At 34.5% G+C, this 144,179-nt stretch overlaps 2 protein-coding genes and 1 long non-coding RNA gene across 3 annotated transcripts; 2 read left to right on the forward strand and 1 right to left on the reverse strand.

The window, feature by feature from the left end:
- Positions 1-3,550: 3,550 nt before the first annotated feature.
- Positions 3,551-31,998, forward strand: LOC143230586 (uncharacterized). Its single transcript, XM_076464397.1, has 2 exons — positions 3,551-4,239; positions 31,007-31,998. The coding sequence occupies exons 1-2, from the start codon at positions 3,877-3,879 to the stop codon at positions 31,475-31,477; spliced, it is 834 nt and encodes a 277-aa protein (XP_076320512.1). The 5' UTR covers positions 3,551-3,876; the 3' UTR covers positions 31,478-31,998.
- A 1,197-nt stretch (positions 31,999-33,195) lies between these two features.
- LOC143230596 (uncharacterized) lies at positions 33,196-40,818 on the forward strand. Its single transcript, XR_013016536.1, has 2 exons — positions 33,196-33,515; positions 40,486-40,818. It is a non-coding gene; the product is annotated as an uncharacterized LOC143230596 (long non-coding RNA).
- LOC143230592 (ATP-binding cassette sub-family G member 8-like) lies at positions 35,279-70,676 on the reverse strand. The gene is given in 11 exon segments (XM_076464405.1): positions 35,279-37,722; positions 39,514-39,590; positions 40,569-40,777; positions 42,478-42,661; positions 44,173-44,289; positions 44,491-44,643; positions 45,095-45,212; positions 47,375-47,619; positions 48,585-49,290; positions 49,292-49,579; positions 70,536-70,676. Coding segments are annotated over 10 exon segments (2,703 nt in total). The 5' UTR covers positions 49,568-49,579; positions 70,536-70,676; the 3' UTR covers positions 35,279-37,104.
- Positions 70,677-144,179: the final 73,503 nt, after the last annotated feature.

The raw sequence follows: 144,179 nt of genomic DNA on the forward strand, positions 1-144,179 counted from the left end.
TACTCTACACCGGATTATTTCACAGACATACAAACACATAATTTAATCAATACTCTACACCGGATTATTTCACAGACATACAAACACATAATTTAATCAATACCCTACACCGGATTGTTTCACAGACATACAAACACATAATTTAATCAATACCCTACACAGGATTGTTTCACAGACATACAAACACCTAATTTAATCAATACTCTACACCGGATTGTTTCACAGACATACAAACACCTAATTTAATCAATACTCTACACCGGATTGTTTCACAGATATACAAACACATAATTTAATCAATACCCTACATAGGATTGTTTCACAGACATACAAACACATAATTTAATCAATACTCTACACCGGATTGTTTCACAGACATACAAACACATAATTTAATCAATACCCTACACCGGATTGTTTGACAGACATAAAAACACATAATTTAATCAATACCCTACACCAGATTGTTTCACAGACATACAAACACATAATTTAATCAATACCCTACATCGTATTGTTTCACAGACATACAAACACATAATTTAATCAATACTCTACACCGGATTGTTTCACAGACCTACAAACACATAATTTAATCAATACCCTACACCGGATTGTTTCACAGACATACAAACACATAATTTAATCAATACCCTACACCGGATTGTTTCACAGACATACACATAATTTAATCAATACCTTACACCGGATTGTTTCACAGACATACAAACACATAATTTAATCAATACTCTACACCGGATTATTTCACAGACATACAAACACATAATTTAATCAATAATCTACACCGGAGTGTTTCACAGACATACAAACACATAATTTAATCAATACCCTACACCGGATTGTTTGACAGACATACAAACACATAATTTAATCAATACTCTACACCGGATTGTTTCACAGACATACAAACACATAATTTAATCAATACCCTACACCGGATTGTTTGACAGACATACAAACACATAATTTAATCAATACTCTACACCGGAGTCTTTCACAGACATACAAACACATAATTTAATCAATACCCTACACCGGATTGTTTCACAGACGTACAAACACATAATTTAATCAATACCCTACACCGGATTGTTTCACAGAGATACAAACACATAATTTAATCAATACTCTACACCGGATTGTTTCACAGACATACAAACACATAATTTAATCAATACTCTACACCGGATTATTTCACAGACATACAAACACATAATTTAATCAATACTCTACACCGGATTGTTTCACAGACATACAAACACATAATTTAATCAATACTCTACACCGGATTGTTTCACAGATATACAAACACATAATTTAATCAATACTCTACACCAGATTGTTTCACAGACGTACAAACAGATAATTTAATCAATACTCTACACCGTATTGTTTCACAAACATACAAACACATAATTTAATCAATACCCTACACCGGATTGTTTCACAGACATACAAACACATAATTTAATCAATACCCTACACCGGATTGTTTGACAGACATACACATAATTTAATCAATACTCTACACCGGATTGTTTCACAGACATACAAACACATAATTTAATCAATACCCTACACCGGATTGTTTCACAGACATACAAACACATAATTTAATCAATACCCTACGCCGGATTGTTTCACAGACATTCAAACACATAATTTAATCAATACTCTACACAGGATTGTTTGACAGACATACACATAATTTAATCAATACTCTACACCGGATTGTTTCACAGACATACAAACACATAATTTAATCAATACTCTACACCGGATTGTTTGACAGACATACAAACACATAATTTAATCAATACCCTACACCGAATTGTTTCACAGACATACAAACACATAATTTAATCAATACCCTACACCGGATTGTTTCACAGACATACAAACACATAATTTAATCAACACCCTACACAGGATTGTTTCACAGACATACAAACACATAATTTAATCAACACCCTACACCGGATTGTTTCACAGACATACACATAATTTAATCAATACTCTACACCGGATTGTTTAACAGACATACAAACGCATAATTTAATCAATACCCTACACCGGATTGTTTCACAGACATACACATAATTTAATCAATACTCTACACCGGATTGTTTAACAGACATACAAACACATAATTTAATCAATACCCTACAACGGATTGTTTCACAGACATACAAACACATAATTTAGTCAGTACCCTACAACGGAGTGTTAGTTTTGGAGCATTGTTATGCTTCTTTCATACAGAAACGCCAAGACAGGTTATTAAAACGGAGAATGCTTGAACGACTCTTTCCGGAGTTTAAAGAGTAAGCACAAAGCATATTTCCGGCTAATATCCGTGAAGTCAGTTTAGTTTGTCGTTTAATACTGTTACCAAGTTACGTTTTAGTAATTATTAATGTGTTGCTTAAATAAACTCTAGAGAGAAAGAATCACACCATAACAGTTTATTAGTGCTCCATTGTGTTGTTTATATAAACAGGAATAATCACGCCATAACAGTTTATTAGTGCTCTATTGTGTTGTTTATATAAACAGGAATAATCACGCCATAACAGTTTATTAGTGCTCCATTGTGTTGTTTATATAAACAGGAATAATCACACCATAACAGTTTATTAGTGCTCTATTGTGTTGTTTATATAAACAGGAATAATCACACCATAACAGTTTATTAGTGCTCCATTGTGTTGTTTATATAAACAGGAATAATCACACCATAACAGTTTATTAGTGCTCCATTGTGTTGTTTATATAAACAGGAATAATCACACCATAACAGTTTATTAGTGCTCTATTGTGTTGTTTATATAAACAGGAATAATCACACCATAACAGTTTATTAGTGCTCCATTGTGTTGTTTACATAAACAGGAATAATCACACCATAACAGTTCACTACTGTACCACTTTATTGTCTACATGGGTAGGAATAATCACACCATAACAGTTTATTATTGCTCCATTATGTTGTTTATATAAACAGGAATAATCACACCATAACTGTTTATTACTGCTTTACTGTATTGTTTATAGAAACAAGATTAACCACACCATAACAGTTTATTAGTATACCACTATATTGTTTATATAGATAGGAATAATCACACCACAACAGTGTATTAGTATACAACTACATCGTTTATATAGACAGGAATAATCACACCATAACTCTTTGTTGATGTTCCACTGTACTGTTTATATAAACAGCCAACTCTAATACAACAATATGAACAATAATATCCGTGTGTTCTCCCCCATATCGTAGGCCTATTCTTCAGAAAGCCTTACTTTCTCTTTCACCATTCACTTGAATGGTTTAAAAAGTAAAACATGAAAGATATCCTCGCTCTGCTCGCTAGATTACGTGACGAGAGACCCAAATTATTGTTCGTATTCACTCTTCCCAACACCCCGAGTAGAAAATCTTCTACGCATGCGCTTAAGTGAGGCTGACCTGTAGGACTCAAATAATCAGGAAGAGGAAAGGTTTACCACTAGTCAGCGAATGTCACGTGGCTCTTGTATTGTTAGCTGTCAGGAAGCCTTACAACACGCATAGTCACCTGAATACTTGCTAGGGCACGTGAGCGGGCTGTCCTGTTAGCTAAGGTGTACAAATACCTGAATAGCGAACAGTTTGCGTCTTATTAGAGTGTATAACTGTGGTCACGCTTGTACTCTGAAGCTACCCTTTCAACTTCGTTGTGCTTTGTATTTGGCCCCACAGAACTCTGTTTGTTATGTGAAAACAGAATATTATATTATCTTAATGTAAGGGATAATATCCACTGATCTTTTCTGAGTTTCGCTGCATCTGTCTATTCCAACATAGTTATGAATGAAACGGGTGACCCTAAACGTACTTTATCATTGAAATTGTTTCCTCAGCCCAACAAAAAACACGAAAGCGAAGAGAACGGTGGTCGTTTTTCCCGTAACACCCTTGCAAGAAGAACTGTTGTTCGGCGGTGTCGCGAATTTTATGCGGAGAAGTTGAAACGTTCCGAAACGTTTCGCAAACGGTGGAGTACCTGTGGCGTGGGAATTAATGTAGATTCACCTATCACTCTCTCTCCTACTCCTTCCTTGGTCTCTCCTGTGACTGCAAACGTTCAATACCTGAACAGAGACTTTGACTCGTCACATCAGTTTGGCTCTAGCCTTGATCTAACTATGGATCAGTTACGACGGGAAATTGTAAGTAGGCTAAACAAAAGTCTAGATGTAAGATTGTGCGCCTACTTTCGTATATAGATGTGTAAGATACGTATATCTTCGTATATAGAAATTTAAAGAGTGTGCTTACACTGTTCATATGGTATAGACAATTTACACTGTTCATGTGGTATAGACAATTTACACTGTTCATGTGGTATAGACAATTTACATTGTTCAAGTGGTATAGACAATTTACACTGTTAATATGACTTAGACATTTTATATTTGAATATAACGTGGATAGTTTACATTGTTATTTCACATTGTACACTTAAAATGCTCATGTGTACTAGACAGTTTTACAATTTTCACGTATAACACTAAAACAAACACTATTCTTATCGTGTGAAACAGCCACATTCACACAGGTTCTGTACAATAGATATTTCTACTTATAATATGTGTATACAGTTCTTACTTGGCCACACTCACACAGGTTCTGCACAATAGATATTTCTACTTATAATATGTGTATACAGTTCTTACTTGGCCACATTCACACAGGTTCTGTACAATAGATATTCTACTTATAATATGTGTGTACAGTTCTTACTTAGCCACATTCACACAGGTTCTGTACAATAGATATTTCTACTTATAATATGAGACAGATTGTTTTCATATTTTGTCACATATGTAGCTACACTACTCTCATTATAAACGTCAATATATGTATATATAAATTGTTTGTTTTTGAATTTCACACAAAGCTGCACAAAGGCTATCTGCGCTAGCCGTCCCTTATTTAGAAGTGTAAGATTAAAGGGAAGGCAGCTAGTCATCATCACCCACTGCCAATTCTTGTCTACTCTTTTACTTGTGAAGAGTGGGATTGATCGTCACAATATAACGCCCCCACGGCGAGCATGTTTGGTGTGACGGGGATTCGAACATGCGACCCTCGGATTACGAGTCGAGTGTTTTAACCACCTGGCCATGCTGGACCATATAATAATTTAAAAGTAACTTTTAACAAAAAGAAGTAAAAGCTTATTATATATTCCTGACTGAATATGAGAAACTAAAGAAGTAAAACCTTATTATATAAATAAAGAATAAAAAATATTATATAAGAATAAATGGATTTTGTGAAAACACCAACATTTCAGTCAAATAAATTAGACTTAATTTCATCGACGAAATATTATATTTTCTAATTATCGTATGTTTTATTACTGTTGTTATTATCTTTGTTCATGTGTTTCATGAAGCAGGTTAGAAACTTAGGAGCTAAAATGAAATTGATCTGTTGTTATATATTATTCAGAGACGGTGGACCAGACGGGGGGAACGTTTCCTCTTAGATGTTTATTTAATAGCGAAGCGCCCATTTGTATGAATAATAGTGTTTTGTCTGTTGTTTGTTTGTTTGTTTTAGAGCAAAGCCACACTGGGCTACCTATTGTATCCACAACGGGGAATCGAACCCCGTATTTAACGTTTTTAACTACCTTAACTTACTGCTGTCCCACATGGAGGACAAATGGAGAATAGAGAGTGCTGTAGAACTAACAAGGAGAGTCGTTGTTTTCTAACAAGTGTCCACAGTTTATATAACTAATCAGTTTTTATAATTGTTGCATCTCCTCTCCCCAAACATTTATTTATGACGTATAATTTACTTTGTTTGTTTAGATAGTGTAAGGAAAACTGTCAACATACAGTTACTGTATAATAATAAGCTAGCAAACAACTATTTATAAGCATAATGAAGTGATATAAATGTTGAGGAACATACTATATGTTTAGACAGAGCATTGATCTAACCATAACTTGAAAAAAAAAGACCAATGTTCTGTCGAAACATGTTATATGTTTGTTCCCTAACATTTAACTCACTTCATTATTTTCATACATTGTTAACTGACAAATTATTATCGTTTCGAAATATATCGGTCGGTTGCAGTACCTATCCAAAAACGCCTTGTTTTAGGCTTAACTTACGTGTCCTTTCAACGGACAAGGTGGTTTATTTTTACATTTTTCTGTAACTTTTGCACTAAACAGAGCATACACATTTCATAAAGTGACGTACAACACGAGCCCAATGTCATATTGAAAATTTAAATACCAAGGCCTTTCCGTTGCTCATTAGAAAATATCAACAAGTATTACGATTTGTAATATTTTCATCGCCTCCCCAACAGGTGGCTCAGCATTATCACGCTAAAAATCGGGTTTCGATACAAGTATGAGCAGACCGTAAATTCCCTACTATATAAGTTTGCCCTAAACAACAATCAAATAAAATCAAACAAACGTTTACTCCCATGTAAGGTCAGGGATAAGTTTGAGTAAAGGATGTAATACTATTATCTAGAGTTCGATCCCTGCAGTGGGATAGCTCAATATACATCTTTACACTTAAAACAACAGAACCAACCAGACAACCGACTGGATTTATGTTGGTAGCTTACCTCCCCCCCCTGTTTACCGAATTATTTATTACTGTGTCATATTAGATAATGTTAATTAAGTTAACTAAAACGTAACGTATGGCCAGGAGTAGCCCAAGAGTTGACGGTGGGTGGTGATGACTAGCTGCCTTCCCTCTAGTCTTAAACTGCTAAATTAGGGACGGCTAGCGCAGATAGCCCTGGTGTAGCTTTGCGCGAAATTCACAAACAAACAAAACACAAACCATATGTTTAATATAAGTTTGCATCAAAACCTCTTTAGACAGCTAAACGTGCTTTGATAGCGAGTGAAAATATTAATTGACCAGAGTACAGTAGTGACTGACTTGTTTTCTAAAAATGTTCCTTACTTATAGTTAGTTTTAAAATGATGGTTCATTGTCAACGACATAACTCCCAAGTTTACAAAAATATAAGGAAACAGAATACGTTTCTAAGCTTAAAAAATAGGCACACGAATCTGTTCCGTATGTGTGGTTCTAATAAGTTGTACCATCTCCACTGTTCAAACTAAACACAGTGTTAACACCAATTCATTTAACATGTGTCATCTGAAGAGCGAAACACCCAAAGAAATAAAAACAAAAACAAAACCAACATTTCAACTCTTGCGAAACGTAGGTCGTTCAGTAATCTACACGTTCTATCAAAACAGATCTAGTTGGATTTTTCTAATTAAAAGACCTTAATATGAAAATTTAAGAAAGCTCGTTCCATGATCGTTTATTTAAGATTAAGATTTAAAAAAAAACACAATAAACTGTCTTCTTTTAACTGTGTGTGTGTATTTCAGGAGATAATTATATATATGAAGTAGGATCTTTATTTACACTTAACGACCAAAACATGAGAGTTTCATATTATAACAACCTAGGAAGATTGGCGTTAATAAAAAAAAAGTAGTAACCAGTCTGTGAACGAATAACTTTAAGTGTGTGAGTTGTTTCTTCCATAGTAACCCGCTATCACACGATACGTGTCAACAAAACCAAGTACAGTAACATTTCCTAAGCCTTGTTGTTCGACAAATTGTACTGAAAACCCAGAGTAAGTATAACAGTTTATGAGAAACCTTGAAACTAAATAAACTGGTTTCAACACATTCTTATATTACTTTTCAATCTCACGTTGTCTTCTTCGGTGTTTTATGAAAATACACAAACATCGAAGCAACAGACATTTCTGACCGCCATGCTATGTCGTTGTTGTTGTTCGACGGTGTTGTTTTTATTTTGGAAATAATATAACAATGTTACCTTGTAAGTTTGTTTTATTTTTACCGTGTCAACTTCTGGTATAACATTACATTGTAAGTTTACTACACTGATTTTGTTACGTGTATGAAACTGTACGGCTGCAACATTACAAAGATCAAGTTGACAGTAGGTTGACAAATACGTCTCGAATCAAACATGTTTTTGGTTTCTGGGCGAAGCGTCCTGCTTCATCGTGAAAAAGTAGGTTTAACTTATACATGAGGTCTACAGGAATGTGGGACATGACAGTTATAATGAAGTACAAATCCGTGTCTTTATTTCTAATCTGTGGAAAAAAAACAGTGTCGTTTTTACATCGTCCCAACTACGTGAGACGGAAGATAAGTGATGAATCATTTCTTCAAGCTTGTGTAATTAACCAAAAGATTGTGGTCCTCAGTAAGGTTTTGTCTTTCTTTCCTCTGATATCCTTTACTTTTTTATGTTTACTTTATTTGTAGTAGAATAACTTCGGAACTTTCTTCCTTTTGCGTTTATTTAATCTTAATTTCCTTCCTGCGTGACCTGATTGTAATTTCTTATTCCAGTCAGGTCATTGTTTCCGGTCGAAAGTAAGACTGTCCTAATTCCTCCAAATAAAGTAATTGTTTGTGTGCCGCTAGAGGGTGTACGGCAATGCCAGAAACTGCTACGTAAGATATAACTTTTAATGATTTTTTACTTTTTTTTTTCGAAATCAGAATAAATAGATTTAAGCATCAGCTTATCACAACTCGCTACTCGGACAGTGGATCCGACGAGTGATGGTACTCGGCTCCTTTGCCGCGAGAACGCGCTCCGCACTCTGGTGCCATGGGTACGCTGTAAGAGTGACGGTCAAATCTCATTATTCAAAGACAGAAAAGTAGCCAATGGTTAGGTGGTCGGTGCTATTGACTAGGTGTCTTTCCTTTAGCCTGTAACTTAAAAACTAAGAACGGCTATGTCCAGATCGCCTTTCTTATATTTTTTATGATAATGTTGGAAGAAATTCAGTATAGAAACTTCGGTAAAGTACTTCATATTCCTTCAAAACAAAATTATTATTAAATAATCTAAGAAGGCTTACACATCGTTATTAAAGATAATTCTGCTTTATATATATCAAAGTGTTTCTAGTAGCCCCACCTAGGATTTTTAATATTTCCATGGGTAAAGTGAGGTAGGTACCTTAACATTCTTCTACTTGTACGAAGTAAAATAACGATCATTATAGTTTCCATGATAATTCTTTGTTTTCGTTAAGCCTAACATTCCTTAATTAGCATAGCAAATCATTGCCTCGTTGTGTAATGATGGGTTGTCAAAGTTGAGCCTAACTTTTGTCGTTAAGCCTAATGGATTATTGCCTCATCGTGTTGGATAAGATGTGAAAGTTAAGCCTAACTATTCTTGATCAGCCTAACGGATCACTACTTCGATATCTAACGATAGACAGGAAAAATCAAGTATCTTTTGCAATAAAATAACATCAACAAAACTACCAATCACCTTTAAGGTGATCTTTATTTTACGACATATTTGTTTCCAGAAGACCTGGTGGTTAGGGGACATTAGATTTGCGAATTCAACACCCCTGCACCCAAAATGCTCACTCTTTCAGCCTTGGTAAAGTTGTAATTGAACGGTCAACCCCGCGATTCGTTTTAAAATAATAATACAAGCGTTGGCAATAGATGATGTTGGCTAGCTGCCGTCTTTCTAGTTTATCACTGTTAAATTAGGGACAACTAGCGTAGACAGGCCTCGAGTAGTTTTGTGCGAAATTCAAACCAAACTAATCTTTTCAGATAATCAAAATATATTAGAATTTTGAAAAAATTTATATCTAAAATCTTCTTAATGACATAACAAAGAAGGCAAAACTATAAACTTCTTGAAAGAATGTTTATAAAAACAAGTGAGAATCCCAAACACACGCAGAACTTCTAAAAAAATCTCTGGATGTTAAAACTTATTTCTACGTCACCTAGGCTATAAAAACTAATATCTTATTAAACTATACTGTATTTCACTAAAATAACCTCAAATTCTATTAAGTAAATTAATCTGTTAGCCCTTGGGCGTGGGCAAATTCATCAATTGAAAGGGTTTGACCTCCTGAGTTCAAAACTGTAATTAAGTTTCTATGAACTAAAAGTTTGTATTTAGGATGGTGGAACAAAAAAACTCGAGCCATTCTATAAGCCGCTATGTTGTGATTAAAAACGAATTCACGGATTTGTTTGATTCTGTATTCATACTTTATGAACTTCAGTTTGTCTTGGTTGACAGCAGCGTGTGTCCACATCAGTAAACAAGCCTTCAACGATGTCACGTCAGGTCGTTCGCCAATGTTTTCCGAGAAACTTGGTCTTTATCTGAAAGAGTTATTGCTGTAAATAAGATAACCGTACGTCAGAGTGCAAGATAAAAACAGTCCTCGGTGGCTGTTGGTTTATATTAATTTTCATAACATTTGCAAAATAAACATTATTTTAGCACAGGTATTTCATAAGAAGTGCAAAAAAAACGAGGTATATTTATTCTATTTTGACAGCCAAATAGACAGGCAACATTAATTTCGAACCATAAAATAGACATTTCCTAAAAGACAACTGCCTTCACAGCTTAGTTGTTCACAAACTGATTTCTATAATCCAATTTTCAACTTATAGAACGATCCCTTAGTGCAACTACACCCACTGATTGTTTTCCTTTGTCTACACAGGACCTGTGATCGTGATAAGTTAACGTTAAATAGGTTCGGTTCTTGTTGCATTTTTCAAGTAAGAAATTGTTCAAATCATTGTGGGTACCTAGTTTTCCGGTATTAAAGTGACTCGAGTTTCGTGTTTTTGTTTCTAGTATACAAGAAGCAAAGAAAGTCACGAAAGAATGCTTTTGTCGTGTAAGTTTTACTTGTTTCGTCTCAGTCCTCACGCTGTGAGGCTTTAGAAAGCCACATCTGGCTATCTACGGAGTCCACCGAGGGGAATCGAACCCCTGATTTTAGCATTGTAACTCCGTAAACTTACCGCTGTACCAGCGGGTGACTCACGTTGTGACACAGTGGAGTTACTTGCTTGCATAACTGATTGCCAGTTTCTGGAAAATTATCCATGCAAGAGCCACCAGCCTTGGAATTATCTCTTTCTCATACCTCTTACCTTGGGGGCGGAGCTTGTAATGTGTTTGTTGCTCTTTCGTTTCTATTTGTTGTGGTTTTTAACTCCTAACAGTTCTGTTTGTCCTTCAGTTTGACCTTTTGTCAATCAGACGACATATCAGGAACAGCGATAAGTTTTACACAAGAGATAATCTGTTCGGTTCAGTTAGGTTCATATGAGATTAGATTAGCGTGGAGCAGTCCTGCCTGTTAAAGGTTTAAGTAGTACTCTTGTTAAACAATAAATGCAACACACAACGATTCCAGACCATAATCTCTATAGATAGCAAGTCTAGTACACAACGGAATAAAACTTGTTTTATTCAAACAAAAACTCTGGTACACAACGAAACGAAACTTGTTTTCTTTAGACAGCAACTCTAGTACACAACGAAACGAAACTTGTTTTCTTCAGACAGCAACTCTAGTACACAACGAAACGAAACTTATTTTCTTCAGACAGCAACTCTAGTACACAACGAAACGAAACTTGTTTTCTTCAGACAGCAACTCTAGTACACAACGAAACGAAACTTGTTTTCTTCAGACAGCAACTCTAGTACACAACGAAACGAAACTTATTTTCTTCAGACAGCAACTCTAGTACACAACGAAACGAAACTTGTTTTCTCTAGACACAGGAATAAAATCCATTCCAAACATCGGTATATTTATATACCTACTATAGCGTGGACTTAACTGAAGAAAAGCATAATTAATAACGAACAGGAAGTGGGTATTCATCCCCTAGAGGTGAACGTGAGCTTGAACTTGTTTTTCACGTGCTGTTATTCTTCGCGTATGAGCACGCGCTATCGAGTAATCTTTGAAAGGTGGAGTAGTAGGAAAAACTGGGGATACCTACCCACATCCCGTGACCCTGGATAGGCCAAGGATGAGGATTCAAGGTAAAAAGAAAAAACAATTGAAGGTTGTTTTTTTTTAATAATTTGGTTCGGAAGATGTATGTTTTAACGATTATTAGAGAAACTATGAACACATTAAAAAACAAGGCTTGGTTGGTTGCATTCCAGTCTGTTTCTCTTCACATAAACGAAGCCAGACGATGTATGTGTTTTCTCATAGCAAAGCTACACTGAGCTATCTGCTGAGTCCACCGACCAGACGATGTGAAGGAACACATAGAAACAATTACGTATATTTACATTTGTTAGCGATAGTTATTTTGTAGCACACTGACTTTGAGCTAAAGTATAAAATAATACATCAACCTGTTTTACAGAAGGAATAACGTTTCGTAAGTTATAAGTATGAATATTCAATTAACTACCGTTGCTTAGCATTAATTTCTGGCGAAGCTGAAAACTACAGAATGTCCAACATGTCATTCTTTCTTTAAATTGTCCATGCTGTAAAACGGTTTGATTTTCTATAGGAGTGTTACTATGCCAACTGCTAGCTAAACTGTGAGAGGTTGTCAAGGCTTTAGACGAAGATAGTTATAATAAGGTTTTTGCTTTGTTTGTTTAACTTGTTCTCTGAGAGAGCGAAATAAGATAGTTGTTTAATAGAGATTCCGAAATACAAAACAAATACTATCTACTCTCTGAGTATTATTTTAACAGAGAATTCAAAGACAGGTTTAAAAAACCGTGTCTTGCTGAAATTGATACACGTGGAGCAGTTAGAAATGGTGTTTTTGTCTGTAAAAGTTGAGTTTCGGTATGCGACCGATAGGGGAACAACTTTTCGAGGTAGTCCAGTGGAGATAAACCTTTCCTGGTACGCGGTTAAAGTGGGTGACCTTGGTGACAAAGTGCCGTACAGTTTCTACAATAAATAAGAAACTGACAGAAAAACTCCTAGCTCTTGCTATAATAGCTTTAAATTTGGCCTAAAGAATTGCAAACATTTACATGAATTCTTTACGGCCATATGAATTTCCTCGTTTAGTTACAAGTCTTGATTGGGTAGTAAGTGACTGGATTTATTTCGTAATTACGCTAATGCTGCTTTAATCAGTTATTTTACTTGTTGTCTAATGGTCAACAAATCATTATTATAAAAACCTCCAGTTATTTGTAACAATTATGATGTAGCAAATATAGGAGAGAATGTTAATACAATCCCCGTGTAGATTTGTAACATGAAGTATAAACGTCTGATGTCTCATTAAAAAACTTAGAGAAATCTACTGAGTCACGCTCACATGACCCTTTTGACCCCCTCGTGCATTTGGCGCCATTTCCTGTAGAAATGTCTTATCTCTTTCGATATTTCGTCAGTTATATTGATTTGTTTCTATTCTTATATAAGAGAGATAGGGGAGCTGGCTTAGCAATGATTGCAGCTTCAGGTTGTGTAATTTGAGCACAATCAGACACTGTCTTTATAGTGTTAGTTTGGAGTCAACGTTATATTTAAAAAATAGGAGTGTCACTCCTTGTATTAAAGTACCTAGTATGTAGCTGTTGTATTGGCGCGTCACTCCTTGTATTAAATTATCTAGTATGTAGCAGCTGTATTGGCGTGTCAGTTCTTATATTAAAGTATTTAGTATGTAGCAGCTGTATTGGCATGTGAGTTCTTGTATTAAATTATCTAGTATGTAGCAGCTGTATTGGCGTGTCACTCCTTGTATTAAAGTACCTAGTATGTAGAAGCTGTATTGGCGCGTCATTCCTTGTATTAAATTATCTAGTACGTAGCAGCTGTATTGGCGTGTCAGTTCTTATATTAAAGTATTTAGTATGTAGCAGCTGTATTGGCGTGCGAGTTCTTGTATTAAATTATCTAGTATGTAGCAGCTGTATTGGCGTGTCACTCCTTGTATTAAAGTATTTAGTATGTAGCAGCTGTATTGGCGTGTCACTCCTTGTATTAAAGTATTTAGTATGTAGCAGCTGTATTGGCGTGTCACTCTTGTATTAAATTATCTAGTATGTAGCAGCTGTAGGATATGTTTGATACGTAGCACCTGTTGTCTGGTATGTAGTAACTGTATGATATGTCCAATATGTAGCAGCTGTTGTCTGGTATGTAGTAACTGTATGATATGTCCAGTATGTAGTAGCTGTATGTATTTACTGCGTATTCCTTGTGTAAGTACGCCTGTGTCAGAAGTATAATTTTATTGTTAGTGGTACGCTTTTTTTTTTTTGTATGTGTAATGAATAATTTTAAAATGTTGACCTTACGTTTCGGTTATTAATGTGCAAGCATCGAATAGCAATTCAATTTGCTTTTACTCACTTGAAGATGTACTGTTGCTTAGCAACTCTATCTTTGGTTGATAGCATTGTCTTAACTGTTGAATGTTAATCATTGTTGTTGTATAAAACTTCCCTTCAAAAACGTAGGGGATACGTAGGATATGCTACCTCCTATAGTTTCTCAATATATATATATTGTTTTTACAATAAGTCTACATATGTTATATGTTAAAAGTAAAGTAGTAAAATCATAGTTGTCTAATATTTCAAAAACAGAGTACGCTAGTACAGCGTAAGTCTATGGATTTACAAGGCTAAAAGCAGGGGTTCGATTCCCCTCGGTGGGCTCAGCAGATAGCCCGATGTGGCTTTGCTATAAGAAAACACACACACACTCTTCCTTGGCCAGGCATGGTAGAGTGTGTTAAGGCGTTCGACTCGTAATCTGACCAGGTTCGAACCCCGATCGCACCAAACATGCTCGCCCTTTCAATCGCGGGGGCGTTATAATGTAACCGTCAATCCCAGTATTCGTTGGTGAAAGAGTAGCTCAAGAGTTGGCGGTGGGTGGTGATGACTAGCTGCCTTCCCTCTAGTCTTACACTGCTAAATTAGGAACGGCTAGCGCAGATAGCCCTCGAGTAGCTTTGCGCGAAATTCAAAATAACTAACGAACTAACTGAAACAAAATTTAACTTTCCGCGCGCAATCTCTAAAACTTACTTTATCTGTTTCTGGTATTAAAACAAAAAAATGTGTTACTTTCTTATTTAAAAAAAAAAACTTAAAATTTTGTGAAGACAGGAAAACAGAATTGTGTTTATAGTTTTTGTAATATTGTTTAGTAGCATATTTTGCTACCACGTTTTTGAAAGTTAATTATGTGCTGACTTATTTTAGTTTATCCAATAACGACTTGAACTAACAGACCAGTCAGGTTTTGGACATGTTCCATATCGTGTAGTTTGGAGACTACAAAACACCGTTCCTTGAACCTTATAATTATTTGATAACTCTATTGAAATATAAGGAGGTTAGATACAAGTTTTATCAGTAATAATCCATTTATACAGAATTACGTAGTTTTCTGTTTCGTTCTATCTCGTTTCTTGTTGTTGATTTTTTTTGTAGGTACGTTGTACTAACATTTCAAAAAATTACTTGCATCTTTGTAATGAAAAACATGAAATTTCTGAAACATAGTCAACAGTCAATGGATATATATATATTCTTTAAGGGGCTCATAACGTGGGTGAGGAACTTCCAATAGTGAAACAATTAATAATACGTTCGAATGTATTCACTGTAAACTGGTGGTTAGGTTATAACTTACAGGTCGTAAGTTTGTCATAAGTAACGGACAATCCCACTATTCGTTGGTAAATTGTAACTGTAAAGATAAACGGTAGGTGACCACTGGTCTTCTCTCTAGCCCATTAGGAAGGGCTAATACAGATAGCCCTCCGGTAATTTTGCCCGACGTTCAACAAATATTTTAAGGATGCAGGCTGTTGTAAAGTAGCCTAAATTTCAACATGCACATTGTGTGTTTGTTGAAAGTATATGGAAAAACATTTGGCAGAATAAGATACTGTAAAGGAAAAGCATAAACCTGATGCAGATTTTTAAAATTATTAAATAAATTATAAACTTGTGACTCCGTGAAGCATTGTTACAAACTGGAGAAAAAGGAAGTTACGATTATTAAATGTTTTTTCAACAAATGAAGGGCCCGGCGTGGCCAGCTTGTTAGAGTGCTTGACTCATAATCTGAGGGTCGCGGGTTCGAATCCTTCTCACAAACATGCTCGCCCTATTAGCCGTGGGGGCGTTAAAATGTGACGGTAAATCCCACTATTCGTTGGTAAAATAGTAACCCAAGACTTGGCGGGAGGTGGTGATGTCTAGCTACCTTCCATCTAGCCTTACACTGTTAAATTAGAGAGAGGTAGTGCAAACTTCTAACAATAAACAAATGAATGAGTTTTACATTATTTCAGATTACCAGTTGTTACATTTTATAAAATCAAATTTTTCCTCAAAGATTTTGTTGTTTAAAAAGGGGTTTGGCGTGGCCTTGTGGTTAGTGTATCCACAATGATAATCCAAGGATTCATGTTTTGCGATCCATTGGCGCAAAAATTGCACTCTGCACGATGAAGCAGCTGGCGCGGTATAGAAGTGAAAGTCAAATCCTACTCTTTAATCTGGCAAGATTAGTCCAAGAACTGGTGATGGGTGACATCGATCACGTACCTCCCCCCTACCCGACTGTAAATTCAAAATTAGGGATAGCTAGCGCAGATGGCTCTCGACTAGCATTGTGTGAAATTCTGAAGCAAAGTTTCGAAAAGAAATGTTTAATATTTTAAAGGGCGGAAAGGGACATCCAAATAGAGTTAATGTTTTATAGGTAGGCGTGTTTCAATGCCAAAAACAATAGTTATAGCTTGAACTACAACGACGAAACCAGAAAATCATGGGCGGTGATTGATTCGATTTTTTTTAACATTTGACAGACAACCCTGACCCACTTAGGTTTGTGCCCGAAGGGAATCTTAAATTGAATTGTATATGGTAATATGCATTACCCTAACTTTGTGGTACAATTAAATAATCGTTTAATCAATAACTGCTATTTAAATTTTGCAAGCCACCTATACTAGCGACATATACTCTAGAAACGTACGAAAGACTTAAACAGAAACAATAACACCAGCAAAATTTTTCGAATCATGTTTGTACCTTGGTTTTCATAATTACAGGGTTTTATGTGTCATAAATAAATAAATAGAATAGAATATTGGGCCGAACTTAAAGCAAATGTCAAAGGTTCTTCTTACTTCACGGCCTAAGATTAACATTATCCTAATTGGCTCAGCGATAAATATCCGGGATAATAAAAACCAGGTTTAGATACCCGTGGGGATCCACATGGCCAGCAGGTTAAGGTACTCGACTAGTAATCCGAGAGTCGCGGGTTCGAAGCCCCGTCACACTAAACATGATCGCTCTTTCAGCCTTGGGGGAGTTATAATGTTATAGTCATTTCTCCTATTCGTTGGTAAAAAGAGTAGCCCAAGAGTTGGCAGTGGATAGTGATGACAACCTGCTTTCCCTGTAGTCTTACACTACTAAATTAGAGAAAGCTATTGCAGATAACCCTCGTATAGTTTTGCCCGAAATTGAAAACAAGCAAACAAACTAGATATCCGTGGTAGGTATGGCTCAGAAAACTCACTAAGTAGCTTTGCGCCAAAAAAGACACACAAAACTTTTCTCATTAATGTCTTCAGAAACTGGCTCTTCTCTCTTCGATGCGTTAGAACCTTTGTTTATATAATTTTAAGAGTTTGTTATCTGTTTCTTTGCGCTTAAAATTAAACCACACAATAACATATCTGCTCTGTGCCCAGCACTGGCATCGTTTTCATAATTACAAAGTTTGTGAGTGTCTTGGTTTTTATAATTACAGGGGTTTCTTAGTACCTTGGTTTTTATAATTACAGGGGTTTGTTAGTACCTTGGTTTTTATAATTACAGGAGTTTGTTAGTATCTTGGTTTTTATAATTACAAAGTTTGTGAGTGTCTTGGTTTTTATAATTACAGGGGTTTGTTAGTACCTTGGTTTTTATAATTACAGGGTTTGTTAGTACCTTGGTTTTTATAATTACAGGGGTTTGTTAGTACCTTGGTTTTATAATTACAGGAGTTTGTTAGTACCTTGGTTTTATAGGTACCTTGGTTTTTTATAATTACAGGGCTTTGTTAGTACCTTGGTTTTTATAATTACAGGGGTTTGTTAGTACCTTGGTTTTTATAATTACAGGAGTTTGTTAGTACCTTGGTTTTTATAATTACAGGGGTTTGTTACTACCTTGGTTTTTATAATTACAGGGGTTTGTTAGTACCTTGGTTTTTATAATTACAGGGGTTTGTTGGCACCTTGGTTTTTATAATTACAGGGCTTTGTTAGTACCTTGGTTTTTATAATTACAGGGGTTTGTTAGTACCTTGGTTTTTATAATTACAGGGGTTTGTTACTACCTTGGTTTTTATAATTACAGGGGTTTGTTGGCACCTTGGTTTTTATAATTACAGGGGTTTGTTAGTACCTTGGTTTTTATAATTACAGGGGTTTGTTACTACCTTGGTTTTTATAATTACAGGGCTTTGTTAGTACCTTGGTTTTTATAATTACAGGGGTTTGTTAGTACCTTGGTTTTTATAATTACAGGGCTTTGTTAGTACCTTGGTTTTTATAATTACAGGGCTTTGTTAGTACCTTGGTTTTTATAATTACAGGGCTTTGTTAGTACCTTGGTTTTTATAATTACAGGGGTTTGTTAGTACCTTGGTTTTTGTAATTACAGGAGTTTGTTAGTACCTTGGTTTTTATAATTACAGGGTTTAACATGCCATAAATAAATAAACAAGAAAGAATATTGGGCCGAACTCTGTTTGGTAACTAGTACGTTAATAATCTGGATATTTCGCGGTTGGTACAAACGTTATGCGTATTTTGTGAAGTAACGGTTACATCTCATTATTCGGTTATATTAGAGTAGCCGAAACCAATCTGTGAAGACAGCACTTTGTGTAGCTTTACAAGAAAACCAATCTGTGAAGACAGCACTTTGTGTAGCTTTACAAGAAGACCAATCTGTGAAGATAGCACTTTGTGTAGCTTTACAAGAAGACCAATCTATGAAGACAGCACTTTGTGTAGCTTTACAAGAAGACCAATCTGTGAAGACAGCACTTTGTGTAGCTTTACAAGAAGACCAATCTATGAAGACAGCACTTTGTGTAGCTTTACAAGAAGACCAGTCTATGAAGACAGCACTTTGTGTAGCTTTACAAGAAGACCAATCTGTGAAGACAGCACTTTGTGTAGCTTTACAAGAAGACCAATCTATGAAGACAGCACTTTGTGTAGTTTTACAAGAAGACCAATCTATGAAGACGTCACTTTGTGTAGTTTTACAAGAAGACCAATCTATGAAGACAGCACTTTGTGTAGTTTTACAAGAAGACCAATTTATGAAGACAGCACTTTGTGTAGCTTTACAAGAAGACCAATCTATGAAGACAGCACTTTGTGCAGCTTTACAAGAAGACCAGTCTATGAAGACAGCACTTTGTGTAGCTTTACAAGAAGACCAATCTATGAAGACAGCACTTTGTGCAGCTTTACAAGAAGACCAGTCTATGAAGACAGCACTTTGTGTAGTTTTACAAGAAGACCAATTTATGAAGACAGCACTTTGTGTAGTTTTACACGAAGACCAGTCTATGAAGACAGTACTTTGTGTAGCTTTACAAGAAGACCAATCTATAAAGACAGCACTTTGTGTAGCTTTACAAGAAGACCAGTCTATAAAGACAGCACTTTATGTAGCTTTACAAGAAGACCAATCTGTGAAGACAGCACTTTGTGTAGCTTTACAAGAAGACCAATCTATGAAGACAGCACTTTGTGTAGCTTTGCACGAAGACCAATCTATGGAGACAGCACTTTGTGTAGCTTTGGACGAAATTTCTGAAACAAACAAATAAAAGAATATGAAAATAGAACTAAGGTCTACAGAATGGTGTCCCTAGTCAACGATAGTGATATAAACATATAACTATGGTCTACAGAGTGGTGTCCGTGGTCAATGACATTGATATAAGGATATAACTAAGGTCTACAGGGTGGTGTCCATGGTAGATGGTAAAGATATAAGGATATAACTAAGGTATACAAAGTGGTGTCCATGGTAGATGGTAGAGGCATAAGGATATAACTGAGGTCTACAGAGTGGTGTCTATGGTAGATGGTAGAGATATAAGGATGTAACTAAGGTCTACAGAGTTGTGTCCATGGTAGATGGTAGAGATATAAGGATATAACTAAGGTCTACAGAGTGGTGTCCATGGTAAATGGTAGAGATATAAAGATATAACTAAGGTCTACAGAGTGGTGTCCATGGTAGATGGTAGAGATATAAGGATATAACTAAGGTCTACAGAGTGGTGTCCATACCATATTTTGCATCCAACCTATAAACATATGGTATTTCATCATTGTATTCTGATGTAGGCACATCTGTATGTAGAGTACACCTTGCCCATAATATCAGTGGGCTGTAAGTCCCTTGGTGAATGTATCTTAAGATGGCTGGTATGGGTATTAAATCTTTATTTAAAATAAACTACAGAACAACGTTACGACCTTCTTAGGCCATCTTCAGGTTAACACCCATCTTGAAAATACATTTTCACTTCTCTTGGAGAATGTTCACGCCTTGCTCTGTATCATTTTTTGGAAACTTGTACTACTGGTATAATGGTAATAAATTACTCGTACTTTTTTAATGCTCCGTATCATTTTTTGGAAACTTGTACCACTGGTATAATGGTAATAAATTACTCGTACTTTTTTAATGCTCTGTATCATTTTTTGGAAACTTGTACCACTGGTATAATGGTAATAAATTACTCGTACTTTTTTAATGCTCCGTATCATTTTTTGGAAACTTGTACCACTGGTATAATGGTAATAAATTACTCGTACTTTTTTAATGCTCCGTATCATTTTTTGGAAACTTGTACCACTGGTATAATGGTAATAAATTACTCGTACTTTTTTAAACAGTTAATTATACATATGATTCATCAAATAATATGTCATTTAATGCATGTCATGTACTTTTCATATAGCTTTCAGCAGTTATGTTCTGTCCGTCTGTGTTCCTTGAAATAACATTGTAGACACAGCTATTTCTTTCTTTGTTTCTTTTGTTTTGATTAATTTAATCCTTTTTTTTTACAAGATATGAGTTTCTAATTGAAACGGAGGACTGTGGTGTCCTTGGGTTTCTTATGGTAACAAGTTATTTATCTTTCTTTATTGCCTTCGGTTTGTAATACGTATCCAATAATGGAGTGGCTTGTTTTGTTGTGATTTACTTTAACGATAGACTGAACGTTAAAAATATCCAATGTTTCGTGCACTTTTATTCTTCCAGAATAGGATAATTTCACTTTAGAAATTCCCATAATGCACCTTTTCCAGAAGCGATATTTTGGTGTGCTAATTATTCATTTTGTGTTGAATTGAATAACAACAGTTACTTAGTTACCTCATCAGCACTATGTCCAAAATGTCGGTTACCATACGCTGAATGTCCGTACACTTTTACTGTATATGCTACTAATCTGGCCCGGCATGGCCAAGCGTGTTAAGGCGTGCGACTCGTAATCTGAGGGTCGCGGGTTTGCATCCCCGTCGCGCCAAACATGCTCGCCTTTTCAGCCATGGGAGCGTTATAATGTGACGGTCAATCCCACTATTCGTTGATAAAAGAGTAGCCCAAGAGTTGGCGGTGGGTGGTGATGACTAGCTGCCTTCTCTCTAGTCTTACACTGCTAAATTAGGGACGGCTAGCACAGATAGCTCTCGAGTAGCTTTGTCGAAATTCAAAAACAAACAAACAAAGCTACTAATCTGAGAATCTTACCGAAGCCTCGATCCAGAATACCTCGTGGCACCAGCTACAAAATCTGCAACTAGACAAAAGAAGTTCCGTTAGTTTCTTCAGTTTTACGATGGTAACCGAGTTTTGGGATACCCTGTTGTAGTTGTAATAAGACTGCCTTTTCCTGTCTTCTCTGCTACCAGAAGGGCTCTAACACAGCTGTATTTTTCTTCAGTTTTACGATGGTAACCGAATTTTGGGATACCCTGTTGTAGTTGTAATAAGACTGCCTTTTCCTGTCTTCTCTGCTACCAGAAGGGCTCTAACACAGCTGTATTTTTCTTCAGTTTTACGATGGTAACCGAGTTTTGGGATACCCTGTTGTAGTTGTAATAAGACTGCCTTTTCCTGTCTTCTCTGCTACCAGAAGGGCTCTAACACAGCTGTATTTTTCTTCAGTTTTACGATGGTAACCGAATTTTGGGATACCCTGTTGTAGTTGTAATAAGACTGCCTTTTCCTGTCTTCTCTGCTACCAGAAGGGCTCTAACACAGCTGTATTTTCTTCAGTTTTACGATGGTAACCAAATTTTGGGATACCCTGTTGTAGTTGTAATAAGACTGCCTTTTCCTGTCTTCTCTGCTACCAGAAGGGCTCTAACACAGCTGTATTTTTCTTCAGTTTTACGATGGTAACCGAATTTTGGGATACCCTGTTGTAGTTGTAATAAGACTGCCTTTTCCTGTCTTCTCTGCTACCAGAAGGGCTCTAACACAGCTGTATTTTTCTTCAGTTTTACGATGGTAACCGAATTTTGGGATACCCTGTTGTAGTTGTAATAAGACTGCCTTTTCCTGTCTTCTCTGCTACCAGAAGGGCTCTAACACAGCTGTATTTTTCTTCAGTTTTACGATGGTAACCAAATTTTGGGATACCCTGTTGTAGTTGTAATAAGACTGCCTTTTCCTGTCTTCTCTGCTACCAGAAGGGCTCTAACACAGCTGTATTTTTCTTCAGTTTTACGATGGTAACCGAGTTTTGGGATACCCTGTTGTAGTTGTAATAAGACTGCCTTTTCCTGTCTTCTCTGCTACCAGAAGGGCTCTAACACAGCTGTATTTTACTTAACAACGACAGTGGTTTTGTTGTTGTTTGTCGACACCACAGCACCCGTTTTAAACAACACTGCCCACATGGACGGCTTTGGATCAAAATTAATTGTGCGTGGGTTGTTCTTTCCAACTTGTCAGGCGTGGAGTGGGAAAAGAAAACCACATTTTGTTCTAGCCAAGCGTAATAGTTCGTGTAGAAGTCTCGTGCACTGGTTCGTTTAATTAAAATTCAGATAAGGTAAGGCTTTTGACTCTAAAACCGACCGTCTTGTGACTAACTTCGTCAGTGTTACATTTACAAAATGTTATCAGTGCTTATGGAGACAATGAAATATTGAATTTTACACTTGTTTTCTTTTTGTTCATCCAGTGGTTTTATTAATGATATAAAACCGGGTGTGGCCTACTGTTTAATGTGTCTGGACTTTGAATCCGAGGGTTCCTGACCCCATTCCTAGAGAAAATAAACAAATAAAACGCCTCGAGGCTGTAATCTGACAGGAGAAGTCCAAGAGTTGGTGGAGGTTGCGCTGTTTACTAGCTCCCTTCGCTATAGTCTATCAATTCAAAAATTGAAAGTGATAGTCCTTTTGTGTAGTTTTTATCAAACATTCCGAACTGAGAAGTAATGAACCTAAAATGACTGCACACTTTTCAGTAAGAACGTTGCCATAGTCATGAATTGGTGCCGTTTGTTACTTGGACAGTGAATGGCCTGATAGATATACTAGTTTAACCAATGAGGTGTCAGTTTTGTTTTGAATTTCGCGCAAAGGTACACGAGGACTATCTGCGTTACTCATCCCTCATTTAGCAGTGTAAGACTAGAGGGAAGGCAACTAGTCATCACCACTGTCAATTCTTGGGCTATTCTTTTACTAGAGAATAGTAGGATTGGCCGTCATCAGATTATAATGCTCACACAACTGAAAGGACGAACATGTTTGGCGATACAGGGATTCAAACCTGCGACCCTCACATTGCATGTCAGGCACACTAGCCACCTGACCGTGCCAGGCTTAACCAGTGTGATAACGATGTAGATTTTTCTATTCAACAAAATAAGTTCGTAATACTTTTTGTTGTTGTATTTCGTGCAAAGCTAACTGAAAGATATATGCGTTAATCATCTCAACTTTAGTTGTGAAGGCAGCCAGTCAACACCACCAGCCGTCAAATCATGGGTCGCTGTTGATAGACCAATACGAGGAATGTAAACATCACTCATCTTTTTTCTTATATTTATTTTTAAACGGGAGTAACGGGATACGAACCACGTAACCTCAATTCCTTACCCGTGGAAGCTCACTGTACTTATGGTTCTCTTTCAACCATATAGACTCTTAACGTTTGAACTTTAATTTTTTTGTATGAACTCGTTGTTCGAAACTGAGATTGAAATTCGTATCACTGATATTAGAACCCATCACGATTCCAGAGACCAAACCACTATTAAGTAAGAGGGAACACAACAAACCACTGATATTAGAACCCATCACGATTCCAGAGACCAAACCACTATTAAGTAAGAGGGAACACAACAAACCACTGATATTAGAACCCATCACGATTCCAGAGACTAAACCACTATTAAGTAAGAGGGAACACAACAAACCACTGATATTAGAACCCATCACGATTCCAGATACCAAACCACTATTAAGTAAGAGGGAACACAACAAACCACTGATATTAGAACCCATCACGATTCCAGAGACCAAACCACTATTAAGTAAGAGGGAACACAACAAACCACTGATATTAGAACCCATCACGATTCCAGAGACCAAACCACTAGTAAGTAAGAGGGAACACAACAAACCACTGATATTAGAACCCATCACGATTCCAGAGACTAAATCATTGGGAAGCTACGTGTGTGTGTTTGAATATGATTTGTTTTAACTCATCGCACAACAAGTTAACTGAGCTCAGTCCGCCGCAGGGAAATCGAGTCCCGGATTTTAGCGTTATGTAAATTTACCACTGACCCACAAGAGGATAGCCTGAGGACTAAAAGTATTTAATTAATAGACCGACATAAGAAAGGGAAGTGGAACTTATTTTTAAATGTAGATAAACTTGTAAAAAATTAAAACCCTTACCTGTGTCTACTGTTGTAAAAATGTATTGTAATATATTTTTAATATAACACATATTTTACCTTCGTAGCATACATACATACAAATGTATTTTAATTTTGCGTACAAGAAGACGTAATTCCATTACGGAGTCACGGCTGCAACTGTGGTAAGTCTTGTCTAACTGTGGTACGTCTTGTCTGTGTTCTGCTTAAGTCAACTTGTTCATAAAAATTTGAGAAGTTCAGCTAGTATTTATCCTATTATAGGAAATCAATCTGTAGCTACAAGTGCTCGTCGTGATAAACGAGTTGTTGGTGTAGGCCGTCGTACTGTATGAGATTGTTAATAAGAGAATGCGAGGCTTTCTCTCTCTCCTCTTATGACTTAACCTGTCCCTAGTAGAAAACACACCGCCCCTTGTCTTTTGTTTTCTGCATGGGCGCTCATGCAAGGCCCACGTTCCAACTTCTTGGTTTCACGTGTGGTCAGAAACAAATCTGGTCATTGACAGGGCCACTGTTTGTCTGTTAACAAACACTCAACGAAAGGATGGGTAAGGAGAACAGAACCCATTTTAAACGTTTCAAAACTTAACCTTTGAAAATAAACCATAATTATATCCATTCACTAAGAAATGTAACCTTTGTTTATTTTGAGCTTCACATTTCTACCATGAGCGATATGATATACAGTGTATTTTATAAAACCACCATTTGAATAATTGAATTATAAAATGGTAATTTAATGTTAAAAATACAATACGTTCTAACAAGTAACTGAGTCATTACAGACAACGGTTTAATTTATTAATCAATCTGTAATACGTGTAAAGGTTTACAACGTAAAATACGTCTACTGTTGTAAAAATGTATTGTAATATATTTTTAATATAACATATTTGAAAAGACAGTAAGTCACCAATCATTCTAAGCTCTCATGATCCGGTAAAAGCTGTCCCTGTAACATCCGTGGTAAGTCATTAATTAACAATACAGTCCAATCTTTGCGGGTATTTAGGTTTATTATAAAAACCAGGGGTGTCCAGAGATTTCGTGATTAATGGTAATTAAGACAACGGGAAAAAAAAAAAACACACGTCAGTTCTTCATCATCGTATTGAGTGTTTTATTAATGTTTGTTTGTTTTTAAATTTCGCTCAAAGCTACAAGGATTATACTGCGCTAGCCGTCCCGGCAGTTAGTCATCACCACCCACCGCCGACTCTTGGGCTACTCTTTTACCAACGAATAGTAGGATTCACCGTCACATTATAACGCCCTCACAGCTGAAAGGGCGAGCATGATTGGTGCGACCAGGATTCGAACCTGCGACCCTCGGATTACGAGTTGAACACCTTAACCCACCTTGCTATGCCGGGCATGTTTTACTAATAGGAGGGCGTATCTAGCACGAAATGAAACGGCCTCAAGACGTTCGGGTAAACCATGGATGTTGTGAAACTTAAATGGAACTACTCGGTATATTACTTACCACACGATCTTCCTCTAAGCGTTCTCAAACCAAACAGTCCACGTGGAACGAGGGATATTTTCAGCCCAACTTTGGCATGCGAATAACATTGTAAAAACTGTAACGTAGCTGCCGAAAACTAGAACTAAAACTGCTATCTTTATGTGTAACCACAAAAAGATAATTTCATTGGCTATTACAGTACTTTGAATAATGGATGTAAATGTGTAATTTGGTCCGGAAAGTCGCATTTCATCGTTTGTTGAACCAAGACGAGTGTAAAAAGGAAGATAGAAACACAAGAAGAATTTCACTTTCTCTGTGTTACTCTCACAGTGTACATTGCTGAAAGTGTTGTAATTGCGCGATATTCAAAATAAACCAAACCAAACAAACCAAAAATACACAAGGGCTATGTGCTCTAGCCGTCCCTAATTTTGCAGTGTAGGACTAGAGAGAAGTCAGCTAGCTAGTCATTACCACCCACCGTGCAGTGTAGGACTAGAGGGAAGGCAGTTAGTCATCACCACCCACCGCCAAATCTTGGGCTTCTATTTTACCAATGAATAGTGGGATTGATCGTCACATTATAACACCCCCACCGCTGAAAGGGCCAGCATGTTTGGTATGACGGGGATTCGAACCCGCGATGCTCAAATTACGAGGTGAGTGTCTTAACCACCTGGTCATGCTGGGCCAAGTGGTGTAATAATGTGGAAACGTTCTTCTAGCGAGAACTGTGCACAAAAATCCCCTCCAGAAGTGAAAAATGTCCATGGTTGTCCCTGATAATAGGCCTGGCATGGCCAAGCGCGTAAGGCGTGCGACTCGTAATCCGAGGGTCGCGGGTTCGCACCCGCGTCGCGCTAAACATGCTCGCCCTCCCAGCCGTGGGGGTGTATAATGTGACGGTCAATCCCACTATTCGTTGGTAAAAGAGTAGCCCCAGAGTTGGCGGTGGGTGGTGATGACTAGCTGCCTTCCCTCTAGTCTTACACTACTAAATTAGGGACGGCTAGCACAGATAGCCCTCGAGTAGCTTTGTGCGAAATTCCAAAACAAACAAAACAAACCCTGATAATATCCACCCCAAAATGCAAGGGTTGTCCCGAAAAATAAGCTGTCCACCACACTTGTATTTTCCGAAATTTGTTTCAAGGACATGACCGGGACTCCAATCATCTCGTTTAGTCAGCACCACCAGCAGAACAAAATATGCTTGAGCATCTCAAGGGTAGGTTTTTAATCTGACATTCACCACCATGTTCCACTACCAACACATAAGTGGACCGAGTGCAGGCCATACATTTTAACCAATGAACTACAACTTAAATATACGCCGTCAGGTGTCTTGTGGAGTAGAATAAACGGTTTTATCATATCTAGCAAGAAACAGTTCAATCAAACTATATATTGAAATTTATAACCTAAGCCGCTGAAGAAATAATATAAGTATAAACAGACATCAATTTAGGTGTTAGATATTTAACCGTGGGTCTAGAACACTGGAGACTGTCAGTTTCAATTGATATTTTTACAACAAATATGGTACCTGCAGAATCCATTCTAAAAACTTTTAAATGAAAGTAGAATAATGTATAACAATATATCATCCACGCTATGCCTGCCATATCCAGTACCGACTAGGCCTTTCGGTTAGTGCCAGGACTCATCAGGCCGTTTGAGATACCATGCAGATACAGTAGTGAAATTGGTTCAGTTACAACTATTTCGATGTGAACTAGATTAATTATGTACATTTTAGTCAAGTTAACTAACAATTTAAATTGTTTACTTCTTTAAACACCAGGTTTTTATTACCATTTATTATTACTTCAATTAACTTTACTCATAATTCAAAATAATTAACGAATCAGCAACTTAGGATTCTGTAAGTTAGGGTTAATCCAAGTTTAACCTCTAATATTTGTATATTAGACGACATACCATCATAAACATTTGCAAGGGCTGAGAAATATAAATATATCTGGAATTTCTTTTTATTCGGTGCGATTATCTGACTCTCGACAAAATTACGTGGACACCACGTGATGTTATAATTTCTGTTAGTGCTACAATCCAATAGTGATTTAAGGGAACAATGCGGAGAGAGAGAATTACAACCATGACACGAGTATGTCTTTGTTGTCTGGATATATAAAGATACAGAAACTTTATTGATTTATCACTTATCCGGCTTCAAGGTTATGTCCTATGTCTAGATATGTCAAATTGTGATTAATTATTCTTTATTGTTAGGCCCAGGATGACCAGGTGGTTAAGGCGTTTAACTCGTAATCTGAAGGTTGTGGGTTCGAATTCTCGTCACACAACATTGCTCGCCCCTTTTAGCCATGGAGCGTTATAATGTTACAGTCAATACTACTATTCGTAGGTAAAAGAGTAGCCCAAGAGTTAGCGGTGGGTGGTGATGACTAGCTGCCTTCCCTCTAATCTTAAACTGATAAATTAAGGATGGCTGGCGCAGATAGCTCTTGTGTAGCTTTGCGCGATGTTCAAAAACAAACAAATAAATATTTATTGTCAGTTCGTGCCACCTGTATTCATATATGTTTCTAACAGGAGAAATAAGTTGCATTTCTCTTCGTGTTTAAGGCCTGGATTGTCAGGTGGTTAGAGTTTTTAACTCGCAAGGTGAGGGCCGGGAATTCGAATTCCAGTCCTAACAAATGTGATCGCCCTTTCAACCGTGAGGTTGTTGTATGTTACAGTCAATCCCATAATTCTTAGTTAAAAATAAAGTAGCCTAAGAGTTGACGCTGGATGGTGATGACTAGCTGCCTTCCCTCTGATCTTTCATCACTGTATAAATGATGGCCAAAGCGGATAGCTCTCATGTAGCTTTGCATGAAATTCAAAAGAAAAGTTTTTGTGTTTATATTGTTTAAGAATCTAGTACGATATTAACAATGACAGTACAAGTTCTAGAAAACTAATATTTAGTAATTAAACATTATAGAGATTTTAAAGTAGAATAAAAGAAGTCCTAATGTACTGTTACACAGATCTTTATTGCATGGTTTGCTCGTTGTAGAAGTCTTAAAAAATTCGCTTCAAAACCAAGACAAAGACAGACAATTTACTGGTTGCACGAACTTGTATCGTGCTTTAAGAACCAGAGAAGAAAGGTATTGACTTTTATCTAACACGAAGCATTTTCCTTCCGTACATTGAAACCTAGCACCAAACCTCAGCTGTTAAAAAAAAAAAAAAAACACGCGAGTCATCCAGTTTATTGTGGAAAACAACATCGATTGCCCCTCCCACTTCAATTACCAATGGAATGTCTTTGGAAGACTTATTCTATCTCCAAGTTGTTTTCATACTGTCAGTCATCCTCAGCAGATTGTTCTATCAGTGTCAATCACCTCCCAGAACACGCCAGTTTTTCAAAATGTTGCCATAAGCACCAATCAGATGTGCTACCTTTGTGTGTAACTATGGCGATAGTAAATGATATAGAGGATTTCTAAAAAAAAATAAAAATATGAAATCTTGTGAAATGTGATTTAATTTGAACTAAACTTATTATAATCAAGCGATTTGTTTGGTCTATCTGTACTAAAGCTAAAGAAGAATCGAACCTCGAATTTTAGTATTATAAGCCCTTAAGTTTCCAGCTGAATCACTTGAAGGAAATTTATCAGACGATTTAACTTTCACGAGTGGAATAAACACCCTTGTTTATGTATGCTTGTTATAACTTAGTCGTTTTCTATACTAACATGTTTTGGTCAGATTTTGTCACTTTTTGTTTTGAAAATTAATTAAAATGCCATTCCACAGGAAGTAGGATTCCAAACCCTAGATGTCACGTCGGGTAGTGGGCAACTATTAATAAGATGTAGCAGCTTAACCCCATACATTCCCTCATTTCACGTTTTGTTCTGCCCCTATGTCCTTTAGTTTGACCTGATATTCGTAGAAAGCAGTTTACTATTAAGGCGTGTGTTACGTTTCAACCAGATTGATATATTCTAGTGGGTCATGCCTGCCCTTCTTTCTTTACTATATGTTTGGTTCCTTTCAAGAAGAACAATGCTAATTTTACCACGTTATTGACTGCTTAATTTAAAATTAGATGAAACTGCTGTTTGTAATGTGACTTAGCAATGTTTAGATACATAAGAACAGTAACCCAGACATGGCCCAGAGTTTTGTTCCTTGTACCTATGTAGTCGTGGAGGTGTTACTCTGGCCATTTATTTTAAGAACAAAACTGCACGATGGGCTATCTGCGATATTCCAAACGCAAGAACCAGAACCAAACTTGTAGAATTATATATTCCATAAGTTTAACGTCGACTCACCGGCCAGCGAAATGTTTTTACTTTTGTAAATGTATGCTCGTTTATTATGTCTGATTTTTTATATATGATTTGTAATTAAAATTATTAACATTTTTTCGTGATATAATTCATTCTTTTTGTTTTTACAATCAGTACTACATTGAAAAATAAAATATCTGTGAAGTTGTGGAAGCTAACCTGTTTATTTGAAACGTCTAGCCCGATAAAAAAAACTCTCAAACTATTAACATATCTGACAAACGTTTGGTACAAGTTTGTAGATTAATTACAATATATATTTCGTTTTTTAGGGTTCTCTCATTGATGAAGACAATGAGCTTTTCCGAAAGCTTCTTTCCCTGTATGACACTATTGCTGAACTGAGAGATCGCCAGCAGATGGCGGAAAACGACACCAGTGACGAGGATGAGGATAGTCCAAGCTTGGAATCGTTGTCTGATGGATATAACCAAACAAACACCACTTCCCCTTCTTCAACTCTGTCTTCCTCTTCTAGTCATTGCGTCCCGAATAAACCTCGTTTTGCACAACGAAGATCTCATGGCACACAGATGAAAAACACTGCGCAGTGCCATCTATCAACCAATAATGAAGAATGTCTTCGTTGTTGCTCAAAGCGGAAGATGGCGCCACAATATGACAGAAGACGAGCGAGATCCTTTGGCACGCTGTATTATCGGGACGATGACGTCCCGTCGTATGACTCTGGGGTTTACTTACAGGGTTATCACTCGGACTCTGAACAAGAAATATTTGTGTGACTTAGAATGAATAACCAGTCATAAAGAACTTTAACAGAAAGACAAAAACTCTAACGACTAGTCTTTTGTCACTGAGTTTGTAATGTTGTTTTCCCACTAGGGACACAAAGGAAATCATAAAACTTTAACCTTTTTCACAATTAAGTGATAATTTAGTTTGGTACTCAGATAATTTGTTTTTTGTAAATACACATAAAATATTGCACATACCAACCAAACAAAAAAAAACCTGAAATATTTGCACATCATAAACCTAAAGCACAAATAATCTGTAGTGTGACTGAATTAAAATTAGGTTCTTATTTTATAAGCAGAATATCATGTGGCATTAGTTCAGGTTTTCAAAGCGAATTGTATTTATGTAGACGTTTAATAAAAATAATGTACCACAAGTACCAACAGTCAACAAACGAGGGCGCAGTGGAACGTTTATTTTAATAATTTATGTCTTGTGGTAATTAAGTTTCAATTTATATCAATAATTGTATTCAGTTTTTAAAATATACAGTTTATACAACTTACTTTGTGTCACAAAAACAGAATTAAATTAATGTAAAACTCGTCCTTCGAAATATTTATGTCCCCCTGGTGGGTCAGCGGTAAATTTCCGGATTTACAATACTGGAACCCAGAGTGGGATTCCCGTGGTGGACAAAGCACAAATCGCTCACCATGCGGCTTTACGCTAAACAAACAACATTGTAATATGTACTAGTGAAACTAGTTTTAAGTTAATATTTACTGATTAATTTACCATAAAACTTCGAAATTAAGACGCCCAATAATTTCAGACGCAATAATTTAACACCCCACTGTTAATAAGGGATTTTCAGGAAAACAAATTGGATGATAATTAAAAATGAGTAAATACGTTTTAAAAAGAGTTTATTAACAAATCAAAAAATGTTAATAATGTATGTAAAATGAAATATTATTAAAAAGTATATACAATATACAGGAAATTAAACATTTTCGTTACAACAATGTTTCCTTATTTAATCAGAATGTTACTCTGATGTTTCTTCTGACTGACTGTTAACATTCTAAAGTTGAAACATATTCATCGCTTGATTCACTATTGTCACAAAAAATCGTCATCTTGTGTTCCATCTTCAAAATCTGACGGCCATTTTTGACTAATTATTGTCCTTAAAATAAATACCACTATTTCCTGCACATTAGTTTTTAATATTAAGAGTTCTCTCGTTACAGAGAGTCCTCTATTTCGTAATTCTCTGAAATACGTAAAAACGGCGGCATCTTGGACCACAAAACGACTTTGTACTCTTCTTGCAAAAAAACAACTTTGGTTTTGATACCATGGCAACGACGTACATTTGTCTCACTGTATATACTACTTTTTATCTACTCCACGATTCCCAATCTGTTCGGTGCACAAAAGAACTTTTCTTTTAAATTCGGTATCGTACGTAAAACGTAATAAAAATAAGTTAAACACAGTAAAATACGATCTGAACAAGAGAAAAGTCAAACAGACTGAGGACGGTGATATCCAACTACACCGCTAGAGGCGCTGACATCGGCAAATTTGACGTTTTGTACGTAATTTTTTAGACTTCCTGAGTTCTTTTTAAATTATAGTCCAATCTGTTAATGCGGGATTTTTTTTTTTAAATCTTTGTTTTTCGAAGAAAATTATGTTTGCGAGACTTTCGAAGAGTGAAAAAATAATACCTAGAAATTAAGACGCGAAAAATGTGAAAAAAGGTGGGTCTTAAATTAGAAGTAATACGGTATTATTATTCCAAATAATACAGTTGTGGGATATTATACACGTTAGAATCTATTTCATCTTACAACAGTATGTTTTTAACAACTCTACTGAACCTAGCGGAAAGTTTGAAAGCTTGTAATGCTAAAAACCCTGCTTCGATATCAAAAGCCAAATTGGCAAATCATGTGATACGTTTTGTGTGTCTACCTCTTGCGTCATAGATCTTCCACTAGTATTATTAAAGTCTTCCTCTAATACAGCGATTCTTCAGACCCCTGAGAGTAATTCCTTCGCATTAAACAAGTACGTTTTTTGATATTTTTGTTTTATTTCGCATTCAATTATACATGTATTTTACTTGATACTGCAAATGGGAAAACGAGTTGATTATTTATACATATAACTCAAAATCTGTGTTTATTTGCTTGTTTGTCCGCCGAGTTCACTGAACAGGTCACACTTCCCTCAAATGAAGGTACACAAAATGACAGTTTTTAGTTGACATATGCGTCTATCGTCTGCTAGCCGAACAGGTAATTTTATTGTTAACATTAGATGAATAAATTCTACGCAGACTAGATATTTTTTGGTAAGTTTGAGTTAATTTAGAATATAGCATTTTAGGCCTAATTAGTTATAGATCATTAACTATATATCTACAAATACATGGTATATTTAACCTCACACACAAAATAAATGCATGCAGAATCAGTATATTTCATACGACAACGTGAATGAGATATCAAATTCATAAAAATATTTTAAATTTACGTTACAAGCAAATTAAACATCATATTACATACATACTTACAGTTTGGAATTTTAATATTTGAGGCGAGACGACGGGGGATCACAAGAACAAAGCTAGGCTTAACCTGTTCATCCTAACGGGTACTCATAAGATAGTTCAAATATTTTCCATAAGAACTATTCTTACTTGTCAATGAAGGAAAACAATTGGTTCAAAATAAAGCCCTAATTTAAAACAGGTTCGTAGTTTACTTTCAAAAATCAAATCTAAGATTATTTATTGTTTTTTACTAATTCACAAAATATTTTTTACCTATCAAAATACGGAACGGAAATATAGAGAGTATTTTTGTTTGTATTTCTAACACCAGGGTAATGTTGCTAGTTAGCTAATAAAAAGTTTGTTGGATAAACAATCTTTCAAAAAAATGAGTTCCGTGGGGAAAAAATTAAAAAAGTGGCCCTTCATAGTAAGAAGCCTGGAAATCACAATTTTAACAAAATACTACAGAAGGTAAATATCCACTGACATTTATCGGTGTAGTAAATGTTAAGGTAAATTTTCTAATTACTACGATTTCCGAAACGGTAAATAGAATAAATTTTTAATTTCGCGCAAAGCTACACGAGGACTATATGCGCTACCCGCCGCAATTTAACAGTGTACGACTAGATGGAAGGTAGCTAGTCATCACCACCCACTGCCTACTCTTTTACCAACGAAGAATAAGATTGACTGTCACATTATAATCTTCCAACGGCTGAAAGGACAAGTATGTTTGGTGTAACAGAGATTCGATTGTTTTGTTTGTTTTGGAATTTCGCACAAAGCTACTCGAGGGCTATCTGTGCTAGCCGTCCCTAATTTAGCAGTGTAAGACTAGAGGGAAGGCAGCTAGTCATCACCACCCACCGCCAACTCTTGGGCTACTCTTTTACCAACGAATAGTGGGATTGACCGTCACATTATACACCCCCACGGCTGGGAGGGCGAGCATGTTTAGCGCGACGCGGGCGCGAACCCGCGACCCTCGGATTACGAGTCGCACGCCTTACGCGCTAGGCCATGCCGGGCCACAGAGATTCGAACGAGTACCCTTAGATTACGAGTCGAGTGACTTAACCACCTGGCCATGCCGGGCAGTACAATAGATAAACGCCATTATGGATATATTGGGTTCAACTTCAATGTATAATTTATGTTTAATGTATAAGGTAATATAAAGTGATATGAGAAGTTACTTGAAAAATAAATCTAGTCACTAATCACCAAAAAAAATCATTTATTTACACATCAAAAAACGTCACATGCACTGTTCTCAAAAAAACATACATGTAAGGATAGCAAATGTGTAAATTGATGTTCAATGTGCCCTACACATTAATACTGACATATAAGGATAGCAAATACGTAAATTGATGTCCAATGTGCCCTACACATTAATACTGACATATAAGGATAGCAAATACAAAATGACTTCCTATGTACCCATGCGTTAACACTAACGTTATTATATACATAAATGCTCTGGTTGCAGTTGAAATAAGAACGATAAGTAATCAGATTTATTATACTGATGTTATAAAAATTCTTACTATTAAATAAATAAATATGGCGGGAACCTGAACTCCAGATTTTGGCACGTTCCCTAAAAATACCTGGAAAAATAACTGGAATTTGTATATGTTACCAAGAAAAACACAAAACAAAATTCTTATCATAATGAAGCTAGTGTCGCCATCTACTACATATGAGATTTGAACTTTTAAAAATAAAATATAAAAATCAGTTATAATTATTTAATTTCCAGAAAACAACAAACTACCAACTACGTTTAAAGAATTTCAAACCTGTACTAAATCACACAACTGAAACTATTTAATACAAAAATAATTGTTTAACAAAAAAATACAATAAAAAGCTGAAAGCTTGTAATTTTTTGTATCATAAGAAAGTCTACATATGAAGAAACCTCACTATAATGTTCTTTTATTTCGAATAAAAGTGTTTAATATAAGTTAGTTGCAAACAAACCAATAAATAAAGTAATTACAAAAATCATTCTTCATTAAATAAGAAAGAAAACAACATAATTTGAAATATAACATTTTTTATAATAAGAACCACCACTGCTACGATATGTTGACAATACCATCAACTGTCAATCATACAACTAGTTGACACTTCAATTACCCATTAAGTCACAATACACCAATACCATTAACTGTACATTAGATCAAACTTTCCACTTGTAGACAGTTCAGTTACCCATTAAGTCACAATACACCAATACCATTAACTGTACATTAGATCAAACCTTCCACTTGTAGACAGTTCAGTTACCCATTAAGTCACAATACACCAATACCATTAACTGTACATTAGATCAAACCATCCACTTGTAGACAGTTCAGTTACCCATTAAGTCACAATACACCAATACATTAGATCAAACTTTCCACTTGTAGACAGTTCAGTTACCCACTAAGTCACAATACACCAATACCATTAACTGTACATTAGATCAAACTTTCCACTTGTAGACACTTCAGTTACCCACTAAGTCAAAATACACCAATACCATTAACTGTACATTAGATCAAACTTTCCACTTGTAGACAGTTCAGTTACCCACTAAGTCACAATACACCAATACCATTAACTGTACATTAGATCAAACTTTCCACTTGTAGACAGTTCAGTTACCCATTAAGTCACAATGCATTAAGTTATATCACTAACAGATATGTCAGTTATATTATATCTTGTCACAATGCATTAAGTTATATCACTAACAGATATGTCAGTTATATTATATCTTGTTCTAAACAACTTTTACCTTTTAGTTTGTCTTTAATTTAAACAATATTTAAAGCAACAATTTCCATTGAATACGTTGTAAATATTACATTTCAACCCCAGAAAAGGTACTATATTCATACCATCTGTTGCAGATCTGTTAACAGTACCCTGACCTCAGCTTTGATTCTTTGTGCCTAATGGTGAAAACATTTCTTTGTTCTTGTTTTTTCTTGCTAATGATCTCACACAAAACAAAGGTCCGACTATATTTCGTTACACCAATCAAGAACCCTGACACCTAAAATTAATTTAAACGTGCTTTTTTTCGTTTGGTTTAGATTAGACGGCCGTTCGCTTCCGGGTTTGTTTTGGTTGTTGATTAAACATAAAAAATGCAAACAATCCAATCAGAAACCAAGCTAGATGAAAGGCAAGTGTTACGATGATTGGCAGGTAAAGCGGCCATGTTGTGCGGTATTGGTGTAACCTCAGCGCGTGAATATCACTCAGTATCCCACAATCCGCTTTCACCAAAATGCTATTTTCCTGTTGGATAACAGGATTACGAGTGCAGAAGTATTTCGTAACGTTCCCTATTGTATTGTGTTTTCCAGTGAACTCCCATCTGACGATCTGTTCCATCATCCAGCGCATGGGCGATACCCATTGGAACCAAGACAGCACAAGGGATAAGTCAGTAAAATGCACCGTGTATCCGGCAGTAGTTGCGCACAATGTTAGAATTATGCCACCAAGGCCAGCCGCTAGATGGCGCGACGAAAACATCCATCCCAAAGCCATAAAGAGCATGCGTATGGTCAGTAAATAAAGCAAATTATAGCCAATATATACACCAAAGGAGTTCACTCTTGCGTCCGTATCCAGTCCAGCTATAGAATAAACAGGTACGATGTAAGAAAGACACACTGCCGCTGCTGGGGGTAAGCTATAAGTTACCTAAAAAAATTTAAGAAAAAATCTATCAATAAAACACCAGAGAGAAAACAAAAAAGTTTTTACTACCTTCAAGTTATCACAGAGGTAAATATTCTCCAACCTCTTTGTCGAAACCGTACTAGAAAGAAATTTTGAGTTTTTGCAAATTCGGGAAGAATTTGAGTGTCGTAAAAAAGGGAGAAAACTGAGAAGGAAAAAAATATATTAAAGCAAAGAAAAGTGGAAAAATAGAGGAAGAAAACTTATATTGCGATATTATAGCGCTATGTTACGCTATCGAGCGTTGTAGGAAATATGAGAATAAGTTTTAGGTTGGTTTTACAAAAACAACTTTGGAATAATATTTACTCCTGACTTACCACAAAGATAACAAGGTTGTGACTCAAACTATCCACAATAGATTAATAGTTAGGCGATAATTCGCTTCTTTTGTTATACAGTCCGTAGTCTCTATATGAAGGAATGGCCAAGGTACTTACTAGGCATAATACAAACAAGCACGTTAAAAAGAAATAGTGACAGAGTTTTATTTTACTTCTCTAACCAAGATAACAATAAACCATTGCTAAGAAATCAAGCCAGAAAGTGACCAACTGTTCATCTTTATTGTTGTTTCAGTCATGATAACTATACAACTACTTTATCTCTAATGACAGTTTAGACTGTGTTTCTAGGCATTAAACAATGTGATCACTTGGTCGTAATATTCAGTAGTATGTTTTAAAAAGTCGTAATTCTAGTGCAAACGAGGTTGTCATTACCCTCTGAAATTTGTTTGTTTTTTACGGGAATTTTGTTTTCATCTAAATACTTAAATATATGGTGAAACAGGAGTTACCAGCCAACAAAAGATGATTGATTGTAACATGTGGAACACTCAATGCTTTGCATACTATACAACTGGTATTTTTAGGGAGCCAACCCCTATATTAAATATGAAGTAAAAGAGTAAAAAAAAGAGAAATCAATACACATAGTATTAAATTTTATTACAAACGTTCATAGAATACAGTAGCTTTCAGTTAGGGTAAAAACGCCACAAAACGCATATATATATATATAAGGGAAAATACACTTATATATGGATCATCCTACACGACTTTCAATATTGAAATTTAATGTTACATTGTAAAATTATCACTTGACTTTATTATCACTACACTTGGAAGTTGTATATTATTGACTATCGGTATGCAGTTCACTGTCATATTATACTCACGCCAGGGTATCAAAGTAGTATGACTAGGGACTTACGTACAAAGAAAACTGAGTCAAAACATTTCTTGATTATTACAGACTTTCGCTACGAGCTCGGTCAAATTAACCAACCTCGTAACCATTTTATACTCGTACATTTCACAGTGTAACTTTACACTTTAATACTGAAAGTCAGTACGGATGATCTATATACAGCTGTATCATCCCTACATTTAGAAAATGTTTTTTATTACTTGTATATATATATATATTTTCAACTTATCTTCAGTACATGAATGTAATGGTTGTTCTCTGTTTATTAAAGATCAGCCTTGATAAAATGTTTTACTAGTTTTAACTAAAGAGTAGACTTAAGAGATTATTTAACACCTTCATAGTTGTTATATGAAGAAACCAGTATCTGGTTAGTGAGAAAGAACAGTAGACTTTACTTAGTCTGTGTTGGAATAACTCATGTATATTATAACACTTAGATATTAAAACACTGTATAATAAATATTTATTGCTATTTAGTTTGAAGTAAAATACAATAGTTTACTTTAGCAGCTAACTTTATTTCTAAAGTTAACCCACCTTTGACATGATGTAGGCGAAGCGGGAATACAGCCCATCTCGAAAGTCACGTGACACTGACGCTTTGTCTCTCCACACTGGTGATATAAATAAAATATAAATTTATTTTAAATCTCCCAGATCTACTAAATATAACACACGTGCGTTATCGGTGATATTACATAATAAGATAAATAGAACGTAATAATTATTTAATTCTTCGAAATCCACTAATTACACAATTAAACAATGTGATATAAACTAGACGAATATAAAAACCTCATAGTGTGAAATAGCTAGCTACACACTCATAAAAACACCATTAATTTTCATTTTTTTCGTTTCGCTACAAACGTGCAATTAAAAATTTGAGAAAATTTAAATATTTGTTATGAACGTAAACTGAGCTCGATAGTAGCGTTATTTACGTCATCACCGCTTAGTTTCTAGACTTACAATTATAAAATCCAAGGTTAAACTCCCTCTAGTGAAAATGTTTAGTTTTTTGCACTACTATCTTGAGTAAAGCTTTCAGTTTAAACTAACTTTGTGTATAACAACCACTAAAAACATATAATACACAGATACCTTCATGTTATGCATCTAACTTACCGAGCCCTCGATACCTTCATGTTATGCATCTAACTTACCGAACCCTCGATACCTTCATGTTATGCATCTAACTTACCGAACCCTCGATACCTTCATGTTATGCATCTAACTTACCGAACCCTCGATGGTTCAGCGGCAAAATCTGAGAGCTTATAATGCCAAAACTCGGATTAGAATACCTGCGATGAGCATATTGTAAATAGCTTATTTGTATAAATTATGGCTTAGCAACTAAGATAAAAAAGGGCAGTGACATCTAGTGGTAGATTATTAAAATAATAAAATGTTATGTCCAGTTTTATATTTGAATAAAACGCTTTTATTTCTATATTCGTGGTCTAATGTAATTTAGTTGAACAATTATTTTACTTTAAAAAATAGGTTTTATAGAAAAGGCCTCAAGAACATTTCACTCTGTCGACTCTGAGCGTCTTAATTACTGTTCAGGTCAATATAGTGCTCACCATCTGTTACGTAGTTCAACATCATTGGCAGCAAAGCCACGCCCATTATGACGTAATACACACCAATCCTGTCCAGCACAAACTCTTGTTCGAGTCCACCTCTAACTTTCCAATAAATCACTCCAACTAGGATGGACATCAAGGACGAGAGGAAGACGTCCGAAACAAAGTGAAGGATGTTATACGGAAACATATAGATTAACACACGTCTGGAATAAACAAACCAATTCATTATTCTAATCTACTTAAATAGCGTTTTTACCAGGGTTTCTTATTCTCGTGATAAAAATCACACTTACAACAGTACTACGTCTATCTTAGATGATAAAATTACAAACACTTGTTCGATATGCACTAACTGTATTTTTGTTAAACCAAAATTTATAAACACTTTTCAAATACTTGTACGATAGGCTCTAACTGCATTTCTGTAAAATAAGAAAATTATAAACACTTTTCAAATACATTTTCCACACAAAAAATATAGTTTCAATATCCTACACTAGATCGGGCTAAAGAATCATCAACTCAGTAAGTAAATTCATTAAGAAATTTGGCTTGCTAGTTCACCATTTTGAAGGTTTTTTCAACGACTATAATAGTACTGTCCGTTGTCTGTCCATGTAACTACTTTATCCCCTATTAGCTGTACGACACTAAATTTGACAGGAAGGTTTTTTGAGTCCATGCGGAAATACGTGCAAATTTACAGTTTCACACTTTGTGTTCTTTACAATTACATATAACGAAAACAGCTTTTCATGTTCTAACATAACCTTTCATTAAGCATGAATTTACATAACTTCCGTCCAGCCAGTAGTTAATAATAAACTATGTTAAAATAAGTAATACATTGTGATAAAAGATATCTCTAGTTTCAGTGTGGCTGCATGTCAGTCACTACTTTTCTGTCGTGGGCTCTGGATATAGCAGATATGGTGTGGTTGACATATATTACCTTATTAGTAATATTGTACACGTTCGTTTTATGTTTTCACTCAAATGTTACTATTAATAAATAACTGAGACCCGAAAAATGTTTGCAATCACATTTATTAACCCAAATTGGAACAGTATTTCTTTAAATACAAAATTTCTCGGATAATACAAAACAATTTAAATTTCACACACTGAAATCTATAAGGCCTTATTGTCCTAATATTACCTAAGCCTTTATTAAGTACGGCGTATATTTGATAGAGTTGAATTTTTTGCTTTTAGTGTAATTAGGACTAAACTTCACCATACTTAAAGCTATCACTTAATAAACTTATATATTCTAAGACCTAACTCACGACCATTTTAGAAACTTTAATAAGCTTTTAATATATTGTACAAAATGTCTTCTAAAAGTACCATATTTTACGCCTTGTAAGACGCACTTTTTTCTATAAAAATACCTTGAAAAATCCCCATGAGTCTTCCAAGACAAAAGTTAAGGCAAGATGTTAGATTAGGGTTTATTCAAAACGGCCTCTCATACAGATCGTAATCTCATTACTTACCAATTACAAGTATTTTCAATAACATAAAACATTCAGTTTAACTAATATTATTAATATACTGTGAATAATATGGTGTATTTAACTGTATTTACTCAGTAGGTTGACAAAAAGTCAAGGTTACATCAAGGTGTTGGTTTCTGAGTCAAAATATTTTTTTCTTAGAATTGTCTTTCCAAAATAAGGATGCGTCTTCCACGATGTAGCGTCTTACAAAACGTAAAATACGGTAATAAACTAAATGTTTAGGCTAAGAAATAATACAATGTAAAATAGAAAATACACCCGGTACTCAAGTTCAAAGATAAGTCTCTGTTAGTAACTACTGTTTATATTATATCTCTTTTATTATTGTATCTTTATACATAGTTTTATGGTCTACGCAGAAAATTATAAACTCAGCTTACATCCAGAGAGCTAAAACCTGGGTGAAAAAGTTGGCTCGCTTAACAGTAGATGGTGGCATAGCAGGAGGACCAGGATCTGAAAGCGCCTCCTGGCGGCGACGAAATATCTCTATGAGATTTTCAATTCGTTGACTCGATTCCAACATAGCTTCCGGCGACAAATTATCCAACGTCACCAAATCCACTAACAAAAGATATCACAAAATAAAAAACATTTTGTACGTCTTCCAAGAAAGAAATATCGAAATTTTCGGTTAGAACATAATAATCAAACATAACTTTATTCCCCATATAAACATAGACACACACACAAACAAACACGGCTTCCTTTACTCAGCTAAAATTATTTGTCATAATCTAACAGTACAATTTGGGGTGAAACACCATCGCTAAAATTACGGGACCTTCGGTGCGTGCAAGGTTATATTTATTTTGTTAATGCAAAGCTATATAACGCACTACCTGTACTCTGTCCACTAAGGGGAAGGAATAAAGACCCGTATTTTAAGTTCACAAACTTAAAACTTACCCACCGGAGTACAGCTGGTAGTGTGGGTATTACAAGTAGACGTGTTTCCCCTGCAACGTTTTCCTTTTTTCTTTCTCGTATGGTACTAGCCGAAATATCTCAGAATTACAACATTAACGATTATTCTTCATTTTACAATCAACTTTCGAGATCACAGCTGGGATAAACATCCTATCCCTTTTATAAAATAACACACTGTAATTGTTCTATTTCTGTGTAGATGGCGTAGGTTGTACCTGTGATGGAGCTCTAGATTTTGGAGTTCAAATCCGTACGATATTACAAAATATTTCCTTCACTTTAACCCGTAAGTATATTATAAAAATGACAGTCACTTCCTTTGTGTGAATGTAGTATAGTTGGCTATTACTCATTGGCTGCCAGTAATTCAGAATTAAGGATGGTGACGGAAGATTTGCCGTAAATAAAAAAAAAATAAAAAATTATGTGTATACGCGAATAAATCAGCAACATGTTTACACTTTTTTAACTGAAATACAGATTGATATATGTAATTATTACGTCATGAGACCTGAAACACCAACCAGTAGTTAATGTGAACTTGTAAATCTATTAATAATCGATGATACAGCACCACAGAAGAAAAAAATACTAGTTCTGATTAGTCCTAGAAGACAACGTCAAACAGTGACATCATTTAAATTCAAACTGTATCATTAAACACCACAAGATGGCGGTATTAACTCATTACGCTGATATTAGGTCAGGTTCACAGAAACGTTATAAATTACTTCGAACTTATTTATTTATCTAGAAGACAACATCAGATGGTAACTTCAATTAAGTTCAAATTGTGTCACTAAGCTCCACAAGGTAGTGCTGTTAACTCATTACACCGGAATTAGATCAGGTTCACAGAAACGTTATAAATTACTTCTGTATTTTTCATTTATCCTGAAGACAACATCAAATTGTGACTTTATTTAAAATCAATATTAAGAGAATATTTGAAATAAACAATACGAATTTACATTACAATTGTTTTTGTGCTTGAGTAAAAAAAAAACTGTGTTCAAGTTTATTTATCCTTTAAGAATATTACGTAGAATAAAATAAATTCATTGAAAATTAATAATTTCTGTGTTTATAAAAGTCAAGGTTAACTTTCAATACAAACTTTAAACGTCAAATCAATGATAACTTACAATAATAATCAGAAGGATTCTTGTAAGCCGGGCAGGGAAGATCTATATAAGCAAAATATGTAAGCATATCTTTCCTCTTGCCGTGGTACAGCATTCTTCCCGTGGAAACTAGAGCAACTACATGAATAAATAAAGTAGAGAATTTCCTTAGAAAATCAAGGTTATTTATAGAAATCTAATCCTATCATTTTATGGTGAAAATATGAATAACAACTTGTTATATCAAACTGAGAACGCCGTGAATAAAAAAATATGTTTCAGCACAGAATAATGTAAGGTTGTTTGTTGTTTATTTTCTTAAGAGAACAAAATGGTTACCCCTTGAAATCATTGTAAATATCTCGTAAGTTGGCGGATGGATAGTAAGGATGACGATGCGCCCTCTACTGGCCCACTGACGAAGATATTCCACTAAGAAGAAAGAGTCAAAAATGTCCATGCCTTTTGTGGGTTGGTCCAACAACACGATATCTGTGATATAAAATGAGTTGTTTGGTATTCTAACATGATACGCCACATACAAAAATACTGAAAAAAAATCGATTTTATGGAGAATATTCAAAATTTATCGAAAATGTTTCCTTAATGTATTTTCCTGTAACTCAGTCTTATAGTCCTTAGACATTCCATAAAATGTCTTAAAACTGTAAATCATTTTTATTTTATAGTTAACTGTGAGGGCACCCAAACAGAGCACTCTAAACTTTAATTATAGCTAAGTTTGTGGTGTATCGATTTGGTAAGTCTTTCTAATCTGTTTTTATTAGTTTATATTACTATTTTAAAAAATTGTTGTTTTATATATATATATATTTATCACAATACTCAACAGCCAGTCCTTTACAAAGTTTAGACATTTTAGCATTATAAAATGAGTAAAAAGGAATATTAGCATATCCAAGTGGATTGTAGTGCCACTTACCGGTATCTAACATAAGTCGACAAGCTACGTTTAATCGTCTTTTCTCAGATTCTGTAAGATCATGGACCCGGGTATGTTTAACTTGTCCAAGTCCGAGGTCCTCCAACAGCGCATTAATCTAAATTATAAATTAAAAGTTTATTTGATAAAGTATCATAAGTTTACTTCATTGAAGCGTCATTTTAAACTATCTTTAATAGTAATGTTTCACTAATGTCAAGACCAATCAGTTCAATTAGTACATTTCTCAGTTTTAAAAAATGACCACAATTTCAAATCGCACTTAAAGTGTGGAGCACTTAAAAATCTTGAATAATCAGATTTTATTTAAATTTAAAACGTGAGAAATATCTGCCTCCCAGTGGAACAACAGTATGTATGGAGGCTTATAACACTGAAACATCGGGTTTTGATACCCGTGATGGCACAGCACAAATACTGAGCAGTTTTCTACTTATCAACAAAGTTAAATATTTTTGTAAATATTATAACAAAACACGTGCGTCAGCTGACAGTCAAAAATAAACTGAAATTATTAACATTACTTTAAAAGAAAGGTGGGGATTATTTGTCAATGTTTAGGCCTCAAGACATTCACATGGACAAACGACGATTGTTTCTATTAAAATGAGTTTATTTTAGTTAATAGTTTCTTTGTTCTGTCGTTTGTTTTAGCGCAAAGCTACACAATAGACTATCTACGCTCTGTCTAATACGGGTAATTAAACCCCCGATTTTAGCGTTATAAGTCCCTAACTTTACTGTTTATTAACTGAGAACTTTCATACAAAGATAATAAAATATTTGGGACAGTATCAAAGTTGTCATCTAGTGATCTTACAAACATTAACTTACACATTCCAATGTCACTTGATTTTTCATAATCGACAATCGCATACCATGGTCAAGTTGATCAGAAAGTAACAAGATGATTCATTTTAGTAATTTTATAACACAAAAACAACCTTCCTTTCAAAGGGGTAAATTTTTTTTTTACAAAACAAAAGGAAGTTACCAGTTGTTGTTGTTTTTTAATTAAAATTTTAGATTTCTCTACTACTTCTAAAATGTATCGGATCTAATGGTCTAATAAAGGTTTCGGTACTTTCACACTTTCAGCACTGTGCTTAAATTTCTAAAAAATGTAAAACATGTATTAGGCCTATTTTTAATAATGAAGATAGAACACGTAATAGCCTTAAAGGCTTATTTTCCAGCAATGTAGAAAACACATCAGATTTAATTCCTAATAATGTAGAACACAAATTAGGCTTAATTCCTAATAATGTAGAACACACATCAGATTTAATTCCTAATAATGTAGAACACAAATTAGGCTTAATTCCTAATAATGTAGAACACGCACACGCCACATTTTTTAATGAAACTGTTCTTATTATTTTTATACATTGTAATTAAAGATGAACATTTGATGTTTTTGAGGTAATTATACATGATATATTTGTTTGTACCTGAGCACAAAGATACACAAAGGGCTATCTGTGCTCTGTCTACCGCGAGTATCAAAACCGGCTTTTAGTGTTATAAGTCCGCAGAAATATCGTTGAACCACTGCGGTAATTATACATGAATTGAAGTTTGTAATACTAAATGACTTGATATATTCCATCTTCAATCTGAGGGTTTTAAGCTTAGGACACTTTACAATGCGTACGAAATTAGGTGGTATTTTGAAATATTATATCCGTGAAAAATGTGTTGTTTTTTTAATTTCGCGCAAACTACACGAGGGCTAGCCGTCCATAATTTAGCAGCGTAAAACAAGAGTTAACTATCACCAACTCTTGGGTTACTCTTTTACCACAAAATAAAGGGATTGACTGTTACATTATAACGCCCCCATGGTTGAAAAGGCGAGCATGGTTAGTGCAACGGGGATTCGAACCTGTAACTCTCAGAGTATGAGTCGAGCACCTTAACCACCTGACCATGCCGGGCCGTGAAAAATGTGACATAACTAATTAGACTGTGTGTCAGTTAAATATTTCGCTGTCAGATTTTATTTCATATTCTGTTGGTTCAAGTAAAATGTAATTTATCTTGGTAATTTTGTTTGTTTATTGCGCAGAACTACACAATGGAGTATTTTTTATCTGCCCATCGAGAGTATCGAAACCCGATTTTAGTGTCATAGTCTTTCAGCTTTACCACTGAGCTACTAGGGTGGTAATTTTATTGTAAAAAACAAAATTCTTCGACACGAAGCGTAATCTAGCTCTAAAGCAAATAGTAGTAAAATAATTAAAAGCAAAAACAAACCCGTCCTTTCGTATCTCTGTTTCTGTTGGAATCACTTGGTTCCTGTAGGAGAGAGGTAAAAAGGAGTGTCTGTCTGACGCTCATATCAGGACTAAACTCCGAATCTTTCTGGATATAAGCAACACAGTGTTCCAAATCTGGAGGCGTCATGTGCAGGCCGTTTACAATGATGTCTCCATAAAGATGGCATTGCCATTTACGATACTGATTAGCCAAGATGTTAAGTATGGTCGTGCCCTCTAGTGCTAAATATGAAAGTTTTAATAAAATTTTAATGTTTTCATGTTAAAAGTAAATATAAATATAGCAAAAATGGCACACGAAATGGTATATGTGTTTTATAATATAGCAAAGAAACAACACAAAAATTGTATGTAAATGTTTATAAAAACTAAAAACATTATTAAAATTCGGAAAACTATTTTACAAATATCTATCGAAATTTCAATGCAAAGTTCAAACAGGCGATTCCACATATGAATTTCCATGAACGACCAAGTTTTCTTTTAAAAACAATAAGTTCTTGGTTGCTGTGATGTTTGGGATAGCCTACATTTGTAATAATCATAATTTGTATTTGTTGTTTGTCGTGATGTCTGATATCTAACATCTTCGAACACCAAAATTTACATTTGTTGGTTGTTGTGGAGTGCTATCTGATGGTTTACATCATCAAACACCAAAGTTTACATTTGCTGTTTGTCGTGATGTCTAATAGCCCACATCTTTGAGCACGCAGTTTATATTTGTTGGTTGTTGTGGATTGATGTCTGACAGACTACATTTTCAAACACCAAAGTTTACTTTTGTTTGTTGTCGTAATGTTCGATAACCCACATCTTTGAATACCAAAGTTTACATTTGTTGGTTGTCGTTATGTCTGATAAACAACAAATTCGAGCACCAAAATGTACGGTTCGCTTGTTAGTTGAAACTTAATGTACACAGCTAAAAGATCACAAATGTACACGTTACACATCACGGTAACTACATGTGTTCATCCTACCCTGATGATAGTGCATTCCTTGAGTTCTAGTTAAACGTAATACAATAAACTTGAAAACCAGTCCACCTAGTGCCTACGTTTCTATTTATTGATATAGCGATGCAATTGTGGTCGTATCTACGAAAGTGTAACTTGTTAAAATAGATTATGATAAAGTATTCACATAGCACGCTCTTCTCAGGCTGATGATTGAAAATTACTTACTTGTTGTTGCCATGATGGCGAGAATCTCTCCTCCGCGGACCTCAAACGACAAACCATCTAAAAGTCTCATCTTTGTTCTGGCTCCCCCACACAGTCGTTGGAAAGATGAAGACCTATCAATCTCGTACGCCAGGTCACGAACCTGTAAGTGGGGATGTTTGAGAGGTGTATTTCCACTTTCTCCGCTTGGTAGCGTTGAATAAAAAGTATCTTTTGGAAAGAACTTGTCGTTCAAGATGGGCGTGTCGTGTCCATAAAATCCATCCGAGCGTGCATCTCCATGAACTTCTTGACGAGCACGAGATGAGCGAGAAATAAGCGAGATGTGAGATCCAGCGTGACTACGTCTTTCTAAATGACCAATAGCCCCTGGCATTGGATCTCGGTTATATCCGTCACGTGACTCGTGCTGGGCGCGCATGACCCGTTGTTTAGTGTTTCGACCGTCCTGGTGATTGTAAATTTCGTGACTCAAAAGGTCAGCTTCGCTGCTGGCTTTCAGACGGCGCTCTGGACGAACAAATGAAGTTTCGGCTTCGTGGTTGTCTTGCCGAATCACGTGGTTGCGAAAATCCGGATCACTCCGAGCTCGTCGTCCATCCATACAAGGAGATCCGTCGTCACTAGAGTCGTAGCCACTCGAGCCGTCGTGGTTTACTCGAGATGGCGGAAACACACGAGGCAAGCCGAACCGTAAGTAGGAAAAAAATATTGTTCCCTAGTTCAGACTGTCGTTCCCTTGGACCGTACTTGGGGTGGTTCAGAATAGTCTGGACAGTTGACTCTCGAAGCTGGAAATTCCCGAATGGAGGTTGAGACTTCTCTGAAGCTCCCAGGGCGCTGTCGGTAAAATCAGAGTTCAGATTTTGTCGGTAAATGCTCCAGGCGTGCAAATCCTCGGTGGTTCGGTATCGCGTTGCCGGTTCCGACAGGGTGCTGGGAGGGACGGCATATCGACGTTCCATAGTACCAATTTCCCCCATGGCTTGGTTGGCCTGCAAAAGACAAAAGATAGTGATAGAGACATGAATAGTTAGTTAACTTGAAACATTGTTTTCATTTCGCACAAAGCTACACGACATATATACGTGCTAGCCGTCCCTAATTTAACATTGATAGACTAGAAGGAAAACAGCTAGTCGAATCTACCAACTATCAGCTTTTGGACTACTCTTTTATCAACGAATTGTGGGATTGACAGTGACATTGAAACGTCCCCATGCTAAAAGGGTAAGCATGTTCTATGACGGGAATACAACAAACATAAATTTGAAACATAATAACTTATACAAAACCGTTTCTATTTAATTAGAAATAAATGTGATAAAATTCAAGAAACTTTGTTTGTTTGTTTGTTTTGGAATTTCGCACAAAGCTACTCGAGGGCTATCTGTGCTAGCCGTCCCTAATTTAGCAGTGTAAGACTAGAGGGAAGGAAGCTAGTCATCACCACCCACCGCCAACTCTTGGGCTACTCTTTTACCAACGAATAGTGGGATTGACCGTCACATTATAACGCCCCCACGGATGAAAGGGCGAGCATATTTGGCGCGACCGGGATGCAAACCCGCGACCCTCAGATTACGAGTCGCATGCCTTAACACGCTTGGCCATGCCGGGCCCTTCAAGAAACACCGCACTGTTTAAAAGTGAAAAATAATTAAGCCAATTGTAGAAATATTGTCCAACAGACTCTCCACAAAATCAGACACAATTTATCTAAAAGAAAAGTTTAAGACCCAGTCTGGGAGACATACTGGATGGGTTGATCCCATAGAAATCTTTCTATTACTACGTTAACAAAAAAAAAAAAAAACTAAATTAAGATTTGAGGTCCTATATGTATCTCATCTCAGTTCTGAATTGTGAGAATAAATTCGTACTAGTTTCAAGTCTATGGGATGTAAGAGGTTTACTGTATTTTAGTCCCTACGATTGTTTCTGTATAGTTTTCTTTCTTGCATTTGACGTATATTTTTGACTGTCTACTGCGCAAGTCCCGCCTGTTCTCGAAATTTGAAGGACGTTCGTGTGCGTAAGAATTAACAATGTACTAGATGTATATGTAATACTAGTAATTGACAGTTTGTTGTGAAGTTTGGTGAAGGTTCTAGAAACTCGCGTGATTCCTATAAAAAAACAGCTCGCCGAAAGACGGAAGTGATAAGAATATTATTGGACGGTGACAGTCAGTGTGCTACATTCCTAGGAAGCAATATTTGTGATTAACGTCTATTAATCGGAAAACTACAAAATTTGACCAGGAACGTTATACATTACAAACTGTTCAACTTCAGTGAATTACCTTGGATGTTATTATTTCTCCGAGGACTTTAGCCCCATCCCAAGGGCACAGCGGCATGTCTTTGGACTCCCACCGTTATAAACAGGTTTCGATACCCGTGGTGGGCAGAGAACAGGTAGCTAGCTCATTGTGTAGCTTTGTGCTTAATTACAAACAAACAAACGAAACGAGGGCATTAAATATCTTTGCTGGTAAGAGTCAGATTGTGCCCGATGTGAGGCCAGCCAAGAAAAAGACAGCGTTAGCTGACGCAAGGCGTAACAGTATCAACTCAGTATTAATTTGCCCATCGATAAAATATTCAGTTATAGACCGGATATAAGTATCAGTATAGTCTGTGAAGTTGTTGTATAAAAAATGATCATTTGTAATAACTATTAGTAATAACTTTATTATAAACTGTATTGTTTTTACGTTTGTTTCTATCAATCTTGTTGATAAATTTAATACATATTAACACTTAATTAGGTACTAAGCTCAAATTAAAATTTCGATTATGTGAGATAATGACACATAACATACGTAATATAACAAATGAGTTTCATCCGGAATAAATAATAATACAGTAAATAAAACATTAGCTTCGAACACATTTCCACACGACAGTTGTTACACCTACATATATATTTATGGGTTTTCTCGTCATCACGGAGTTGTTACACACGTTGTGCGACACAACATCTGATTCTTCAGCCAAACAAAGCAGTATCGTCTGGGGTCAACCATGATTCTTCAGCCAAACAAGGCAGTATCGTCCGGGGTCAACCCTGATTCTTCAGCCAAACAAGGCAGTATCGTCCGGGGTCAACCCTGATTCTTCAGCCAATCGTCCGGGGTCAACATTCTTCAGCCAAGCAGTATCGTCCGGGGTCAACCCTGATTCTTCAGCCAAACAATGCAATGTCAGATTCTTCATGCGTATCGTCGGGGTCAACCCTGATTCTTCAGCCAAACAATGCAGTATCGTCCGGGATCAACCCTGATTCTTCAGCCAAACAATGCAGTATCGTCCGGGGTCAACCATGATTCTTCAGCCAAACAATGCAGTATCGTCCGGGGTCAACCCTGAACTCTAAGTCTTCATGACAAACTTGAACTTTTGGCATTATAGTGTTTACTTTTCTTCTCTTTTTAAGTTAATAAGTGGAGCCATTCATGAAATACGTTTATTTCAGGTCTAATCCGAACATCAAATATTGTCACACCTCTCTATAGCTAACCCTAATCCATTGAATTAAATTTTATTTGGACTTCCAGACTAGGTTTTTAACAACACTGAACACGTCATGATGTTCAATAAAAGAGCTTTTGATAAAAAAGAAATCCGCGCGATGAGTCTGACATTAGACATGACACTACTAATCATCACCGAAAAGAGGTCTACGGCTAAAGGCAGACTACATATAAACAAGCGTTATGAATTAAATAAATCCACTAAAAAAAAATCACATCTTACTAAGAGTAGTGGGTCGCGACTCCAAAATCTACCCCAAAACATTCGTACATTCATGATAAAGTGTATAAATATCACATCTTACCAGGAGTGGTGGGTCACGACTCCACAATCTGTCCCAAAACATTCGTACATTCATGATAAAGTGTATAAATGAAGAAGAAAACCACTGAATCTCAACGTATCTCGAACTCTAGATATTCTGATTCGCCTGGATTATTATACGAAACAAGTGAGAAGAATAAGGTGTCTCAGTCACGGAAGTATAGCGACTAGAAGAAAGGTCACATGACGTAACAATTATAGAAATAAGTCTAGTAGAGAAGATGACCTACACCTTTGGACACGGTTCACCGATGTTTCGTCCCCTGCAGGCTTGAGCAGTTACATTGAACGGATTGCAAAGAGGCTGTGTGAACAGAAGACACGACAAGAACAAACAAGTTAGGACACACTAGCACCACGTGAAATACCTGTTACTTGGGTTAAGTGAAAGTACTAATGACCGAAATAAAACATTAAACTTCTGAATTGCTGAGACATGTATTGTGTTTCCACATTGGTAATCACCAAAACGTGTAGCATCATTTCGCCAAACTTAAGCCTTTTTCACATTATAATCAGTGATAACTATTTCTTTACTATTTGTTTAACATGACTCTTGCTGTATCAGAGTCAACAATGCCAGTTTAACAAACTGTATTCTTTGTGTCATTGTTACTAAAATAAATGACATTCCTTTAATTAATATCTATACCAGCATTTACATACGGGCCCTAATACCTAAGTTTAAAACGTTTTCTAAGAGACGATAGGTCTAATTTGTGAGTATTTCTCAACCTTAAAACTCAGCTCCTTCGAAATCAATAAGAATACTTTAATACACACTATAGTCATCACATTGGAGAGGTTCTCGTATAATGTCAGCGTTACACACTATTATTACCGCCATCTAGTAACGAGATAAGAAACTATAAAATATTTTGGAACAACTCCTACATTTCCTGTGTATTAGGTAGTTGATTATATTGACATTACATTTCACTGTGACAATGGCTTCCATAAAAGAGATTTGCTTCTTAAGACACTTAGTTACTGAGAGAAGTAAGTTAAGCTCCAAAAAACGTAAAAAGGTGTCACAACTTAAGAAGGAATATTTATTTAATAAAATATAAGAATTTTTAAAACTTAGTAAAGACTTCCTTAGCAGAAACCAATGTCAGCAGTTTGAAATCCACACTCTAATTACCATTTATATAATAAAACGTCTCCATTGACTTGGCTTGGTCAGTCAACAGTATTGTATTTGTATCGAAGAAGTAATCACAGTTCACCAATCATGAACTATCCATGAGTTAATGAATAATATTTACAGTTATATAAAAAGTAACTTGTATATTTTATTAGTAATGATAAGATATAACTCATATAAAGAAACTAAACATTATAAAGTAATTGTATCCTGAAGCTCATTGCCCTAGGAAAACATAGACTGGTTGAAAATCAAAAGTTTTATCCTGAAAAGGACGAAATCAAAAGGAGTAACAAATTATTACAAACAAGATTTATTGAAGGAACATTCGAAATGTAATATTACTTGTTTATAGTTGATTATATCTAAAGAAATATTTATGTTAGCTATAAGAAGGCGATGCAATTACAACAATCCCAGGAAACAGTAAATATATTCCAGATCCTGCTGTTTAAGGTAAAGCAGGATACAATAGTACTACCACATTAAATACTAGATATCTTGAAAACCATGTTACAAGGTAAAGTAAGATACAATAGTACTACCACATTAAATACTAGATATCTTGAAAACCATATTACAAGGTAAAGTAAGATACAATAGTACTACCACATTAAATACTAGATATCTTGAAAACCATGTTACAAGGTAAAGTAAGATACAATAGTACTACCACATTAAATACTAAATATCTTGAAAACCATGTTACAAGGTAAAGTAAGATACAATCCTACTACCACATTAAATACTAGATATCTTGAAAACCATGTTACAAGGTAAAGTAAGATACAATAGTACTACCACATTAAATACTAGATATCTTGAAAACCATGTTACAAGGTAAAGTAAGATACAATAGTACTACCACATTGAATACTAGATATCTTGAAAACCATGTTACAAGATAAAGTAAGATACAATCCTACCACCACATTCAATACGAAATATCTTGAAAACCATATTACAAGGTAAAGTAAGATACAATAGTACTACCACATTAAATACTAGACATCTTGAAAACCATGTTACAAGGTAAAGTAAGATACAATAGTACTACCACATTAAATACGAAATATCTTGAAAACCATGTTACAAGGTGAAGTAAGATACAATAGTACTACCACATTCAACACTAGATATCTTGAAAACCATGTTACAAGGTAAAGTAAGATACAATAGTACTACCACATTCAACACTAGATATCTTGAAAACCATGTTACAAGGTGAAGTAAGATACAATAGTACTACCACATTAAATACTAGATATCTTGAAAACCATGTTACAAGATAAAGTAAGATATAATAGTACTACCACATTAAATACTAGATATCTTGAAAACCATGTTACAAGGTAAAGTAAGGTACAATAGTACTACCACATTAAATACAAGATATCTTCAAAACCATGTTACAAGGTAAAGTAAGGTACAATAGTACTACCACATTAAACACTAGATATCTTGAAAACCATGTTACAAGGTAAAGTAAGGTACAGTAGTACTACCACATTGAACACTAGATATCTTGAAAACCATGTTACAAGATAAAGTAAGATACAATAGTACCACCACATTCAATACGAAATATCTTGAAAACCATATTACAAGGTAAAGTAAGATACAATAGTACTACCACATTAAATACTAGACATCTTGAAAACGATGTTACAAGATAAAGTAAGGTACAATAGTACTACCACATTAAATACGAAATATCTTGTAAACCATGTTACAAGGTAAAGTAAGATACAATAGTACTACCACATTCAACACTAGATATCTTGAAAACGATGTTACAAGATAAAGTAAGGTACAATAGTACTACCACATTAAATACTAAATATCTTGAAAACCCTGTTACAAGGTAAAGTAAGATACAATAGTACTACCACATTAAATACTAGATATCTTGAAAACCCTGTTACAAGGTAAAGTAAGATACAATAGTACTACCACATTAAATACTAGATATCTTGAAAACCCTGTTACAAGGTGAAGAAAGATACAATAGTACTACCACATTAAATACTAGATATCTTGAAAACCATGTTACAAGATAAAGTAAGGTACAATAGTACTACCACATTAAATACTAGACATCTTGAAAACCATGTTACAAGATAAAGTAAGATACAATAGTACTACCACATTCAATACTAGATATCTTGAAAACGATGTTACAAGATAAAGTAAGGTACAATAGTACTACCACATTAAATACGAAATATCTTGTAAACCATGTTACAAGGTAAAGTAAGATACAATAGTACTACCACATTAAATACTAGATATCTTGAAAACCATGTTACAAGATAAAGTAAGGTACAATAGTACTACCACATTAAATACTAAATATCTTGAAAACCCTGTTACAAGGTGAAGTAAGATACAATAGTACTACCACATTAAATACTAGATATCTTGAAAACCATGTTACAAGGTGAAGTAAGATACAATAGTACTACCACATTAAATACTAGATATCTTGAAAACGATGTTACAAGATAAAGTAAGGTACAATAGTACTACCACATTAAATACGAAATATCTTGAAAACGATGTTACAAGATAAAGTAAGATACAATAGTACTACCACATTAAATACTAGATATCTTGAAAACCCTGTTACAAGGTGAAGAAAGATACAATAGTACTACCACATTAAATACTAAATATCTTGAAAACGATGTTACAAGATAAAGTAAGGTACAATAGTACTACCACATTAAATACGAAATATCTTGAAAACCATGTTACAAGATAAAGTAAGGTACAATAGTACTACCACATTAAATACGAAATATCTTGAAAACGATGTTACAAGATAAAGTAAGGTACAATAGTACTACCACATTCAATACTAGATATCTTGAAAACGATGTTACAAGATAAAGTAAGGTACAATAGTACTACCACATTAAATACTAAATATCTTGAAAACCCTGTTACAAGGTGAAGTAAGATACAATAGTACTACCACATTAAATACTAGATATCTTGAAAACCCTGTTACAAGGTGAAGTAAGATACAATAGTACTACCACATTAAATACTAGATATCTTGAAAACCATGTTACAAGGTAAAGTAAGATACAATAGTACTACCACATTAAATACTAGATATCTTGAAAACGATGTTACAAGATAAAGTAAGGTACAATAGTACTACCACATTAAATACTAAATATCTTGAAAACCCTGTTACAAGGTGAAGTAAGATACAATAGTACTACCACATTAAATACTAGATATCTTGAAAACCCTGTTACAAGGTGAAGTAAGATACAATAGTACTACCACATTAAATACTAGATATCTTGAAAACCATGTTACAAGGTGAAGAAAGATACAATAGTACTACCACATTAAATACTAGATATCTTGAAAACCATGTTACAAGGTGAAGTAAGATATAATAGTACTACCACATTCAATACTAGATATCTTGAAAACGATGTTACAAGGTAAAGTAAGATACAATAGTACTACCACATTAAATACTAGATATCTTGTAAACGATGTTACAAGGTAAAGTAAGATACAATAGTACTACCACATTAAATACTAAATATCTTGAAAACCCTGTTACAAGGTGAAGTAAGATACAATAGTACTACCACATTAAATACTAGATATCTTGAAAACCCTGTTACAAGGTGAAGTAAGATACAATAGTACTACCACATTAAATACTAGATATCTTGAAAACCCTGTTACAAGGTGAAGTAAGATACAATACTACTACCACATTAAATACTAGATATCTTGAAAACCCTGTTACAAGGTGAACTAAGATACAATCCTACTACCACATTAAATACTAGATATCTTGAAAACCATGTTACAAGGTGAAGAAAGATACAATAGTACTACCACATTCAATACGAAATATCTTGAAAACCATGTTACAAGGTGAAGTAAGATACAATAGTACTACCACATTCAATACGAAATATCTTGAAAACCATGTTACAAGGTGAAGTAAGATACAATAGTACTACCACATTCAATACGAAATATCTTGAAAACCATGTTACAAGGTGAAGTAAGATACAATAGTACTATCACATTAAATACTAGATATCTTGAAAACGATGTTACAAGATAAAGTAAGGTACAATAGTACTACCACATTAAATACTAGATATCTTGAAAACCATGTTACAAGGTGAAGTAAGATACAATAGTACTATCACATTCAATACTAGATATCTTGAAAACGATGTTACAAGATAAAGTAAGATACAATAGTACTATCACATTCAATACTAGATATCTTGAAAACCATGTTACAAGGTGAAGTAAGATACAATAGTACTACCACATTAAATACGAAATATCTTGAAAACCATGTTACAAGGTAAAGTAAGATACAATAGTAGTACCACATTAAATACGAAATATCTTGAAAACCATGTTACAAGGTGAAGTAAGATACAATAGTACTATCACATTCAATACGAAATATCTTGAAAACCATGTTACAAGGTGAAGTAAGATACAATAGTACTACCACATTAAATACGAAATATCTTGAAAACCATGTTACAAGGTGAAGTAAGATACAATAGTACTACCACATTCAATACGAAATATCTTGAAAACCATGTTACAAGGTGAAGTAAGATACAATAGTACTACCACATTCAATACGAAATATCTTGAAAACCATGTTACAAGGTGAAGTAAGATACAATAGTACTACCACATTCAATACGAAATATCTTGAAAACCATGTTACAAGGTAAAGTAAGATACAATAGTACTACCACATTAAATACTAGATATCTTGAAAACCATGTTACAAGGTGAAGTAAGATACAATAGTACTATCACATTCAATACTAGATATCTTGAAAACGATGTTACAAGATAAAGTAAGATACAATAGTACTATCACATTCAATACTAGATATCTTGAAAACCATGTTACAAGGTGAAGTAAGATACAATAGTACTACCACATTAAATACGAAATATCTTGAAAACCATGTTACAAGGTAAAGTAAGATACAATAGTACTACCACATTAAATACAAGATATCTTGAAAACCATGTTACAAGGTAAAGTAAGGTACAATAGTACTACCACATTAAACACTAGATATCTTGAAAACCATGTTACAAGGTAAAGTAAGGTACAGTAGTACTACCACATTGAACACTAGATATCTTGAAAACCATGTTACAAGATAAAGTAAGATACAATAGTACTACCACATTCAATACGAAATATCTTGAAAACCATATTACAAGGTAAAGTAAGATACAATAGTACTACCACATTAAATACGAAATATCTTGAAAACCATGTTACAAAGTAAAGTAAGATACAATAGTACTACCACATTAAATACTAGACATCTTGAAAACCCTGTTACAAGGTAAAGTAAGATACAATAGTACTACCACATTAAATACGAAATATCTTGAAAACCATGTTACAAGGTGAAGTAAGATACAATAGTACTACCATATTCAATACGAAATATCTTGAAAACCATGTTACAAGGTAAAGTAAGATACAATAGTACTACCACATTAAATACGAAATATCTTGAAAACCATGTTACAAGGTGAAGTAAGATATAATAGTACTACCACATTAAATACTAGATATCTTGAAAACCATGTTACAAGGTGAAGTAAGATACAATAGTACTACCACATTAAATACTAGATATCTTGAAAACGATGTTACAAGATAAAGTAAGGTACAATAGTACTACCACATTAAATACTAAATATCTTGAAAACCATGTTACAAGGTGAAGTAAGATACAATAGTACTACCACATTAAATACTAGATATCTTGAAAACGATGTTACAAGATAAAGTAAGGTACAATAGTACTACCACATTAAATACTAGATATCTTGAAAACCATGTTACAAGGTGAAGTAAGATACAATAGTACTACCACATTAAATACTAGATATCTTGAAAACGATGTTACAAGATAAAGTAAGGTACAATAGTACTACCACATTAAATACTAAATATCTTGAAAACGATGTTACAAGATAAAGTAAGGTACAATAGTACTACCACATTAAATACTAAATATCTTGAAAACCCTGTTACAAGGTGAAGAAAGATACAATAGTACTACCACATTCAATACGAAATATCTTGAAAACCATGTTACAAGGTAAAGTAAGATACAATAGTACTACCACATTAAATACTAGATATCTTGAAAACGATGTTACAAGATAAAGTAAGGTACAATAGTACTACCACATTAAATACTAAATATCTTGAAAACCCTGTTACAAGGTGAAGAAAGATACAATAGTACTACCACATTCAATACGAAATATCTTGAAAACCATGTTACAAGGTGAAGTAAGATACAATAGTACTACCACATTAAATACTAGATATCTTGAAAACGATGTTACAAGATAAAGTAAGGTACAATAGTACTACCACATTAAATACTAGATATCTTGAAAACCATGTTACAAGGTGAAGTAAGATACAATAGTACTACCACATTAAATACTAGATATCTTGAAAACGATGTTACAAGATAAAGTAAGGTACAATAGTACTACCACATTAAATACTAAATATCTTGAAAACCCTGTTACAAGGTAAAGTAAGATACAATAGTACTACCACATTAAATACTAAATATCTTGAAAATCATGTTACAAGGTAAAAGTAAGATACAATAGTACTACCACATTAAATACTAGATATCTTGAAAACCATGTTACAAGGTAAAGTAAGATACAATAGTACTACCACATTAAATACTAGATATCTTGAAAACGATGTTACAAGATAAAGTAAGGTACAATAGTACTACCACATTAAATACTAGATATCTTGAAAACCATGTTACAAGGTGAAGTAAGATACAATAGTACTATCACATTCAATACTAGATATCTTGAAAACGATGTTACAAGATAAAGTAAGATACAATAGTACTATCACATTCAATACTAGATATCTTGAAAACCATGTTACAAGGTGAAGTAAGATACAATAGTACTACCACATTAAACACTAGACATCTTGAAAACCATGTTACAAGGTAAAGTAAGGTACAATAGTACTACCACATTAAATACAAGATATCTTGAAAACCATGTTACAAGGTAAAGTAAGGTAGAATAGTACTACCACATTAAACACTAGATATCTTGAAAACCATGTTACAAGGTAAAGTAAGGTACAGTAGTACTACCACATTGAACACTAGATATCTTGAAAACCATGTTACAAGGTAAAGTAAGATACAATAGTACTACCACATTCAATACGAAATATCTTGAAAACCATATTACAAGGTAAAGTAAGATACAATAGTACTACCACATTAAATACTAGACATCTTGAAAACCATGTTACAAGGTAAAGTAAGATACAATAGTACTACCACATTAAATACTAGATATCTTGAAAACCATGTTACAAGGTAAAGTAAGATACAATAGTACTACCACATTAAATACTAGATATCTTGAAAACGATGTTACAAGATAAAGTAAGGTACAATAGTACTACCACATTAAATACTAAATATCTTGAAAACCCTGTTACAAGGTGAAGTAAGATACAATAGTACTACCACATTAAATACTAGATATCTTGAAAACCATGTAACAAGGTGAAGAAAGATACAATAGTACTACCACATTAAATACGAAATATCTTGAAAACCATGTTACAAGGTAAAGTAAGATACAATAGTACTACCACATTAAATACAGAAATATCTTGAAAACCATGTTACAAGGTAAAGTAAGATACAATAGTACTACCACATTAAATACTAGATATATTGAAAACCATGTTACAAGGTGAAGTAAGATACAATAGTACTACCACATTCAATACTAGATATCTTGAAAACCATGTTACAAGGTAAAGTAAGATACAATAGTACTACCACATTAAATACTAGATATCTTGAAAACGATGTTACAAGGTAAAGTAAGATACAATAGTACTACCACATTAAATACGAAATATCTTGAAAACCATGTTACAAGGTGAAGTAAGATACAATAGTATTACCACATTCAATACGAAATATCTTGAAAACCATGTTACAAGGTAAAGTAAGATACAATAGTACTACCACATTAAATACTAGATATCTTGAAAACCATGTTACAAGGTGAAGTAAGATACAATAGTACTACCACATTCAATACTAGATATCTTGAAAACCATGTTACAAGGTGAAGTAAGATATAATAGTACTACCACATTAAATACGAATATCTTGAAAACCATGTTACAAGGTAAAGTAAGATACAATAGTACTACCACATTAAATACTAGATATCTTGAAAACCATGTTACAAGGTAAAGTAAGATACAATAGTACTACCACATTAAATACGAAATATCTTGAAAACCATGTTACAAGGTGAAGTAAGATACAATAGTACTACCACATTCAACACTAGATATCTTGAAAACCATGTTACAAGGTAAAGTAAGATACAATAGTACTACCACATTAAATACTAGATATCTTGAAAACCATGTTACAAGGTAAACTAAGATACAATCCTACTACCACATTAAATACGAAATATCTTGTAAACCATGTTACAAGGTAAAGTAAGATACAATAGTACTACCACATTAAATACGAAATATCTTGAAAACCATGTTACAAGGTGAAGTAAGATACAATAGTACTACCACATTCAATACTAGATATCTTGAAAACCATGTTACAAGGTGAAGTAAGATATAATAGTACTACCACATTAAATACGAATATCTTGAAAACCATGTTACAAGGTAAAGTAAGATACAATAGTACTACCACATTCAATACTAGATATCTTGAAAACCATGTTACAAGGTGAAGTAAGATATAATAGTACTACCACATTAAATACGAATATTTTGAAAACCATGTTACAAGGTAAAGTAAGATACAATAGTACTACCACATTAAATACTAGATATCTTGAAAACCATGTTACAAGGTAAAGTAAGATACAATAGTACTACCACATTAAATACGAAATATCTTGAAAACCATGTTACAAAATGAAGTAAGATACAATAGTACTACCACATTCAACACTAGATATCTTGAAAACCATGTTACAAGGTAAAGTAAGATACAATAGTACTACCACATTAAATACTAGATATCTTGAAAACGATGTTACAAGATAAAGTAAGATACAATAGTACTACCACATTAAATACGAAATATCTTGAAAACCATGTTACAAAGTAAAGTAAGATACAATAGTACTACCACATTAAATACTAGACATCTTGAAAACCCTGTTACAAGGTAAAGTAAGATACAATAGTACTACCACATTAAATACGAAATATCTTGAAAACCATGTTACAAGGTGAAGTAAGATACAATAGTACTACCATATTCAATACGAAATATCTTGAAAACCATGTTACAAGGTAAAGTAAGATACAATAGTACTACCACATTAAATACGAAATATCTTGAAAACCATGTTACAAGGTGAAGTAAGATATAATAGTACTACCACATTAAATACTAGATATCTTGAAAACCATGTTACAAGGTGAAGTAAGATACAATAGTACTACCACATTAAATACTAGATATCTTGAAAACGATGTTACAAGATAAAGTAAGGTACAATAGTACTACCACATTAAATACTAAATATCTTGAAAACCATGTTACAAGGTGAAGTAAGACACAATAGTACTACCACATTAAATACTAGATATCTTGAAAACGATGTTACAAGATAAAGTAAGGTACAATAGTACTACCACATTAAATACTAGATATCTTGAAAACCATGTTACAAGGTGAAGTAAGGTACAATAGTACTACCACATTAAATACTAAATATCTTGAAAACGATGTTACAAGATAAAGTAAGGTACAATAGTACTACCACATTAAATACTAAATATCTTGAAAACGATGTTACAAGATAAAGTAAGGTACAATAGTACTACCACATTAAATACTAAATATCTTGAAAACCCTGTTACAAGGTGAAGAAAGATACAATAGTACTACCACATTCAATACGAAATATCTTGAAAACCATGTTACAAGGTAAAGTAAGATACAATAGTACTACCACATTAAATACTAGATATCTTGAAAACGATGTTACAAGATAAAGTAAGGTACAATAGTACTACCACATTAAATACTAAATATCTTGAAAACCCTGTTACAAGGTGAAGAAAGATACAATAGTACTACCACATTCAATACGAAATATCTTGAAAACCATGTTACAAGGTGAAGTAAGATACAATAGTACTACCACATTAAATACTAGATATCTTGAAAACGATGTTACAAGATAAAGTAAGGTACAATAGTACTACCACATTAAATACTAGATATCTTGAAAACCATGTTACAAGGTGAAGTAAGATACAATAGTACTACCACATTAAATACTAGATATCTTGAAAACGATGTTACAAGATAAAGTAAGGTACAATAGTACTACCACATTAAATACTAAATATCTTGAAAACCCTGTTACAAGGTAAAGTAAGATACAATAGTACTACCACATTAAATACTAAATATCTTGAAAATCATGTTACAAGGTAAAGTAAGATACAATAGTACTACCACATTAAATACTAGATATCTTGAAAACCATGTTACAAGGTAAAGTAAGATACAATAGTACTACCACATTAAATACTAGATATCTTGAAAACGATGTTACAAGATAAAGTAAGGTACAATAGTACTACCACATTAAATACTAGATATCTTGAAAACCATGTTACAAGGTGAAGTAAGATACAATAGTACTATCACATTCAATACTAGATATCTTGAAAACGATGTTACAAGATAAAGTAAGATACAATAGTACTATCACATTCAATACTAGATATCTTGAAAACCATGTTACAAGGTGAAGTAAGATACAATAGTACTACCACATTAAACACTAGACATCTTGAAAACCATGTTACAAGGTAAAGTAAGGTACAATAGTACTACCACATTAAATACAAGATATCTTGAAAACCATGTTACAAGGTAAAGTAAGGTAGAATAGTACTACCACATTAAACACTAGATATCTTGAAAACCATGTTACAAGGTAAAGTAAGGTACAGTAGTACTACCACATTGAACACTAGATATCTTGAAAACCATGTTACAAGGTAAAGTAAGATACAATAGTACTACCACATTCAATACGAAATATCTTGAAAACCATATTACAAGGTAAAGTAAGATACAATAGTACTACCACATTAAATACTAGACATCTTGAAAACCATGTTACAAGGTAAAGTAAGATACAATAGTACTACCACATTAAATACTAGATATCTTGAAAACCATGTTACAAGGTAAAGTAAGATACAATAGTACTACCACATTAAATACTAGATATCTTGAAAACGATGTTACAAGATAAAGTAAGGTACAATAGTACTACCACATTAAATACTAAATATCTTGAAAACCCTGTTACAAGGTGAAGTAAGATACAATAGTACTACCACATTAAATACTAGATATCTTGAAAACCATGTTACAAGGTGAAGAAAGATACAATAGTACTACCACATTAAATACGAAATATCTTGAAAACCATGTTACAAGGTAAAGTAAGATACAATAGTACTACCACATTAAATACGAAATATCTTGAAAACCATGTTACAAGGTAAAGTAAGATACAATAGTACTACCACATTAAATACTAGATATATTGAAAACCATGTTACAAGGTGAAGTAAGATACAATAGTACTACCACATTCAATACTAGATATCTTGAAAACCATGTTACAAGGTAAAGTAAGATACAATAGTACTACCACATTAAATACTAGATATCTTGAAAACGATGTTACAAGGTAAAGTAAGATACAATAGTACTACCACATTAAATACGAAATATCTTGAAAACCATGTTACAAGGTGAAGTAAGATACAATAGTATTACCACATTCAATACGAAATATCTTGAAAACCATGTTACAAGGTAAAGTAAGATACAATAGTACTACCACATTAAATACTAGATATCTTGAAAACCATGTTACAAGGTGAAGTAAGATACAATAGTACTACCACATTCAATACTAGATATCTTGAAAACCATGTTACAAGGTGAAGTAAGATATAATAGTACTACCACATTAAATACGAATATCTTGAAAACCATGTTACAAGGTAAAGTAAGATACAATAGTACTACCACATTAAATACTAGATATCTTGAAAACCATGTTACAAGGTAAAGTAAGATACAATAGTACTACCACATTAAATACGAAATATCTTGAAAACCATGTTACAAGGTGAAGTAAGATACAATAGTACTACCACATTCAACACTAGATATCTTGAAAACCATGTTACAAGGTAAAGTAAGATACAATAGTACTACCACATTAAATACTAGATATCTTGAAAACCATGTTACAAGGTAAACTAAGATACAATCCTACTACCACATTAAATACGAAATATCTTGTAAACCATGTTACAAGGTAAAGTAAGATACAATAGTACTACCACATTAAATACGAAATATCTTGAAAACCATGTTACAAGGTGAAGTAAGATACAATAGTACTACCACATTCAATACTAGATATCTTGAAAACCATGTTACAAGGTGAAGTAAGATATAATAGTACTACCACATTAAATACGAATATCTTGAAAACCATGTTACAAGGTAAAGTAAGATACAATAGTACTACCACATTCAATACTAGATATCTTGAAAACCATGTTACAAGGTGAAGTAAGATATAATAGTACTACCACATTAAATACGAAATATCTTGAAAACCATGTTACAAAATGAAGTAAGATACAATAGTACTACCACATTCAACACTAGATATCTTGAAAACCATGTTACAAGGTAAAGTAAGATACAATAGTACTACCACATTAAATACTAGATATCTTGAAAACCATGTTACAAGGTAAAGTAAGATACATCAGTACTACCACATTAAATACGAAATATCTTGAAAACCATGTTACAAGGTAAAGTAAGATACAATAGTACTACCACATTAAATACTAGATATCTTGAAAACGATGTTACAAGATAAAGTAAGGTACAATAGTACTACCACATTCAATACTAGACATCTTGAAAACCATGTTACAAGGTGAAGTAAGATACAATAGTACTACCACATTAAATACTAGATATCTTGAAAACCCTGTTACAAGGTAAAGTAAGATGCAATAGTACTACCACATTCAATACTAGATATCTTTAAAACCGTGTTACAGAAAGTAAAACATCTCGGGTTAAGCTTAGCACATGGTTTCTACCAAATTTCAAGTGGTTCAAACCAGAAAAAGTTTGAAAGCTATGTCGATAAGTGTTACGGTGTGAGATTTAAAGTAACCAAATCAACTCTAGAGAGAACAATGTTGGTGAAAACTGAAGTAACCAAATCAACTCTAGAGAGAACAATGTTGGTGAAAACTGAAGTAACCAAATCAACTCTGGAGAGAACAATGTTGGTGAAAACTGAAGTAACCAAATCAACTCTGGAGAGAACAATGTCGGTGAAAACTGAAGTAACCAAATCAACTCTAGAGAGAACAATGTTGGTGAAAACTGAAGTAACCAAATCAACTCTGGAGAGAACAATGTTGGTGAAAACTGAAGTAACCAAATCAACTCTGGAGAGAACAATGTTGGTGAAAACTGAAGTAACCAAATCAACTCTGGAGAGAACAATGTTGGTGAAAACTGAAGTAACCAAATCAACTCTGGAGAGAACAATGTCGGTGAAAACTGAAGTAACCAAATCAACTCTAGAGAGAACAATGTTGGTGAAAACTGAAGTAACCAAATCAACTCTGGAGAGAACAATGTCGGCGAAAACTGAAGTATCAAGTCAACTCTGGAGAGAACAATGTCGGTGAAAACTGAAGTAACCAAATCAACTCTGGAGAGAACAATGTCGGTGAAAACTGAAGTATCAAGTCAACTCTGGAGAGAACAATGTCGGTGAAAACTGAAGTAACCAAATCAACTCTGGAGAGAACAATGTCGGTGAAAACTGAAGTAACCAAATCAACTCTGGAGAGAACAATGTCGGTGAAAACTGAAGTATCAAGTCAACTCTGGAGAGAACAATGTCGGTGAAAACTGAAGTAACCAAATCAACTCTGGAGAGAACAATGTCGGTGAAAACTAAAGTATCAAGTCAACTCTGGAGAGAACAATGTCGGTGAAAACTGAAGTAACCAAATCAACTCTGGAGAGAACAATGTCGGTGAAAACTGAAGTATCAAGTCAACTCTGAAGAGAACAAAATCGGTGAAAACTGAAGTAACCAAATCAACTCTGGAGAGAACAATGTCGGTGAAAACTGAAGTATCAAGTCAACTCTGGAGAGAACAATGTCGGTGAAAACTGAAGTAACCAAATCAACTCTGGAGAGAACAATGTCGGTGAAAACTGAAGTAACCAAATCAACTCTAGAGAGAACAATGTCGGTGAAAACTGAAGTAACCAAATCAACTCTGGAGAGAACAATGTCGGTGAAAACTGAAGTAACCAAATCAACTCTAGAGAGAACAATGTCGGTGAAAACTGAAGTAACCAAGTCAACTCTGGAGAGAACAATGTCGGTGAAAACTGAAGTAAGCAAATCAACTCTGGAGAGAACAATGTCGGTGAAAACTGAAGTAACCAAGTCAACTCTGGAGAGAACAATGTCGGTGAAAACTGAAGTAAGCAAATCAACTCTGGAGAGAACAATGTCGGTGAAAACTGAAGTAACCAAATCAACTCTGGAGAGAACAATGTCGGTGAAAACTGAAGTAACCAAATCAACTCTGGAGAGAACAATGTCGGTGAAAACTGAAGTAAGCAAATCAACTCTGGAGAGAACAATGTCGGTGAAAACTGAAGTAACCAAATCAACTCTGGAGAGAACAATGTCGGTGAAAACTGAAGTAACCAAATCCACTCTAGAGAGAACAATGTTGGTGAAAACTGAAGTAACCAAATCAACTCTAGAGAGAACAATGTTGGTGAAAACTGAAGTAAGCAAATCAACTCTAGAGAGAACAATGTTGGTGAAAACTGAAGTTACCAAATCAACTCTGGAGAGAACAATGTCGGTGAAAACTGAAGTAACCAAATCCACTCTAGAGAGAACAATGTTGGTGAAAACTGAAGTAACCAAATCAACTCTAGAGAGAACAATGTTGGTGAAAACTGAAGTAACCAAATCAACTCTAGAGAGAACAATGTCGGTGAAAACTGAAGTAACCAAATCAACTCTGGAGAGAACAATGTTGGTGAAAACTGAAGTAACCAAATCAACTCTGGAGAGAACAATGTTGGTGAAAACTGAAGTAACCAAATCAACTCTGGAGAGAACAATGTCGGTGAAAACTGAAGTAACCAAATCAACTCTAGAGAGAACAATGTCGGTGAAAACTGAAGTAACCAAATCAACTCTGGAGAGAACAATGTCGGTGAAAACTAAAGTAACCAAATCAACTCTGGAGAGAACAATGTCGGTGAAAACTGAAGTAACCAAATCAACTCTGGAGAGAACAATGTCGGTGAAAACTGAAGTAACCAAATCAACTCTAGAGAGAACAATGTTGGTGAAAACTGAAGTAACCAAATCAACTCTAGAGAGAACAATGTCGGTGGAAACTGAAGTAACCAAATCAACTCTAGAGAGAACAATGTCGGTGGAAACTGAAGTAAACAAATAAACTCTGGAGAGAACATTGTCGGTGAAAACTGAAGTAACCAAGTCAACTCTGGAGAGAACAATGTCGGTGAAAACTGAAGTAACCAAATCAACTCTAGAGAGAACAATGTCGGTGGAAACTGAAGTAACCAAATCAACTCTGGAGAGAACAATGTTGGTGAAAACTGAAGTAACCAAATCAACTCTAGAGAAAACAATGTCGGTGAAAACTGAAAGTTAATTAATTAACACGTTCACGAAATGGTTGTTTTTATATCAATACAGTTTGTTTTGATTTCGATAGAGTAAAACTGTTTGTCTACCGCGAGAAACCGAACTTGGAATACGAGTGTTATAAGTGCCTAAACCTGTCGCTGTCAAAACCGGAGGGCAACGAGTGTTGTAGATCAAAGATGGTTACTATTAATTAATTATTATACCAGTTTTAGTTACTACCTCTACAAACTTCTTGAAAATACAAATTATATGAATAGGGCAGAGCGCAACAAATATTTCTGAAGTATGTTGCGTCCACGTGATTAAATCTCGTGGCAAAAAGATGACGCAGAGCGGGTCTTTAAAAAGTTCTCGTTTATTGGCCAGCAGTACTTATTTTACATACTTTCTATTAGTTTAAACAAATGTCACGTGACAGACTAACCATACCTCGTCTGCTGAACAGTTATGATGAAGAAATTAAAAATACCTTCTACCTCTAATAGCTATTTCAACTTGTCGGTTGTAAATTTTGGCTTTTAACTTTTAAAATGTTAGCCATGCCAATGTTTATATTACATTAAAAATTGTTTTTAGAATATTACAGTATGAAAAACGTGCCGTGGAACTATGCACGTTGGTATCATGTGGACTGTCGTACTTTTACGTATATACATAGAATGGAGCTGTTATCACTGGTTCCATTTGTTTAGTTTACGTTTCACATCCGGAACATCATATCTATATATTTCAACAATGTATCTCAAGACGGCTAGTATGGGTATTAACACTTTTATTAACAAACTGAAGGTGACCTAAAAAGTCGAACCGTTGTTCTCCATGTTAATAAAAGTGTTAATACCCATATCAGCCGTCTCGAGATACATTTTTACTTCAAGTGTGTTTCTCGTCATCACAACTATTTCAATTACACCGTAACAGCTTTCTTTCTCATTATGTATTTTTCTCCTGTGAATGAATTAGAAGCAAACTATAAAAATACTCAAATGGAACAACAACAAAATAATAACTTACACCTGGTGGTTGAACATTGTTACAGCACTGTACAGAATCAAACCATATTCCAAAGTTCTGAAACCCTGGATAGTACACGAGGTTTGTTGAACTACAGAAAGTGTGCACTCGATGAATTACAGCCCTTCTAAACCAGTTTATATAGGCACACACATGTAAAGTTCGCAGAAGACCACAGGTAACTGGGTTACGCTTGCGTGCCTGGCTTGATCAGTGTGCAGCCCTCAAGACGTAATAATGCTATTGTACATATTTGCTATGCAGCATCAAATATAGGCTCATTAACCCTTTTAGTCACTTGGAAGTAATCGTCTTGGAGTCTTGTGTTAAAATAAGGAAAAACATGAATAAACCACAATTATAAAAGTGACACAAGGCCGGAATGTTAATACTGTAAAAGTGTATTGGAAAGACCGGCTTCTAGTGTCAGCCGTCAGGCATAACCAGATAGTTAAGGCGCTCGACTCGTAATCCGGGTATCGCGGGTTCGAATCCCCGTCGCACCAAACATGCCTTTTCAGCCGTGGGGGTGTTATAATGTGACGGTCAGTCCCACTTTTCGTTGGTAAAAGAGTAGCCCAAGAGTTGGTGGTGGGTGATGATGACTAGCTGCCTTCTTCCCTCATTAACCTTTAATGAAATGATAAAGTCACCGAACAAACATTCTATCACTACACTTCGGTCTACTGCTTAATAAGCTACAAGTAAGTTTAAGACTTCGTAATTAAAAGAATTAACTTCAGACATTTCCACACAGTCAACAAAATAAATCGCTACTGAATAGACAAACAGCTAACAAAACTTAACTTCAACAATAATGACGTCATTTGCAGCTAGCGACAAATACATTAGCTCTATTCATAATTACTACGGATGTGACGTCATGAGCGTAATAAAGTTACCTACCTAAAGTCCGAATTCAATAATGAATTAACGTGCTCAACTTTGAAGAACTAAAAGCCTGTTGGTATTTGCGTATGTACCTCAACAATGTATCTACTATCAACCTATGGGATCCCTAGTGTGGCTGGCCTGAACTAGTGCTATCAAAATCAAGCCAATGGAATGTGTTTATTTCTCAACTAAAATTTGCACAATGAACAATTTTTTCTTTTCCCATTGCAGGTATTAAAACCTCATTTTTAACGTTCAAATCCCTCACACTTACAAGAAACCTGAAGTACTGTTCTGTTCAACACACACAGTCAGTTTTTACTATATAAATACAACGCTCATGGTTGTTTTTATATATTAATATATATTTTAAAAGTACCATACATTCTATAAACACTCAAGATTTTTATATATTTTCAAATCTTTTAATCAGTTACGGTTTCCCCCTTCCCTGTTATTATTGTATATAATTTTATTGTTATTCAAAATGTAAACATGTAAAATGTAAATGCATACACGTGAAATATAAATAATTCTACTGCAGCCAGGAATCTCCATCACACAGTGGGTATGGATAAATACTTCCGCACTTTAAAAAGGCTTAAGAAATATTTAAAAATTACTAACGTGTTCGACTAGCGGGTACAACTGGAAATACAAATAATGTGATATTCATGTATATAGCACATATAGGAACACGTTGGGCAGACCCCACTTTAATTTTATTTTGAATATTTTTCGCGGTAAAAGTTTTAATGTCCAGTCAACGTCACCTGACGGTCAAGCACTGCAACTGTTAGTTTTAAGCCAAGCTGTGTTGCTGTGACTAGTTCTTACTAATCTGTGTTCTGTGTGCGTCCATTGCAGGTGAAATATGGCATACAGAACCATGAATCTAATAGACTTGCAAACTCTAGAAACTAAAACAAACGTATAATATTTAAGTATGTAACGAATACTGTATCCTTAACTTGGAGTATTTTCATTGGTCGACAACAATGTTCTAAACGTATCTAGCGGAAGGTTGCTTTTTTTTTTCCGTCGTCTTTATTATCAATCCTACCGCAACTTCTAATAAACAGCAATCATGCGCAGGGAATGGCCAGATGGTTACGGCACCTGACTCGTAATCTGAGGGTCGGTGGTTCGAATCCCCGTCACACCAAACATGCTCGCCCTTTCAGTCGTGGGGCGTTATAATGTTACGATTAATTCCACTATTCATTGATAAAAAAGTAGCCCAAGAGTTGACAGTGGGTGGTGGTGACTATCTGACTTCTCTCTAGTCTAGGGGTGGTCAAACTTCCTTAACGTAAGAGCCACATACGATAAACTTCAGACGTTTGAGAGCCGGAAGACATGAACAAATATTACGCACACGCATTTATTGTAACACGTACATCTTGTCACACAAATATTAAGAAATACATGTACGTAATACAGTAAAACCTGTCTAAGGCGGAATCACACGGAACCGAGTAGATTTTCCAGCTTAGACACAGTGAACATATATTTCCTTAAATATATATAATTTTTGAGCAGAACGTTACACTTACTTGACTCAAGGGAAGAAACATGTTTGTGGATAAAGTTATTATACTGTTTATGTTATATTTATTAGATTAAGAACAAAAATAGACATTCAAAATATACATAAGTACACAAAATCTTAATCAAATTTATTTGAAGAAAGTGTCCAATTTCAACTGTTTCGTTCTTTTAATGGGCTTTCTCATGCGGTTAAAAGATAACGCCAATTCTACGGTCTTTTCATGAAGTTCATTTTTTTCCTTTATTTTTGCATACAGTTTGATAGTGTTAATATAACTTAACACTTGCGATGAAGTAGGAATTTCTATTTCCTCACTATCTTTTCCATTTTGTTCATCTTCTGAATCTCTCACACTGTTACCATGTTCTGATTCTATTATAGATTTTAAATCTGTTTCATCAGTTTCTGTTAAAACATTCTTGTCAACGTTCACAGAACCATCTGTATCAATCTTCTCAGTCAGAGTTTGTATTTCACTAGAATCGTCATAACAAACAACTTCTCCACAGACTCCACCATTATCAAGAATAAATCCACAGTTTCTAAAGCACTTTATTACGCATTTGGTTGAATGACTTAAAAATGTAATTGCATGTAACACGTCAATTTTCATGGTCATTTCAGATGCTCTCTTACAGTCGTCCATGTTTACAATAATATGCTGAAGCATCAGTTTTCTGTATTTCAATTTTATACACTGTATAATTCAGTTATCTAGTGGCTGTAGAACTGATTTTGTACATGGAGGTAGAAAGACTAAACAAAACATTTGAAAGTTTAACTCTTGGGAGGCAAGTTGCATTATCTAGGAAAAGTAGAATATTCCTATTTTCTTGTTCCATTCGTTTATTTAATTAGTTCAAAAATTCCTCGAATATAGAATTTGTCATCCATGCTTTATTATTCGCTTTCCATTCCACAGGAAGTTGATTCTTCCTTAAATTTTTGAAACAGCACGGATTTTCACTTTTACCTATTACCCATGGTTTCTCTAGTTTTCCATCAGCAAATACGACTAAAAGTTCAGTCAATCATTCTTTCAAATAGCGCCCTCTGGAACACTTTTCTCCTTTGATCTGCAACGTTTCATTGGGAAGAGCTCTGAAAAACAAAGCTCTTTCGTCTGAATTTGCAGTATCCTTTGGATTGTAATGACGAATAATTTGACCCTAACCCTAAATTCATTACAAGATTACATGCATATTTAGTAACTGTTTAAAATAAATGAGGGTATTTAGTAGCTTTTTTTTTAAATGAGGGTATTTAGTAGCTTTTTTTTAAATGAGGGTATTAAATAAATTTTCCTTAAATTTTAAAATTAGGGAAGATAGCAATTTATTTTTCGTGAGATTTAAAGAGTAGAATTTTGCACTTAAAAGACAAATATATTTCTACAAATCATGAATCTAATTTAACTGTAAAAATAACGACAGCAGAAAACAGAACAGAATATACTTAACCAATACTTACTGTAACAAAATGTCCGAGAATTTATTAAGAAATTATTAATAAAATAAGAAATTAATATTTAATCAAATATATATTTCCACCTTACTCAGGTTCTAATCCTACTTGTTGATAGATGAGGTAGGTGAGAGATAGTTTTCCGTCTGCGTTACGCAGGTTCCGTCATATAGAGGACCTTTTATAAGAGAAATGCTACAAAATTTGGATATTTCCAGCTTGTATGGGTTTTACTGTAATATTTATTCATATGTATAGTTTTTAAACTGTTAATTTGTATTAGCTTCAATAATCACAAGATACAAATATGTTGTTTGTTTGTTTGTTTTTGAATTTCGCGCAAAGCTACTAGAGGGATGTCTGCGCTAGCCGTCCGTAATTTAGCAGTGTAAGACTAGAAGGAAGGCGGCTAGTCATCATCACCCACTGCTAACCCTTGGGCTACTCTTTTACCAACGAATAGTGGGATTGACCGTCCCATTATAACGCCCCCACGGCTGAAAGGACGAGCATGTTCGGTGCAACCGGGATTGGAACCCGCGACCCTCAGTTTACGAATCGAACGCCGTAACCCACCTGGCCATGTCGGGCCTGTACATATATATATATATTGTTCTTAGATGTTTCCGTAGGGGGCCACAAACCTATTTAAGACATCACAAGTTGACAGCCACCTCACAGTGCAGTAGAAAGAGACATCACTGGGTTTATCTGGTAGACAGCTACCTTATAATGCAGTAGAAAGAGACATCACTGGGTTTATCTTCAAGCTCCAGTTCTTCAATAAAATTTTTGAACTGTCGGTGAGTTTTCCTATTTAGTGTATGAAATTGACAGTTTCAAGGACAAATTTTATAACATATTCATACTTGAAGTATCTGGCTGCCAGATGTTTATGATGAACAACGCAATGAACAGGGAGAAACTCTGGGAAGCTGGAATCACTTTTCAAAAGTGCAATTAATCCTGAATTTTTCCCACCATTACAGACGCTCCATCTGTTGCAACAATAACGAGTTTATCCAGTGAAATATCAGTATTTGTTAAGGCTCTATCAAGCGCATTTCTAATGTCAACACCACGAGTTGTTTCTCCATTAAGTCCAATATCTCTTCTTTCACAGTTACATCAGATGAAACATAACGAATAAATACCACTAGTTGTGTGTTGTATTGTATGTCTGTAGATTCGTCAATGGCTAAGCTGAAGGCAAGGGAATTCTTTAAATCATTTTGTCTGCAACATCTGATCTGGGAGATACGTCTCTCTGTATTGTGGCGTAAAGCTGAAGTTTTGTGTTATTTGGATCTAACACTGCAACAACTTCAGTTATATTCTTCTCAACAAATTCACCATCGGAATACGGACGTTTAGCACGAGCAGTGATATAACAAAACTAGTTTCAGTTGTTGTATCAACTTCCTTACTGAACGTTATCAACAGTGTCTCCTGGCTATGCCCACTAAAACAAACATTGTCAGCACCGACATGTACGATTACTGATCCAGTACAATTCCTCTGTAGTCCTTACTTGTATTATTACTGATCCAGTACAATTCCTCTGTAATACTTACTTGTATTATTACTGATCCAGTACAATTCCTCTGTAGTCCTTACTTGTATTATTACTGATCCAGTACAATTCCTCTGTAATACTTGCTTGTATGATTACTGATCCAGTACAATTCCTCTGTAATCCTTACTTGTATGATTACTGATCCAGTACAATTCCTCTGTAATCCTTACTTGTATGATTACTGATTTAGTACAATTCCTCTGTAACCCTTACTTGTATGATTACTGATCCAGTGCAATTCCTCTGTAATCCTTACTTGTATGATTACTGATCCAGTACAATTCCTCTGTAATCCTTACTTGTATGATTACTGATCCAGTACAATTCCTCTGTAATCCTTACTTGTATGATTACTGATCCAGTACAATTCCTCTGTAACCCTTACTTGTATGATTACTGATCCAGTACAATTCCTCTGTAATCCTTACTTGTATGATTACTGATCCAGTACAATTCCTCTGTAACCCTTACTTGTATGATTACTAATCCAGTACAATTCCTCTGTAATCCTTACTTGTATGATTACTGATCCAGTACAATTCCTCTATAATCCTTGCTTGTATGATTACTGATCCAGTACAATTCCTCTGTAATCCTTGCTTGTATAATAACTGATCCAGTACAATTCCTCTGTAACCCTTACTTGTATGATTACTGATCCAGTACAATATTAAAATATTAAGTATATTTATTAACCATGAACATTAAACTTACGTTTTAATCCAATGAACACTCAGTTTACACCCGGTAAATAATTATAAAGCTTGACATTTTTATTACCTTTTATATTAATTGTGATGCAAAAAGGAACTGATCCTACATATTTCTAGGCGCTGCACATTACATGTCAAAAAGCCACAACTCTTGCTCTAGTTGTACATTGCTAAATGAAGGACAACAAACGCAGATAGCCTCCGGGTAGCTCTGTGAGATACAAAGAGTCATGCGCAATGAAACATTTATTTTACAAATGCATGTCTTATGTAAATTTGTTTATATCAGTAACAAGGGTTCATATTCAACTTTAAAACATGCACATTTCACATAAATTACTCTACATAACATAACCACAGTTAAGTTATGATGCGTGTTAATAAAAAAGTAATAATAAATACGGTTTTATTAAAATAAGAAACCCTAGATTTAAATACGGTAATACAAATTAGTAAATCAACTTAGTAACTGAAATATTTGATCTTCAACAGCCACTAACGACTTTCTAGTAGTCTGTGTTACTCCTGAAGAACCGTATACTGTAACTTTAGATGTATTGTTACTCCTGAAGAATCGTACACTGTAACTCCCAATGTACAGTTACTCCTGAAGAATCATACACTTTAACTCCCTGTGTACTACTCCTCCTGAAGAACCGTACACTGTAACTCCCAATGTACAGTTACTCCTGAAGAATCATACACTGTAACTCCCTATGTACTACTACTCCTGAAGAACCGTACACTGTAACTCCCTATGTACAGTTACACCTGAAGAATCATACACTGTAACTCCCAATGTTCAGTTACTCCTGAAGAATCATACACTGTAACTCCCTATGTACAGTTACTCCTGAAGAATCATACACTGTAACTCCCTGTGTACTACTACTCCTGAAGAACCGTACACTGTAACTCCCAATGTACAGTTACTCCTGAAGAACCATACACTGTAACTTCTGATGTACTGTTACTCCTGATGAATCATACACTGTAACTCCCTATGTACTACTACTCCTGAAGAATCGTACACTGTAACTCCTGAAGAGCCATACACTGTAACTCCTGATGTACTGTGAACATTTTTCCTTTGCATCCCACGGTAAAGTTCGTCCAATATGGCTGATAAAAATATGTGTATTTTAATGATAACCCTCACTAATACAAATCACCCCAGACAACAACTTACATGAAATTAGTTCATAATTTAAAACTAACGTGCCAAGATGTATACACTGAAATATTAGTAGGGAAAGCGGTGTGGGTTCATTTGTTTAAAGCAACTGATTAAGAAACAACAACAACCAGTTTAAATAATAAAACAATTAATTTTATTCATTAAAACATCTTATTCCAAGTACATTGAACGAATTACACTTAAAAATTGATTTATTTTTAACCATTCATTGTTTGCTTGAAATTAACAACAAAACTACACAGTGATCTATCTTTGCCCTTCCTCCCAGGGGCATCGAAACCCGGTACTGAAGAGTGGAAGTCCGTACCCTCAGGGGCATCGAAACCCGATACTGAAGAGTGGGAGTCCGTAGGCACACCATGGTGCCGAGGGGTTTTTTCTCTCACCTTTGATGTGACCTTATCACATCGAAAAAAAAACGCATTTTTGTGGAATAAATGTTTTTCTGAATTGCGAGCAGTGTTAGTTTCAATGTGTTCACGTGATTAATAGAAGTTTAATAACTTTTGAAAAAATTTACAAAAAGTGAAATGCGAACGATGAATAACGTAGGTTCTGTAAGCAGACTAAAATTGGTGGCGTTAAATTACTCTTATCCGTTTGTTTGTCTTTAACCTACACAATATATTACCTGTCTTCTGCCCACCACCGGTATCGAAATCCGATTTATAGCGTTATAAGTACAAAGACTTACCACAGAGCCACCTGGAAACATAAGTTTTTATGTTATTTTATCTCGATTGAAACTCATGCCTCAAGCTTTATTGGATTATATATTTTTATTTTATTGTTTTCCGTAAGTTTTTCTGAAGCTTCTGGAAAGTCTTAGGAAACAGATGTGTTGATTTTTTGTTTTTGTTTATTGAATTTCGCGCAAAGCTACACAAGGGATATCTGCGCTAGCCGTCCCTAATTTAGCAATGTAAGACTAAAGGGAAGGCAGTTAGTCATCACCACCCGCCGCCTAATCTTAGGCTAATTTTTTATCAACGAATAGTGGGATCGACTGTGACTTTATAACGCCCGCACGGCTGAAAGGATGAGCATGTTTGGTGTGAGGGGAATTCGAAACCGCGACCCTCGGATTACGAGTCGAGTGCCTTAACCACTTAGCCATGCCGGGCCAGATATGTGTTGAAAAACCAAAGTACGTCGTGCAAAGACGGTCTTTAAATTTGATATATGTTTCAACAAATATCACCGTCTCATTCTTAAACGTAGTGTAAGGATATGAAGATAATACATAAATAACCACCAACTGGTGTTTGATCTGGACACTAGACTACCAACGTACACTTAGTAGACGTCTGATATACGTTCTCACTGTCTCTCCTGTGGAAGGGACGTTAATGTGAAAACTACAGACACGTTGGTCTAGTTTTGTTCGAAACTGCCCAAAGCATTTCGCCTGTTTCACTGATCTTGATACAGAAAATAATGGGTAAATGCCTTAAGTCTGGGTTCAACACGCCTAGCAGCAACATGAATGCAAGCTTTATATCCTGATTAGCAGAATCTACGGCCGAACAGACAACAGGTCAAAGCTTGAGGTAATCCATGACCCTAAAGCTGAACAGACAACAGGTCAAGGTTTGAGTAAATTTTTTACCCTAAAATCGAACAGGTCAAGACTTGATTGCATCTATGCCCCGTGATAACAGAAGTAGATAACTTTCCAAAGCAATAAAATGTATCTACTTTTCTACAGTACCACCCCCTCTAGACTAACAAAATGTATCTACTTTTCTACAGTACCACCCCCTCTAGACTAACAAAATGTATCTACCTTTCTACAGTACCACCCCCTCTAGACTAACAAAATGTATCTACTTTTCTACAGTACCACCCCCTCTAGACTAACAAAATGTATCTACTTTTCTACAGTACCACCCCCTCCAGACTAATAAAATGTATCTACTTTTCTACAGTACCACCCCCTCTAGACTAACAAAATGTATCTACTTTTCTACAGTACCACCCCGTCTAGACTAACAAAATGTATCTACTTTTCTACAGTACCACCCCTCCAGACTAACAAAATGTATCTACTTTTCTACAGTACCACCCCCTCTAGACTAACAAAATGTATCTACTTTTCTACAGAACTTTCGTGTTTCTTTAAAAAGCTTGGTTACAGGGAAACAAAAATTATGAGTCTTTGTTTGGGAATTTCGCACAAAGCTACTCGAGGGCTATCTGCACCAGCCGTCCCTAATTTAGCAGTGTAAGACTAGAGGGAAGGCAGCTAGTCATCACCACCCACCGCCAACTCTTGGGATTGACCAACGAATAGTGGGATTGACCGTCACATTATACACCCCCACGGCTGGGAGGGCGAGCATGTTTAGCGCGACGCGGGCGCGAACCCGCGACCCTCGGATTACGAGTCGCACGCCTTACGCGCTAGGCTATGCCGGGCCTATTTTTATGAGTCAATAATAGATAAACACAAAACATTACAGTGGGAACCTCGTTGTATTTAGGACTGGGTTATAATACAACCTTCATGTGTTTATTGAAACACTGAATTAAAAAGCAAGTGAAGAAAAACTTATGATAAAAGGAAGTAAATATATGGATGGCTAATATGAATCATTTGAAAACAAGACAGTAAGGATGTTGTGATATGTAAAAATGTAATTAAACATATTTATTAAATTTTTTTAGATATCAATAAATTACATATATTATTATTTAAGAACGTCGTGTGCTATTACTACGAATATAATAAAGTTTTAAAAAGACAAAAAGGAGCTCATTAGCCCATCAAAGATGTCCCTTTCAGCACCCACCTATAACCACCCTTTATCACCCACGTATTCATACAATCTCTTTTTGAACTCAGTTAAACTTTCTGCTTCTACCACCCTTGAAGGCAGATCAGTTGAAAAGTAATACTATATAAACTGCAGATGACTTCTACGCTGCCAAAATTTGAAGTTATAACCCCTTATGCTATTGTTTTCACTGCTAAACATAAAAACGTTTAATGGATCTGTATTATCAATATCCCTAATCATCTTAAACACCTCAACCAAACCTCCTCTGATTGTCCGTCTCTCAAGAGAAAACAAGTTTAGAGAGTTTAACCTCTCTCCATACAACAATCTCATCATCCTACGTATTGGTTTTTCTCTGAACCTTCTCCAACAGTTCAATGTCCTTTTTGACAAAGGGAGTCCAAATCTGTACACATTGCTCTAAATGAGGCCTTATAAGTGATCTATACAATAAAACAATAATATCCCTTGTCTTGTATTCAATATTTCTATAGGTTCTACCTAATATCCTATTAGCCCTGTTTCGTCTTTTTTTTTTCAACCATAGTATTTAATGTTTTCGCATTTAAATTGTAACGAGAAAAATGATGCAAATAATAAAAATCATGTATACTAGATTTTTTTGCATCTTCATTTGCAATTTGATATAAACAAATGGATAAGAATGTGAAAACGAAATCTCTATATTACGTAATTTGTATCAAAAGTGTTAACTCTATTGGTTACTAACCACCTTATGTTTATAACACGCGCTAGGCTATTTAAAGCGTTCAGTATTATATAATTTATATGTAATATGTGTGTATAAAACCTATTATAGTAGTAATAATAAACATGCAATAACAAAATTATTTTTTATATATACAAGTTCCGAACGCCGTAAAGAAACTCGCGCGTGATAAAGGAGTGACTTCATCAAAAAAACAACTTCGGCTGACATACAAAATGAACCAATTACGCGACCTCCGCAGCGCCACCAAGGATGTAGTCTCTCGGTACAAAACAAGCTCGTTATAAAATAAACATTTCACGTTAATATACTCATTGCAGCGAACCAGTACTTATATAGATTTGGAGAATAATGTTCGTAGTCGTTACTTTAACATAATTATTCTAATTAAACACAACAGTAACTAAATACTAAATGTTTGAACCGTGACAATGTATATGAATGAATACAATCAATTAGAACAGAGCCCAGCAAGACGCTCGACTCGTAATCTGAAGGTCGCAGGTTCGAATACTTCGTTGCACCAAACATGCTCGCCCTTTCAGCCTTGGAGGCGTTATAATGTTACGGTCAATCCTACTATTCGTTTATAAAAGAGTAGCTCAAGAGTTAGCGGTGGGTGGTGATGTCTAGCTGCTTTCCATCTAGTCTTACACTACAAAATTAGGGATGGCTAACGCAGATAACCTTCATGTAGCTTTGCGCGAAATTCAAAACCAAACAAACCAAACAAGTGAGTCCTTGGGGCTAGTAGTGATATTTTTGTTTTCATTACTATTTTCCATGAAAGTTCCATAAAAGAAACGAAATACTGCCTTTTAGTCTTGGTTAAAGAATCTACCACGTTCTCCGATTGTTGCGAGATGTGGTACGTTTGAGAAACACACCATTAGTAATATCATTTAATAAGAGAACAATAAAGTTGAATATTCAACTACGAACAACTAATGCATGGTACAATTGGCATGGATCTGAAAACTCTCATCGTCTAAGTAATGGCATATTTCTTACAACAAAACAAAATTTCCTAAGCTGCTTTCACTTAAAAGCATAACGACCTTTTTTTAGGCATTATTCTCATCTTCAAAAACTAAACTATTGTCGCATGGCATACTTGGTTAGGGTTCAGCAAAACGGAAAATTACTCAAACTTATAAGTCATTTAGAAACGTACGTGTAAGAAGTATTATTTTATAACTCTCAGAATAAGTAAGATAAGGCTAACAACATCTGCCAGAAATAATTTACCTTCTCGTATTTATTTAATGCTGTATACGTAAGCATGCACGAGGTCAGTAACCTGACCCCTCAAAATCCTCCCTGTAATCCCTGCACGAAGGAAGCTCATTACATACTTTCAGACGTACGTGTGTATACGTGACATTAAAAACTGCTAACACTAAAATTCAATGTATTATAAATGTTAAAGAAAATAGAAATTTTGAATTTATTTTTCCTGCAAATGTATTTTAGTTTTCTCATAATAGCCTTCCATAAAAACTAGTTTTGTTTATCACCTAAAAATCTGTTGTAATCCAGTTGTTTGAACCGATACACACCAGGTTTACAAGATAAAATATCACCATAAAATATAAGATTACAAATAAAATATCCAAGTTTTTGTGCTTTGTTATTCCATAGTTGAAACATTATCTCGTTATAAATATATATAAGTTTTCGTCATGCCTCCAACAGATGGCGCTATTCAAAATATGCACGTGATAATGGTCACGTTTTTTGCTAATGACTGACACTTAAGGTTTTCTGAGAACAAGGGTAGTGTCCTCGGTGAATATGGAGTGTTTTACAAAGTTACATTAAATAGTAAAATATACAATGAAGGTCAAGATGTTTATAAGGAAAAAAAACATTTCTGTCTAGATCGAGACTGTATATATACACCCAATAATTTAAAAAGAAACATTTCTGTCTAGATCGAGACTGTATATATACACCCAATAATTTAAAAAAGAAACATTTCTGTCTAGATCGAGACTGTATATATACACCCAATAATTTAAAAGAAACATTTCTGTCTAGATCGAGACTGTATATATACACCCAATAATTTAAAAAAGAAACATTTCTGTCTAGATCGAGACTGTATATATACACCCAATAATTTAAAAAAGAAACATTTCTGTCTAGATCGAGACTGTATATATACACCCAATAATTTAAAAAAGAAACATTTCTGTCTAGATCGAGACTGTATATATACACCCAATAATTTAAAAAGAAACATTTCTGTCTAGATCGAGACTGTATATATACACCCAATAATTTAAAAAAGAAACATTTCTGTCTAGATCGAGACTGTATATATACACCCAATAATTTAAAAAAGAAACATTTCTGTCTAGATCGAGACTGTATATATACACCCAATAATTTAAAAAATATACACCCAATAATTTAAAAAGAAACATTTCTGTCTAGATCGAGACTGTATATATACACCCAATAATTTAAAAGAAACATTTCTGTCTAGATCGAGACTGTATATATACACCCAATAATTTAAAAAAGAAACATTTCTGTCTAGATCGAGACTGTATATATACACCCAATAATTTAAAAAAGAAACATTTCTGTCTAGATCGAGACTGTATATATACACCCAATAATTTAAAAAAGAAACATTTCTGTCTAGATCGAGACTGTATATATACACCCAATAATTTAAAAGAAACATTTCTGTCTAGATCGAGACTGTATATATACACCCAATAATTTAAAAGAAACATTTCTGTCTAGATCGAGACTGTATATATACACCCAATAATTTAAAAAAGAAACATTTCTGTCTAGATCGAGACTGTATATATACACCCAATAATTTAAAAAAGAAACATTTCTGTCTAGATCGAGACTGTATATATACACCCAATAATTTAAAAAAGAAACATTTCTGTCTAGATCGAGACTGTATATATACACCCAATAATTTAAAAGAAACATTTCTGTCTAGATCGAGACTGTATATATACACCCAATAATTTAAAAAAAAACATTTCTGTCTAGATCGAGACTGTATATATACACCCAATAATTTAAAAAAGAAACATTTCTGTCTAGATCGAGACTGTATATATACACCCAATAATTTAAAAGAAACATTTCTGTCTAGATCGAGACTGTATATATACACCCAATAATTTAAAAAAGAAACATTTCTGTCTAGATCGAGACTGTATATATACACCCAATAATTTAAAAAGAAACATTTCTGTCTAGATCGAGACTGTATATATACACCCAATAATTTAAAAAAGAAACATTTCTGTCTAGATCGAGACTGTATATATACACCCAATAATTTAAAAGAAACATTTCTGTCTAGATCGAGACTGTATATATACACCCAATAATTTAAAAAAGAAACATTTCTGTCTAGATCGAGACTGTATATATACACCCAATAATTTAAAAGAAACATTTCTGTCTAGATCGAGACTGTATATATACACCCAATAATTTAAAAGAAACATTTCTGTCTAGATCGAGACTGTATATATACACCCAATAATTTAAAAAAAGAAACATTTCTGTCTAGATCGAGACTGTATATATACACCCAATAATTTAAAAAAGAAACATTTCTGTCTAGATCGAGACTGTATATATACACCCAATAATTTAAAAAAGAAACATTTCTGTCTAGATCGAGACTGTATATATACACCCAATAATTTAAAAAAGAAACATTTCTGTCTAGATCGAGACTGTATATATACACCCAATAATTTAAAAAGAAACATTTCTGTCTAGATCGAGACTGTATATATACACCCAATAATTTAAAAGAAACATTTCTGTCTAGATCGAGACTGTATATATACACCCAATAATTTAAAAGAAACATTTCTGTCTAGATCGAGACTGTATATATACACCCAATAATTTAAAAAAGAAACATTTCTGTCTAGATCGAGACTGTATATATACACCCAATAATTTAAAAAAGAAACATTTCTGTCTAGATCGAGACTGTATTTCTGTCTAGATCGAGACTGTATATATACACCCAATAATTTAAAAGAAACATTTCTGTCTAGATCGAGACTGTATATATACACCCAATAATTTAAAAGAAACATTTCTGTCTAGATCGAGACTGTATATATACACCCAATAATTTAAAAAAGAAACATTTCTGTCTAGATCGAGACTGTATATATACACCCAATAATTTAAAAAAAAACATTTCTGTCTAGATCGAGACTGTATATATACACCCAATAATTTAAAAAAGAAACATTTCTGTCTAGATCGAGACTGTATATATACACCCAATAATTTAAAAGAAACATTTCTGTCTAGATCGAGACTGTATATATACACCCAATAATTTAAAAAAGAAACATTTCTGTCTAGATCGAGACTGTATATATACACCCAATAATTTAAAAAAGAAACATTTCTGTCTAGATCGAGACTGTATATATACACCCAATAATTTAAAAAAGAAACATTTCTGTCTAGATCGAGACTGTATATATACACCCAATAATTTAAAAGAAACATTTCTGTCTAGATCGAGACTGTATATATACACCCAATAATTTAAAAGAAACATTTCTGTCTAGATCGAGACTGTATATATACACCCAATAATTTAAAAAAGAAACATTTCTGTCTAGATCGAGACTGTATATATACACCCAATAATTTAAAAAAGAAACATTTCTGTCTAGATCGAGACTGTATATATACACCCAATAATTTAAAAAAGAAACATTTCTGTCTAGATCGAGACTGTATATATACACCCAATAATTTAAAAAAGAAACATTTCTGTCTAGATCGAGACTGTATATATACACCCAATAATTTAAAAGAAACATTTCTGTCTAGATCGAGACTGTATATATACACCCAATAATTTAAAAAAGAAACATTTCTGTCTAGATCGAGACTGTATATATACACCCAATAATTTAAAAAAGAAACATTTCTGTCTAGATCGAGACTGTATATATACACCCAATAATTTAAAAAAGAAACATTTCTGTCTAGATCGAGACTGTATATATACACCCAATAATTTAAAAGAAACATTTCTGTCTAGATCGAGACTGTATATATACACCCAATAATTTAAAAAAGAAACATTTCTGTCTAGATCGAGACTGTATATATACACCCAATAATTTAAAAAAGAAACATTTCTGTCTAGATCGAGACTGTATATATACACCCAATAATTTAAAAAAGAAACATTTCTGTCTAGATCGAGACTGTATATATACACCCAATAATTTAAAAAGAAACATTTCTGTCTAGATCGAGACTGTATATATACACCCAATAATTTAAAAAGAAACATTTCTGTCTAGATCGAGACTGTATATATACACCCAATAATTTAAAAAGAAACATTTCTGTCTAGATCGAGACTGTATATATACACCCAATAATTTAAAAAAGAAACATTTCTGTCTAGATCGAGACTGTATATATACACCCAATAATTTAAAAAAGAAACATTTCTGTCTAGATCGAGACTGTATATATACACCCAATAATTTAAAAGAAACATTTCTGTCTAGATCGAGACTGTATATATACACCCAATAATTTAAAAAAGAAACATTTCTGTCTAGATCGAGACTGTATATATACACCCAATAATTTAAAAAAAAACATTTCTGTCTAGATCGAGACTGTATATATACACCCAATAATTTAAAAAATAATTTAAAAGAAACATTTCTGTCTAGATCGAGACTGTATATATACACCCAATAATTTAAAAAGAAACATTTCTGTCTAGATCGAGACTGTATATATACACCCAATAATTTAAAAAAGAAACATTTCTGTCTAGATCGAGACTGTATATATACACCCAATAATTTAAAAAAGAAACATTTCTGTCTAGATCGAGACTGTATATATACACCCAATAATTTAAAAAGAAACATTTCTGTCTAGATCGAGACTGTATATATACACCCAATAATTTAAAAAAGAAACATTTCTGTCTAGATCGAGACTGTATATATACACCCAATAATTTAAAAAAGAAACATTTCTGTCTAGATCGAGACTGTATATATACACCCAATAATTTAAAAAGAAACATTTCTGTCTAGATCGAGACTGTATATATACACCCAATAATTTAAAAGAAACATTTCTGTCTAGATCGAGACTGTATATATACACCCAATAATTTAAAAAAGAAACATTTCTGTCTAGATCGAGACTGTATATATACACCCAATAATTTAAAAAAGAAACATTTCTGTCTAGATCGAGACTGTATATATACACCCAAATTTAAAAAAGAAACATTTCTGTCTAGATCGAGACTGTATATATACACCCAATAATTTAAAAAAGAAACATTTCTGTCTAGATCGAGACTGTATATATACACCCAATAATTTAAAAGAAACATTTCTGTCTAGATCGAGACTGTATATATACACCCAATAATTTAAAAAAGAAACATTTCTGTCTAGATCGAGACTGTATATATACACCCAATAATTTAAAAGAAACATTTCTGTCTAGATCGAGACTGTATATATACACCCAATAATTTAAAAAAGAAACATTTCTGTCTAGATCGAGACTGTATATATACACCCAATAATTTAAAAAAGAAACATTTCTGTCTAGATCGAGACTGTATATATACACCCAATAATTTAAAAAAGAAACATTTCTGTCTAGATCGAGACTGTATATATACACCCAATAATTTAAAAGAAACATTTCTGTCTAGATCGAGACTGTATATATACACCCAATAATTTAAAAAAGAAACATTTCTGTCTAGATCGAGACTGTATATATACACCCAATAATTTAAAAAAGAAACATTTCTGTCTAGATCGAGACTGTATATATACACCCAATAATTTAAAAAAGAAACATTTCTGTCTAGATCGAGACTGTATATATACACCCAATAATTTAAAAAAGAAACATTTCTGTCTAGATCGAGACTGTATATATACACCCAATAATTTAAAAAAGAAACATTTCTGTCTAGATCGAGACTGTATATATACACCCAATAATTTAAAAAAGAAACATTTCTGTCTAGATCGAGACTGTATATATACACCCAATAATAAAAAAGAAACATTTCTGTCTAGATCGAGACTGTATATATACACCCAATAATTTAAAAAAGAAACATTTCTGTCTAGATCGAGACTGTATATATACACCCAATAATTTAAAAAAGAAACATTTCTGTCTAGATCGAGACTGTATATATACACCCAATAATTTAAAAAAGAAACATTTCTGTCTAGATCGAGACTGTATATATACACCCAATAATTTAAAAAAGAAACATTTCTGTCTAGATCGAGACTGTATATATACACCCAATAATTTAAAAGAAACATTTCTGTCTAGATCGAGACTGTATATATACACCCAATAATTTAAAAGAAACATTTCTGTCTAGATCGAGACTGTATATATACACCCAATAATTTAAAAAAGAAACATTTCTGTCTAGATCGAGACTGTATATATACACCCAATAATTTAAAAAAAAACATTTCTGTCTAGATCGAGACTGTATATATACACCCAATAATTTAAAAAAGAAACATTTCTGTCTAGATCGAGACTGTATATATACACCCAATAATTTAAAAAAGAAACATTTCTGTCTAGATCGAGACTGTATATATACACCCAATAATTTAAAAAAGAAACATTTCTGTCTAGATCGAGACTGTATATATACACCCAATAATTTAAAAGAAACATTTCTGTCTAGATCGAGACTGTATATATACACCCAATAATTTAAAAGAAACATTTCTGTCTAGATCGAGACTGTATATATACACCCAATAATTTAAAAAGAAACATTTCTGTCTAGATCGAGACTGTATATATACACCCAATAATTTAAAAGAAACATTTCTGTCTAGATCGAGACTGTATATATACACCCAATAATTTAAAAAAGAAACATTTCTGTCTAGATCGAGACTGTATATATACACCCAATAATTTAAAAGAAACATTTCTGTCTAGATCGAGACTGTATATATACACCCAATAATTTAAAAGAAACATTTCTGTCTAGATCGAGACTGTATATATACACCCAATAATTTAAAAAGAAACATTTCTGTCTAGATCGAGACTGTATATATACACCCAATAATTTAAAAAGAAACATTTCTGTCTAGATCGAGACTGTATATATACACCCAATAATTTAAAAAGAAACATTTCTGTCTAGATCGAGACTGTATATATACACCCAATAATTTAAAAGAAACATTTCTGTCTAGATCGAGACTGTATATATACACCCAATAATTTAAAAAGAAACATTTCTGTCTAGATCGAGACTGTATATATACACCCAATAATTTAAAAAAGAAACATTTCTGTCTAGATCGAGACTGTATATATACACCCAATAATTTAAAAAGAAACATTTCTGTCTAGATCGAGACTGTATATATACACCCAATAATTTAAAAAGAAACATTTATGAACAATGGAATACAATAAAATGTATCGCCTATCACAGTAACACCTACAGGTATCGCCTATCACAGTAACACCTATAGGTATCGCCTATCACAGTAACACCTATAGGTATCGCCTATCTCAGTAACACATACAGGTATCGCCTATCACAGTAACTCTTAGAGGTATCGCCTATTACAGTAACACCTATATGTATCGCCTATCACAGTAACTCTTACAGGTATCGCCTATCTCAGTAACACCTACAGGTATCGCCTATCACAGTAACTCTTACAGGTATCGCCTATCACAGTAACACCTACAGGTATCGCCTATCACAGTAACAAGTACAGGTATCGCCTATCACAGTAACACCTACAGGTATCGCCTATCACAGTAACACCTACAGGTATCGCCTATCTCAGTATCTCTTACAGGTATCGCCTATCACAGTAACACCTATAGGTATCGCCTATCACAGTAACTCCTACAGGTATCGCCTATCACAGTAACACCTATAGGTATCGCCTATCACAGTAACTTCTACAGGTATCGCCTATCACAGTAACACCTACAGGTATCGCCTATCTCAGTAACACCTATAGGTATTGCCTATTACAGTAACACCTACAGGTATCGCCTATCACAGTAACAACTACAGGTAACGCCTATCATAGTAACACCTGTTTGTTTGTTTGTTTTTGTTTCGCACAAAGCTACTCGAGGGTTATCTGTGCTAGCCGTCCCTAATTTAGCAATGTAAGATAAAGGGAAGGTAGGTAGTCATCACCACCCACCGCCAACTTTTGGGCTACTCTTTTACCAACGAATAGTGGGATTTACCGTCACATTATAACGCCCCCACGGCTGAAAGGGCGAGCATGTTTAGCCCAAGAGTTGGCGGTGGGTGGTGATGACTAGCTGCCTTCCCTCTAGTCTTATACTGCTAAATTAGGGACAGCTAGAGCAGATAACCATCGTGTAGCTTTGCGCGAAATTTAAAAAAAAAAATTAACTGCAAAAATAACGACAGCAGAAAACAGAACAGAATATATTTAAACAATACTTACTGTAACAAAATGTCCGAGAATTTATTAATATTTAAAGAAATTATTAATTAAGTAAGAAATTAATATTTAATCAAAAACATTTTTGCGCCTTACTCAGGTTCTAATCCTGTTGTTGATAATTGAGGTAGGTGAAAGATAGTTTTCCGTCTGCGTTACGCAGGTTCCCACATATAGAGGGCCTTCTTTTTTAAGAGAAATTTTCAGATAATGTTGCAAAACTTTGATATTTCCGGCGTGTACAGGTTTCCACCCTATGCAGTTTCCGGTTTAGACAGGTTTTACTGTATTATGTATGGTAATATGTCAAACCATATTACATCAAACCATTGCACCTAATACCGAGTTTCATAAAAACAGCAGAAAGTAGTAATGGTGTTAACACTATCTACTTGCGTGAATAGCAACTGTTATGACGTCAACCAAATTAATCAGTGAATTGTATTGTAGTTGTTATTTATTATATTAAGATCATTCAGTAATCTGGGTAAAAATTAATAACACAAAACGATTTACTTCATTTTACAACTCTTTTTACGGAATTATTTATTATTTTTATTACAAATTTATTTGAATTAACTCTAATAACATCCACAAGAACTAGGGCGCCAACAAGTTAGTTTTCTACGTAGATTTAACAAAATATGGTAAAACTCACGAGTACCTTAAAACTAAACGAACCAACTTATTTATTAAATTCAAAAGACGAAATATACTCAAAATATGTTGTATATAAAAACACGAAAAAAATATTAGTAATTTTCAAAAACATTTAACTTCGGACAAATCTTCGTTATGAAAGCGTCTCGTACATCGAATCTTGCAACACGAGTGAGCACGTGATCTGGACATATTTTATTGAAATTTCTACAGAGTTTTGTGATGTTGTATACGATTACACTAAAGAGTATGAGGATTACAGACGGTGCAATTCACCACCGGGTAACATGATATCTGTTGCAGACACCACCAGATGTTTCTTTGAGCATTAAACTTTCATCAAATTGTTTGAAAACATTCTCACGTACACACTTTTGGTTCACTTACTGAACCTACAGTACGCAAAGAAACAGCTTAGAACTTATTCCTGAGCTAATCACACACTGTCAGCGGTATTCCCCTTTAGTATTTCTGGATTGTCCCATGGAAGATGATACTAGAGAAACTTTTAAACTGGTGTTAATGTGTTGTCTATTTTCTACTTGGGATAATCAACTGGCGTGGATAACAAATTCACTATGGGATATTTCTTGGGCTACTGTTTTACCAATGAATAGTGGGATTGACCCTCACGGGTGACAAGGCGAGCATGTTTGATACGACAGGGATTCGAACCCGCGACTCTCAAATTACGAGTCGAACACCTTAACTACCTGGCCATTCCAGGTCCGAAAAGAATACCACAGTATTTTAGTGAAGACTATCGTATTTTTCTCGTAAGTTCCAATGGTTCTTACTAAGTAAATCTCTGACTTAATGTCGTTATTGTATGCAAACAAAGTAATAAAACTCACTCAAATAAAATCCGACGAGACAGCGAGAGCCCAAAACATGCTATCCCAGTATTGCGATACTTTCAGTAACTTGCTGATAGGCGTCTCCACCGTCGCGTTCACTGAACGGATGAATCCAAAAGTTGTAGGATAACTTTTCAGTTGCAGACAGAAAACATAGCGAGTACAACGAACCAAACAAAATAAAACCAAAACCGGTTTTAAAAAATTACATACTTCTGTCATCTAGAAATACAAATTTGAAGAAGTTAAAAGAACGTCTTCGAAATTCGGAAAGAGACTTGAAATTCACATTTTTCAAGAAAACGCACGCGAGGTTGAAAAATCTCCTAAAACAAACAACACTTAAACATGAAGTAAATAAAAAAGATGAACCCGTTCTGAATTTTACAGAAGAAAAGTTAGAAATAAACTTAAAATAAAAAATTATTAAGTAATTGTAGTTCTTTCAAAAAATATTTAGTTGTCAAAGATCGTTAATTTTATTACCAAAGAAGAACAATGAACTCTTTGACAGCACTAGTTTTGGGCTTCGTTTGGACACTAATAAACCAGTTGATACTAGACAAAGTCATTTCGCTTCTTACTTATACACATAACTATTTAACTCCTAGAGTTAACTCCTCGAATCGCCAATTTCAGCGTTAAAAGCCCCAAAACTTACTGTTGTGTAACCGAGGGAAGATATAATAATTTCTTTCCCTAATTTTTCATTTTACAATTTGTAAAAGGGTAAACGTAAGACTGATACAGATCATGAGAATAAGCATACTAAGGAAACTTACTTTCTAAAATATGTGAAATTATTACTTCAGTAATTATTAACAATAATGTTTACAGCAGTGCCATCTGAATAACCAAAGTAATAATTAATTTTATATACATATACTAACCAAAGTACGCCAAAATAATATAATTTTATCAAAGTAAAGAGCCATATCGTTACAACAACATAAAGTACCTGAATATATTTCTGAAAGTGCAGAGGGAATCACGATGTAAAACATTTGAAAACACTGGCCATGAGGGCCCGGCATGGCCAGGTGGTTAAGACTCTCGACTCGTAATCCGATGGTCGCGGGTTCGAATCCCCGTCACACCGAACATGCTCGCCCTTTCAGCCGTACCGGCGTTATAATGTGACGGTCAATCCCATTACTCGTTGGTAAAAGAGTAGCCCAAGACTTGGCGGTGGGTGGTGATGACTAGCTGCTTTCTCTCTAGTCTTACACTGCTAAATTAGAGACGGCTAGCGCAGATAGCCCTCGTGTAGCTTTGCGAAATTCAAAAAACAAGCAAACAATCAAACCAAACCACTGACCAAGAGACTGTAAAATGTTAAAACTTCGCTAAAATTGTCGGTTAATTTTAATAAGTTTATCTTTTTATGTTTTGAAAGGCCACGTATATGTACAACAATTATAAATATTATTACAAGTTCTTGTACAGTAACATTAGCAGTGTTACTTCTTTACAGGAAACGTCATTATAAATATTGTTTCAAAGTTTTATACAGTATTGTCTGTGTGCTAATTCTTATCAAATTTTTAAAAATATTGAACGTTAGGTCATAGAATAAATAAAAACTATAAGTTTAGTTACCGACAGCATTTAATACAGCAATGTTTACCCCAACCCAAACTAATTAAAAAATAAACAAATTTACATGAGTTACAGTTAATTTATCTCTATTGGATAAGAGCCGTACTTAATAAAGACTTAACTAATGTTAGGCCTAAGACAATTGAGCTTACAACAGATTTCATGTCTGAGATTAGAATTCTTTTGCATAATTCTGGAAATTCTATATTTAAAGAAGCAGTGTTGCAATAAAGATAGTAATTCGACCGTAAATATTCTGCCTGTCTCTACTAATTCAGTAATATTAGGAACGATGTATTTTTCCACGAAACATTGTAAATACTATTTGTAACAGATTCACCGTTAAACATTTATTTTAATATCTACACATATTTCCGTTTAATGCATGTACATATACTGTTAAATGTATATTGCACAAATTCCGCTTGTTCTCTACATTTGTAGAAGATTCTTGAGTGCAAGAATCAACAATATATGTTTTCAAAAGCACTGGCATATCTTCGAATATCGTTGCCAAGTAAATTTTCAAGAATCTCACCTAATTAGTATAAATTATAGCCATCGCAATACGCGGAGAGACAGTTAATAGAATATTGTTGGTCAGCTACAGTCAGTATGTTATGAGCCTGGAAACTATAGTTGTGATTAACTGTTATTAATCAGAATACTACGGAATTTGACCAAAAACGTTTCGAACATTACAAATCGTTCTACTTCAGTGAATTAAATTTCAACGAGAACAGTAAACATTTGTAAAATGTCAGCTTGTAAGCGGTGTGAGGTCAGCCAACAATAGACAGCTAGCTAGCTTAAACCAAGTATAAAAATATCAACTCAGAATTATTGGCTAGAACTGGTGATACTGGGTTCCCCATGCTTAGGGCATTTGTTTGTATATAGTTTTGGTTGTTGAACATGAAGTTTGTCTTTATCGTGGTGAATTCTATGAGGGTTGCTAATTGGTTGCTGGGAATGTCTATAGTTGGGTTAGGGTCTCAGATATAGAGTTCTAAGGCTATCTTGTAGGCTTCAGTGGTTGGAACTTCTGTAAAGAGGGTACATAACATCGAAACTGGCCATTAAGGCTTTATGATTAAGTTGATTTAGATTAGACTTGAAATTAAAAGAGTCTTTGGTGAATGAGCTGGCTGATGTTACATATTTGGAGAATGCCCATGCTATGTATTTACCAAGATTGTAATTAAACGATTCATATGTGGACATTATTGGTCGTAATGGACAATCTGGTTTATGAGGTTTGGGGATGCCGTATATTTGCGGTGTGCGTGAGTCGGTTTTACGTAGGTAGGAATAAAGTGTTTGTGAAATTGTGTTCGCTTTTTTCATTTGTAGTAGTAATTTGTTCAGCTGCGTCTCGTGTGTCTTTGTTGGATTTGTGTGTATTGGTTTAAATTTGTTCGTGTCTGGTAGGATGTTCTTCATTTTTTGGATGTATTCAATCGTGTTCATTATGACTATAGCGTTACCTTTATCTGCTTTTAGAATTTTTATGTTTTTGTCTTGTTTTAGGTTTTTAATAAAATTAATGTCTCTTTTTGTAAGATTGTTTTTTAGTTTTCTGTTTTGTGAAATTATGTTGATGGTTTTTTGAGAAAATTCTTTGAAAAAATCGTTTAAGATGTTGTTTTTAGGTGTTTCTGGAAAATATAAATTTGTAATTTTACCTGGGACGTTTGGCTGTTGGATGTCAGTAAAATTATCTAAGTTGTCTTCTATCTGTTGGTTGTTTTTGGTTGTTTCCTTGTTGTTGTTCTCTGTAGAAAGTATCACAAGTCTCCTGGCTAGATCTTCTAAACATGTTTCGATTTCTATGGTTGGAATGTACCTAGGTGCTATTGCGAAGTTGAGTCCTTTGTTAAGTAGATGTATCTCGTCTGTGTTTAATTGTCGGTCGGATCTGTTAATTATGAGGTTAGTCAACGGTTTGTCATGTTGGTGTCTTTTATGTTGTTTAAATCTTAGTTTTTCTAGTTTTTTGTTGTGGCAGATCTTTTTGTCTCTGTCGTTCTTAATATTGATTTGGTTTATGTTTCGTTGTATAAGTCCGTAAATCTGTGGTTTAATGCAGCATGCCAGTTGATGGTCTAGGTTCATTTTTTGTTTTTGTAAGTCATGTAGTTCTTTGTATTTTGTGTTCAACATGGCTTTAAGTAGTTTTTTCTGTAAATTTTGGATAATGTTTGTGTATTTATTAAAATTTTTTGAAAGTTTTACCTTTACAATATTAGGGGTTAGTTGTTCCTTTCTACATTGTTGAATAAAATAGATGTAATTTCTTCCACATATGAATCGTTTAATTACAATCTTGGTAAATACATAGCATGGGCATTCTCCAAATATGTAACATCAGCCAGCTCATTTATCAAAGACTCTTTTAATTTCAAGTCTAATCTAAATCAACTTAATCATAAAGCCTTAATGGCCAGTTTCGATGTTATATCCCTCTTTACAGAAGTTCCAACAACTGAAGCCTGCAAGATAGCCTTAGAACTCTATATCCGAGACCCTAACCCAACTATAGAAATTCCCAGTAACCAGTTAGCAACCCTCATAGAATTCACCACGATAAAGACAAACTTCATGTTCAACAACCACAACTATATACAACTCAGAATTCACCACGATTAAGACAAACTTCATGTTCAACAACCAAAACTATATACAACTCAGAATTTACCACGGTAAAGACAAACTTCATGTTCAACAACCACAACTATATACAACTCAGAATTACCACGATAAAGACAAACTTCGTGTTCAACAACCACAACTATATACAACTCAGAATTCACCATGATAAAGACAAACTTCATGTTCAACAACCACAACTATATACAACTCAGAATTCACCACGATTAAGACAAACTTCATGTTCAGCAACCAAAACTATATACAACTCAGAATTTACCACGGTAAAGACAAACTTCATGTTCAACAACCACAACTATATATAACTCAGAATTACCACGATAAAGACAAACTTCATGTTCAACAACCACAACTATATACAACTCAGAATTCACCACGATAAAGACAAACTTCATGTTCAACAACCACAACTATATACAACTCAGAATTACCACGATAAAGACAAACTTCATGTTCAACAACCACAACTATGTACAACTCAGAATTCACCACGATTAAGACAAACTTCATGTTAAGCAACCAAAACTATATACAACTCAGAATTTACCACGGTAAAGACAAACTTCATGTTCAACAACCACAACTATATATAACTCAGAATTACCACGATAAAGACAAACTTCATGTTCAACAACCACAACTATATACAACTCAGAATTACCACGATAAAGACAAACTTCATGTTCAACAACCACAACTATATACAACTCAGAATTCACCACGATAAAGACAAACTTCATGTTCAACAACCACAACTATATACAACTCAGAATTACCACGATAAAGACAAACTTCATGTTCAACAACCACAACTATAAACAACTCAGAATTCACCACGATAAAGACAAACTTCATGTTCAACAACCACAACTATATACAACTCAGAATTACCACGATAAAGACAAACTTCATGTTCAACAACCACAACTATAAACAACTCAGAATTACCACGATAAAGACAAACTTCATGTTCAACAACCACAACTATATACAACTCAGAATTACCACGATAAAGACAAACTTCATGTTCAACAACCACAACTATATACAACTCAGAATTCACCACGATAAAGACAAACTTCATGTTCAACAACCACAACTATATACAACTCAGAATTCACCACGATAAAGACAAACTTCATGTTCAACAACCACAACTATATACAACTCAGAATTCACCACGATAAAGACAAACTTCATGTTCAACAACCACAACTATATACAACTCAGAATTACCACGATAAAGACAAACTTCATGTTCAACAACCACAACTATATACAACTCAGAATTACCACGATAAAGACAAACTTCATGTTCAACAACCACAACTATAAACAACTCAGAATTCACCACGATAGAGACAAACTTCATGTTCAACAACCACAACTATAAACAACTCAGAATTACCACGATAAAGACAAACTTCATGTTCAACAACCACAACTATAAACAACTCAGAATTCACCACGATAGAGACAAACTTCATGTTCAACAACCACAACTATAAACAACTCAGAATTACCACGATAAAGACAAACTTCATGTTCAACAACCACAACTATATACAACTCAGAATTCACCACGATAAAGACAAACTTCATGTTCAACAACCACAACTATAAACAACTCAGAATTACCACGATAAAGACAAACTTCATGTTCAACAACCACAACTATATACAACTCAGAATTCACCACGATAAAGACAAACTTCATGTTCAACAACCACAACTATATACAACTCAGAATTACCACGATAAAGACAAACTTCATGTTCAACAACCACAACTATATACAACTCAGAATTTACCATGATAAAGACAAACTTCATGTTCAACAACCACAACTATATACAACTCAGAATTACCACGATAAAGACAAACTTCATGTTCAACAACCACAACTATATACAACTCAGAATTACCACGATAAAGACAAACTTCATGTTCAACAACCACAACTATATACAACTCAGAATTACCACGATAAAGACAAACTTCATGTCCAACAACCACAACTATATACAACTCAGAATTACCACGATAAAGACAAACTTCATGTTCAACAACCACAACTATATACAACTCAGAATTACCACGATAAAGACAAACTTCATGTTCAACAACCACAACTATATACAACTCAGAATTACCACGATAAAGACAAACTTCATGTTCAACAACCACAACTATATACAACTCAGAATTACCACGATAAAGACAAACTTCATGTTCAACAACCACAACTATATACAACTCAGAATTACCACGATAAAGACAAACTTCATGTTCAACAACCACAACTATATACAACTCAGAATTACCACGATAAAGACAAACTTCATGTTCAACAACCACAACTATATACAACTCAGAATTCACCACGATAAAGACAAACTTCATGTTCAACAACCACAACTATATACAACTCAGAATTCACCACGATTAAGACAAACTTCATGTTCAGCAACCAAAACTATATACAACTCAGAATTTACCACGGTAAAGACAAACTTCATGTTCAACAACCACAACTCAGAATTAATTCGCTCGTCGTCGACCCGGACCGTCGATAAAATATTCAGTTCTAGACCTCATAGAAGAATGAGAAGAATCTGTAAGTCTGCAAAACCATTATATATAAATCATTACTTGTAATAACTATTTATAATAACCGTTATTATGAATTATATTGTGGTTTGTATATTAAAATATATTTGTGTTAAGAAAGACAAATTGTGTGTATCAATATTATTGGCGAATATTATAAATTTGATACCTATTGACATTAAATTAACTTATAAATTCAAATTTATTATATATATAGATTACATTCAATTTTTTATTACATGAGTTAAAATATTTAAGTCGCCCACACGCAGGACCGGCTCTGGCTCTTCTCCATAAGGGGGGCTTAGACGGATTAGATAAAAACAGAAGGGCTAAAACCATATCTTGTGGGCGCACATGCAGTAGTACTTAGGTAAAGAAGCAACAAAATTTTTTCGATAGATGGCTACAGATGTGAGACTAAAGCACTTCCTGAAGTAACTTCAGTCCTGGGAAGCCTTACTGCCGTCCCATTACGTACATCGTCAAAAATTACTCCCTACCTGTGTCGTATTAGACATAACGCATTATAAACCTACTAATATACAATTGCCATTTCATGTCCTTACTAGAATGAGAACGCGCACAGCGCACCCCTCACATCCTACTCTATTGGAAGAACCACAAAACTGAGCCACTTGGAAAAGACAGTCACAGCTAATACTCAGTAGTCGCAAACAGAGCAACCTTTCAGGCTTTTATTAACACGTCCTTTTAAACAATATAAAGTAACTTTACGGTGTGCATTTTAACTTGCCGTTTTTGTCTCGTAAACTGATTCCTTATTTCTCTGCGTGTTTTTCTTCTTCCTATAAAGTTTAGAGGCGGCTTAAATGAATAATAAAAGACTATTACAATAAACAAATGTGAAACGTTTCGACAATTTTCCTCACAATCAGGTAATAAAGTTTCTATTGTCACCAATTCAAGCCGTCTATAAACTTTGTTTTCTGAAAGTAGGTTCCTCGTCATAAATTTCTTTAATAGATACTAATATTAGTGGTTTAGTCAAGTAACCACAGTGACTGGTACGATTGTTTGTTTTTGTTTGTTTTGAATTTCGTGCAAAGCTACACGAGGGCTATCTGCACTACCCGTCCCTAATTTAGTAGTGTAAGACTAGAGGGAAGGCAGCTAGTCATCATCACCTACCTCCAACTCTTGGGCTACTCTTTTACCAACAAATAGTGGGATTAACTGTAACTTTATAAAGCCCTCATGGCTGAAAAGGCGAGCATGTTTGGTACGACGTGGATACGAACCCGCGACCTTCAGATTACGAGTCGAACGCCTTAACCCACTTGGACATGCCGGGCAAAAGTTCAAGTATTTTAATTTAAACGCTTCATAATACTGACTGGTACGAAAATATTAAGAAACTTATCGTGATTTTAGAATTTCCATAAGGTATGGATGAACTAGTGATCATGGTTCTACATTTGTTCACTCTTCTCGGTGTTCCACGTATGGATGAACTAGTGGTCATGTTTCTACATTTGTTTTAAGTTCACTCTTCGCGGTGTTCCACGTATGGATGAACTAGTGATCATGTTTCTACATTTGTTTTAAGTTCACTCTTCGCGGTGTTCCACGTATGGATGAACTAGTGATCATGTTTCTACATTTGTTTTAAGTTCACTCTTCGCGGTGTTCCACGGATGGATGAACTAGTGATCATGTTTCTACAATTTTGTTCCAATGTTGTTTCAAACTACCATTAATCCGGCACCATATCGCATCTCACTGGAGATTTGTCTTTTTTTAGTTCAAGTTATAACCTATGATAGAAAGAGCTTTAAAATATTATATCCCGATATCTCAGATGTGAGAGGATAGGGAGAGCTCTGCAGTAGGGTTTACACTTTACACACCAACCTGGTGGACACGCCCCCGACTCTTGGGTGTTTTTCCTTATGAACACTTTTCGGTTACATTTAGCTTATATGAATCTTTCTTTCACTTAAGAAAAACTGAGCTAGTGTCAGAATAACGATAATAAAACACCTGGCACCACTGGTGAATTACATGCGCAGTGGCGATGAAACGAGATGTAAACCTAAAAATATGAATTTAAAATGAAATTACCATACTGTAGGACAGCGGTAAGTCTTCGGATTTACAACGGTAATATCAGGGGTTCGATTCCCCTCGATGTTGCTTTGCTATAAGAAAACACACACACATAGCCTTAGGTAGAATGACATTATTACCGCAAGATTCGTGAATATTAACAAACAGTAATTTGTGACACATACAGTACAAGATTAACAGCGTGACCTGGTCAGTTGGTAAAGTAAGCTTGTTGCGAAACAGAAAAGACCTTAAGAGGTAGCGTGAATCAGTCAGTGTGTACTGGGTTTGTAGACGTGAAGTACGAGTTCACTCTTAGGTTACTGTAGAAAGTATCATTTGTAAACGATGCCTAAACATTGCTCATTGTAAAGTGTGTAGGGAAGAAACAACTCATGTATTGTAATTTACATGGACTGGTTCTCTCATAATTATTTGGGTATTCGTGTTTATGTACCCAGGAGGGTCAGCTTTCATCGATCTTTTCCTCTCTTTCGGGTAATCGTATGTACCCTGGTGGGTCAAGTGCGCTTTGACCTCTTCATCCCTTATATGATCATGCAGTGTTGGTTGGTATGGCTACTGCTTAAGGGTCAGAGTGGGCTGAATTTCTCCGACCCTTTTCAAGGTAATTCCATGTACTGGTTTCATAGATGTTATTTGCCCTATCAGTAGGAAGTGTGGTTTGATGGTCGCCTTTATTCTTCTCCCTTTTATATATAGATATTTATTTTATTTATTTATTTATTTTAAATTTTTTCCATTTATTTATTTTTGTGTTTAAAATATATGTTGATCGGAAAGAGATGTTTAGGACTATCTTCATCGTGTATGCGGTACCTGTCTACTTCGCATAATAATTCTTTTTTCATCCATTTTTATCAATATACGTTATTGTACTATGTAGGAGTCAATCTACTATAATTGGTATGTTTGAATATTTGTGTATGAAATTAGTTAATGTGGTTCTGGGAACTCTGTATACTGTTGTGAGAAGTGTGTTTTGTATTTTTGTAGCTTGGTTTTGATTATTTTGTCACTTACAGTAATCCAAGCTGGAGCTACATAGTCCATTACTGGTCTAATGTATGTTGTGTAAATATTTATTACATTGTCTGTTGATGCTTCACTGTTCTTACCTCTTCTTCCTTCTTGACAGGAATCGGGAACATCGCGTAATAAAAAAGTTTTCCAGTATCATACATATATGCAAGAGTTTCATTACAGTATGACATGTGGCGTATTTATGGCATCATATCTGTACCCTGAGAATAAAGAAAAATAAAGTTCTCTGTGACGCGAAACGAAGGCGAAACGGGAAAATCGTGGTTCCTATTGCAACTTTACATGCACACAGGATAAATATTTCGCGAAGTGGGGGATCGCACATCGCGTAATAAAAAAGTTTTTCCAATATCACGTAAGCAAGAGTTCCATTATAATATGATGGAAGAATGAACTTTTAAATATTAAAACTGGGGGTTGTTGTTAAGGGACCAATTGTATGCTCAGGAGAATGTTCAGTGTTGAGAGCTTTTTGTAATGGACAGGTAAATAAAATATATATGTTCACCAATTTATATCACCGTCAGAGCTTTATAGAAAGACTATCTCACAAAAGTTGTTACAAAAACAATCAAATCACTACACTTAATACTTATGATTAAAAATCACCTAGATTGCAAATTATTTTATTGTTTCATATTCCTCTTAATTAATTAAGCCATCTTTCTGGATTCCAGTATTTCGCGTAGGCCCGACATGGCACTTGATTCGTAATCCCAGGGTTGCGGGTTCGAATCCTCGTTGCACCACACATATTCGCCCTTTCACCCGTGAGAGCGTTTTAATGTGACGCCCAATCCCACTATTCGTTGGTAAAAGAGTAGCCCAAGAGTTGGCGGTGGGTGGTGATGACTAGCTGCCTTCCCTCTAAAATTACACTGCTAAATTAGGGACGACTAGGGCAAATAGCCCTCTTGTAGCTTTGCGCGAAATTCAACACAAACCCAACCAAACCAAACTTAATTCAATGCTATAACTACTAAAAATATACAGTAAAATGTCAAAATAGCACGTACGTAGCATGTACTCTTGGTGTATAACAGATTATTTTGGCCCGGCAAGGCCAGTAGGTTAAGGCGCTCGACTTGTAACCCGAGGGTCACGGGTTTGAATCCCTGTCACCAAACACGCTCGCCCTTTCACATTATAACATGTGACGGTCAGTCTCACTATTCGTTGGTAAAAGAGTAGCCCAAGAATTGGCGGTGGGTGGTGATGACTAACTGCCCTCTCTCTAGTCTTACACTGCAAAATTAGGGACGGCTAGCGCAGATAGCCCTCGTGTAGCTATACGCAAAATTCAGAAACAAAAGCATATGTCGCAAAATACGTTTATTTGATTTTTGTTGCATCAAACGGTTGATTGTATATTACTGAAAATAAGCTAAGGTTTTTTTTCGTAATAATTCGTTTATAAATAGGTGTGGAAACCTGATTTACAAAACCAAGAAACGCACTAGAAAATTATACAACTCATAAGACTCGTGCGAAAATTACTTTCACGTTCAGCGGTTTGTTAAAATTCCCTAGAAGCGACGAGTTTGTTTTTTGAATTTCGCACAAAACTACTCGAGGGCTATCTGTGCTCGCCGTCTCTAATTTAGCAGTGTAAGACTAAAGGGAAGGTAGCTAGTCATCACCACCCACCGCCAACTTTTGGGCTACTCTTTTACCAACGAATAGTTGGATTGACCATAACATTATAACGCCCCCACGGCTGAAAGGGAGAGCATGTTTGGCGCGACGCGGATGCGAACCCGCGATCTTCAGATTACAAGTCGCACGCCTTAACACGCTTGGCCATGCCGGGCCTCACAAATAGTATAAGAAAATACACATTAAAGCAACGAGAAAAGAAGGCATAGGAACAATCAAAGAATTGAAAGTTATTAATATACTATTACATACTAGAACATATGGAAATAATTAAAATATTTCTATGTTGACAAAAAGATTTGTTTTGTTGTTAGCGACTTTTTCTATACACCCAATAATAATAATTTCAAGAACTTCAAAGTAGCCTGAAGGTTACCAGTTTTGGTTAAATATCATACACCATACTAATTAAAATTATAAAGGCACAAGTTAAAGCACTAAAAATAAAAGAGTGTTAATACTGATAGTGTGATAGTCAGTTTCAAAGAAAGCGTTGATTTGAATATTTCAAGTAAAATTTGTTATTGATTCGTGAAATAATGTTTTATTATCATTCATTAACGTTATTTTCTTTCGTTAGTTGGTAATTAATATCAGCATTAGAATAACAGTTTTACGTTTAATTGGAAACTATTTCTGTCAAAACTTGCTTATGTGGTTACGTATAAACCTCAACTATTGACAGCCTAACACCACAAAAATAATCAAAATAAAATTATTAATCGTATTTTGATACATAATAAATCAAACACTGTTAACGTTGACGATGTAATTTTAAAACGCATATGTTATAATCTTAGTTTATAAAAAAATAAAATTTAATAAATTACAAAAAAGTAGCATAATATATTTGCAAAAATGTAAAAAAACTCATTATCTTACAGATGAAATTCAAATGTTTCTTAGAAATTAGAATGGAGTTTAAACTACAAAATGAAAACTGTTGATAAAATATCAATAAATATTAATAGCAGAAAAATAAATGATAAATCCTAAATAACGTTTTGCGGTTAACTTACTTTTCACGTCTGATTTCTCAAACTATTCTCTTCGTCGTTAGTACAGAATGTTTTCCAGGTAGAAAGTATCACCATCAAATCGTTTCTAGCCCTAACTACAACTCGCCAAATAATCCACTATCTACCCAGGTTGAATTACAGACAAAACTGGTGTAATCTGGAGGGCTTTCTATAAGTTGTTTCCTTACATCCATTCCCGTGGGATTATTATTCTATTTTCATAAATAAATGGAACTAAGAAACAGGGCTAATACTGCCGACAGACACAGTATGAACCTGACGCCGACCCTTCTCTTTTCATAGTCGTTTGGGACGTGGGCTTACATGCTGGAAGTGCCTGGAATGTTCGCAGTAGAACCGGTCGTCCCATTAAAGTGCTACCACCATTAGACTATCGCTTTCTGGAACAACTTTCTACCCCCACCGTTTCCCCCTTATCTTACCCTATTCTCATAATTTACCTGCAGACAGACTGTCGCACAAACTATTCTGGCGAACAGACAATCTAAGTGTGTGCTAGGCTTACCGTCAATTCAGTTTTGGAGTCACAGCCTGAGGCAGATATCACATAAATGTGAATTGTCTGTACTTGTACGTACTGAAGTAATTCGTTAGACTTAATAACTATATTTTTGCTTATCATACCATGACAAACAAATAACATAGTGCGAATATTTCAAACTACACGAACACTGACCCTGCGAGAGTAAGTGTGAAAGTTTTCCCAACCTGTACTTGCGAAAAAGCAGTAAAAGATAGATAAAACAAGCATATAATCATGAAATTAATGGATAAGGAAGTGATAAATAATTAAAGTCAAGAATCAAAACATTTATCAATCTGTAATTATTATGTGTGTGTGTGTGCTTTGTTTTTGTTATTCCTAACCGATGTTTGTTATTATAATTGAGAATTCAAACAATTTCCTTACACATACAAACATATAAATTAAAAATATCAGGTAATGTAACTAGTTAGCTCTGCCACCCAAGGTGGACAGATGTAATGTTTTCACCTCTAGGTATGTGTGTATTTGTCAGAAAATGCTGAGTGGATGTAGACGAAAGTTGGTATACAAATGGACTATGACCCAACTTAGAAGTGATTATTTTTTGGAGGGTTAAGGTCACACACACACAAAACAAAATCTGTCTGTTAACATGGGGACCGATTTTTCATACTATTTTTATCCTATAACTCAGTCAAAAATCATCAGATTTTGATAAAACTTGGTAGAGTTGTGTAGAATATTATTCTTCATTGTTCTGTTTAAAATGGCCCGTGTCCGTTAATAACGACGAATACATTTTCTTATTTCTTTGATAACTGAATATGAACAACGCCGTATGGCGAAGGTATGCCCCCTAGTGAGTGCCATTCTAGTATTATTATTTGCTTTATTTTTATTTACTTTTACGCTATACACAAACTACATTTCATTCCGCTCAATAAATACCTTTCAGTTTTCCAGTACAACTTTTAATATTTCTTTAGCATGGTCTAGGGTGGCCAAGCAAAAGCATGACAGGTTGTGTATTGAAGGTTCAATGGTTCGAGACTTTTAGCAGTGAGGAACTTTATAAAAGTGACAGTTAATCCGTTCACTCGGTTCGAAAGGTCGTACAAAGCCCTTGTGACAGCTTTAGTCATTGGTTGGCTGCCTTCCTTTTTATCGGTATCTCAAAATTAGAAACGGCCATACTTTAGTCCTAAAGGTCACTGCCACAGTAATTTATTCCAAGTGCACGTGAAGTTCCGTCCAGTTTGAAAATTTCACTTTCTTTTTAATGAAAATGTTGATTCTTGATCATTAATTCTTAAACATACCAGAAATGTTTATTTGAACTAGAAAAAAGTGGCATATCACGACGCATAACTATGTTTCTTTTATAAATGAAATAAATTATTACCTTTATAGTTTATAAGTTTCAAAATATAAAGAAATAAAAGCGAGGTGTTGTTTTTAGATGTTTTAATTTGGAAATTTAAAATTGTTTCTTTGTTTTTGTTCTTAAGCGCAAAGTTGCACAATGGATTATTAGCTGTACTCTTCTTACCTCAGGATCGAACCACGAATTTTAGCAATTTAAACCCCAAGCTCATACCTGAGCTACCGAAGGCTGTTATCGGTGACTTTTGCCACTAGGCCAGTTTAAAATTTCGTGAAAATTTTAGAAGTCAGCACAACCTGATAGAATTTGGTGGGGTTGGGGGAATCTAAACTTATTAAATAAATGTACCTGTAGAAAAATAATAAGAATAAACAAATCGATATCGATCAATAAAGGAAAACGAAAAACACACATAAACAGATGAAACAAAATTTTTATTCAAAGAAATTTGCTATTTAAAATTTCACTAGCGAATGGTGGAATTCCATTTTTTTATAAGTTTAACATTTTAAATAATACTAGTTGCAAGTCTTTTCGCGTATGTTCAACATGTTAAGTAATAGTAAATCCAGATATTTCCTATAAGTTTAATATGTTGAATAATAGCAGATGTCTCTTTCATAAGTTTAACATGTTGAGTGATAACAGATTCTTGTCTGTTATGTTCGCTGAACATCTATTAGAATAATGTTTAGTTTTTGTCTGTTCTGAAATTGCGCGCGCACTTTATTTCAATGGATATAAATAAGACGTGGATGTAAGTATATTTCGTAAACATTTTGTACAACAGCACGTTAGAAGCTTATGAAAGGTTTGTAACATGTCTGGCGTTGGTTCATAGTTTAACAGTATAAGTTTATTTACTGATAGTGTTAAGTATGGTGAAACTTAGCCCTAACGAAAGTTACAGTATTGATTGATCTCTATCGGTTATAGGAACTACTTAATTAAGGCTTAACTAATGTTAGGCCTGCAGCAAGTAAACCTACAGATTTCGATGTCAACAACTAGAATTATTTTATTTTAGAAATCTTATTTTTAAAGAAGTAGTGTTGAAACAAAGACACTAATTCGGTCTTGAACCTTTTGTGGGTCTCTGCTACTGTTGAATAATAAAAGATCTATGTCTTTTCTGTTAGTTTAACATTTTGAGTATGCATTTCTATCATTTCTCGATTTTCTGTATTCATGGGGGCGACATTTTTTAAAGACATTTGGTTGCATTAAATTCATTTATGATTACCTAAAATAATTATGGTGTTCATTACACATTTTTCTTTATATTAAACTAATGCACAACAGCTTGAGATTACTTCATCACGACGAGTTTTGTGTAACCAACGTCCTTATTTGATTTTCTCGAAAATATATTTTCATACAGAAAGAAAAAGAGACTAAAATTTTTATAGAAACGAACAAATACTCTTTTGACAGTTGGCAAAGTTAAATTAAGATTATTTAGACTATTTTGATTAGGTCTATTATTAAGCACACCGCTACGCATGAACTATTCGTGCCCCGCCCACTTGGGACTATAGAAAGTCTGTCACTAGTTGTAAAGTGAAATGACATACGTCATTTTAATATATTTTGTTATATGTTTTCTCTTTGTTATTTTCGTTGAAGGCAGCCTAGTTTTTATGATTATGAAAAGTATTGAATTGTTTGTTTGTTTGTTTGTTTTTCTTATAGCAAAGCCACATCGGGCTATCTGCTGAGCCCACCGAAGGGAAATCGAATCTCTGATTTTAGCATTGTAAATCCGTAGACTTACCGCTGTACTAGCGGGGGGCGAAAATATTTAATATAGGGTCAAAATGTTTCAAGTACTTTTCCATAAGAAGCTGCGCCAAACATGCTCGCCCTTTCAGCCGTGGAGGCGTTATAATGTGACGTTTAATTCCACTATTCGTTGGTAAAAGAGTAGCCCAAGAGTTGGCGGTGGGTGGTGATGACTAGCTGCCTTCCCTCTAGTCTTACACTGCTAAATTAGGGACGGCTAGCACAGATAGCCCTCGAGTAGCTTTGTGCGAAATTCAAAACCAAAAAAACAAACAATCCATAAGAAGCTAGACCACATAAGCAATACAAAATAAATGAAACAGAACAGACAAATCGTCAAACATTTTCATTGTGAAACCCCATACAAATATGTTTTAATAATAAACGAAGTTCTGAAGTTCTTTAGGAAAAGGAGATTATTTGGACCGAGTCGACTCGATGTGGTGTGATACAAATTTGTTTTTAGAACAAAATCACATTGGACTACATACTTTATCCACCGTGGAGAATCGAATCCCAGATTTTAGCTTTGTAAGTCCTTATACTTCTCGGTGTACCATTAGGGCACATGTTTGATGCTAAAAAAGTCACAAGGGCTCACGGTGGACATGAGGGTTTAAACACCAAAAATGAGGTTGGATCGCTGTGATGGACACAACACAGGTAGCCCATTGCAATGCTTTATCCACAACAAAAACCAAAGAACTCGAGATGTTTTAGGATAGTAGGTTAATCTGTGGTTAACTTCTGCCAAAATAAACAAGGGCCTTGACAGCTGACCTTCCATGATACTCGTACATGTCTGGCTGTGACGTTTTATGTTGTTCCTGCTGCATTTTAATTCTGCATGTTCTATCTGGGTTATGGTGGAAGCGTGTAGTGATTCAAGCATGGTAACAAATTTATTCCTTCTATGCAATATCACACGTTTCCTGCGTAGTTTTGTTCTGTTGACGTACGACTAATGCCGCGGACGGGTCATGTTTATCATGTAGAAGGCGCGTGTGTTCTCTGGTGCATTCAGTTTCGCTGATTTAAGTTAAGTAGACACTGACCTATTCAAATAACTGATGGTCGTTTCACACACATAGTAGAAGATCTCTAAAGTCATATCCAATATAGGGGTATGAATGATACAGGTCGAGGAGTGGCTTTGAATAATTTATTAAACCAAGATTAGTCGAAGTTAATCGCTTCATGTGTAACGTAGTTGAACGCGAAACGAAGTATAAACGTAATGTAAAATTAGAATTTTTTCCAAATAGATCTTTAGAACGTGAATAACACCAAAATATGAATTTATGAAATATCACTTACAAATGGCTGACTAGTATGCCACGTAGATTTTGTGCTCAATGTAAAGTTTATATTAAAGTTGGTGATAAAGCCCTTCATTGCTCTGGTGAGTGTCAAAAATGGTATCATTTAAGATGTAAGAACTTAACTGAACAGGATTTGGAATATTTAAATGAAATTGGGAAAAGTTATGAATGTGATTTTTGTATGAGAAAAAGAAAGTTAAGCCTAAATAGTGAAACTCCATTAAGAAGGACTGTGTCCATTTCGTTAGAGGGGGAGACAGTTAATCTTGTTGAGAATAGTGAGCTTGATTTAAATATGGGGGAGGCAGATATGAAGTGGCTTAAGACAAAAGTTACTGAAATTTTGTCAAGACTTGATGACTTTCACTTAATTAAAGTAAAGGTCGAAGAATTAGTGACTTCCTTTCAATATTATTCAGAGAAGGTAGAAACTATGAGTGAGGATATCACAACTTTGAGAGCTGAAGTTAAGGAGTGTAAACAGGAAAATAAAACATTAAAGCATGAAAATGAAGAATTGTGGAAGGAGATGGCAAGTTTTGGAGGAAGATGTGTGAAGCGGAACAATATTCTTATAACTATAATGTTTTGATTGGAGGTATTCCAGAGAAGCCTGATGAGAATTTGCAAGAAGTTGTTGAGAAGATTACAACTACTTTTGGGGTTGACTGTGCTCCTACAGATATTGACACTGTTCATCGTATAGGAAAGAAAACAACTGAAAATAAGAGTCCGAGACAGATTGTTGTTAAGTTTTGTCGTAAGCAAATTAAATTTGATCTGCTTAAACTTAAGAAAACTAAATTTCGCTCTCTTAATACTAATGATATTAAGGTCTGTAATGAATCTTATCCAGTTTATGTTAACGAACATCTCTCCCCATATTATCGTGATATTTTCATGCAAGCAAAACGAAAACAGAAAGATCTTGGCTATAAATTTCTTTGGGTATCGAATGGTAATATTCTTATTAGGAAATCAGAAACTACTCAGCCCATTGTTTTACGTTGCTTGATTGATCTTAATAATTTATAAATACTGCAATGGCTGATGATTTTGATGATATTGTTGGTGTTACACCAACTTTGTCTTCTCTTTCTGATTTACCAAATGTTTTTTCTGTTGGTCATTTAAATTTAATACATGTTAATATTCGAAGTCTTACTCAAAATTTTGACCAATTTCTTGTTTTTTTACAATCAAGCATTGTTAAATTTCATATAATAGCTTTTTCTGAAACTTGGTTTGTTGAGGATGGATTTGTATCCTTTTCGATTCCAGGTTACTCCTTTTATTCTTCATCTTCTGGTCTAAATAAGGCTAGTGGAGTGGCAGTTTTGTTAAATTTGAGATACTGACTATGATAAAAGAAGTGCAGTACATTAAGTCTGATGCTTTAATTTTATTTTGTATGATTCAAAATAAGAAATTTAATCTCTTTGTTGTTTATCGATCTCCTAGATTGCCTGTATTGAAATTTATTGATGAGCTTTCATTAGAATTGAATTTATACAAATATGATATTAATATACTTGTTGGTGATTTTAATATAGATGTTTTGGCATTTGATGATGTTTGTTATAAAAATGCATATTTTAAGTTTTTGTCTGAGAACAATCTTCGTATTATTATTTCTTCTCCTACACGGATAACCAATGTTACTAATTCTTGTATTGATCATTTTTAATTAGTGGAAATACTATTAAAATTGTTATTCTTATATTGTTGAGAGTTTTTTGACCGATCATTTTCCAATTGTTTTATGTATAGACATTTTATCGGATCTAGAACATGTCTCAAATGTTCAAAAGATTAAGTTTAATGAATTGAGTTCTTGTTTGAATTTTTCAGATTGGTCCTGTGTTATGAATTGTTCTGATGTTAATGTTGCTTATGATAATTTTGCTGAAGTGTTAACTGATTGTATTCAAAGTTGTACTACTACTGTTTCTGTGTCACGAAAGTTTAGAAAAATTAAGCCATGGATTACCAGTGAATTGGTTTTGTTAATGATTAAAAGAGATAAGTTAAAAAAGAAAGTACATCAATTTCCTGATGATATTTATCTAAAGATTAGATTTAAGTGTTTAAGGAATTATGTTGTTAGCTTGACCCGTAAGACTAAATGGACTTATTATCATAACCTGTTTAAGAATGCTAAAACTATTAAACAGAATTGGAATATTGTTAACTCTATTATTGATGTTAAAAAAAAAAAAAGAAATTTTGTAATTTTGGTACTACTGATTTATCTGATTTGAATTATTTTTTTGTTAATGTTGCTAAATCTACTTGCTCCAATCCTAAATTTTGTTCTCAGGGCATGCCTCCTGCTCCTTCTTCTTCTTGTTATCTATATCCTGTTACTGTATCTGAAACTATGAATAATATTTTCTCCTTATCAAATTCAGCTTCTAATGGTGTAGATGGTGTTTCGGTTAAGATTTTGAAAGCTAATGCTAATCTTTTGCACCAATTTTGACTTTTTTAATTAATTTATCTTTTACTCAAGGGAAGTTTCCTGATGCTTTAAAGTTATCATTGGTCATTCCTATTTATAAATCTGGTAATATTTCTGATTTTACGAATTATAGACCTATTTCCTTATTAATACATTTCTCTAAACTATTTGAAAAATCTATGAAGATTAGAATTTTATCATTTCTTGATAGACATTCAGTTTTGTCTCCTTCTCAATTTGGCTTTCGCCTGGGCTTGGAACGGAGGTTGCTGTTGCTAAACTTGTGGGAAGTATTACAGAAGCTTTAGATTCTGATCTTCATCCAATTGCTGTTTTTTCTTGACTTAGCCAAAGCTTTTGATTCTGTTAATCATAAAATATTGTTAAATAAATTATCTTATTATGGTTTTAGAGGCATTGTTTTTGATTGGTTTTTTTCTTACTTTCACAATAGAAAGCAATCAGTTTGTATCCATAATAATTATAGTGATTGGCTTACAATTAATGTTGGAGTACCACAAGGTTCTGTTCTGGGTCCTTTATTATTTCTCATTTATATAAATGATATTCTTTACCAACAGTTTTTGGAGATATCCAAGCCTATGCCGATGATATTGCTGTTGTTTATAGTAAGCCAAATCTAATTAATGAAGCCATTATTTCTAGTGATCTTAATAAAATTAAAAATTGGCTTTTCTGTAATGACTTATCCTTAAATATATCTAAATCTTTTCTTCTTCAGTTTAACCTTTATGGTGTCATTCCAGCTTTTCCTTCTATTTTTTATCATTCTAGTGATTGTTATACTTACCCTAATTGTAAGTGTCCCAAATTGACTCAAGTTTCCTCTGTTAAATATTTAGGAATTATTTTAGATCGAAAATTAAATTGGCAATTTCATATTAATTCTTTAGTTAATAAATTAAAATATAGTTCTATGCTAATTTTGAACTTAGTCATTGTGCTCCTTATCATATTTTGTTAAGTGTATATTATGCTCTCTTTCAATCTTTCTTACAATATTGTATTTCAATTTGGGGTGGCACATATAAGACTTTTTTAATTCCTATTCACAAGTTGCAAAAAGTGTTTTCTCTCTTATTTTTACTCATAGGCTTGATACTGATTTCAGTAAATTTAACTCCCTCTTTCATATGATAAACTTTATTTATATTTTTAGCTTTATCTACATTGCATGTTTCTTTTAATAGGCCTTTTAAAGTCACTTCATATTTTACACGACTTCAATCTTTTTTTCCAATTAATGTACCCACACCACGTAAAACAGTTACACTTCATCAATATCTTTATTTGGCACCTCGTATTCATAATTTTATTCCTTATAGTATAAGATCTTCTATTAATCGTGTTAATCAAAAGAAATACTTAAAACAATGGATCTTAAATACTGATGATAATATTCTGGGAACTTTATATTGATTTTGTAAGTTTTGATTTTACATTATTATGTGTTTAACCATCACAGGACGAGTTAACTCTTTGTTGATGGTTTTATATTGATATTTGATTTTTTGTGTCTAATTTATTGCTTAATAAATTTATTATTATTATTATTATTATTATGATGTGAAATACCGCCTACAGCGGAAAATAAATGTTTTCAACAGAAACAACCTTGTAGAATGTTTGAAAACAATCTATCAGAAGCCAAAAACTTTATACACATAAGCTAATGTTCTCCAATAGTAGAACAGCACATTAGCGAACTTACAATCATACCCATGGTGGGCAGAGCGCAGATAACCCGTTGTGTAGCTTTGTGCTCAAGTTCAAACAGCTATTTAAAATTTGCTGAGGAACTTTGCAGAAGAGGAAAAATCGTATATGTGTAGAGTAACCCATAATTTTGAACTGTTAAACTGTAGAGAAGGTAGTTAGTCAACAGCACCCACCGCCACGTTTTGGGCTACTCTTGTCTGACCACTTAGTGAGGTATAAATATCATTCATATAGCGTACCTATAGTCCTAAAACGCGGAAAACGTTTCTGTGGCAGAGGATCGCGAACCGTGAATCTTGCAACTCACTGTTCAAGTATACTAGGTAGGTCACATCCTGTCCATTTAAAGAGTGAAATATTACTACAGGGTGTACATTTTCATGTTATATTTCACTGAGATTTCATTTGAATTAAAGCATTGGCTCTCACCAGGAAACATGGAATCACGTCCACCAGGGAACATGGAACATATTTTCACGTCCACCAGGGAACATGGAACATATTTTCTGGATGAGAAAATAAGTGAAAAAAAAGCAATATTATTTATTACAATGAATAACAGGACCACATTAAAACAAAACCATATTAAAACAGGACCACGTTAAAACTAAACCACATTAAAACAGGACCCCATTAAAACAAAACCATATTAAAACAGGATCACATTAAAACAGGACCACATTAAAACAAAATCATATTAAAACAGGACCACATTAAAACAAAACCATATTAAAACAGGACCTTATTAAAACAAAACCATATTAAAACAGGACCACATTAAAACAAAACCACATTAAAACAGGACCACATTAAAACAAAACCATATTAAAACAGGACCACATTAAAACAAAACCATATTAAAACAGGACCACATTAAAACAAAACCATATTAAAACAAGACCACATTAAAACATACTACATTCAAAATTGTCTGACCACAAATGATATTTTGTTATCAGTAGATTGTCAGTTGAGTGATTTCGAGAAGAATACATATATCGACGGTGTTCTAATTTTTATCTTATTATTTATGTGATTTAACAGTTGAAGTATTGGGTTTATGATAAAGCTCGGCTACTGTGTGGTGCTTTAAAGACCCATTCAGTCATCATTCCTCTATGAATGTTTATTCAGTCCTCATAAAACAATGTGTGTTAAGTTAACCAGTTGTTCTAAAACTTTGTTCTCTCAGACCGTAACGAGTTTTTTACACTCTGCTACTTCCTTTCTGTAACTATTCAACCTTTCGGTAGATCACTTAAAGGAATTTCTCAGACAACAGATGAATAACCGCTGAGATAAAAATATCTCTTAAGATACAGCATTGAAAACATTCGGTCCTATCTGGGACATCTGCAACCACATAAGAAAAGCAATGTTATTTTTCTGAATGTTTAGATGGTGACCGAAGTCTGATACACACGACATTTTATTTCGTTTAGGCTCAGGTAGAAAATTGAGACTAGGAAATCGTTTCAATTTTTCAGAAAAATTAATATGCGTTTTTAATTTTAATTTCGTAATACTTTTGCCCCATTATAGCTCTCAATAGCTCAGTGATAAATCTGAAAACTTACAACGTTAAAAATCAATACTTGTGATTGGCACAGCACAGATAACTCATTGTGTAGCTTTGAACTTAACAACAAATAAACAAGGAAACAAAACAAGATGGCTTGATTTTACTTCATCTAATTGGTTTTCCAATATACGGTTTAGATATGCTGTATTTGTAATGCTGTAATGTTAATATTAGCTAACGGATGTAGAATGCGTAGGAAGTTCTAGAAAGATGTTTTCCTAGTAAATTTGAAGTTAGGTTATGAATACAAGATAAGAATGTAGAATTGTTTGAAGAAAGAGAGCTGAACCAGTCAGTGTGTCTAGTTAGGTTATGAATACAAGATAAGAATGTAGAATGGTTTGAAGAAAGAGAGCTGAACCAGTCAGTGTGTCTAGTTAGGTTATGAATACAAGATAAGAATGTAGAATGGTTTGAAGAAAGAGAGCTGAACCAGTCAGTGTGTCTAGTTAGGTTATGAATACAAGATAAGAATGTAGAATTGTTTGAAGAAAGAGAGCTGAACCAGTCAGTGTGTCTAGTTAGGTTATAAATACAAGATAAGAATGTAGAATGGTTTGAAGAAAGAGAGCTGAACCAGTCAGTGTGTCTAGTTAGGTTATGAATACAAGATAAGAATGTAGAATTGTTTGAAGAAAGAGAGCTGAACCAGTCAATGTGTCTAGTTAGGTTATAAATACAAGATAAGAATGTAGAATGGTTTGAAGAAAGAGAGCTGAACCAGTCAGTGTGTCTAGTTAGGTTATGAATACAAGATAAGAATGTAGAATGGTTTGAAGAAAGAGAGCTGAACCAGTCAGTGTGTCTAGTTAGGTTATGAATACAAGATAAGAATGTAGAATGGTTTGAAGAAAGAGAGCTGAACCAGTCAGTGTGTCTAGTTAGGTTATGAATACAAGATAAGAATGTAGAATGGTTTGAAGAAAGAGAGCTGAACCAGTCAGTGTGTCTAGTTAGGTTATGAATACAAGATAAGAATGTAGAATGGTTTGAAGAAAGAGAGCTGAACCAGTCAGTGTGTCTAGTTAGGTTATGAATACAAGATAAGAATGTAGAATGGTTTGAAGAAAGAGAGCTGAACCAGTCAGTGTGTCTAGTTAGGTTATGAATACAAGATAAGAATGTAGAATGGTTTGAAGAAAGAGAGCTGAACCAGTCAGTGTGTCTAGTTAGGTTATGAATACAAGATAAGAATGTAGAATGGTTTGAAGAAAGAGAGCTGAACCAGTCAGTGTGTCTAGTTAGGTTATGAATACAAGATAAGAATGTAGAATGGTTTGAAGAAAGAGAGCTGAACCAGTCAGTGTGTCTAGTTAGGTTATGAATACAAGATAAGAATGTAGAATGGTTTGAAGAAAGAGAGCTGAACCAGTCAGTGTGTCTAGTTAGGTTATGAATACAAGATAAGAATGTAGAATGGTTTGAAGAAAGAGAGCTGAACCAGTCAGTGTGTCTAGTTAGGTTATGAATACAAGATAAGAATGTAGAATGGTTTGAAGAAAGAGAGCTGAACCAGTCAGTGTGTCTAGTTAGGTTATGAATACAAGATAAGAATGTAGAATGGTTTGAAGAAAGAGAGCTGAACCAGTCAGTGTGTCTAGTTAGGTTATGAATACAAGATAAGAATGTAGAATGGTTTGAAGAAAGAGAGCTGAACCAGTCAGTGTGTCTAGTTAGGTTATGAATACAAGATAAGAATGTAGAATGGTTTGAAGAAAGAGAGCTGAACCAGTCAGTGTGTCTAGTTAGGTTATGAATACAAGATAAGAATGTAGAATGGTTTGAAGAAAGAGAGCTGAACCAGTCAGTGTGTCTAGTTAGGTTATGAATACAAGATAAGAATGTAGAATGGTTTGAAGAAAGAGAGCTGAACCAGTCAGTGTGTCTAGTTAGGTTATGAATACAAGATAAGAATGTAGAATGGTTTGAAGAAAGAGAGCTGAACCAGTCAGTGTGTCTAGTTAGGTTATGAATACAAGATAAGAATGTAGAATGGTTTGAAGAAAGAGAGCTGAACCAGTCAGTGTGTCTAGTTAGGTTATGAATACAAGATAAGAATGTAGAATGGTTTGAAGAAAGAGAGCTGAACCAGTCAGTGTGTCTAGTTAGGTTATGAATACAAGATAAGAATGTAGAATGGTTTGAAGAAAGAGAGCTGAACCAGTCAGTGTGTCTAGTTAGGTTATGAATACAAGATAAGAATGTAGAATGGTTTGAAGAAAGAGAGCTGAACCAGTCAGTGTGTCTAGTTAGGTTATGAATACAAGATAAGAATGTAGAATGGTTTGAAGAAAGAGAGCTGAACCAGTCAGTGTGTCTAGTTAGGTTATGAATACAAGATAAGAATGTAGAATGGTTTGAAGAAAGAGAGCTGAACCAGTCAGTGTGTCTAGTTAGGTTATGAATACAAGATAAGAATGTAGAATGGTTTGAAGAAAGAGAGCTGAACCAGTCAGTGTGTCTAGTTAGGTTATGAATACAAGATAAGAATGTAGAATGGTTTGAAGAAAGAGAGCTGAACCAGTCAGTGTGTCTAGTTAGGTTATGAATACAAGATAAGAATGTAGAATGGTTTGAAGAAAGAGAGCTGAACCAGTCAGTGTGTCTAGTTAGGTTATGAATACAAGATAAGAATGTAGAATTGTTTGAAGAAAGAGAGCTGAACCAGTCAGTGTGTCTAGTTAGGTTATGAATACAAGATAAGAATGTAGAATTGTTTGAGGAAAGAGAGCTGAACCAGTCAGTGTGTCTAGTTAGGTTATGAATACAAGATAAGAATATAGAATTGTTTGAGGAAAGAGAGCTGAACCAGTCAGTGTGTCTAGTTAGGTTATGAATACGATATAAGAATGTAGAATGGTTTGAAGAAAGAGAGCTGAACCAGTCAGTGTGTCTAGTTAGGTTATGAATACAAGATAAGAATGTAGAATTGTTTGAAGAAAGAGAGCTGAACCAGTCAGTGTGTCTAGTTAGGTTATGAATACATGATAAGAATGTAGAATTGTTTGAAGAAAGAGAGCTGAACCAGTCAGTGTGTCTTCGTGAAGTCTTTGGATATGTGTTTGTTATCGTGATTTTTGAGTTACTTTGCCAAGAAAATTGAGTTGTTTGACGTTAGTTTAAGTCATTTGTGACATGGGCCTACAACAATTTACGGTGATGTACAAGTGCTCAAATTTTAAAAGAAATGAAGTAATTTATCGTCGTTCTGTGAGCTGGATATTGATGTATTTTCACCAGCTAATACAAAATAACCTGCCAGCGACAAAAACAAAAAAAAAGTATTAAAACACATAGTTTTCCGCCCCGAAATCTGTGCTAGTTTGAGAATAATTTAGATACAATATTAGCAATAACCTTGGAATTAATTAGTCAATACTGTATTTAAATATTGGTCAATCTAATCTAGTTCCTTATTCACATTTAAAACTAAACTAAGTTTCATGAAGTGTTTAGGTTATTATCTTCTTCCTAATACATTTTAAACACTTATTTGTGTTACTGTCACACTGATTGTGACTACTTGACCTAACTTCCCAGTAATGCTTGTTTTATTCAACTGCATACAAGTATTGCTATGGTTTGTTATGATGAACTCTGTATTGATCAAAACGCTTCGGAAGCTGTGATAATAATGAGCATAGTATGTTTGAACTATTAGTATACACTCTTATACTTGTTGTGTGTGTTTGTTTTTAAATTTCGTACAAAGCTACACACGGGCTATCTGTCCCTAATTTAGAGGTTATAGACTGGAGAAAAGGCAACTAGTCAACACCACCCACCGTCAAGTATTAGGCTACTTTTTAACAACGAATAGTAGATTGACTTTTACGTTATAACGCCCCCTCGGTTGAAAGAGCTAGCATGTTCATGGATGGGATTCGAACTCGCGACCCATTTTTTATATTTGTTTTAACCTACATTGTATATCTGCTTTGTCCACCTTAGAGAATCGAACTCTTGTTTTTAGTGTTGTAAGTTCATACACTTGTCACTTTCCCACCAGAGGACTGTAATATTTTTTAAAGCCTTAAGGGGCTAAATACATAATATTTGTTTATTTATTTATATTTTTTTAGTTTTAAAATATAGTGGACTAAATACTAATCTTTTATTAAGTTAATATTGTTGAATTTGTTTGTTTTTGTTCGATTAACAATATATATATACATATACATACATATATTCACCTTGATTGATGAATTCCAATTTCCAAGAACTTAATCTGTTTTTCAGTACTACACTGGAATAACTCTCAGTATATTTGTTGCACAAAGCCACTTAATAGGTTATCCGTGTTATGCCCCCCATAGGTATCATAACCCGAAGTTTAACATGGTAATGTCTCAAACTTACCCCTTGACTGTAAAATGTCTGCTCTTGATATTATTAAATTTTGTGACATTCACCATGTCCGATTCTCCAAGAAGATCTTCTGTTTTCTTTAACTCGGAATCACTAAGAAAGTTTGTGTTTTGTTTTCTGTAACTCCATGCTGGCATTAAGACTTGAGTCCCACGTGACACAGAAGGAAACTTGTTAGATGTCCCCCTTTCGACAAGTTTAGAAATTAAAACAAAGATCAGTTTGCGAGAGAATGTGTCACAAATTTGAGTGACCGAAATTTACCATCATTAACTATGCTCAGCTTTTATTGTTAGCCACAAGTAACAATAGCACTTTAACTCGTTAGTAATAGTTGAATGACTCTGAATATACAACAATTAAATCTCACACGTAGAACGTAGGCGATTCAAGGCTTCTCTTGCGGTCCTCGATCCTTGTTCCTGAAACTTACGCTTGTACTTGTGAAATGTGTAATTGCATGTTTAAATTAGACTTATGAGAAAACTTATTCTAGATAACATCTCGTGTAACTATTTCCCAAACTCCAAACCTGTGGTCTTTCAACAAGACAAGTATACATACTGAAAGAATACTACCAAACGTGGAATGACTGGAATAATAACTTATTAAGCAGAGTTATAACACGTTGCCCAACTTAAGAATCAACATTAAAAAAATGAAAACACGTAATTAACCATGATGCACGTCACATTTTGATTTATAAATAAACATTTTCAGTAAAGCATGACTGACAGATAATTTGTGTAAAATACTTAAATATTTTATTTTTTATTATCACACATGGTCACAAAAAATGTTAAATAACAACCAACACAAACTGTGAAAATATATCGGTTATTTTGTCTATAATTTTCTTTTATTTATAAAATTGTATACAGAGGTTATTAAAAATAAATGTGCCACAATATATACATATGAATAAGTAATCAATATCTGTGCATGAGACACACACCCCCAAGAAAAATTCATAGCTAGGAAACTTACTGGGAATAAATATTCACGGTCTGTACTAACTACTCTTCATCACCTAGAATGATTCAGAGCAGAGATTGTTCTAAGAACTTTAAACAAACCAAAACTTACACTATTTCATATATGACGAGGAAGAAAGTATTAAACAGCTTTATCCACAAGTTTAGTTATGTTTTAAAGCAGTATTGCTTAAAAGTATTCTTCAAATTTAAAGACAGTCAGCATCTATTGATCACCTCACTTGTGGGGTATGAGCGTACGTGCCCGACGCACAACCAGAAATATATTTTATCCACCTCTAGAAGACAGTGCAGTCAAATAAACTAACATCGTAATGCTAAAACCTACAAACCAGTAGTCCCACCAACCAGTGTCTGAACTAATGTAATGTTATGCTCACAAACCAGTTATCTTACCAACCAGTGTCTGAACTAATGTAATGTTATACTAACAAACCAGTAATCTTACCAACCAGTGTTTGAACTAATGTAATGTTATACTCACAATCAAGTAGTCCTAACAACCAGTGTCAGAACTAATGCAATGTTATACTAACAAACCAGTACTCCTACCAACCAGTGTCTGAACTAACGTAATGTAACACTCACAAACCAGTAGCCCTACCAACCAGTGTCTGAACTAATGTAATGTTATACTAACAAACCAGTAATCTTACCAACCAGTGTTTGAACTAATGTAATGTTATACTCACAAACCAGTAGTCCTACCAACCACTGTCTGAACTAATGTAATGTTATACTAACAAACCAGTAGTCCTACCAACCAGTGTTTGAACTAATGTAATGTTATACTCACAAACCAGTAGTCCTACCAACCACTGTCTGAACTAATGTAATGTTATACTCACAATCAAGTAGTCGTACCAACCACTGTCAGAACTAATGTAATGTTATACTAACAAACCAGTACTCCTACCAACCAGTGTCTGAACTAACGTAATGTAACACTCACAAACCAGTAGCCCTACCAACCAGTGTCTGAACTAATGTAATGTTATACTAACAAACCAGTACTCCTACCAACCAGTGTCTGAACTAACGTAATGTAACACTCACAAACCAGTAGCCCTACCAACCAGTGTCTGAACTAATGTAATGTTATACTAACAAACCAGTAATCTTACCAACCAGTGTTTGAACTAATGTAATGTTATACTCACAAACCAGTAGTCCTACAAACCACTGTCTGAACTAATGTAATGTTATACTAACAAACCAGTAGTCCTACCAACCAGTGTTTGAACTAATGTAATGTTATACTCACAAACCAGTAGTCCTACCAACCACTGTCTGAACTAATGTAATGTTATACTCACAATCAAGTAGTCGTACCAACCACTGTCAGAACTAATGTAATGTTATACTAACAAACCAGTACTCCTACCAACCAGTGTCTGAACTAACGTAATGTAACACTCACAAACCAGTAGCCCTACCAACCAGTGTCTGAACTAATGTAATGTTATACTAACAAACCAGTAATCTTACCAACCAGTGTTTGAACTAATGTAATGTTATACTCACAAACCAGTAGTCCTACCAACCACTGTCTGAACTAATGTAATGTTATACTCACAAACCAGTAGTCCTACCAACCAGTGTCTGAACTAACGTAATGTAACACTCACAAACCAGTAGTCCTACCAACTAGTGTTTGAACTAATGCATTGTTATACTAACAAACCAGTAATCCTACCAACTAGTGTTTGAACTAATGCATTGTTATACTAACAAACCAGTAATCCTACCAACCAGTGTCTGAACTAACGTAATGTTACACTCACAAACCAGTAGTCTACCAACCAGTGTCTGAACTAATGTAATGTTATACTCACAAACCAGTACTCCTACCAACCAGTGTCTGAACTAACGTAATGTAACACTCACAAACAGTAGTCCTACCAACTAGTGTTTGAACTAATGCATTGTTATACTAACAAACCAGTAATCCTACCAACCAGTGTTTGAATTAATGTAATGTTATACTCACAGACCAGTAGTCCTACCAACCACTGTCTGAACTAATGTAATGCTATACTCACAAACCAGTAGCCCTACCAACCAGTGTCTGAACTAATGTAATGTTATGCTCACAAACCAGTTATCTTACCAACCAGTGTCTGAACTAATGTAATGTTATACTCACAAACCAGTACTCCTACCAACCAGTGTCTGAACTAAAGTAATGTAACACTCACAAACCAGTAGCCCTACCAACCAGTGTCTGAACTAATGTAATGTTATACTAACAAACCAGTAATCTTACCAACCAGTGTTTGAACTAATGTAATGTTATACTCACTAACCAGTAGTCCTACCAACCACTGTCTGAACTAATGTAATGTTATACTCACAATCAAGTAGTCCTACCAACCAGTGTCTGAACTAATGTAATGTTATGCTCACAAACCAGTAGTCCTACGAACCACTGTCAGAACTAATGTAATGTTATACTAACAAACCAGTAATCCTACCAACCAGTGTCTGAACTAATGTAATGTTATACTCACAAACCAGTACTCCTACCAACCAGTGTCTGAACTAACGTAATGTTACACTCACAAACCAGTAGTCTACCAACCAGTGTCTGAACTAATGTAATGCTATACTCACAAACCAGTAGCCCTACCAACCAGTGTCTGAACTAATGTAATGTTATGCTCACAAACCAGTACTCCTACCAACCAGTGTCTGAACTAATGTAATGTTATACTCACAAACCAGTACTCCTACCAACCAGTGTCTGAACTAAAGTAATGTAACACTCACAAACCAGTAGCCCTACCAACCAGTGTCTGAACTAATGTAATGTTATACTAACAAACCAGTAATCTTACCAACAAGTGTTTGAACTAATGTAATGTTATACTCACACACCAGTAGTCCTACCAACCACTGTCTTAACTAATGTAATGTTATACTCACAAACCAGTAGTCCTACCAACTAGTGTTTGAACTAATGTAGTGTTATACTCACAAACCAGTAGTCCTACCAACCATTGTCAGAACTAATGTAAAGTTATGCTCACAAACCAGTAGTCCTACCAAACCACTGTCTGAACTAATGTAATTTTATACTGACAAACCAGTAGTCCTACCAACTAGTGTTTGAACTAATGCAATGTTATACTAACAAACCAGTAGTCCTACCAACCACTGTCTTAACTAATGTAATGTTATACTCACAAACCAGTAGTCCTACCAACTAGTGTTTGAACTAATGTAGTGTTATACTCACAAACCAGTAGTACTACCAACCACTGTCAGAACTAATGTAATGTTATGCTCACAAACCAGTAGTCCTACCAAACCACTGTCTGAACTAATGTAATTTTATACTGACAATCCAGTAGTCCTACGAACCACTGTCTGAACTAATGTAATGTTATACTCACAAAGACCAGTAGTCTTACCAACCAGTGTCTGAACTAATGTAATGTTGTACTCACAAACCAGTAGTACTACCAACCAGTGTCTGAAATAATGTAATGTTGTATTGATAAACCAGTACTCCTACCAACCAGTGTCTGAACTAATGTAATGTTATGCTCACAAACCAGTAGTCCTACGAACCACTGTCTGAACTAATGTAATGTTATACTCACAAACCAGTAGTACTACCAACCAGTGTCTGAACTAATGTAATGTTATGCTCACAAACCAGTAGTCTTACCAACCAGTGTCTGAACTAATGTAATATTATACTCACAAACCAGTACTCCTACCAACCATTGTCTGAACTAATATAATGTTATGCTCACAAATCAGTAGTCCTACGAACCACTGTCTGAACTGATGTAATGTTATACTCACAAACCAGTAGTCCTACCAACTAGTGTTTGAACTAATGCAATGTTATACTAACAAACCAGTAATTCTACCAACAAGTGTATGAACTAATGTAATATTATACTCACAAACCAGTAGTCCCACCACCCAGTGGCTTAACTAATGTAATGTTATACTCACAAACCAGTAGTCCTACCAACTAGTGTTTGAACTAATGCAATGTTATACTAACAAACCAGTAATTCTACCAACCACTGTCTTAACTAATGTAATGTTATACTCACAAACCAGTAGTCTTACGAACCAGTGTCTGAAATAATGTAATGTTATACTCACAAACCAGTAGTCTTACGAACCAGTGTCTGAAATAATGTAATGTTATACTCACAAACCAGTAGTCTTACGAACCAGTGTCTGAAATAATGTAATGTTATACTCATAAACCAGTACTCCTACCAATCAGTGTCTGAACTAATATAAAATTATACTCACAAACCAGTAGTTTTACCAACCAGTGTCTGAACTAATGTAATGTTATACTCACAAACAGTAGTCTTACGAACCAGTGTCTGAACTAATGTAATGTTATACTCACAAACCAGTAGTCTTACGAACCAGTGTCTGAACTAATGTAATGTTATACTCACAAACCAGTAGTCTTACGAACCAGTGTCTGAAATAATGTAATGTTATACTCACAAACCAGTAGTCTTACGAACCAGTGTCTGAAATAATGTAATGTTATACTCACAAACCAGTAGTCTTACGAACCAGTGTCTGAAATAATGTAATGTTATACTCACAAACCAGTAGTCTTACGAACCAGTGTCTGAAATAATGTAATGTTATACTCACAAACCAGTAGTCTTACGAACCAGTGTATGAAATAATGTAATGTTATACTCACAAACCAATAGTCTTACGAACCAGTGTCTGAAATAATGTAATGTTATACTCACAAACCAGTAGTCTTACGAACCAGTGTCTGAACTAATGTAATGTTATACTCACAAACCAGTAGTCTTACGAACCAGTGTCTGAACTAATGTAATGTTATACTCACAAACCAGTAGTCTTACGAACCAGTGTCTGAAATAATGTAATGTTATACTCACAAACCAGTAGTCTTACGAACCAGTGTCTGAAATAATGTAATGTTATACTCACAAACCAGTAGTCTTACGAACCAGTGTATGAAATAATGTAATGTTATACTCACAAACCAGTAGTCTTACGAACCAGTGTATGAAATAATGTAATGTTATACTCACAAACCAATAGTCTTACGAACCAGTGTCTGAAATAATGTAATGTTATACTCACAAACCAGTATTCATTCCTGGGAAGATTCCCACTTTAAATTAATATAACTTCTGGCTGTTAAACTCGAAAAGTCCGAAGATGAACGAATTACCACTATGTATTCAATTGTAAAAATGTTAAAAAGGACCTCAAATTCAAACTTATTACTTGAATTATTTTGATCAAGAGATAGGCCTTATAGCTTGGTTTGACACAGATATGATGCTTTCCATATTTAAGGTTTGTAAGGAAACTATTTACGTTTTGTAAATTAAAAAAATTAGTAGTAATGGTTTCTATCACTAGGTGGATTCGTTTTCATTATTTGGTGAAAACTGTGCAAAACCCAGTACACTTATTTACGAAAAAGTAAAGTGTTTAATTTTTTATTGAAAGCTTTATAACGTACATATTTACATGAATAAACAAGAGGCAAATGATAAGCCTAACACAGAAATAAAAGTAAAGTTTGTTGTTGAATTTTTCTTGCATTTGTGCGACACAAACTGAAAAATATGCAGCAGTGAATTCATTCTAAATGTCAAACTTCGTTACATCATGCCAAAACTCCCTTTAGCAAATAATACATAATGGCTAAGCTAAAATCTTAAAAATATAACCTACAACACTGATCCCTCCCTGGATTGTAAAGTCCCTTAATTCTAGTATACAGATAAAACAACAGTACACTATTTAAATTTCTCGTAATTAACGATAACATTGTACCGAATTATACAAACCACAAATTACAATGTTAACAAGACAGTATATCTTTATTTATTGACTTACAATCACTGAACTGTTTTGTCATAAAATCCTTTCGTGTTTTTTTTCTTCTGTTGCTTCTGGTATGAATTTTGAGTGACCACTTGTTCCATATTGTCGCTGGAGAAGTTCCTATCAGAAAGAGGATCGAACTTCTGGTATGAATGTTGAGTGACCTCTTGTCCCATATTGTCGCTGGAGAAGTTCCTCTCAGGAAGAAGGTTGAACTTCTGGTATGAATATTGAGTGACCTTTTGTCCAATATTGTCGCTGAAGAAGTTTCTCTCAGGAAGAAGGTTGAACTTCTGGTATGAATGTTGAGTGACCTCTTGTCCAATATTGTCGATGAAGAAGTTTCTCTCAGGAAGAAGGTTGAACTTCTGGTATGAATGTTGAGTGACCTCTTGTCCAATATTGTCGATGAAGAAGTTTCTCTCAGGAAGAAGGTTGAACTTCTGGTATGAATGTTGAGTGACCTCTTGTCCAATATTGTCGCTGTAGAAGTTCCTCTCAAGAAGGAGGTTGAACTTCTGGTATGAATGTTGAGTGACCTCTTGTCCAATATTGTCGCTGGAGAAGTTCCTCTCAGGAAGAAGGTTGAACTTCTGGTATGAATGTTGAGTGACCTTTTGTCCAATATTGTCGCTGAAGAAGTTTCTCTCAGGAAGAAGGTTGAACTTGGTATGAATGTTGAGTGACCTCTTGTCCAATATTGTCGATGAAGAAGTTTCTCTCAGGAAGAAGGTTGAACTTCTGGTATGAATGTTGAGTGACCTCTTGTCCAATATTGTCGATGAAGAAGTTTCTCTCAGGAAGAAGGTTGAACTTCTGGTATGAATGTTGAGTGACCTCTTGTCCAATATTGTCGCTGGAGAAGTTCCTCTCAGGAAGAAGGTTGAACTTCTGGTATGAATGTTGAGTGACCTTTTGTCCAATATTGTCGCTGAAGAAGTTTCTCTCAGGAAGAAGGTTGAACTTCTGGTATGAATGTTGAGTGACCTCTTGTCCAATATTGTCGCTGAAGAAGTTTCTCTCAGGAAGAAGGTTGAACTCTGGTATGAATGTTGAGTGACCTCTTGTCCAATATTGTCGCTGAAGAAGTTTCTCTCAGGAAGAAGGTTGAACTTCTGGTATGAATGTTGAGTGACCTCTTGTCCAATATTGTCGCTGAAGAAGTTTCTCTCAGGAAGAAGGTTGAACTTCTGGTATGAATGTTGAGTGACCTCTTGTCCAATATTGTCGCTGAAGAAGTTTCTCTCAGGAAGAAGGTTGAACTTCTGGTATGAATGTTGAGTGACCTCTTGTCCAATATTGTCGATGAAGAAGTTTCTCTCAGGAAGAAGGTTGCACTTCTGGTATGAATGTTGAGTGACCTCTTGTCCAATATTGTCGATGAAGAAGTTTCTCTCAGGAAGAAGGTTGAACTTCTGGTATGAATGTTGAGTGACCTCTTGTCCAATATTGTCGCTGGAGAAGTTCCTCTCAGGAAGAAGGTTGAACTTCTGGTATGAATGTTGAGTGACCTCTTGTCCAATATTGTCGATGAAGAAGTTTCTCTCAGGAAGAAGGTTGAACTTCTGGTATGAATGTTGAGTGACCTCTTGTCCAATATTGTCGATGAAGAAGTTTCTCTCAGGAAGAAGGTTGAACTTCTGGTATGAATGTTGAGTGACCTCTTGTCCAATATTGTCGCTGGAGAAGTTCCTCTCAGGAAGAAGGTTGAACTTCTGGTATGAATGTTGAGTGACCTCTTGTCCAATATTGTCGATGAAGAAGTTTCTCTCAGGAAGAGGGTTGAACAAATTTACTGTTGGCTGTACCCCACGTGATTCTCTGGAAGCTATTTCGACAGAAACTCCAAGACAAACCTGCTAAAGCTAAATAGATGGCCTTTCTGTCGATATGCCCCAAAGACAATCAAAAGAGGCTCGTCATGGCCAGGAAGTTAGGGCGCTCGACTCCTAATCTGAGAGTCGCGAGTTCGAATTCCCGTCACACCAAACATGCTCGCCATTTCAGCTGTGGGGGCATGATAATGTGACGATCAATCCCATTATTCGTTGCTAAAAGAGTAGCCCAAAAGTTGGCGGTAGGTGGTGATGACTAGTTGCCTTCCCTCTAGTCTTACACTTCTAAATTAGGGATGACTAGCGTAAATAGCCGTTGTGTAGTTTTGCACGAAATTAAAAAACAAACAATCAAAACACATATCGTATAGTGCATGTTTACATTTTGAAGCCATTTCAAGCCAGTCTAACTTCACATCCATATTTCCGCGTGAAGTCAATTTCTAGCGTGCGTTCTTCCATGATGCTAATATCATTTTCTATAGAGAACTACGCTCGGTTAGAATGATTTTTAGGTTCATTCTTGCTGGAATTTCCCGCCTTTATTTCCTAGAACGGGTCAAACAAGGCTTCTCATCATTGCTTTAAATAAAACATTTCTTAATTATGTTGGAACAGAAAGGACATTGGTTTTATCATCAAATGATTCTTCAATGTGCTTCCAACACATAATTCTGAACATCAGGGCTGAATTATTTTAATGTGAACAGCAGCAATAATCCAATGTGCAGCTTTTGTGCTAAGAACAAACGAACAAACATAATACAATATTGATAAATATGTTTGTCTGAACCATAATATTATAACAGAGAGCTCAGTATAAATAATTATGAAACGTTATTTTTATATTGTTTTGTGAAATGTGTTAAAATGATAACAATTAAAAACTTTCTTTTCTGTGTATCTTTGCACTTCACTTCTCTAGAACACATGAAATGTTTTACAGCCTAGACAGAAGTGTTTTGTTGACCAAAATGTGGTCTGGTTAGATTCTTCCTAAAAATCTTGGCCTTTATATCCGAGCTTTCTCTGAGAATCTCTCCTGTAAAAGCAGTTTCGAAACAGAATGTTCAACTCCATAGGAATGTGAAGATTCTACTCGCAGATTTTGATTCATTTTAATATAATTGTTACACACGTAAATTCTGTTATACATATACTGCTAAAAAAGTTAAAGTAACATGTACATATTTCAGTATATTTTGTCATAATTGAATTTATGTATGAAAATCATGTCATTTCGTCTACAAGTGTATTTTTTAAGCTTGCCAGTGACGTTTGAAGCAACTCAAACGAAAATCGCCTCACTCAAGGAGAATACAACTCAAGGTATCCTATATAAGGTTGTAACGTGAGAATACAACTCAAGGTATCCTATATAAGGTTGTTACGTGAGAATACAACTCAAGGTATCCTATATAAGGTTGTTACGTGAGAATAGAACTCAAGGTATCCTATATAAGGTTGTTACGTGAGAATACAACTCAAGGTATCCTATATAAGGTTGTTACGTGAGAATAGAACTCAAGGTATCCTATATAAGGTTGTTACGTGAGAATAGAACTCAAGGTATCCTATATAAGGTTGTTACGTGAGAATACAACTCAAGGTATCCTATATAAGGTTGTTACGTGAGAATAGAACTCAAGGTATCCTATATAAGGTTGTTACGTGAGAATACAACTCAAGGTATCCTATATAAGGTTGTTACGTGAGAATAGAACTCAAGGTATCCTATATAAGGTTGTTACGTGAGAATACAACTCAAGGTATCCTATATAAGGTTGTTACGTGACAATACAACTCAAGGTATCCTATATAAGGTTGTTACGTGACAATACAACTCAAGGTATCCTATATAAGGTTGTTACGTGAGAATACAACTCAAGGTATCCTATATAAGGTTGTTACGTGAGAATACAACTCAAGGTATCCTATATAAGGTTGTTACGTGAGAATACAACTCAAGGTGTCCTATATAAGGTTGTTACGTGAAACTATGCATTCCTCATTAATTCTCGAAACAAACACCAACATGGATCTTTAGCGGCTCGTTTTGTTAGTGTGTACCTTCATCTTGTGTTCCCAAGCTGTCAGGCGCCATCTGAGGTGGCCAGGGCGGTCCAGATGCTGGAGGATGGACAGACCCAAAGGAGGGTGGCACAGCACGTTTGTGTGTCACCAAGCGTCATCAATCTCTTATGGCAAGAGACCAGGTTAAGGCCATCATCGCTGCACAACAGCAAGAGAGGACCGCTATCGTGACTACCGCTCTGCAGTACAGGTTAGCTACGGCTCGGTTACTGCGAAATGACCTTCTGCATTCCACTGGAACCAGTGTGTCGACCCAAACAGTTTGCAGTCCAGTCGTCTGCACGAAGGACGCCTTAGGACCAGACGGCCTGCAAGAGGTGTATCCTGACAGCGCGAAACCGTACAGCCAGATTGAAGTTTGCTCGTCAGCACCTGTTCTGGGAGCTTAGTCAATGGGCCACCGTGCTGTGGACAAACGAGAGCAGGTTCACTGTATCTCGTGATGATAGACGTGCGAGAGCGTAGAAACGCCGAGGAGAGCGAATTTCCTCCTGTAACGTTGTGCAAATCGACGCTTATGGAGGAGACTTTGTAATGGTCTGGGCAGGTACATGCTTGGGTGGCCGCACGGACTTACTCTTACTCGACAGGGGTGCTCTGAACGCACGACGATATTGAGACGAACTTCTGGAACCAATTATGAGGGTTTTTGCCTGTACTGTCGGCGATGGTTTCATTCTCATGCAGGTTAACGCGCGAGCCCACGTCGCCAGACTGTGTATGGACTTCCTCGACGAGGAAGGAATAGAGATTTATGAGTGGCTCTCCAGATATCCAGATTTAAATCCCATTGAATATTGTTGGGATATATTGGCGAGGCGTGTTAGTAACGCCAGCACCCTTCTCAAATGTACAGGAACTCCGACAAGCCCTGGTAGACAAGTGGGTGACCATTTTAAAGAATTTTATTTCTTCATATTTTACTGTTCATCACACATTAAAAATGGATACAGATGAAACTGAAATGAGGCAAATTACCTAAAAAAATAAAAAAATTCCCACATTTGGAACATTGAGATAAATTATATAACACGACGTACTTGTTATTATGTAACACAACGTACTTGTTATTATGTAACACGACGTACTTGTTATTATGTAACACGACGTACTTGTTATTATGTAACACGACGTACTTGTTATTATGTAACACGGCGTACTTGTTATTATGTAACACAACGTACTTGTTATTATGTAACACGACGTACTTGTTATTATGTAACACAACGTACTTGTTATTATGTAACACGACGTACTTGTTATTATGTAACACGACGTACTTGTTATTATGTAACACAACGTACTTGTTATTATGTAACACGACGTACTTGTTATTATGTAACACGACGTACTTGTTATTATGTAACACGACGTACTTGTTATTATGTAACACAACGTACTTGTTATTATGTAACACAACGTACTTGTTATTATATAACACGACGTACTTGTTATTATGTAACACGACGTACTTGTTATTATGTAACACGACGTACTTGTTATTATGTAACACGACGTACTTCTTATTATGTAACACAACGTACTTGTTATTATGTAACACAACGTACTTGTTATTATATAACACGACGTACTTGTTATTATGTAACACGACGTACTTGTTATTATGTAACACGACGTACTTGTTATTATGTAACACGACGTACTTCTTATTATGTAACACAACGTACTTGTTATTATGTAACACAACGTACTTGTTATTATATAACACGACGTACTTGTTATTATGTAACACAACGTACTTGTTATTATGTAACACGACGTACTTGTTATTATGTAACACGACGTACTTCTTATTATGTAACACAACGTACTTGTTATTATGTAACACAACGTACTTGTTATTATGTAACACGACGTACTTGTTATTATGTAACACAACGTACTTGTTATTATGTAACACGACGTACTTGTTATTATGTAACACAACGTACTTCTTATTATGTAACACAACGTACTTGTTATTATGTAACACGACGTACTTATTATGTAACACGACGTACTTGTTATTATGTAACACGACGTACTTGTTATTATGTAACACGACGTACTTGTTATTATGTAACACAACGTACTTGTTATTATATAACACAACGTACTTGTTATTATGTAACACGACGTACTTGTTATTATGTAACACGACGTACTTGTTATTATGTAACACGACGTACTTGTTATGATGTAACACAACGTACTTGTTATCATATAACACAACGTACTTGTTATTATGTAACACGACGTACTTATTATGTAACACGACGTACTTGTTATTATGTAACACAACGTTCTTGTTATTATGTAACACGACGTACTTGTTATTATGTAACAACGTACTTGTTATTATGTAACACGACGTACTTGTTATTATGTAACACGACGTACTTGTTATTATGTAACACGACGTACTTCTTATTATGTAACACAACGTTCTTGTTATTATGTAACACGACGTACTTGTTATTATGTAACACAACGTACTTGTTATTATGTAACACGCCGTACTTGTTATTATGTAACACGACGTACTTGTTATTATGTAACACGACGTACTTCTTATTATGTAACACAACGTACTTGTTATTATGTAACACGACGTACTTGTTATTATGTAACACGACGTACTTCTTATTATGTAACACAACGTACTTGTTATTATGTAACACAACGTACTTGTTATTATGTAACACGACGTACTTGTTATGATGTAACACAACGTACTTGTTATCATATAACACAACGTACTTGTTATTATGTAACACGACGTACTTATTATGTAACACGACGTACTTGTTATTATGTAACACAACGTTCTTGTTATTATGTAACACGACGTACTTGTTATTATGTAACAACGTACTTGTTATTATGTAACACGACGTACTTGTTATTATGTAACACGACGTACTTGTTATTATGTAACACGACGTACTTCTTATTATGTAACACAACGTTCTTGTTATTATGTAACACGACGTACTTGTTATTATGTAACACAACGTACTTGTTATTATGTAACACGCCGTACTTGTTATTATGTAACACGACGTACTTGTTATTATGTAACACGACGTACTTCTTATTATGTAACACAACGTACTTGTTATTATGTAACACAACGTACTTGTTATTATATAACACGACGTACTTGTTATTATGTAACACAACGTACTTGTTATTATGTAACACGACGTACTTGTTATTATGTAACACGACGTACTTCTTATTATGTAACACAACGTACTTGTTATTATGTAACACAACGTACTTGTTATTATATAACACGACGTACTTGTTATTATGTAACACAACGTACTTGTTATTATGTAACACGACGTACTTGTTATTATGTAACACGACGTACTTGTTATTATGTAACACAACGTACTTGTTATTATGTAACACAACGTACTTGTTATTATGTAACACGACGTACTTGTTATTATGTAACACAACGTACTTCTTATTATGTAACACAACGTACTTGTTATTATGTAACACGACGTACTTGTTATTATGTAACACAACGTACTTCTTATTATGTAACACAACGTACTTGTTATTATGTAACACGACGTACTTGTTATTATGTAACACGTAACACGACGTACTTCTTATTATGTAACACAACGTACTTGTTATTATGTAACACAACGTACTTGTTATTATGTAACACAACGTACTTGTTATTATGTAACACGACGTACTTGCTATCATATAACACGACGTACTTGTTATTATGTAACACAACGTACTTGTTATTATGTAACACAACGTTCTTGTTATTATATAACACGACGTACTTGTTATTATGTAACACGACGTACTTGTTATTATGTAACACAACGTTCTTGTTATTATGTAACACAACGTACTTGTTATTATGTAACACGACGTACTTCTTATTATGTAACACGACGTACTTGTTATTATGTAACACAACGTACTTGTTATTATGTAACACGACGTACTTGTTATTATGTAACACAACGTACTTCTTATTATGTAACACAACGTACTTGTTATTATGTAACACGACGTACTTGTTATTATGTAACACGACGTACTTGTTATTATGTAACACAACGTTCTTGTTATTATATAACACGACGTACTTGTTATTATATAACACGACGTACTTGTTATTATGTAACACGACGTACTTGTTATTATGTAACACAACGTTCTTGTTATTATGTAACACAACGTACTTGTTATTATGTAACACAACGTTCTTGTTATTATATAACACGACGTACTTGTTATTATGTAACACGACGTACTTCTTATTATGTAACACAACGTACTTGTTATTATGTAACACGACGTACTTGTTATTATGTAACACGACGTACTTGTTATTATGTAACACGACGTACTTGTTATTATGTAACACAACGTACTTGTTATTATGTAACACGACGTACTTGTTATTATGTAACACAACGTACTTCTTATTATGTAACACAACGTACTTGTTATTATGTAACACGACGTACTTGTTATTATGTAACACGACGTACTTGTTATTATGTAACACGACGTACTTATTATGTAACACGACGTACTTGTTATTATGTAACACGACGTACTTGTTATTATGTAACACAACGTACTTCTTATTATGTAACACAACGTACTTGTTATTATGTAACACAACGTACTTGTTATTATGTAACACGACGTACTTGTTATTATGTAACACGACGTACTTGTTATCATATAACACGACGTACTTGTTATTATGTAACACGACGTACTTCTTATTATGTAACACGACGTACTTGTTATTATATAACACGACGTACTTGTTATTATGTAACACGACGTACTTGTTATTATGTAACACGACGTACTTGTTATTATGTAACACGACGTACTTGTTATTATATAACACGGCGTACTTGTTATTATGTAACACGACGTACTTGTTATTATGTAACACGACGTACTTGTTATTATATAACACGGCGTACTTGTTATTATGTAACACGACGTACTTGTTATTATGTAACACGACGTACTTCTTATTATGTAACACGACGTACTTGTTATTATGTAACACAACGTACTTGTTATTATATAACACAACGTACTTGTTATTATGTAACACAACGTTCTTGTTCCTTTAATTTTTTGACCAGTTTACTATTGATCATGTTTCTTCTGTTCCTGCAAGCTTATTGTTTAATAAAGAAGTTATTTTCTATATTTCTCGTAGTCTCGCAAGATTGTTGTTTAATAAAGAAGTTATTTTCTACATTTCTTGTAGTCTTGCAAGATCGTTGTTTAACAAAGAAGTTATTTTCTACATTTCTTGTAGTCTTGCAAGATCGTTGTTTAACAAAGAAGTTATTTTCTACATTTCTTGTAGTCTTGCAAGATCGTTGTTTAACGAAGATGTTATTTTCTATATTTGTTGTAGTCTCGCAAGATCGTTGTTTAACAAAGAAGTTATTTTCTACATTTCTTGTAGTCTCGCGAGATCGTTGTTTAACAAAGAAGTTATTTTCTACATTTCTTGTAGTCTTGCAAGATCGTTGTTTAACAAAGAAGTTATTTTCTATATTTCTTGTAGTCTTGCAAGATCGTTGTTTAACAAAGAAGTTATTTTCTATATTTCTTGTAGTCTTGCAAGATCGTTGTTTAACAAAGAAGTTATTTTCTACATTTCTTGTAGTTTTGCAAGATCGTTGTTTAACAAAGAAGTTATTTTCTACATTTCTTGTAGTCTTGCAAGATCGTTGTTTAACAAAGAAGTTATTTTCTACATTTCTTGTAGTCTTGCAAGATCGTTGTTTAACAAAGAAGTTATTTTCTACATTTCTTGTAGTCTTGCAAGATCGTTGTTTAACGAAGATGTTATTTTCTATATTTGTTGTAGTCTCGCAAGATCGTTGTTTAACAAAGAAGTTATTTTCTACATTTCTTGTAGTCTTGCAAGATCGTTGTTTAACAAAGAAGTTATTTTCTACATTTCTTGTAGTCTCGCAAGATCGTTGTTTAACAAAGAAGTTATTTTCTACATTTCTTGTAGTCTTGCAAGATCGTTGTTTAACAAAGAAGTTATTTTCTACATTTCTTGTAGTCTTGCAAGATCGTTGTTTAACAAAGAAGTTATTTTCTACATTTCTTGTAGTCTTGCAAGATCGTTGTTTAACAAAGAAGTTATTTTCTACATTTCTTGTAGTCTTGCAAGATCGTTGTTTAACGAAGATGTTATTTTCTATATTTGTTGTAGTCTCGCAAGATCGTTGTTTAACAAAGAAGTTATTTTCTACATTTCTTGTAGTCTCATGAGATCGTTGTTTAACAAAGAAGTTATTTTCTACATTTCTTGTAGTCTTGCAAGATCGTTGTTTAACAAAGAAGTTATTTTCTATATTTCTTGTAGTCTTGCAAGATCGTTGTTTAACAAAGAAGTTATTTTCTATATTTCTTGTAGTCTTGCAAGATCGTTGTTTAACAAAGAAGTTATTTTCTACATTTCTTGTAGTTTTGCAAGATCGTTGTTTAACAAAGAAGTTATTTTCTACATTTCTTGTAGTCTTGCAAGATCGTTGTTTAACAAAGAAGTTATTTTCTACATTTCTTGTAGTCTTGCAAGATCGTTGTTTAACAAAGAAGTTATTTTCTACATTTCTTGTAGTCTTGCAAGATCGTTGTTTAACGAAGATGTTATTTTCTATATTTGTTGTAGTCTCGCAAGATCGTTGTTTAACAAAGAAGTTATTTTCTACATTTCTTGTAGTCTTGCAAGATCGTTGTTTAACAAAGAAGTTATTTTCTACATTTCTTGTAGTCTCGCAAGATCGTTGTTTAACAAAGAAGTTATTTTCTACATTTCTTGTAGTCTTGCAAGATCGTTGTTTAACAAAGAAGTTATTTTCTACATTTCTTGTAGTCTTGCAAGATCGTTGTTTAACAAAGAAGTTATTTTCTACATTTCTTGTAGTCTTGCAAGATCGTTGTTTAACAAAGAAGTTATTTTCTACATTTCTTGTAGTCTTGCAAGATCGTTGTTTAACAAAGATGTTATTTTCTATATTTGTTGTAGTCTCGCAAGATCGTTGTTTAACAAAGAAGTTATTTTCTACATTTCTTGTAGTCTTGCAAGATCGTTGTTTAACAAAGAAGTTATTTTCTACATTTCTTGTAGTCTCGCAAGATCGTTGCTTAACAAAGAAGTTATTTTCTACATTTCTTGTAGTCTTGCAAGATCGTTGTTTAACAAAGAAGTTATTTTCTATATTTGTTGTAGTCTCGCAAGATCGTTGTTTAACAAAGAAGTTATTTTCTATATTTGTTGTAGTCTCGCAAGATCGTTGTTTAACAAAGAAGTTATTTTCTACATTTCTTGTAGTCTCGCAAGATCGTTGCTTAACAAAGAAGTTATTTTCTACATTTCTTGTAGTCTCGCAAGATCGTTGCTTAACAAAGAAGTTATTTTCTACATTTCTTGTAGTCTCGCAAGATCGTTGCTTAACAAAGAAGTTATTTTCTACATTTCTTGTAGTCTCGCAAGATCGTTGTTTAACAAAGAAGTTATTTTCTACATTTCTTGTAGTCTCGCAAGATCGTTGTTTAACAAAGAAGTTATTTTCTATATTTTTGTAGTCTCGCAAGATCGTTGTTTAACAAAGAAGTTATTTTCTATATTTGTTGTAGTCTCGCAAGATCGTTGTTTAACAAAGAAGTTATTTTCTATACTTGTTGTAGTCCTGCAAGATTGTTTAGCTCTAGTTAAACACATACTATCAACTCGTAATGTGTTATGACGTGTTAAATTTTTCTGAAGTGAATAAGAAAATAATACCTCATTTGTTTGACCTTGTGTGGCCATCAGACAACATGCGTATTTGATAGAGAATTTTATTGCAAGTATAATTATGCGGTAAGTGATTTATTTGGAGCAAATTGTAAATGTATCATTCTAACAAATTACCTTCCAGTAGCACAGGGGGACGTCTGAGGACTTACATCTCTAGGAATTAGGTTTCGATACCCGTAGTTGTGCAGTTTTGTGCTTAATGACTAAAAATCTTTAAGCAAATTTCTGGCACCGATAAAAAGGGTTCGTAACAAGTCATTTTACTTGATAGAAATGACTAAGCACACATTTGTGTATAACAGATGTGCTGACAGATATAAATGGGATAAGAAAATCAACACAAATATATATACATATATATATAAAAAAAGAAAATGATAAAATAAAAATTAAGGGTTACTTTTGTGATGAAATAAACATAAATAACCCGAAAGTCAAGTTTATGAACTTTATGTCTTTCACACCAAATAAAACAACGCTTTCCCGTCTAGATAAAACAGGTTGTCGCAGACTTAACCTTGAACCAAGTTTTCAGGAGAGAAGTCAGTAATCTCGCTGTTAGCACTTAGCGACTCTCGGTATCGAGGTGGAGATTTCCTGGTCAGATCCTCAAAACTTGCACATGGCTTTCCGATAACAACAAACGAACCCTGAAGAAGATTTACCAGATCAGTATGTTAAAACAATCAAGAAACTCACTTCCACTGTTATTGGTTTTTTTATATTACAGCAGATAATAAGTTTGTTTGTTTGTTTTCGATAATTTACCCGGAGAAAGATCAATGCTCTACACTAATGACGTAAGAATAAATCGAGTGTTCGATAAAAAAGAAGTACACATTTTAATGTGGTCACAAAAAGAGGATCTGGTGATTGCCAAATAATGAATGCATTTATTTGAAGTCTAATGACGAATCTTTATGTTCCCATAGTTCCTGTTCACACCAAATGTTCAACGTTTTCCGATAACAGCCTGAACTCGAACTTCCATATTGTTCATCACTTCAAGAGATGTTTGTTGGTAAAAGTTCGGAATTTTCCGGTGGATACTTTATTAAAACACCGAAACTTGAGGTTAGCATAAATTTTGCCTTTCAGCTAACCCCATAACAAGAAATTTAGAGATGACAAATCAGGTGGACATTCCACATTCTCATAAAGATAAATCAGTCAGTGTTAACCAGGTAAACTATCATAAAATAATTGATATATTTTGTCTTCCTGAGCTACGCTAACACTCTGGGAGAAGAAAACGTTATAATTTTACGGTCAATCCCACTATTCGTTGGTAAAAGAATAGCCCAAGGGTTGACGGTGGGTAGTGATGACTAGCTACCTTCCCTCTAGTCTTACACTGCTAAATTAAGGACGGCTAGCGCAGATAGCCCTCGTATTGCTTTGCGCAAAATTCGAAACAAAACAAACAAAAAAATACTCCTCATGTCTTCTATTAGTCTGCCCTCAAATTCAAATTATTTTATGCGGGATTAGAGTAAATTAATCCATGAGACCTTGGACGTTATAAAATAATCAATCGAAAGGATTTGACCTTCTGAACGCAAGGCTGTGATTATATCTCAAGTCGGTCAAGAGATGACAGGTTTATGAACAAAACATTTGTACTTGTAAAAAAGAAAGAAAGACATTCATAGCTATTCTAGAGGCCGAAATACCGAGGTTAAAAATATAATGTTTATGACATACGAATAATATTTATTTTTTACTGTCATTAATTTCATAGTTGATGTACCGCGGTTTCAAACAAAACGTGACTAACTTAGTTAAAATTATGAAAGGTCAGAAAATTAAGAAATATTTTTATTCACAAATATAAAGTCATATTCTCCATGGGCTAGTGCGTCTTTTATTCTTGGCAATTATGCTATTGTCCCCATCTCACATCGTGATATCCTTCAAGTGTTTCGTCTGTATTTTCCAAGAATTCAGTTCACAAAACTGAAGGCAACCGACCTGAAAAGTTAGGTCAGTGCCACCTATGAAACAAAAAGAAAACTACGTTTCACTGGAAATACTATTTGTATTGGAACACTTTCAACTAGTTTTATATGGCGAGTCATCCACGGAAACTGTTGAGTAATTGTATTTAAACTTCACAATTAAGAAACAAAAACATGCTTTACCAAATTGTTGAATTTGCTTTCAGAATATCTTTCAAAGCTTCCTAGTCGAGTGTGTGTGTGCGTTTTGAATTTCGCGCAAAGCTACACAAGGACTATATGCGCTAGTCATCCTTAATTAGGAAACGATACCATAGAAGAAGGTTACCTAATTAACACCCACCGCCAACTCTTAAGCTAGTCTTTACCGACAGTTAGGGAGAGGAGATTGATCGTTACTTTAGAGCGCTCACACGACTATAAAGGAAAACATCTTTGATGATGAGATGCCAACCTGAAACCAATAACTAGTGAATCCCTATCACACCAAACATGCTCGCCCTTTCAGCCGTGGGGGCGTTGTAAAGTGAAGGTCAATCCCACTATTCGTTGGCAAAAGAGTAGCGCAAGAATCATAATCAGTTGAGTGCCTTAACCACTGGGCCCGTGGATGTTGTTGTTGTTGTTGTTTTGAATTAAGCACAAAGCTACACAATGGGCAATCTGTGCTCTGCCCACCACGGGTATCGAAACCCGAATTTTAGCGTGCAAGTCCGCAGACATACCGCTGAGCCACTGGGGGGTGCCCGTGGATGATAGGAAGAGTTTGTGAAAGTACTATAACACAAAGTATAGGACCGCCGGTGTTTAGATTTTGTTTCCAATATATTAGATTTTTAAAAGACCAGTAAATACAATTTTTTCAAGTAATAGTAGCTGAAATTAGTAAAATACTCTTTCCTGCGTTATAAATCAAACTTCACTCTTTACGTACTGTATAGTTCACAGGAATTTTTTTTATTTTTTAATATTGCCCAAAACTACACGAGGGAACAACCGTCCCTAATTTACCAACCAACTGTTGGGCTACTTTTTTACAAACAAATAGTGTTTTGACTGTAACCTTATAACGCCCCAACAGGTGAAAGGAAGAGCATGACAGGCCTTGGCAGTAATTCCAAGACATTTCCCAAAGCGTAATTACTTTAAATAAATATTTGACTTCCACAAATCACATCGTGTTTAACTGTAATTACAGTTACCAAAATTACATCTTATTTTACTCCTACAATACTTCGGTAGTAGACCACGATGATGCATTAAAGCTTTTGTGGTATTTTTCCAACTAAGGGTCGCGGGTTCGAATCCTCGTCACACCAAACATGCTTGCCCTTTCAATCATGGGAGCGTTGTAATGTGACGGTCAATCCCACTATTTGTTGGTAAAAGAGTAGCCCAAGAGTTGGCGGTGGATGGTGATGACTAGCTGTTTCCCTCTAGTCTTACACTGCTAAATTAGGGACGGCTAGAGCAAAGAGCCCTCGTGTAGCTTTGTGTGAAATTCAAACGAAACCAATTTTTTCATCTTGATCACGCTGGTGACCGCTGGCATGGAGATTAGTTGTGATATAATAATGTATTGATGCCACAGATTTTAGTGTGTGCGTTTAGGAGGCAAATTAAAAGTGAAAGAGGGAAGCAAGGTTTATTTGACAAAGCGAAGCGAGGGAACGTAAGCCCCAGGCGCATTCATTGCGTTCGGGGTTCAGCCTTGGAAGCTCTGGGGTTCTGTATTAAATTGTATGTACTATCTTGTTTTCCTTGGTGGTGAATAAGTGTATTAGTGAAACTACAATTATCTTGTTTTCCCTCAATTTTGGTCCTAGCATGGCGTGCGACTCGTAATCTGAGGGTCGCGGGTTCGCATCCCCTTCGCGCCAAACATGCTCGCCCTTTCAGCCGTGGGGGCGTTATAATGTGACGGCCAATCCCACTATTCGTTGATAAAAGAGTAGCTCAAGAGTTGGCGGTGGGTGGTGATGACTAGCTGCCTTCCCTCTAGTCCTTGATTCATATCATCCTCGGTAGTGTGAAAAATAAGAACTGTGCAATCATATAAATGTAAAAAGCCATAGCTCATGCAACTAGTTAGTTTACTTACTTAAAAATGGTCATGTCATTTATATACGTTCTGATTTACCAACCCTTCATCCTTATTTAAGATTAGTGTAAATAAATAAATGAATAAATTACGAAGATGGAATGGGAGCACCAAAAAATAAGGAAACCAGGTAGGAATGAGCGGGATAACATTATAGCACTTTGGTTTTATATATGTAGGTAAAGAGAGTGCAACCACAAAGTGAATGTGGCCATCGCTTAAGAATTTAATTTGCTTTGCACATCTACAAATCACAAGAACCAATTAGATTTTTTCTTTTCTGTGTATATGATTTCATGACCATCACAACTTTGAATGGGATGAATTTAAATTGCTAAACAGACGTCCAGAATTATTTTCCAGTTCTTGATTTTGTGGATTGCCGGGTCCCGAAAATACGTATTCGTAATTTGGGAATGGTTCTGAGACAGTGGGATATCCCTAAGTCCGCCATTGTATGTGCTTCTAGTCAGTTTGTTTTACAAAATTTGCTATATTGATTTGTAATGTTATTTTCATGGAAAAGTTTCAAGATTTGTTTTTTACTATAATTTGAGGTGTTTTTTTTTGTTCAACCCCTTCTTATTGCCTCGTAGATAATCCAATACAGACGATGATAATGAAAGTTGTAGTAAATTTCATTTCTGAAGTCGCTGTAAATAGGCTGCTTCCAACTGAGTCCACCAATCCTAAAGGACCAGCATGACGCTAATTTAAAACTTTCTGTGCCTGATTCTACAATCTTACTTGTATTTAACGTTAATCAGGCCCGGCACTACCAGGTGGTTACGGCACTCGACCCGTAATCTGAGGGTCTTGGGTTCGAATCCTTGTTACACCAAACATGCTCGCTCGCTCTTTCAGCCGTGGGGACGTTATAATGTTACGGTCAATCACATTATTCGTTAGTACAAGAGTTGGCGGTGGGTGGTGATGACTAGTTGCCTTCCCTCTAGTCTGACACTGCAAAATTAAGGACGGCTAGCGCAGATAGCCCTAGTGTAGCTTTGAGCGAAATTCAAAACAAACTTAACGTTAATCACCCTCTAGCGAAAATTTAAATCTTACCTTTAGATAATGGAGTGAATTCACTGTTAGCTCCATCTATCATTATCTTCTGGAAACAAATTCACAAGAACCCTGCGCTCCTCAGTAAG

This window comes from Tachypleus tridentatus, chromosome 1 (genome assembly GCF_004210375.1).
Source record: "Tachypleus tridentatus isolate NWPU-2018 chromosome 1, ASM421037v1, whole genome shotgun sequence".
Classification (NCBI taxonomy): Eukaryota; Metazoa; Arthropoda; class Merostomata; order Xiphosura; family Limulidae; genus Tachypleus; species Tachypleus tridentatus.

Excerpts from the sequence above, each read along its gene's own strand:
- LOC143230586 (XM_076464397.1), top strand. The coding sequence starts at position 3,877 with ATGAATGAAACGGGTGACCCTAAACGTACTTTATCATTGAAATTGTTT. Across the intron at positions 4,240-31,006 it reads ATCAGTTACGACGGGAAATT|GGTTCTCTCATTGATGAAGA; the intron begins GTAAGTAGGCTA and ends TTCGTTTTTTAG.